The sequence below is a fragment of the Salmo salar genome, chromosome ssa10 (genome assembly GCF_905237065.1).
Source record: "Salmo salar chromosome ssa10, Ssal_v3.1, whole genome shotgun sequence".
Lineage (NCBI taxonomy): Eukaryota > Metazoa > Chordata > Actinopteri > Salmoniformes > Salmonidae > Salmo > Salmo salar.
The window spans coordinates 44,114,446-44,258,624 of NC_059451.1; the positions used below are offsets into that span (position 1 = coordinate 44,114,446).

At 44.5% G+C, this 144,179-nt stretch overlaps 4 protein-coding genes across 12 annotated transcripts in view; 1 reads left to right on the top strand and 3 right to left on the bottom strand.

Annotated features, from left to right (window-relative positions):
* The window catches only part of lepr (leptin receptor), a 115,905-nt gene extending 103,389 nt beyond the window's left edge, over positions 1 to 12,516 (bottom strand). Inside the window, exon 1 of the mRNA XM_014123299.2 lies at positions 12,239 to 12,516. The gene's annotated coding sequence lies outside the window, so the exon portion shown is untranslated. The remainder of the gene's footprint in view (positions 1 to 12,238) is intronic.
* A 15,972-nt stretch (positions 12,517 to 28,488) lies between these two features.
* Positions 28,489 to 103,532, bottom strand: dnajc6 (DnaJ (Hsp40) homolog, subfamily C, member 6). 7 transcript variants are annotated; one of them, XM_014123411.2, is made up of 19 exons: positions 103,239 to 103,532; positions 96,304 to 96,445; positions 83,205 to 83,340; positions 67,867 to 67,916; positions 66,153 to 66,301; positions 54,767 to 54,889; positions 52,352 to 52,485; positions 51,164 to 51,358; positions 44,096 to 44,213; positions 43,475 to 43,554; positions 42,979 to 43,172; positions 41,910 to 42,311; positions 41,531 to 41,686; positions 36,422 to 36,520; positions 35,944 to 36,081; positions 35,277 to 35,624; positions 34,907 to 35,055; positions 34,527 to 34,703; positions 28,489 to 31,476 (listed from the first exon to the last, which is right to left on the bottom strand). In XM_014123411.2, exons 2-19 carry the CDS (start codon positions 96,314 to 96,316, stop codon positions 31,375 to 31,377), a joined length of 2,763 nt encoding a protein of 920 aa, XP_013978886.2. In that variant the 5' UTR covers positions 96,317 to 96,445; positions 103,239 to 103,532; the 3' UTR covers positions 28,489 to 31,374. The 7 variants fall into 7 exon arrangements, with proteins under 7 accessions (XP_013978886.2, XP_013978890.1, XP_013978889.2 ...); XM_014123415.2 differs by having other exon boundaries at positions 83,205 to 83,355; XM_014123414.2 differs by lacking the exon at positions 96,304 to 96,445.
* Positions 103,533 to 110,074: 6,542 nt separating this feature from the next.
* Positions 110,075 to 115,976, bottom strand: ak4 (adenylate kinase 4). Of its 3 annotated transcripts, none has more exons than XM_014123418.2 (6): positions 115,610 to 115,976; positions 113,977 to 114,158; positions 111,921 to 112,040; positions 111,188 to 111,360; positions 110,771 to 110,889; positions 110,075 to 110,434 (listed from the first exon to the last, which is right to left on the bottom strand). In XM_014123418.2, exons 2-6 carry the CDS (start codon positions 114,119 to 114,121, stop codon positions 110,305 to 110,307), a joined length of 687 nt encoding a protein of 228 aa, XP_013978893.1. In that variant the 5' UTR covers positions 114,122 to 114,158; positions 115,610 to 115,976; the 3' UTR covers positions 110,075 to 110,304. The 3 variants fall into 3 exon arrangements, with proteins under 3 accessions (XP_013978893.1, XP_013978891.1, XP_013978892.1); XM_014123416.2 differs by lacking the exon at positions 115,610 to 115,976 and adding an exon at positions 114,602 to 114,749 and having other exon boundaries at positions 110,078 to 110,434; XM_014123417.2 differs by lacking the exon at positions 115,610 to 115,976 and adding an exon at positions 114,402 to 114,741 and having other exon boundaries at positions 110,078 to 110,434.
* Positions 115,977 to 120,972: 4,996 nt separating this feature from the next.
* Positions 120,973 to 144,179, top strand: part of jak1 (Janus kinase 1) — a 71,409-nt gene continuing 48,202 nt past the window's right edge. Inside the window, exons 1-2 of the mRNA XM_014123419.2 lie at positions 120,973 to 121,262; positions 134,344 to 134,549. Coding sequence (XP_013978894.1) covers positions 134,351 to 134,549 — 199 coding nt within the window. The 5' untranslated portion in view covers positions 120,973 to 121,262; positions 134,344 to 134,350. The remainder of the gene's footprint in view (positions 121,263 to 134,343; positions 134,550 to 144,179) is intronic.

Genomic DNA, 144,179 nt, shown 5'->3' on the forward strand with positions numbered 1-144,179 from the left:
TTTACAGATGGGCTATGTACAGGTACAGTGATCTGTGAGCTGTTCTGACAGCTCTTGCTTAAAGCTAGTGAGGGAGATATGAGTCTCCAGCTTCAAAGATTTTTGCAGTTCGTTCCAGTCATTGGCAGCAGAGAACTGGAACGAAAGACGGCCAAAGGAGGAATTGGCTTTGGGGGTGACCAGTGAGATATACCTGCTGGAGCGCGTGCTATGGGTGGGTGCTGCTATGGTGACCAGTGAGCTGAGATAAGAGGGGACTTTACCTAGCAGGGTCTTGTAGATGATCTGGAGCCAGTGGGTTTGGCGACGAGTATGAAGCGAGGGCCAGCCAACGAGAGCGTACAGGTTGCAGTGTTGGGTAGTATATGGGGCTTTGGTGACAAAACGGATGGCACTGTGATAGACTACATCCAGTTTATTGAGTAGATACATGCATAATATATATATATATATATATATATATATATATATAATATATATATATATTATATGCATAATCTATGAGCATAATTACTGTCTTAACTCAATTAGCCATGAAATCCCTAGTTTGAAGGCAACTCTTTTTCTGGAAGCTGTGCTAAACCATTTCCCCTACATTTTCCCCCACATGGACCATCAGGTCGCAGTGGTGGGTAGTGTATGGGGCTTTGGTGACAAAACGGATGACACTGTGATAGACTGCATCCAATTTGTTGAGTAGAGTGTTGGAGGCTATTTTATAGATGACATCACCGAAGTCGAGGATCGGTAGTATGGTCAGTTTTACGAGGGTATGTTTGGCAGCATGAGTGAAGGATGCTTTGTTGCAATATAGGAAGACGATTCTAGATTTCATTTTGGAATTGGGATGCTTAATGTGAGTCTGGAAGGAGAGTTTACAGCCAAACCAGACACCCAGGTATTTGTAGTTGTCCACGTATTCTAAGTCAGAGCCGTCCAGAGTAGTGATAGTGGACGGGCGAGCTGGTGCGGGCGGTGATCGGTTGAATAGCATGCATTTAGTTTTACTTGCGTTTAAGAGCAGTTGGAGGCCACGGAAGGAGAGTTGTATGGCATTGAAGCTCGTCTGGAGGTTAGTTAACACAGTGTCCAAAGAGGGGCCAGAAGTATACCGAATGGTGCTGTCTGCGTAGAGGTGGATCAGAGAATCACCAGCCGCAAGAGCAACATCATTGAGAATTGAACCCTGTGGCACACCCATAGAGACTGCCAGAGGTCTGGACAACCGGCCCTCCGATTTGACACACTGAACTCTATCAGAGAAGTAGTTGGTAAACCAGCCGAGGCAATCAATTGAGAAACCAAGGCTGTCAAGTCTGCCAATAAGAATGTGGTGATTGACAGAGTCGAAAGCCTTGGCCAGGACGATGAATATGGCTGCACAGTAATGTCTCTTATCGATGGCGGTTATGATGTCGTTTAGGACCTTGAGCGTGGCTGAGGTGCACCCATGACCAGCTCTGAAACCAGATTGCATAGCGGAGAAGGTACGGTGGGATTCGAAATGGTCGGTACTCTGTTAGTTAACTTGGCTTTCGAAGACCTTAGAAAGACAGGGTAGGATAGTTATAGGTCTGTAGCAGTTTGGGTCTAAAGTGTCACCCCCTTTGAAGAGAGGGATGACCGCGGCAGCTTTCCAATCTTTGGGAATCTCAGACGACACGAAAGAGAGGTTGAACAGGCTAGTAATAGCGGTTGCAACAATTTCGGCAGATAATTTTAGAAAGAGAGGGTCCAGATTGTCTAGCCCAGCTGATTTGTATGGGTCCAGATTTTGCAGCTCTTTCAGAACATCAGCTATCTGGATTTGGGTGAAGGGGAAATGGTGGGGGCTTGGACGGGTTACTGTGGAGGGTGCCGGGCAGTTGACCAAGGTAGGGGAAGCCAGGTGGAAAGCATGGCCAGCCGTAGTGAAATGCTATTTGAAATTCTCAATTATAGTGGATTTATTGGTGGTAACAGTGTTTCCTAGCCTCAGAGCAGTGGGCAGCTGGGAGGAGGTGCTCTTATTCTCCATGGACTTTACAGTGTCCCAGAACTTTTTTGAGTTATTACTACAGGATGCAAATTTCTGTTTGAAAAAGCTAGCCTTAGCTTTTCTAACTGCCTGTGTATATTTGTTCCTAACTTCCCTGAAAAGTTGCATATCACGGGGGCTATTCAATGCTAATGCAGAACGCCACAGGATGTTTTTGTGCTGGTCAAGGGCAGACAGGTCTGGAGTGAACCAAGGACTATATCTATTCCGAGTTCAACATTTTTTGAGTGGGGCATGCTTATTTAAGATGGTGAGGAAGGCACTTTTAAAGAAATGCCAGGCATCATCTACTGACGGGATGAGGTCAATGTCATTCCAGGATACCCCGGCCAGGTCGATTAGAAAGGCCTGCTCGCAGAAGTGTTTTAGGGAGCATTTGACAGTGATGAGGGGTGGTCGTTTGGTCGCAGACCCATTACGGATGCAGACAATGAGGCAGTGATCACTGAGGTCTTGATTGAAAACAGCAGAGGTGTATTTGGAGGGCGAGTTAGTTAGAATGACATCTATGAGGGTGCCCGTGTTTACGGATTTGGGGTTGTACCTGGTAGGTTCATTGATAATTTGTGTGAGATTGAGGGCATCAAGCTTAGATTGTAGGATGGCCGGGGTGTTAAGCATGTCCAAGTTTAGGTCACCTAGTAGCACGAGCTCAGAAGATAGATGTGGGGCAATCAATTCACATATGGTATCAAGGGCACAGCTGGGGGCAGAGGGAGGTCTATAGCAAGCGGCAACAGTGAGAGACTTTTTAAGAAGTATTTTAGAAGTAGAAGCTCGAATTGTTTGGGTACAGACTTGGATAGGAATTCAGAACTCTGCAGACTATCTTTGCAGTAGATTGCAACACCGCCCCCTTTGGCAGTTCTATCTTGGCGGAAAATGTTATAGTTAGGGATGGAGATTTCAGAGTTTTTGGTGGTTTTCCTAAGCCAGGATTCAGACACGGCTAAGACATCCGGGTTGGCAGAGTGTGCTAAAGCAGTGAGTAAAACAAACTTAGGGAGTAGGCTTCTAATTTTAACATGCATGAAACCAAGGCTTTTACAGTTACAGAAGTCAACAAATGAGAGCACCTGGGGAGTGGGAGTGGAGGTAGGTACTGCAGGACCTGGTTTACCCTCCACATTACCAGAGGAGAAGTAGGATAAGGGTACGGCTAAAGGTTATAGGAACTGGCCGTCTAGCACGTTCGGAACATAGAGTAAAAGGAGCAGGTTTCTGGGCACGATAGCATAGATTCAAGGCATAGTGTACACACAAAGGTAATGTAGGATGAGAGTACATTGGAGGTAAACCTAGGCATTGAGTTAAAGGTTAGCTGAGTTAAAGGTTAGCTGATGACCGCTAGCAATGGTTTGCTGACTGTAGCTGGTAGGTAGTTAGCTGGCTAGCTTCTGTTGAAGGATTCCAGATCCGAAGTAAATAGAAATACTTTAGAAAAAAAAACAGATCCATGCCACATTGGGTGAGGCGGGTTGCAGCAGAGTATTTGGAAGCTGAGGTTTAGGAAAATATTTTAAAAAGATATGCAAAGAAAAATATGTAAATATACAAGGGACACAACAGGACTAGATGTCCGACTGCTACGCCATCTAGGATTCTAATCAATGCCACTCTGACATTGCTCGTCCTAATATTTATATATTTCTTAATTCCATTATTTTACTTTTAGATTTGTATGTATTGTTGTGAATTGTTAGATACTACTGCACTGTTGGAGCTAGGAACACAAGCATTTAGCTACACCTGCAATAGCGTCGGCTAAATATGTGTATGCGACCAATACAATTTGATTTGAACAATGAACACAACACAGGGAAAGGGGGAACAACAGACAATGAGGGCAAAATCGGTTACCTACACAATAAAGATTGGAAACTGCTAGGCAAAAACACAAATACATTGCTGGCAATTGAGCACTTATGCCAAGTGTCATGCCAGTGAGAGAGAGAGCGAGATGGAGAGAGAAATACACTTTTGGTTGGGCTTCCTTGGTGTACAGGTTTTCTGGCTGAGGTGTTGGCTGCAGTCCCTAAAATCACTAAGGAACTATCGTGGTCCACACACATCAACACAGTCATGAAGCGGGCACGGCAACACCTCTTCCCCCTCAGGAGGCTGAAAAGATTCAACATGGGCCCTCAGATCCTCAAAAAATTATACAGGTGCACCATTGAGAGCATCTTGACTGGCTGCATCACCACCACTTGGTATGGCAACTGTTCCGACCACAAGGCACTACAGAGGGTAGTGCATATGGCCCAGTACATCACTGGGGTCTAGCTCTCTGGCATCCAGGACCTCTGTACCAGGCGGTGTCAGAGGAAGGCCTTAAAAATTGTCAGACTCCAGCCACCCAAGTTATAGACTGTTCTCTCTGCTACGGCACGACAAGCAATACCGATGCACTATGTCTGGAACCAACAGGACCCTGAACAGCTTCCACCCAAAGCTATAAGACTGCTAAATAGTTAGTTAAATAGTTAACCATTAGCTACCCGGAATATCTGCATTGACCCTTTTTGCGCAAATCTCTTTTGACTCATCACATACGCTGCTGTTACTGTTTATTTTTATTTGATTTATTTAACTTTACCGTTACATATATGTACATATCTACCTCAATTACCTCGTACCCCCCTGTACATGGACTCGGTACTGTCACGACTTCCGCCAAAGTCAGTTCCTCTCCTTGTTCGGGCGGCGTTCGGCGGTCGACGTCACCGGTCTTCTAACCATCGCCGATCCACCTTTCATTGTTCCATTTGTTTTGTCTTGTTTTCCCACACACCTGGTTTACATTCCCTCATTATTTGATGTGTATTTAACCCTCTGTTCCCCCCATATCTGTGTGTGGAATTGTTTGTTTAGTGTATGTGCACGTTAGACTGGTTGCGCTGGGGTACGTCAACCTGTATTGTGTTTAGTGTTCTTAGTGCCGTGTGTTTTGTTCGCTGAAAGAAAAGGCTCCGTTTGCTACCCAAATTCTGCTCTCCTACGCCTGACTCCCTTACAGCCAGTTACCCATACCTAACAGAATTCCACACCCGAGTATGGAGTCAGCAGGAGCAGGTACCTATGGTAGCGGAGTCGAGGAGCGTGTCCAGGAGCACACGGCATTGATTCACCAGCTCAGCGCCGCCATATACCGCATCATCCAGACGATGGACCACTGGGAGAGACAGAGGGTCACTCCAGCGCCCCCACCAGCACAACAGGGGTCTCCACTACTCACCCCCTCCACATCTGGTTCCAGTGGGATTCGTATCGCACTTCCCAGGGAGTACGATGGGACGGCCTCACGCTGCCAGGGTTTCCCACTGCAGCTGGATTTATATCTGGCGTCCGTCCACCCGGCTCCCTCAGGCCGTGAGAAGGTGTCCGCCCTCGTCTCGTGCCTCTCGGGGAAAGCCCTGGAGTGGGCCAATGCTGTGTGGGGAGAAGGAGATGCGGCGCTGGATCACTTCGAGGATTTCACCCGCCGCTTCCGGGCATTCTTTGACCACCCGCCCGAGGGTAGAGCAGCGGGTGAACGTCTATTCCACCTGAGGCAGGGGACGAGGAGCACGCAGGAGTTCGCGATGGACTTTCGGACCCTGGCCGCCGGCGCGGGATGGAACAACAGGTGCCTGATTGACCACTATCGCTGCAGTTTGCGCGAGAACATCCCTCGGGAGTTGGCCTGCAGGGACACCACCCTCACCTTCGACCAGCTGGTGGACCAGTCCATTCGGCTGGATAACCTGCTGGCCACTCGCGGACGTCCATTGCGGGGTCTGTCGGTTCCGTCCCCAAGCACCACCGCACTGATGCCCAAAGAGCTGGGAGGTGCTGCGCTCAGGAAAACTGGAGGAAGTTCTGTCTCATGCACCGTCTGTGGCCGCAGAGGTCACACTGCTGGTCGGTGCCGGGTTGGTTCCTCTGGGGGTCGAGGCAGCAGGCAGGGCACTCTGGCGGCACCCCAGGTGAGCCGGCACCATTCTCACCCAGAGCCCTCTGTTGCACAAATGTTTTTGTATGTTACTTTTTCTGAGTTTTCCCCGCATTCCCAGCATAAGGCGCTCGTCGATTCCGGCGCGGCTGGGAATTTTATAGACAGAGCATTCACTCATAGTTTAGGGATCCCCATTGTTCCAGTGGATGTTCCCTTCCCAGTTCTAGCCTTAGACAGTCGACCATTGGGGTCAGGGTTGATTTGGAGGCCACTGCTCCCCTTGGCATGGTGACGCAGGGGGGTCACAATGAGAGAATCAGTCTCTTTCTCATTGACTCTCCTGCGTTTTCCGTGGTGCTAGGCCTACCCTGGTTAGCCTGTCATGACCCCACTGTTTCATGGCAACGGAGGGATCTCACGGGGTGGTCGCAGGAGTACTCGGGGAGGTGTTTAGGGGTTTCCGTTGGTGCTACTACGGTGGAAAGTCCAGACCAGGTCTCCACCGTGCGCATTCCCACTGAACATGCTGATTTGGCTCTCGCCTTCTCCAAAAAGAAGGCGACTCAATTACCACCTTATCGATGGAGGGATTGTGCGATAAATCTCCTGGTAGACGCTGCACTTCCCAGGAGTCACATGTATCCCGTCACAGGCGGAGACGGCGGCTATGGAAACATATGTCTACGAATCCCTGCGTCAGGGGTACATTTGGTCCTCCACTTCACCCGCCTCCTCAAGTTTCTTTTTTGTGAAGAAGAAGGAGGGAGGTCTGCACCCGTGTATTGACTATCGAGGTCTAAACCAGATCACTGTGAGCGCTTACAACCTGGTGCGTATCCGGGAGGGAGAAGAGTGGAAGACGGCGTTCAGTACTACCTCAGGGCATTATGAGTACCTCGTCATGCCATACAGGTTGATGAATGCTCCATCAGTCTTCCAAGCCTTTGTAGACAAGATTTTCAGGGACCTGCACGGGCAGGGTGTAGTGGTGTATATTGATGACAGACAGACAGACAGACAGACAGACAGACAGACAGACAGACAGACAGACAGACAGACAGACAGACAGACAGACAGACAGACAGACAGACAGACAGACAGACAGACAGACAGACAGACAGACAGACAGACAGACAGACAGACAGACAGACAGACAGACAGACATGGATAGAGACAGACATGGATGGAGGGATAGGGGGATTGAGGGAGAGAGTGGTGGAGAGGGAAGGGGGGAAAGACAGACAGACAGACAGAGAGACAGATAGGGGGATTGGGGGAGAGAGTGGTGGAGAGGAAAGGGGGAAAGACAGACAGACAGAGAGACAGATAGGGGGATTGCGGGAGAGAGTGGTGGAGAGGGAAGGGAGAAAGACAGACAGAGGATATTGCATGATTCAGTATTCAACTAATTGACCATTAGAATAAATGACCATGAGTCTTCCTGTAATTTGTGATCAGCCAGTTCTGCGGAGCATCAACAAAAACAACAACAGTGGTGGCTGGCAGACCGCCACGGTAACAACAACACCATACGGACAGGCCGAGACCATGACTTCATTAACGGTCCTTAGTTGTCATTAGTTGCTAATGCCATGGTGATGAGTCTTGAGAACCTGGGCTGGGGGCTGGTGGTGATGAGTGTTGAGTCCCTGTGCTGGGTGCTAGTGGTGATGAGTGATGAGTCCCTGGGCTGGTGGTGATGAGTGATGAGTGCCTGTGCTGGGGGCTGGTGGTAATGAGTGATGAGTCCCTGGGCTGGTGGTAATGAGTCCCTGGGCTGGTGGTGATGAGTCCCTGGGCTGGTGTTGATGAGTGATGAGTCCCTGGGCTGGTGGTTATGAGTGATGAGTCCCTGGGCTGGTGGTGATGAGTGATGAGTCCCTGGGCTGGGGGCTGGTGGTGATGAGTATTGAGCTCCAGTGCTAATTGCTAGTGGTTATGGGTGTGTATATCTCCTTTCTCCTGAAGTTTGCTCTCGTTCACTACTTTCCACAAATCTGAAAGGCAAGTGTTAGTGGGGGTTTCCACCATATTTCTCATACCAGTCATTTCCTTTCAAACCAATGAACAAGTGAGAACAATAGGATGGAGAGATAATTGGGACATAGCTGCCCATTTGAGCTGCCCACTGAGACAGCTCTTGCCGGGGACTTGTTTGCAGTGTTGGCCCTAGACGGTACCCCCTAGTGTTGGAGAGGTCAGTTGAGTTTAGCCGGTCCATGACTGCAAACATAGGCAGCAACATCGATTTGTTGACATCCTATTGATTCATTGAAGTCAAAACAAAGGAGCAGATTCACTCTCTATTTCACTCTACCTGCCAGTTTTTCTCTCTACACTACTGATACCTCCTTCTCTTTCATCTGCTCATTCTCTCTCTCTTCTCTGTATTCTATCTCTTCCTCTGCACCACTTATTCTCTCTCTCCTCTGTATTCTCTCTCTTCCTCTCACCACTTATTCTCTCTCCTCTCTGAATTCTATCTCTTCCTCTGCACCACTTATTCTCTCTCTCCTCTGTATTCTCTCTCTTCCTCTCACCACTTATTCTCTCTCCTCTCTGAATTCTATCTCTTCCTCTGCACCACTTATTCTCTCTCTCCTCTGTATTCTCTCTCTTCCTCTCCACCACTTATTCTCTCTCCTCTCTGAATTCTATCTCTTCCTCTGCACCACTTATTCTCTCTCTCCTCTGTATTCTCTCTCTCTTCCTCTCACCACTTATTCTCTCTCCTCTCTGAATTCTATCTCTTCCTCTGCACCACTTATTCTCTCTCTCCTCTGTATTCTCTCTCTTCCTCTCCACCACTTATTCTCTCTCCTCTCTGAATTCTCTCTCTTCCTTTGCGCCACTTATTCTCTCTCTCCTCTCCGTATTCTCTCTTCCTCTCCACCACTTCTTCTCTCTCTCCTCTCTGTATTCGCTCTTCCTCTCCACCACTTCTTCTCTTTCCTCTCCGTATTCTCTCTTCCTCTCCACCACTTCTTCTCTCTCTCCTCTCCGTATTCTCTCTTCCTCTCCACCACTTCTTTTCTCTCCTCTCCATATTCTCTCTTCCTCTCCACCACTTCTTCTCTCGCTCCTCTCCATATTCTCTCTCTTCCTATCCACCACTTTCAAGGTATCAGGTTGATTTGGCCCGTCTCATGGTTCCGCCATACTAATGAATCTGTGTTTTATCCCTTGTTTACTGTCAACCTTTACCCCGGCTGTTCTGTTTCTGGATCAGTGGAGAGGTTTTCCCTCCCTGTTTCTACTGGTCTAATGAAAGAGTCACAAGTCCTAATTTCGTCAAGCAGTACAAGTTCGCGGATCGTCCTTATTTTTACAGAACAAAAATATAAACGCAACATGTAAAGTGTTGGTCCCATGTTTCATGAGCTGAAAGATCCGAAACATTTTCCATATGCACAAAAAGCTTATTTCTCTCGAATTTTGTGCACAAATTTGATTACATCCCTGTTAGTGAGCGTTTCTCCTTTGCCAAGATAATCCATCAAGAAGCTGATTAAACAGCATGATTATTACACAGGTGCACCTTGTGTTGGGGACAATAAAAGGCCACTCTAAAATGTGCAGTTTTGTCACAGAAAACAATGCCACATATGTCTCAAGTTTTAGTTTAAGTTTTAGTTCCGTTTTAGGACCACTATTGTTTTCACTATATATTTTACCTCTTGGGGATGTCATTCGAAAACATAATGTTAAATTTCACTGCTATGCAGACGACACACAGCTGTACATTTCAATGAAACATGGTGAAGCCCCAAAATTGCCCTCGCTAGAAGCCTGTGTTTCAGACATAAAGAAGTGGATGGCTGCAAACTTTCTACTTTTAAACTCGGACAAAACAGAGATGCTTGTTCTAGGTCCCAAGAAACAAAGAGATCTTCTGTTGAATCTGACAATTAATCTGGATGGTTGTACAGTCGTCTCAAATAAAACTGTGAAGGACCTCGGCGTTACTCTGGACCCTGATCTCTCTTTTGAAGAACATATCAAGACTGTTTCAAGGACAGCTTTTTTCCATCTACGTAACATTGCAAAAATCAGAAATTTTCTGTCCAAAAATGACGCAGAAAAATTAATCCATGCTTTTGTTACTTCTAGGCTGGACTACTGCAATGCTCTACTTTCCGGCTACCCGGATAAAGCACTAAATAAACTTCAGTTAGTGCTAAATACGGCTGCTAGAATCCTGACTAGAACCAAAAAATTTGATCATATTACTCCAGTGTTAGCCTCCCTACACTGGCTTCCTGTTAAGGCAAGGGCTGATTTCAAGGTTTTACTGCTAACCTACAAAGCATTACATGGGCTTGCTCCTACCTATCTTTCCGATTTGGTCCTGCCGTACATACCTACACGTACGCTACGGTCACAAGACGCAGGCCTCCTAATTGTCCCTAGAATTTCTAAGCAAACGGCTGGAGGTAGGGCTTTCTCCTATAGAGCTCCATTTTTATGGAATGGTCTGCCTACCAATGTGAGAGACGCAGACTCAGTCTCAACCTTTAAGTCTTTACTGAAGACTTATCTCTTCAGTAGGTCCTATGATTAAGTATAGTCTGGCCCAGGAGTGTGAAGGTGAACGGAAAGGCTGGAGCAACGAACCGCCCTTGCTGTCTCTGCCTTGCCGGTTCCCCTCTTTCCACTGGGATTCTCTGCCTCTAACCCTTTTACAGAGGCTGAGTCACTGGCCTACTGGTGTTCTTCCATGCCGTCCATGGGAGGGGTGCGTCACTTGAGTGGGTTGAGTCACTGACGTGGTTTTCCTGTCTGGGTTGGCGCCCCCCCCTTGGGTTGTGCCATGGCGGAGATCGTTGTGGGTTATACTCGGCCTTGTCTTGGACGGTAAGTTGGTGGTTGGAGACATCCCTCTAGTGGTGTGGGGGCTGTGCTTTGGCAAAGTGGGTGGGGTTATATCCTGCCTGTTTGGCCCTGTCCGGGGTATCATCGGATGGGGCCACAGTGTCTTCTGATCCCTCCTGTCTCAGCCTCCAGTATTTATGCTGCAGTAGTTTATGTGTCGGGGGCTAGGGTCAGTCTGTTACATCTGGAGTATTTCTCTTGTCTTATCCGGTGTCCTGTGTGTATTTAAATATGCTCTCTCTAATTCTCTCTTTCTCTCTTTCTGTCTTTCTCTCGGAGGACCTGAGCCCTAGGACCATGCCTCAGGACTACCTGGTATGATGACTCCTTGCTGTCCCCAGTCCACCTGGCCGTGCTGCTGCTCCAGTTTCAACTGTTCTGCCTGCGGCTATGGAACCCTGACCTGTTCACCGGACGTGCTTGTTGCACCCTCGACAACTACTATGATTATTATTATTTGACCATGCTGGTCATTTATGAACATTTTAACATTTTAACATTTTGACCATGTTCTGTTTTAATATCCACCCTGCACAGCCAGAAGAGGACTGGCCACCCCTCATAGCCTGGTTCCTCTCTAGGTTTCTTCCTAGGTTTTTGGCCTTTCTAGGGAGTTTTTCCTAGGGAGTTTTTCCTAGCCACCGTGCTTCTTTCACATGCTTTGCTTGCTGTTTGGGGTTTTAGGCTGGGTTTCTGTACAGCACTTTGAGAATATCAGCTGATGTACGAAGGGCTATATAAAAATAAATTTGATTTGATTTGATTTGATTTTGAGGGAACGTGCAATTGGCATGCTGACTGAAGGAATGTCCACCAGACCTGTTGCCAGAGAATGTATTGTTAATTTCTCTACCATAAGCCACCTCCAATGTCGTTTTAGCAAATATGGCAGTACGACCAACCAGCCTCACACCGCAGACCACGTGTAACCATGCCAGCCCAGGACCTCCACATCCGACTTCTTCACCTGAGGGATCATCTGAGACCAGCCACCCAGACAGCTGATGAAACTGAGGAGTATTTCTGTCTGTAATAAAGCCCTTTTTGTGGGGAAGTAATAAAGCCCTTTTCGTGGGGAAAAACTCATTCTGATTGGCTGTGCCCCTGGCTGTGCCCCTGCCCAGTTATGTGAAATCCATAGATTAGGATCTACTGAATTTCTTTCGATTGACTGATTTCCTTACATGAACTATAACTCAGTAAAATCGTTGAAATTGTTCCATATTGCGTTTATATTTTTGTCCAGTCTATATTGTCCCTGGATCAACCAACCAGCAGTCACTAGCTTAGTTACTAAACCAGGTGCTATTTCGTCTCAGATAAACAATGTCAAATAAAATAAAAACAATCGTATGACATAGCACATTCTGAGGCCTCGGTTTGCTACTCACCAACTGCTTAGTCAGGATCTTCACAGAGCCACTGTCTTCACAGAGCCAGGGTCTTCACAGAGCCAGGGTCTTCACACAGTCCGGCCAGTGGATAAATAGACTGGCTTGACGAGTCCGGAGAGTAAGGTAGATGTTGAGTAGTATTGATATTCAGGACAGCCAGCTGAGAGTGAAGGAAGATATGTCCCAGAGCAGGAGATGTTTGGGAAGTTTTGTCTACGGCCTAAAAGGTTTGTAGTACAACAGGTGTGTAGTACAACATGTGTGTAGTTCTGTTTTTGAACATATCACCGCTTCCTCGCAGGTCGCTGGGCAAACGTACAGTTATTCTGGGAGAGAGAGACAGGAATACACACCAATCATCTGCACTGACACTGGCATGCCAGGAGGGGCTGGGGGGGCTCGGAGGAGGCCAGGGGGGTTTAATGGTGACTGAAAGCCAGCTCTCACACACACACACAGAACACACACACACAACCCCCCTACAGTTGGTCAGAATGGCAAACGTGCCAGCTTAGCAACCTGGCACCTTGGCTGCTACTGGCCCCTACCAAACCCTACCCCACCCTACCCCACCCTACCCTACCCTACCCAACCCTACCCCACCCCACCCTACCCAACCCCACCCTACCCCACCCCACCCTATGCTACCCTACCCTACCCCACCCCACCCCACCCCACCCTACCCTATCCCACCCTACCCTACCCCACCGTACCCCACCCTACCCTACCCCACCCTACCCTACCCTACCCTACCCTACCCCACCCCACCCTACCCAACCCCACCCTACCCCACCCCACCCTACGCTACCCTACCCTACCCCACCCCACCCCACCCCACCCCACCCTACCCTACCCCACCCTTACCCTACCCTACCCCATCCAACCCTACCCCACCCACCCCACCCTACCCCACCCTACCCTACCCACCCTACCCCACCCCACCCTACCCTACCATACCCTACCCCACTCTACCCTACGCTACCCTACCCCACCCCACCCTACCCTACCCCACCCTACCCCACTCTACCCTACGCTACCCCACCCTACCCCACCCTACCCTACCCTACCCTACCCCACCCCACCCTACCCAACCCCACCCTAATCCACCCCACCCTACGCTACCCTACCCTACCCCACCCCACCCCACCCACCCACCCTACCCCACCCTACCCTACCCTACCCTACCCCACCCCACCCTACCCAACCCCACCCCACCCTACCCCACCCCACCCCACGCTACCCCTACCCTACCCCACCCCACCCCACCCCACCCCACCCCACCCCACCCCACCCCACCCCACCCCACCAAACCCTACCCCACCCCTACCCTACCCTACCCTACCCCATCCCACCCTACCCCACCCCACCACACCCTACCCCACCCTACCCTACCCACCCTACCCCACCCCACCCTACCCTACCCCACCCTACCCCACCCTACCCCACTCTACCCTACGCTACCCTACCCTACCCTACCCCACCCTACCCTACCCTACCCTACCCCACCCTACCCCACCCTACCCTACGCTACCCTACCCTACCCCACCCCACCCTACCCTACCCTACCTCCTACCCTGGCTCATATGAGAGTGTGATGGATAGATAGGGGGGGTTGTGTAAGGGAGTTCAGAGTGGGTGGTTGGTGGTGAGCCCTAACACTCCTCTGTCCTATTCGGAGAGTGATCACAGTAACAACACTGTCATCTGTAGAGACATCTGTTGCTGGCCCAGAGCCCTGTTAAACTCAGCTCACCTCTCCAGCACCAGGGGGTCCAGGCAATGGCTGCAAACAACACCCCCTGCCCTGAGTCCTGGGGATACTGTTTCATTTATATAATACATTGTTTTATTATTGTCTTGTTACTTATTTCCGATAAGTATAACAGCATAATTGCATTAACTTGGTTCCAGGATATGTACAGTACTGCAGCAGTGTTCAGGCTATCTCATAGTAGTTCCTACCTTTCTCAATAAAAATTATATTGTACATTAAAATAATAAAATGATGCTGAAAATGTTTCATAAGTTAATATACTTTAGTTTATTTATTTCATTCAGAGCAGATAAAAGTTCCTACAGTAGGACTGCATACAGTAATGGAACTTCAGTTCTTAAAATCTAAATCAGTCATAACCAAAAATCCTCAACAACAGAACAGGTCCCACTAACAGCTGTTCATTTTATTTGAGAATTGTGGCAAAAAAAATCATGAGCCAATTTCCGATAAACGTCTATGAAAGTGACTATTACTGTTAATGCCATTTATTATTGTTATTTTCCTTCTTGGCAGCTGTAACTCCACTAATCCTGTGACATGCCTGTGAACAGACTACCAGCCAATGTGTGCCCTTCTATTCTTAGGCTTCCAGGAAGGTATCTAGCTGCAGTACACTTGGTCTTGGACCTGCAGCAGCAGCATTTTCCAATTAGCACTTTCACATTTTATGTTCTGATTCATAAGTTTATCATTCATGAATTCCCTGAAAACCGCAGACCAATCTTACTGGAAGAGATCCTATGGCAGGTTACGGTTACCAACATAGTTATAAAAAGGTTCATGTTTCCAAACTGGAGAGTTTGCACACTAAGGACCATCATGCCGAGAGAGAGAGATGACAGGATGGTCAGAATGTTCACAACAACACACTAACAACATCCCCATAGATTTAGCAGAAATGAGTCAGGCTCATGGTCTCGGGGTGAGGTAGCCATGCCTGTCACTTCAAAATCAATGTCACCCTTGGCCCAAGAGGAAATTCCCTCTTGGTCAAGATGTTTTTTCCTGTGGAAGACCACGGTTCAGATTCTACCCGTGACATAGACATGCTCTTGTCTAGTCCCTACTTCCCAACAACCAGGCTCAACAATTTCTGACAGACACACTTCAGACAGGAGTGTTTTATTGACTGGGTTCTCAGAAGTACTGTGTCTCAATCTGCCCAAATGCCAATTCTTTGTTAGAAGCAGGGAGAGCTGTACCATGAGCAAATCAAATCGAAGGTACTCAGTGGCAGAGCAGGGTAGAAGAGACTAGTTCAAGCAGACAAAAACCTCCAGTCTCCACAATGTCAATAACAAATTTAATGAAATGATCTGTAGTCTCTCACGACACACACTTATCTATTAAATTCAATTAAATGACAATAGGCCTTTGCTCAGGTGAGCGTGATTTGATTCAAGATGCTGAGTTGTGTCATAGGCGTCATAAGGATTGGACCAAGGCGCAGCGGGTAAAGTGCTCATCTTCTTAATTTATTAAAGAAAACACTTAAACAAAATAAACAGACAACGAAAACCGTTCCATAAGGCACACAGGCTATACAGAAAATAACCACCCACAAAACACAAGAGTTGTGTGGCCTCCAAATATGGCCTCCAATTAGAGACAACGTCAACCAGCTGCCTCTAATTGGAGGTCATTGTCAAAAACCCAACATAGAAATAGAAAACTAGATAAACACATAGAAATAGATAACATAGAACATAAACCAAAAACACCGAAACACACAAAACAAACACCCCCTGCCACTCCCTGACCAAACTACAATGACAAATAACCCCTTTTACTGGTCAGGACGTGACAAGTTGAAAACCTCTTAGATGTAAAGTCCCGTTTAGGGGACCTGCGTGGTTCTGGTACCGGTTTCTGACCGACATTTTGGCATATAAATTGTTCTGTGGACACTGTAGATTGAAATGGCTTGCATTGAGTGATAGCCCTGGTTCCCACGGATACAAAGTATACTGAAAAACAGCTTTTATCTCAAGGCCATCAGACGGTTTCCACCCGGTTACGTAACCCTGCACCTTAGAGGCTGCTGCCCCATGTACATAGACTTGAAATCACTGGCAACTTGAATAATGGAACACTACTCACTTTAATAATGTTTACATATTTTTGCTTTACACATCTCACATGTATATACTGTATTCTATTCTACTGTATTTTAATCTATGCCACTCCGACATTGCTCATCCTCATATTTATATATTCCTTAATTCCATTATTTTACTTTTAGGTTGTGTGTATTGTTGTGAATTGTTAGATATGACTTCACTGTTGGAGCTAGAAACACAAGCATTTCGCTGCAGCCACAATAATATCTGCTAAACATGTGTATGTGACAAATAAAAATTGATTTGATTTGATTTATTTTCTGAGCCTGTGTGAAGTATGATGTGAAATCTGAAACCACTTGAAGCTGGGATGTCCCTCCTACAATTTCATTCACTCTTCTGACTGTCCATCAACTCCTGGCTGAACCCTATCTCACAGCCAAAGTACATATCTGCAATTGTTACATTGTAGCGCAGAAGGGGAGAGTGGTTTCATCACAGTAGCCCATTCAGAGATCGATTTATAGACATTCATCTAAAATAATTCATAGATTTTAAGCAAAAAATACTTTCTGTTTGTCATAAAGTAGACGGACAAGATTAATATGAGATGAAAGGCAAGTTTCTAACGAGTTCAGGAAGCCAAGCTAGAGCTCTGTGAGACGTTCACAGCATTTGGGGCAGACGTTTTGATCAAGCAAGACCTTTTTCTGTAATACTAAACATACAAATATGTATGTGTGATAATAGGTTGCTTCTTGTGTAAATATTTTCTGTCTGGATTTTAATGATTTGTATCATTAAAAAGGTGAAATCTATTTTTACCAGAAAGCTGAGATTTTAATCTTTCTTTGTGTATGCAGCATTATACGTTATTGTTTATGGCCCTCTCATGATAAATAATTACTTTTGGGGATTATGTAGTTTTAGTTTTAGTTACATTAAACTGGTTAATGATCATCAAAAATGAATGAAGTTGGCTCTAAAACCTTCTAGGATTCTAACTTAGTACTCTGAGCTACCAGAACATTTTTTATTTAACTATGCAAGTCAGTTAAGAACAAATTCTTATTTACAAAGAAGGCACACCCTGGGCCAATTGTGCACCTGCCCTATGGGACTCCCAATCACAGCCAGATGTGATTCAGCAAGGATTTGAACCAGGGACTCTTACACTGAGATGCAGTGCCTTAGACCGCTGCGCCACTCGGGAGCACAATTAGTGCTAGTAGAACACTTTACGTCAGAGCTTAGAAAGGAAGTGTTTGGTGCCCAAGACTAGTCGCTCTATAACTTTACAATATTCTTATTTTTTTGTTGCGTGTTTTCACCCCTTTTTTTCTCCCCAATTGGTAGTAGTTATAGTCTTGTCTCATTGCTGCATCTCCCGTACGGACTCAGGAGAGGCAAAGGTCAAGAGCCATGCGTCCTCCAAAACACAACCCAACCCAACTGCTTCTTGACACAATGCTCATCCAACCTGGAAGCCAGCCGCACCAATGTGTCAGAGGAAACACCGTACACCTAGCGACCATGTCAGCGTGCACTGCGCCCGGCCCTACACAGGAGTCACTAGCGTACGATGAGACAAGGATATCCCTGCCGGCCAAACCCTCCCCAAACCCAGACAACGCTGGGCCAATTGTGCACCGCCCCATGGGCCTCCTGGTCACAGCCAGCTGCGACAGAGCCTGGACTCAAACCCAGAATCTCTAGTGGCACAGCTAGCACTGCGATGCAGTGTCTTAGACCACTGCACCACTCGGGAGGCCAACTTTACAATATTCTAACTTAGTGCTCTGAGCTGAATTAATAAATAAGAAGTTGAAACCCATAACAGCAACAGTTGTTAATTGCATTGGAGGGTTTAGGGAAGGCACTTTAACTATGGGATGGTTGAGATAAACACTGCTGTCTGATTTAGAAGAACTAGCAGAGAACAAAATAAGCTCTCATACAAAAGCAATTACAATCCCTATTACAATCCATATTACAATCACGTAGGACTTGGATATTGGTTAAAAAAAAGACATTTCAAAAGTACACAACACCCTGTTTAGCCAAATCTTTCCTTCGAAGTACGAATACATAATGTACTCAAGTACCATGCAATACATGTATGCATACAGATGTAGGATCTTAATTTGATCACCCTGTTGCAGGATAACTTTGATTGTATTTTAGGTTTAAAAAGGCTTCTGAAGTTTGTAATTTCCACTTTGAAATTTCAGATTGATCAACCCCTACAAAAATGGCCATTGATTAGAATCCACATAATAATTCACATTTCCTGTCTCTGCAGGATTATTTTCATGCTGTAGCAAACTTGCTCAAATTAAGATCCTACATCAGTATATGTCCTAAAATACTAGACTAAATGATTTCTGGAGGTATGCAAATACGTCAATACGACCCTATCATTCTATCAAAATCTTGTTTTCGTCACCAATCAGAGTTCTCTGGTACTATGCCATTAAATGCTGTCATTAAAAGGCCATTTGCAAACAACCTTGAGAATGTAATTTCCATGACTGTGATTTCTGCACTCATAAAGTCCCTAATGGCCTGTAAACGTGTCCACATAGAGGCTTTATGATGCCGGTGGATTTGAATCATCATTTACTGAGCAGTCGGGGTCGTGATGGGAAAATAGCCACGGAGGGAGCGGGCCAGATGCGTAGAAGAATCCAACCATAGAGTACCTACACAGCCAAGAAACTCCACCACAGCTCACCAAAGTGCTCTTCTGCTTCCAAACCCATAATATATAAATATATACATATAATACATCCATTTAATAAGGCATTTCATTGACTGGATATGGTTTTAAATGTGTTTACTGTGTACACAGAATGAAGTGTACCACTGTGAATGAATTACTAAGCCTTGCATTAGTAGTTCATTGTAGCTCTGGTGATCATTAGCAGCAGTTACTTTTCATGTTCAAGGATGAGGAGCTATCGGAGGAGACCAAATGTCCAGGAAAGAGAACAATGGACATAGAAAATGACGTACAAAGTATCAGATGGTGAATGGAAATAGTTGCTTCACAGCAAACAGAGTGAAAGGACAGGGTGAAACTGAAATGATCCATTGAAAATGTTAAGGCCACTTGAGAGCATGTTGACAGTCGTTTCCCTTCCCACTTACTCTCTGTCTCTGACTCACCTGTATTTTCTGAAAAAAATAATAATCAAAGCAAATAATCAAAATATTAACAGGCTGGGTCTGAGACTTCATTTTACCCCAGTCACAGGCACAACACTGACTGACGCAGTGATTGGACGCAGTGATTGAACCACTGTCTCCGGTGGGGAGCAGCATACAGTACATTCGGAAAGTATTCAGACCCCTTGACTTTTTCCACATTCAATTGTTTTTTCCCCCTCATCAATCTACACACAATACCCAATAATGACAAAGCATTTAGAAATGTTTGCATATTTAAAAAACTGAAATTTTACATAAGTATTCAGACCCTTTACTCAGTAGTATGTTGAAGCACCTTTGGCAGCAATTGTAGGTTTGAGTGTTCTTGGGTAAGACGCTACAAGCTTGGCACACCTGTATTTGGGGAGTTTCTCCCATTCTTCCCTGCAGATCCTCTCAAGCTCTATCAGGCTGGATGGGGAGCGTCACTGCACAGCTATTTTCAGGTCTCTCCAGAGATGTTTGATCAGGTTCAAGTCTGGGCTCTGGCTGGGCCACTGAAGGACATTCTGAGACTTGTCCTGAAGCCACTCCTGCATTGTCTTGGCTGTGTGCTTAGGGTCGTTGTCCTGTTGGAAGGTGAACCTTCGCCTCAGTCTGAGGTGCTGTACGTTGCTCTGTTCATCTTTCCCTCGATCCTGACTAATCTCTCAGTCCCTGTTGCTGAAAAACATCCCCTCAGCATGATGCTGCCACCACGCTTCACAATAGGGATGGTGCCAGGTTTCCTCCAGAAGTGATGCTTGACATTCAGGCTAAAGAGTTCAACCATGGTTCATCAGTTCAGAGAATCTTGTTTCTCATGGTCTGAGAGTCTTTTAGGTGCCTTTTGGCAAACTCCAAGCGGGCTGTCATGTGCCTTTTACTGAGGAGTGGCTTGAGTCTAGCCATTCTACCATAAAAGCCTGATTGGTGGAGTGCTGCAGAGATGGTTGTTCTTCTGGAAGGTTCTCCCATCTCCACAGAGGAACTCTGTTGCTCTGTCAGAGTGACCATCGGGTACTTGGTCACCTCCCTGACCAAGGCCCTTCTCCCCCGATTGCTCAGTTTGGCCAGTCGGCCTGCTCTAGGAAGAGTCTTGGTGGTTCCAAACTTCTTCCATTTAAGAATTATGGAGACTACAGTGTTCTTGGGGACCTTCAATGCTGCAGAAATATTTCGGTACCCTTCCCCAGATCTGTGCCTTGACACAATCATGTCTCGGACAATTCCTACGGACAATTCCTTCGACCTCATGACTTGTTTTTTGCTCTGACATGCACTGTCAACTGTGGGACCTTATATAGCCTTTCCAAATCATTGTGTGCCTTTCCAAATCATGTCCAATCAATTGAATTGAACACTGGTGGACTCCAATCAAGTTGTAGAAACATCTCAAGGATGATCAATGAAAACAGGAGCACCTGAGCCTAATTTCGAGTCTCATAGCAAGGAGGATCAAATCAATCTAAATCAAATGTTCTTTGTCACATGCACGGAATACAACAGGAGTAGTTTCACCTTACAGTGAAATGATTACTTACAAGCCCTTAACCAACAATGCAGTTTTAAGAAAAATACCTAAAAAAAAGAAATAAAACTAACAAATAATTAAAGAGCAGCAGTAAAATAACAATAGCGAGGCTATATACAGGGGGTTCTGGTACAGAGTCAGTGTGCGGGGGCACCGGTTCGTCGAGGTAATTGAGGTAATATGTACATGTAGGTAGAGTTATTAAATGACTATGCATAGATAATAACAGAGTGTAGCAGCAGCGTAAAAGGGGTGGGGGGGGACAATGCAAATAGTCTGGGTAGCCATTTGATTAGATGTTCAGGAGTCTTATGGCTTGGGGATAGAAGCTGTTTAGAGGCCTGTGGGACCTAGACTTGGCGCTCCGGTACCGCTTGCCATGTGGTAGCAGAGAGAACAGTCTACGACTCGAGTGGCTGGAGTCTTTGACAATTTTTAAGGCCTTCTTCTGACACCGCCTGGTATAGAGGTCCTGGATGGCAGGAAGCTTGGCCCCAGTGAAGTACTGGGTCGTACGCACTACACTCTGTAGTGCCTTGCAGTCGGAGGCCAAACTGTTGCCATACCAGGAAGTGATGCAAGCCATCAGGATGCTCTCGATGGTGCAGCTGTAGAACCTTATGAGGATCTGAGGACCCATGCCAAATATTTTCAATCTCCTGAGGGGGAATAGGTTTTGTCGTGTCCTCTTCATGACTGTCTTGGTGTGCTTAGACCATGTTTGTTGGTGATGTGGACACCAAGGAACATGAAGTTCTCAACCTGCTCCACTACAGCCCCATTGATGAGAATGGGGGCATGCTCGGTCCTCCTTTTCCTGTAGTCCACAATCATCTCCTTTGTCTTGATCATGTTGAGGGAGAGGTTATTGTCCTGGCACGACACGGCCAGGTCTCTGACCTCCTCCCTATAAGCTGTCTCGTCGTTGTCGGTGATCAGGCCTACCACTGTTGTGTTATCAGCAAACTTAATGATGGTGTTGGAATCGTGCCTGGCCGTGCAGTCATGAGTGAACAGGGAGTACAGGAGGGGACTGAGCACGCACCCCTGAGGGGCCCCAGCGTTGAGGATCAGCGTGGCGGATGTGTTGTTACCTACCCTTACCACCTGGGTGTACAGGATCAAGTTGCAGAGGGAGGTGTTTAGTCCCAGGGTCCTTAGGTTAGTGATGAGCTTTGAGGGCACTATGGTGTTGAACGCTGAGCTGTAGTCAATGAATAGCATTCTCACATAGGTGTTCCTTTTGTCCAGGTGGGAAAGGGCAGTGTGGAGTGCAATAGAGATTGCATCATCTGTAGATCTGTTTGGGCGGTATGCAAATTGGAGTGGGTCTACGGTCTCTGGGATGATGGTGTTGATGTCAGCCATGACCAGCCATTCAAAGCACTTCATGGCTACAGACGTGAGTGCTACGTGTCGGTAGTCATTTAGGCAGGTTACCTTAGTGCTCTTGGGCACAGGGACTATGGTGGTGTGCTTGAAACATGTTGGTATTACAGACTCAGACAGGGAGAGGTTGAAAATGTCAGTGAAGACACTTACCAGTTGGTCAGTGCATGCTCAGAGTACACGTCCTGGTAATCCGTCTGGCCCTGTGGCCTTGTGAATGTTGGCCTGTTTAAAGGTCTTACTCACATCGGCTGCGGAGAGCGTGATCACACAGTTGTCCGGAGCCGGTGTAGTACAATTCGATCTTACTCCTGAATTCACGCTTTGCCTATTTGATGGTTCGTCGGAGCGCATAGCGGTATTTCTTACATGCTTCCGGTTTAGAGTCCCGCTCCTTGAAAGTGGCAGCTCTACCCTTTAGCTTAGTGCGGATGTTGCCTGTAATCCATGGCTTCTGGTTGGGTATGTACGTATAGTCACTGTGGGGACAACATCATTGATGCACTTATTTATGAAGCCAGTGACTGATGTGGTGTACTCCTCAATGCCATTGGAAGAATCCCAGAACATATTCCAGTCTGTGCTAGCAAAACATTCCTGTAGCATAGCAACTGCTTCGTCTGACCACTTTTTTTGTTGACCGAATCCCTGGTGCTTCCTGCTTTAATTTTTGCTTGTAAGCAAGAATCAGGACGATAGAATTATGGTCATATTTGCCAAATGGAGGGTGAGGGAGAGCTTTGTATGCATCTCTGTGTGTGGAGTAAAGGAGGTCTAGAGCTTTTTTCCCTCTGGTTGCACATTTAACATGCTGGTAGAATTTAGGTAAAACGGATTTAAGTTTCTCTGCGTTAAAGTCCCAGGCCATTAGGAGCGCCGCCTCTGGGTGAGCGTTTTCCTGTTTGCTTTTGGCCGTATACAGGTCATTGAGTGTGGTCTTAGTGCCAGCATCGGTTTGTGGTGGTAAATAGACAGCTAGGAAGAATATAGATGGAAACTCTCTAGGTAGATAGTGTGGAATACAGCTTATCATGAGATACGTTTCCTCAGGCGAGCAAAACCTTGAGACTTCCTTAGATATCGTGAACCAGCTGTTGTTTACAAATATACATAGACCGCCATCCCTTGTCTTACCAGAGGCTGCTGTTCTATCCTGCCGATACAGTGTATAACTTGCCAGATGTATGTTATTCATGTCGTCATTCAGCCATGACTCGGTTAAACATAAGATATTACAGTTTTTAATGTCCCGTTGGTACGATATACGTGCTTGTAGTTCGTTCACTTTATTATCCAGCGATTGTACGTTGGCCAATAGTACCGATGGCAAAGGCTGATTAGCCACTCGTCTCCGGATCCTCACAAGGCACCCCGATCTCGTTCCGCGATACCTCCGTCTCGTGTGAATGAAGGGGATGAGGGCCTGTTCGGGTGTCTGGAGTAAATCCCTCTCGTCTGACTTGTTAAAGAAAAAGTATTTGTCCAGTTCAAGGTGAGTAATAGCTGTTCTGATGTCCAGAAGCTCTTTTCGGTCATAAGAGACGGTAGCCGCAACATTATGTACAAAATAAGTTACAAACAATGCGAAAAAACAAACAAAATAGCGCGGTTGGTTAAGAGTCCATAAAACGGCAGCCATCCCCTTGGCGCCATCTTTTTGTTCTTATGTAAATAATGTGTTTATTTTTTATATTTTATAAATGTGCCCAAATTTCTAAAAACCTGTTTTTGCTTTGTCATTATCGGGTATTGTGTGTAGATCGATGAAGATTTTTATTTAAGAAATATTAAAGCTGTAACATAACAAAATGTGGAAAAAGTCAAGGGGTCTGAATACTTTCTGAAAGCACTGTATGTGACCGTACAGGGGTGATACTTTTTAGCTAAACGTTATTCAAGCTACTGACAGAGTAAAATCAATGGACAGATTGTACAAAACAATTTTTTAATGCAAAACCATGCAGTGAGGTAAGTCCAAACACATGTGCCTGTTTAGCCTTGTTAGCTTGAGATGCTCTCTCTCTCTTTCTCTCTCTCTCTCTCTCTCTCTCACAAACATATTGCTACCTGTGAAGATGGACTGAGTCACATAAAATGGGATCCAGCAGGAGTTCCTACGCTCTCTGCTCCTCTCATTGGAGATATGTCTTCAGACTAAGGAATCATCTTTGCACTGTGTAACAACACCAGGGATTCAACTAGGAACATTCGGACAGACAGTGAAGGAGGTGGATGGATTGGCCTTTATTTTAATTTTGGCAAGTCAGTTAAGAACAAATTCTTGTTTACAATGACGGCCTACCCCGGCCAAACCCAAACCCTAACCCTAACCCGGACAACACCGGGCCAATTGTGCACCACCCTACGGGAATCCCAATCATGGCCAGTTAGGATCCAGCCTGGAATCGAACCAGGATCTGTAGTGATGCCTCAATCTAGCACTGAGATGCAGTGCCTTAGACCACTGCGCCACTCAGCCTTACGCCCCCACCACAACAGAGTTTAGTTAGCTTCTTAGCTAGCTGTAAATATTTCTGCATCTAACTTTCTCACTCATCATTATTCACAATTCATTCAGGACTATCTGTAATCATGGTAGCATCCACATGAATGTAGAAATGTTTTGAAACATAGTCTATTCTTACAATAAAAGGGACTCCAAACTGACACAATACTTACATTCATTTTTATTGGGCACAAAATGATCTGAAACACAACCAAAACTCATCAGCAAATGCATCCAACAAGTTTGTAGAGACCCAAACTTGATATAATCATTGTGTGCTAGGAATATGGGACCAAATACACCACCTTTGACTACTTTAATACACATACAAATGAATTTGTCCCAATACTTTTGGTCCCCTAAAATGGAGGGACTATATAAAAAAGTGCTGTAATTTCTCAACGATTCACCCAATATGGATGAAGAAACTCTAAAATCAAAGCTTACAGTGTGCACTTTAACCTCATTGTTATTGTCAAATCCAAAGTGCTGCAGTACAGACCCAAAACAACAACGAAAATGGTCACTGTCCCAATACTGTTGGAGCGCACTCTAGGTAGGGGTAAAGTGACTTGGCAGCAGGATAGATAGACAGTAGCATGCCTTAATCGATCTGATATTTTGCTTACTAGGCCTACTTGGTACTACATGTGCAGTTGTGTCGGTATTTTAAGCTAAACTGATCTTTAGTATTTTGGTTTGCATGCATGAATAACTAGGCTACTACTTTCAGCATTTAGTTTGCATTATTTAGGTAAGACAGCTGTGTGTGCGGCTGCATTCACGTAGGGTAATTCACCAATTACAAACAGCCTATCTGTCTTGTAGCCTATATTAATGGCCAAAACCGCCTTGCTTTAGTGTGTAGTTCGCTGTCCATTATGATAATACAGCGCAGCGGAGATAGGCTACTTCAAAAACACTCAATCGATGGTCTCGGAGTCTCTGCATTTGAACTTTATGTTAATTGTGGTATAGTCTGAAGTAAGCAGAATTCAATATAATTCCAAGGCAGGAACCCACCAAATGTATCCCCCTCACCGATTTCAACTGCCCCCTTAGTCACTTTATCCTGGCACCAGGTCTGATGCAATACATAGGCTTACACAACCTTCACACAGGGCCTCTCTCCCGTGCCTGAAGATTTCTCTAAATGACTTATGCAGGCTCTGATCATGTTAATATCCATAACAATGTGCAGTGTTCTCCAGCATTGTCTAATGACGTGCTTGGTCACCATGGATCATCATTAGATCAAGATGCTATAGATCAGTGTCAGACTTAACCTCATAATTTTTTTCTCTCTGCGTGCGTAAGAATCTTTTATGACTACTGTAATATCCTTTAGTACCTCCCCTGCTACGCATCCACACTGGCACAGAGCCTAATCCGCTCCAATATGTGATTACCTGCTGCTGTGAGTGTATGTGTGTGTGTCTGTCTGTATGTGTGTCTGTGTGTGAACGTGTCTGTGTGTGTGTCTGTGTGTACGTGTGTGTGTACGTTCGTACGTGCAAGCATGCGCAAGCGTGTGTGTGCATAGGTGGCAGGACAGAAACACAGAATGCAACCGATTAGATTAGAATCTTGCTCGATGGTGTAGGTTGTCATGACAGTAGGTCGTCATGACAAATAAGATGTCACTCTGGGCAGAAGATATCATCAACCATCAGAGATCATCAGAGATTCCCCCTCCGGAAGCACATCAGGTGTGTGGAGGGGGTGAGAAATAAGACTAGGAGCTGTACCCACAGCGCAGGGTAAATGACATCTGGAAGTGGTTTCCTTCATTTACAACTCCCTTGTTTCTCATCTTCACTAATCACAAAATATGGGATATTTTTCATGGATATCAGGCTGTCCTTGGGACAGTGATATGGAGGAGTCTGGATTTGGTTGACAGCACAGCGCAGAAACCTCACCTATAGATTCATCTCAGATCAGTTACTTTAAGGAGAGACATGGTAGGAGGTTGGAACATCAAATTAATGAAGCCATGGATGTCCATACATTCATAGCATCAGTCATATAGACACATTCAGTTCCAGTCATATCAACACATTCACATCATATTATTCAAAGCAACTTACAATAGTGATCATACTTCTATAAATTTTTTCTTACTGGTCCCCTGTGGGAATTGAACCCACAACCGTGGTGTTGCCAGCACCATGCTCTACCAACACTCCAACACGAAACCCTAAGGTCTGCCACTGTCCTCTAGTGGTGAACATGAATAGCTTTACTCCTTCCCAGAGCCATTTACTGTATATACTACAGGTAACTGACGAAAGGAAACGCCAACATAAAGCGTCTTAGTAGGGCGTTGGGACACCACAAGCCAGAACAGCGTCAATGCACCTTGGCATAGATTCTACAAGTGTCTGGAACTCTATTGGAAGGATGCAACGCCATTCTTCCACGAGAAATTCCATCATTTGGTGTTTTGTTGATGTTGGTGGATAACGCTGTCTCAGGCGCCGCTCCAGAATCTCCCATAAGTGTTCAATAGCGGAGGTGAATATGGCGGCCCCCATGTACTTACCACAAATTCCTCATTCTGCTAAGTTCTCCGTATTGTACAGTGCTCTCTGTTAATCTTTTCTTGTAAGGTCATTAGCATTGTTTACATGATCCCAATTTTTGCTTCAAGACGCCGCCAATTTGGGAAACTGAAAAAGTATGTTGTGGATAGTGCTAAAACAATGACGTCATATCTGAATTCTGCCATCTTTATGAGTGTTCACCGTTGGGTTGAGATCTGGTGACTGAGACAGCAATGGCATATGGTTTCCATATTTTTCCTGCTATTCAAACTATTCAGTGACCATTTGTGCCCTGTGGAGGGGGGCATCATCATCCTATGGGGGCATAGCCATGGTAGCCAAAATAATGGCCTGCCCAGCATTTTTATACATGACCCTACTCATGATGGGATGTTAATTGCTTAATTAACTCAGTAACCACACCATGTGTGGAAGCACCAGCTTTCAATACACTATGTATCCCTCATTTAATCAAGTGTTTCCATTATTTTGGCAGTTAGCTGTACATCAATGGCTCCCAACTCCAGTCCTCAAGTACCTCTAACTGCACACACATTTTTGTTGTAGCCCCAGACAAACACTCTTGATTCAACTCATCAAAGGCTTGATGATTAGTTGACAAGTTGAATCAGGTATGCTTGCCCAGGGCTACAATGATAATGTGTACTGTTGGGGGGGGGGTAATGGAGGACTGGAGTTGGGAAACACTGCTGAACAGGATGGTAATATATGGTTCTGCTCCTTCTGACTTACACAGACTAATCATATTTCTTTAGTCTGTACAAATCTGATTTGTACATAACACACAGCGGGAACTGCGGTAGCACAGTTCCCGCTCAGCCCAGTCAAAACTGTTTGCTGCTCTGGCACCCCAATGGTGGAACAAGCTCCCTCACGACGCCAGGACAGCGGAGTCAATCACCACCTTCCGGAGACACCTGAAACCCCACCTCTTTAAGGAATACCTAGGATAGGATAAAGTAATCCTTCTAACCCCCCCCAAAAGAAAATATATAGCTGTACTATTGTAAAGTGGTTGTTCCACTGGATATCATAAGGTGAATGCACCAATTTGTAAGTCGCTCTGGATAAGAGCGTCTGCTAAATGACGTAAATGTAAAATGTAAATGTAATGTCCTCATCAGCTACATGTATGTACAGCTATGGCTCTTTAACGCAGTAGAACCCTTCCACTATGCCAGTGGCTAGATTGTCCCACTAAGAACCAACACAGACACAGATGACATTTGTTTGTTGTTTCTGACGTTCATCTTCTCTATTTATTTGTGCATTGCACTTATCACTTTATCAAGGGTAAACAGAACCCACAAAGAGAAACACAGAAACCACAGGAGGTTGGTGGCACCTTAATTGGGGAGGACAGGCTCATGGTAATGGTTGGAGTGGAATAAGTGGAATGATATCAAATACATCAAACACATGGTTTCCATGTGCTTGATACCATTCCATTTGCTCCGTTCCAGCCATTGTTATGAGCCTTCCTCCCCTCAGCAGCTTCCACTGACAGAAACAGTTTACACTTTTAGTAGTAATACTTTTACAGCCGACAAGCAAACACATACAGTAGTTGTATCCAAATCGTATCACATCCTCACGTACAACAGTTTCAACAACACTCATCCACTATATAGAGAGAGGTTAGCGTTTTAACATTGCCTTAAGTTAGCAGATAGACAAGAGATTTCAGTCAGCTAGGGAGCTTATAGGGGTTCTCCCTCTCTCTCTCACACACACACACACACACACACACACACACACACACACACACACACACACACACACACACACACACACACACACACACACACACACAACCTCAGTGTACATACATACAGTACATACATACTACACAGCCACAGCTTCTGCCATTGGTATAGTCACCAGAGAAAGCAGAGCCTACAGTGGACAGACAGTCTCTTTAGTTCTATACTGGTCAGTGGTCAGTCAGTGCTCATGTTAGTCCACAACTCAGGTGTGGCCTTTTCACAGAGGAAAGGGTTGACAACAGAGTAGGCTGGTCCTCCTATAGCTCCTCCCACCAGCCTCCTCTGGTTGACAACATCAGTATGCAGGGGATAAAAGAGGGAAATGGTTGTATCAGATGAAATAGATGTGCCAGTCTACCAAATGTATTGTTTTACACAGATAAGGGTTAGAAGGGGCCTACATTAGGATCTCACAAGCTTGATAGTGGTCCAATACACTCAAGTATAGTAATGTATTATGGAATGATGTGCCTCTTGTAGTCCTTCCACTAGTTCTCCCAGTCAGTGCATGCAAAAAAGATATGCTTCAAACTAATGTAAATATAAAAGCGCTCATCAATGACAGGTTGCCTTTGATTAAACAGAATTTCACTTCAAATGTTTGTCATGATTTAAAAGTAAATGCTTTAGAGGATACAGCAAAGGATGAATAGGACAATACACCACCTGCATGTTACTAAACATTACCCACAATAAAATGAAAGATTCTTCATTGGGAGGGACTGAAGCATCTGAAACGAGTCAATAAATGAACATAATACGAAGTAAAACTGCACGTAACGATGATGCTTCAGCAGTGTGATATGGGATACTTTCTCTGATATGGATAATATCCTTTTCACACTGGTTCTTTCAGACTGTAGACGCTACATTTACAGGAGAAATTAGGGTTAAGTGCCTTGCTCAAGGGCATATCAACAGATTTTATTACCTAGTCAGCTTAGGGATTCGAACCAGCAACCTTCCGGTTACTACCACAATATGCTTAGCCGCAAGGCTACCTGCCGCCCACTAGCCAGTGACTGTAAAGATGAGAGTGAGTACTGTATGTTTAAAGCTGGAATCCGTAGCGGTCAAACTGCCACGTCCGTTTGTGATATTACAAAGACGTTACTTCAAATAACCAACACTGTTTTTTTCCCCCTCGGACATGATTGCACACTCAATAGAACAGCAGAGTTTTTTTAAACCAAGATGCTCCTCTCCTCTTTTCATAAACTAAACAAAAACAAATGCGCCTGGGGCGACCGGTGGCGCTGTTTCACCTAATGTGGATTCCAGCTTTAAGACTGGTAATAGACTGCAGCTGAGTTTACTCTCTGTGTTATAGCTAAAGACATTTTGCACCTTTCTGAGACTGCGGGCAAGAAAACACAAGAACCACCCACCGTAGGTAGTAAAGGTGGTGGTGTAACAACGAATATCCTGCCTACCTTCACCTACTAACTGTATGTCAAGTTGAGTCTCTAGGTTGTTGTCAGAACGTAAACATGTTACCCTTGCCTTGCAGTTGTCTTGTTGTCTCCTAGAACTCTCCTGTGGAGTTCTGTGGAAGCACATTGATCTAAATTGGTCATTCAAATAACATAGATAACAGTAGCTTTTCCATGAAGATAGACAACTCAGGTGGAACCTCTGTGAGATCGCTCTATATTGAATTCTTTGACATGGTATTTCTGAGATCACTGTGGTGTATAGACTTTACAGTCAGTGGTACAGTGCCTAATTGAATAGGCCATCCACTCCCAACACTGGCTCCAGATCTTCACTTCAAAGTCACACAGGTGACTGTGACAGGAACACTGTGTTAATGCTACCGTGTGTAAAACATTGTCATCGTCTTGACAGGTGATTGACAGGAGCACTGTGTTAATGCTACTGTGTGTAAAACTTCGGCATCGTCTTGCTCTTTATATAGCACCTGGCCAACAACACTGTGACCACAGGTATGTCATTATCACCTATGTCTGGTGTATTAGGTGGACAGTATCACTCTGGTGATGTCTCCATAGACAGCTGGATGACTCTGCATGAATTGGTTCAGGACTCTTTGCTTGGTTCAGGACTCTTTGCTTGGTTCAGGACTCGGACATGTAGGACAGGGTTGAACAGTTCTTGTTGGACAGTTGGACAGTGCTGCCACCAGATACATAGGTAGGTGGGTAGGCAGGTATCTTTCTGTTAGTCTGGCTATTGAAGTCTCTATGGAGTAGAGTCCACAGGACAGTGACAAGAAGAGAAGGAGGGGGGGAGTCAGATCCGGTGGGGGCTTGATTATTGATCACAGGGGGTCGGCAGGAACTCTTTCTTTCTCTCTCTCTCTCCCTCTCTCTCTCTCTCTCAGCTCAGTAGAGTGCTTTTTGTCCTTGGCTGTCAAATTCTGACCAGGCATCATTCAGTTCCATAAAAATCATCTTGGCATATTGTTCATAGGGCTGTCCAGTGGCCTGGGAGAGGAGACAAGGAAGAAAACATCAGTCAGTCACGTTGTAATTTACTGCAGAGGTGAAAAGTGTATATTGTACAGAACCTCACTATATCATATCTGGTGTTTATTTGTGTGTGTGTGTGTGTAGAAGCATTATACCCGTAGGGGGTACAGGGGCACTTTCCCCACACAGATTTGTCCTGTAAATGTTTTTTTTTCTTTCTCTGCAATACTACTAGCCATATAGTAATTGTATGACGTTTTCTTTAGCTAGCCCAGATAGGTTCTCTATCTCCCAACCTCATAACTAGCTACAAAGAAGACATTTCAGGCTAACAATCAAGTTAGACAGTATATACTGTATATATACAGCTCTGGAAAAAAGGGACCACTGGAAAATAATCAGTTTCTCTGGTTTTACTACTTATAGGTATGTGTTTGGGTAAATTAACCATTTTGTTTTATTCTATAAACTACTGAAAACATTTCTCCCAAATTCCAAATAAAAATATTTTCATTTAGAGCATTTATTTGCAGAAAATTAATAACAAAATAACACCAGTCTCAACGTCAACAGTGAAGACTCGACTCGGGGATGCTGACCTTCTAGGCAGAGTTGCAAAGAAAAAGCCATATCTCAGACTGGCCAATAAAAAGAAAGATTAAGATGGGCAAAAGAACACAGACACTGGAAGAGGAACTCTGCCTAGAAGACCAGCATCCCGGAGTTGCCTCTTCACTGTTGGCGTTGAGATGTGTGTTTGCGGGTACTATTTAATGAAGCTGCCAGTTGAGGAGTTGTGAGGCATGTGTTTCTCAAACTAGACACTCTAATGTACTTGTCCTCTTGCTCAGTTGTGCACCGGGGCCTCCCATTCCTCTTTTTATTCTGGTTAGCGCCAGTTTGTGCTGTTCTGTCAAGGGAGTAGTACACAGCGTTGTACGAGATCTTCAGTTTCTTGGCAATTTCTCGTATGGAATAGCGTTCATTTCTCAGAATACAAATAGACTGACAAGTTTCAGAAGAAAAGTCTTTGTTTCTGGCCATTTTGAGCCCGTAATCAAACCCACAAATGCTGATGCTCCAGATACTCAACCAGTCTAAAGAAGGCCAGTTTTATTGCTTCTTTAATCAGGATAACAGTTTTCAGCTGTGCTAATATAATTGCAAAGGGTTTTCTAATGATCAATTAGCCTTTTAAAATGATAAACTTGGATTAGCTAACACAAAGTGCCATTGGAACACAGGAGTGATGGTTGCTGATAATGGGCCTCTGTACACCAATGTAGATATTCCATTCAAAATCAGCTGTTCCCAGCTACAATAGTAATTTACAACATTAACAATGTCTACACTGTATTCCTGTTCAATTTGATGTTATTTTAATGGACAAAAAAATACCTTTTCTTCAAAAATAAGGACATTTCTAAGTGACCCCAAACTTTTGAACGGTAGTAAATTACATTAATTGGAGCTAATTAATTATATTCACTGGAGAATCTGACAGTAGGCATTGAAAAAGCACCCACCAATACCAGTCACGGCAAGTGACGCTGGCTCCTGGCAAGCTTTCTTGACTTGAACATTAACTTTTGTCAACACATTGCTAACTTTTGTTCAACCAGTGAAACACCTGTTATTAGTGAACATGTTTGGAGTACAGCTATCGTATAATAATCGCTATAATCGTCTTAATACATACATTTTAAGAGAAGGGGGATTCAACTTAATATTAAAGTAGATTTAGTTTACCTGAAAGCAGTTTTCCATTTTTACATGAAGTGGGTAAAGTTGGTAATCATCTCACGAGGAGAACAGCACAGTTGGGAGGAGAAGCTTCATTTCCAGAAGTTCTAAGCAGTCCATTTGTTTTTGAGACAAGGGTGTCACTAAAGCTGTGTTGTATTTATTAGGTATATTATAGCTAATTTTGAAAGATGTTATGATGCATTACAAGCAAGAACAAAAAATTCAACAAAAATAACAATTATGAAAATTACTGTTTACCATTTGCATGACAATGAATCATTACCCCAAATCCCATAATTGTCAAAGCCCTAGTTTGAGTTACCTGTCTAGCTAATAGGCTATGTTAGAGTTTATACCTCTTCCAATTATGTGGGGGGGGTCAGAATAATGAAAAACTATCTATCAAATCTATTCATTTTAAAGTGTTGATTACTTGTCCTTGCCATTATCATCCACTGGATGATGTTTTGCTAACATGATCGGGGTTCCTGGGTCGCTGGTTTGCCTGGGCAAGATAAGGTTTTAGACCCCTGCTTTAGAAAAGCAATAAATAACTAAAGGTACTGAATAAGACACATTCCTTTCAATCTTTTACCTAGATTTTAGCAGAAATGCAGAGAAGCATATTTGGTTTCTTAAAAAAAAAAGAACTGCCAGTCAGGAGGTGTTGTGGAATATTGAGTGAAATATTTACACAGATACCGGAACTCATCTGGGGTGCCGACTGCCTCTGCATATTGAATTCACAAGTTCCAGTATCTGTGTAAATATTTGACTCAATATACCACAATAGAGGATACAGACAGCTCAAGAGGTATGCAGAAAAATACAAAATAGAATTAAGCATATTGATTATGGCTCTACACTCTTAGAAAAAAAGGTTCTATCTAGAACCTAAAATGGTTATTTGGCTGTCCCCATAGGAGAACCCTTTCAAGAACCATTTTATGTTCCAGGTAGAACCCTTTTGGGTTCCATGAATAACCCTTTCCACAGAGGGTTCTACATAGAACCCAAAAGGCTTCTAACTGAAACCAAAATAGGTTCTACCTGGAACCAAAAAGGGTACTCCTATGGGGACAGGCACATTTGAGGTGTTTAAAAAATGCTAAATTCTTCAACTTAAAGGATGGGGGGCCTAGCCTCCAGTCCACCTCCCAGCCATACTCACGCACCCTCAGATTTTTGTGTGTGTGTGTGTGCGCGAGTGTGTGTGTGTGTGTGTGCATGAGTATGTGTGTGTGCGTGCGTGTGTGTGTATGAGGTACGTGTGGATGTGTTACACTGTGTGTAGAGTTAACCTCTTCCTTCCCTCTCACCTTGTCTGGATGGACCACCAGCACAGCTTTACGGTAGACCTTCTTGACCTGCTCTGGGGTCACCAGGTCAGCCATGCCTACAGGCTTCCAGCGGGTCTCCCCCTCCCACAGCACCGTGTGCATGGTGGACAGCAGGGCCCGGATGTTACGCTCCTTCCCCTCGATCCAGTCCAGAATCTGGTGGTAGAGGGGGGAGAGTCTGGGCCAGATACAACACGGAGCTCACAGGGCTTCTTCAAAATCTTGAGATAGCTAGCTTGTTTTTCTTTGGCTGTCAAAAGACAGTCCAACATTGGACCCTCCTCCCCCCTGTAGTTATATCTTCACTACAATTCTCCAACTCTCGGTCCAAGGCTAGTGATTGGCCACTGTAAGACTACCTTGAGTTTCTCGGGGTCCATCTCTTTAGCCATCTCCTCCTTTCTCATCTCTGCTATTGTCCTGGGACCTTCCTTCTTTTTGGCTCCAGCAAAGCCTTGGCCAGACAGCAGGTCATCAAAGTTAGCCGTTGCAACTTTGGGCTTGGTACCTGGGAGAGAGAAAATAACATCTTCTCTCATCCACTTATAATACAGTATATGTGCAGTCTTATCATGAATGACTACCTGCACAGATCACACACATGCAGGTCAGTTTCAAGTGGCACATTTGTACATTAATACAGAGCAACAGGAGTCATTTTGGGGGGGGAACACAACCCAACAGTCTATCCATCCCAGTGTGATAACAACCAGTCTCCCACTGACTCACCCATGTTGGGCTGTTGTTTCCCGGCTGCATTGGGAGTAGCTCCTCCTCCCATGGCAGAGAAGCTGATGTTGTAGTTGGGTCTGTTGGAGGGGGAGGTGTGGGGCATGGAGTGGCTGGTGCTGGGCTTGGCCTGGGGGGATGGACCACCCTGACCCTGGGGTTGGGGCTGCCACCCTGGCTGCCCTCCAACACCACCACCACCGGGCTTCCAGGAGGGGAGGCCTGTGTTGGCCTGCCAGCCCCCACCGTGCTGGGGCGAGGGAGGAGGCCGTGTAGGGGAGCCCATGGGGGGGAAGGCAGGGGTGGTGCCTGTAGGGGTGGTGGGCTTACTGGAGAACCCAGATCCTCCTATAGAGAGAGATGTAAGTGGAGTGTTTACATAAACTGTAACACAACTATCATAACATAACGTAGCATGACATGACATAACCAGAGGAGGCTGGGGGGAGGATATATAGGAGGACAGGCTCATTGTAATGGCTGGAATGGAATCAATGAAACTATATCAAACACATCAAACACATGGACACCACGTTTGACTCCGTTCCATTGATTCCATTCCAGCTATTACAATGAGCTCGTCCTCCTATAGCTCCTCCCAACAGCATCCCCTGGACATAACATATTTAAAGCATCTGTTAGAACAGTACTTAAAGCCTTCACTGACCTCCCAGACTTCCCCCCAGGTTTCCGATGTCAGCAAAGGGGTCCAGAGTGTTGGGTTTGGCCTGGTGTGTGGGAGTGTTGTTGACCGACCCAGTAGGACTGGTACTGGCTGACTTGCTGCCCATACTGAAACCACCTCCTCACACAGAACACACAATAACACAGTTGAAATACTATACTATACAATACTTTATTTTATTTAGCCTCTATATTACCAGGAAGTTCAATTAAGAACACATTGTTATTTCCAAAGAAGTAGGCACTGTAGTTCTATAAACATGATTCTCATAAGCACCATCAGAGGTCCCTATTTAGTCCATTCTGATATTACACATGCTTGCTTGCTCATGGCAGCACAGTACGCTGGATGATGGCATGCCATAGCTCTCTGTTGCTCATGGCAGCTGGTTGTTCCTCTGTTCTCAGACCACTATCTCTGAAGATGTTGTCCATGAATGTTACACATGAGTAGAGCCTACCTGGAGCTGCAGGTTTGTTCCAGTCCCATCCTCCCATGGCGTTGGGAGGCTGCTGAATGGTGACTACAGGGGTGGTAGGCGGGACTGGGCAGCTGCGGCCTATCAGAACACAGAAACATCAGTGACAGACCTCACAGACAATGGGAGGAAGGAGATATGAAGTGATGCAAATTATGACCACATTATCACCAATGACCATAGTGTTGGATGCTATCTGACTTGAATTCCCTTTGAGCCCTTGAATTGAGCCCCTCTGTTTGTAATTGTATAATTAGCCTAGCAGTAGTAATTATCATTGGTCTATGTGCATTGTATTCAGGCAGAGTGAAAGTACAAAGGGGGCGTGTCTCTGAGTGTAAGAACGATTCTATAAGGGTTAAATAGGATCCATGTGTCTGGGGTTAGAGCTGACAGATCATAATTACTGTTCTATAACACTGTCTAATATCTTTACAGTTTTATATAGTTATATACTCTTATATACAGTTTTTATGTATTCTTAAAGATTGAAAGTAATGTTAGGTTTAAGCACTTTGTGTATGAGAAGTGTAATTACAGTATTTAGTGGACTGCAGTAGACTGTAGGAATGTGTACTCCCAAGAACTCAAGGCCTCACCTGACTGATAAGAAGTCCTGTGAAAGGAACGGAGGTGCATGAAGGTTCCAGACTCAGGCTGGGCCACTATAACACTTGACTGATAAGAAGTCCTGTGAAAGGAACGGAGGTGCACGAAGGTTCCAGACTCAGGCTGGGCCACTATAACACTTGACTGATAAGAAGTCCTGTGAAAGGAACGGAGGAGCACGAAGGTTCCAGACTCAGGCTGGGCCACTATAACACTTGACTGATAAGAAGTCCTGTGAAAGGAACGGAGGAGCACGAAGGTTCCAGACTCAGGCTGGGCCACTATAACACTTGACTGATAAGAAGTCCTGTGAAAGGAACGGAGGAGCACGAAGGTTCCAGACTCAGGCTGGGCCACTATAACACCTGACTGATAAGAAGTCCTGTGAAAGGAACGGAGGTGCATGAAGGTTCCAGACTCAGGCTGGGCCACTATAACACTTGACTGATAAGAAGTCCTGTGAAAGGAACGGAGGAGCACGAAGGTTCCAGACTCAGGCTGGGCCACTATAACACTTGACTGATAAGAAGTCCTGTGAAAGGAACGGAGGAGCACGAAGGTTCCAGACTCAGGCTGGGCCACTATAACACCTGACTGATAAGAAGTCCTGTGAAAGGAACGGAGGAGCACGAAGGTTCCAGACTCAGGCTGGGCCACTATAACACCAATAGGAGGAACTGACTTGGTTGTTGCCCAGTAACAGAGACTGATTGTTTATCCTAGAAATACAAGGAGGGGACTCTGCCTAATCGGAAGGTATAAATATATGCTTGTGTGAATTGTATCAGTGTTATGCAGCTACAATGCCCAGTGTGGTGAATAAATCTAATTTAAGCTTATTTTGGTGTCTGGATTGTACCAGAATGTACAAGCTAACAACAGCATACCATGACTGTTAAGCTAACCAACTAAGGTCAGAACCATACCAATAGCAATAACTGTAACCATAAAAAAGCCATTCCATTCATATCTCCCTCAAAACTTGCAGCTTGAATTCCCATTGATCATCACTCATTATGTGCATGCATATACAGATGCCATATCTTAATTTGACATCCTGTTGTAGTAGAAATGTTCCTGCATTGCAGGAAATGCAAACTTGTATTGTATTCAAGGTTTAAAAAGGTTTCTACAGTTTTTCATTTCCACTTAAAAATGGCAGACTTGATTTGCCCTAACAAAATTTTTTATCAACCTCTACAAAAAATGTCCATTAATTATAATTCACACAACAATTCACATTTCCTGTTGCTGCAGGATTATTTTCCTGCTTTAGCAAACTGGTTCAAATTAAGATCCTACATCTGTACATTACCAAACACAACAGCATGGCTGAAGCAGCAGACTAGTATCAGTGTAAAGATAGCATTCGTATAGTGGATAGTGGATACAGTGAAACGTTAGTGGATCATCGTAAAGATAGCAGTCGTGTAGTGGATAGTGGATACAGTGAAACGTTAGTGGATAGATATCAGTGTAAAGATTGCAGTCACATAGTGGATAGTGGATACAGTGAAACGTTAGTGGATAGATATCAGTGTAAATATAGCAGTCGTATAGTGGATAGTGGATACAGTAAAACATTAGTGGATAGATATCAGTGTAAAGATAGCAGTCGTATAGTGGATAGTGGATACAGTAAAACATTAGTGGATAGATATCAGTGTAAAGATAGCAGTCGTATAGTGGATAGTGGATACAGTAAAACATTAGTTGATAGATATCAGTGTAAAGATAGCAGTCGTATAGTGGATAGTGGATACAGTAAAACGTTAGTGGATAGATACAGTTGAAGACGGAAGTTTACATACTGTCACGTTCTGACCAGTAAAGGGGTTATTTGTTATTGTAGTTTGGTCAGGATGTGGCAGGGGGTGTTTGTTTTATGTGGTTCGGGGTTTGTTGGGTTATGTTATTATGTAAGAGGGGTGTTTGTTTAGAGTGTTCCGGGGTTTTTAGGCTATGTTCTATGTTAGTATATTTCTATGTGTTTCTAGTATGTCTAGTTCTATGTTTAGTTTATGGGGTTGACCTTCAATTGGAAGCAGCTGCTCCTAGTTGCTTCTAATTGAAGGTCCTATTTAAGAGGGGTGTTTTTCTGTGGGATGTTGTGGGTAGTTGTCTCCTATTTTGTGTCTGTGCACCTGACAGGACTGTTAGTGTCGTTCGTTGTTTTTGTAAACGTGATTTGTTAGTTTTTTCCTTCTTTTTAATAAATAAAGAAGATGAGTATACACATTCCCGCTGCACCTTGGCCCAATCCTTACGACAGCCGTTACACATACACTTAGGTTGGAGTCATTAAAACTTGTTTTTCAACCACTCCACAAATGTCTTGTTAACAAACTATAGTTTTGGCAAGTCAGTTAGGACATCTACTTTGTGCATGACACAAGCAAGTTAACCAACAATTGTTTACAGACAGATTATTTCACTTATAATTCACTGTATCACAATTCCAGTGGGTCAGAAGCTTACACTAAGTTGACTGTGCCTTTAAACAGATTGGAAAATTCCAGAAAATGATGTCATGGCTTTAGAAGCTTCTGAAAGGCTAATTGACATCATTTGAGTCAATTGGAGGTGTACCTGTGGAATTATTTCAAGGCCTACCTTCAAACTCAGTGCCTCTTTGCTTGACATCATGGGAAAATCAAAAGAAATCAGCCAAGACCTCAGAAAAGAAATTGCAGACCTCCACAAGTCTGGTTCATCCTTGGGAGCAATTTCCAAATGCCTGAAGGTACCACGTTCATCTGTACAATCAATAGTACGCAAGTATAACCACCATGGGACCACGCAGCCGTCATACCGCTCAGGAAGGAGACGCGTTCTGTCTCCTAGAGATGAACGTACTTTGGTGCGAAAAGTGCAAATCAATCCCAGAACAACAGCAAAGGACCTTGTGAAGATGCTGGAGGAAACGGGAACTAAAGTATCTATATCCACAGTAAAACGATTCCTATATCAACTCAGCAGGGAAGATGCCACTGCTTCAAAACCGCCAGAAAAAAGCCAGACTACGGTTTGCAACTGCACATGGGGACAAAGATCATACTTTTTGGAGAAATGTCCTCTGGTCTGATGAAACAAAAATAGAACTGTTTGGCCATAATGACCATCGTTATGTTTGAAGGAAAAAGGGGGAGGCTTGCAAGCAAAAGAACACCATCCCAACCATGAAGCACGATGGTGGCAGCATCATGTTGTGGGGGTGCTTTGCTGCAGGAGGGACTGGTGCGCTTCACAAAATAGATGGCATCATGAGGGAGGAAAATTATGTGGATATATTGAAGCAACATCTCAAGACATCAGTCAGGAAGTTAAAGCTTGGTCGCAAATGTAGCGTAACCTCTCTATGGAGGGGGTGTGTGGAATCAGGAGCAGGAGAGCAGAAAGGTTCCAGGAATTTCCACTGTTTATTTTGGCAGATCCGAATAAACACAATGACACATACAGGTGAGAAACCTCAACTCCGTAATGCCTACAAGCAAAATGTCCACGGTAACACATACCGTACAAACAACTAACAATGCCCGTGGTGCAGGCACGCACCCCTTACATGTTGCCTACAGCAAAATAATCCCGCACACAGCCTAACCTGCTGCGGGGAAATATAAAGTCACCAAAATCAACAAAACAAGACACAGTTGTGTAAAACCAGACAGAACTAAATGAAAAAGAAAATGGGATCGGTGGCAGCTAGTAGGCCGGCGAGGACGACCGCTTAGCACCGCCCGAGCAGGGAGAGGAGCCACCTTCGGTGGAAGTCGTGACAGCAAATGGGTCTTCCAAATAGACAGTGACCCCAAGCATACTTCCAAAGTTGTGGCAAAATGGCTTAAGGACAACAAAGTCAAGGTATTCGAGTGGCCATCACAAGCCCTGACCTCAATCCTATAGAAAAGTTGTGGGCAGAACTGAAAAAAACATGTGCGAGCAAGGAGGCCTACAAACCTGACTCAGTTACACCAGCTCTGTCAGGAGGAAAGGGCCAAAATTCACCCAATTTATTGTGGGAAGCTTGTTGAAGGCTACCCGAAAAGTTTGACCCAAGTTAAACAATTTAAAGGCAATGTTACCAAATACTAATTGAGTGTATGTAAACTTCTGACCCACTGGGAATGTGATAAAAGAAATAAAATCTGAAAGAAATCATTCTCTCTACTATTATTCTGACATTTCACATTCTTAAAATAAAGTGATGATCCTAACTGACCTAAGACAGGGAATTTTTACTAGGATTAAATGTCAGGAATTGTGAAAAACTGTGTTTAAATGTATTTGGCTAAGGTGTATGTAAACTTCCGACTACAACTGTATCAGTGTAAAGACAGCAGTCGTTTCGTGGATAGTGGATACCGTAAAACGTTAGTGGAAAGATATCAGTGTAAAGACAGCAGTCACATAGTGGATAGTGGAAAGAGTGAAACGTTCATTGGTAGACAGTGCCTCTACAGATGCATTCTGGTCATGCCTTACCCATGCCAGTGTTCTGCATGGTGGGGGATAGAGAGTGAGCTGCATGCAGGAGGGGGGCAGGCTGCCCCAGGTTACCAAGATTACCTGCTGGACCTAGGAAGGACCCCATCAGCTCCTGGGGCTTGGGCATCGGACCCGCCCCAAATGGGTCCAACGCTGGGTGGACAGAGAGAAAAGCATAAACCATTACTTTCCTATTCAATTCAATACATTTTATTAATCTCCGACAGGCAATTATTTCTGGCAGTCATAGGATAGATTAACATACTATGTACACATCTGTGTTAAAATGACTTTGTAAAAAACAGACAAATAAACCTGATTTGAGTTGATCAGTAACTATGGCTATATGGTGTTATAGTAATCCTTGACTACATACCTGGATAGGGGCAGGGGAGGGTGGAGGGAGGGGCTATTTTCTGTGGGGTGGACTGGGCCGAAGTGGGCCCACTCCCTGTCTGGGGGGAGGCCCCAAACAGATCCCCCAGGAGGTCCGTGGTGATGTTGGTGGTCGGGGGCTGGGGCGAGGGGCAGGGGGGGTTCACTGCCACCCCATCCAGACCCAGGAGGTCCACCTCTTCTGGGGGAGGAGGAGGAGCAGCGGGGGGGGTGTGGGGCTGCTCGGGTCTCTTGGGGCCCCTGGTGCCAGCCTGAGCCCCTCCAGGTCTCTCTCCGCTAGCGTGACTCTGCTGGTTGGAAAGGGACAGCATCTCGTCATCAGACGGCTCGCTGTCCTCCCCGTGAGGACGACCGTCCAGACCGCCTTGGGACCGGCTTGGCTCTACATGGTGGGGGGGGGGGGGGTAGGTCACATAAGGAAAACTTGGTCTTGATTTAGTAAATATGTTTGCTTCCCACAAAGTATTCTACAGGAGAACAGGAGATACTTTGCTAAGTTATAGGTATCCGTATTGCTAGCCACCACAGCAGCGTGGCAAAGCTAAACTAACACATACGTACTGTACATCACCCAGGGGAAACTGCCTCTAACAATGTGCTGACTTCCTCTAACTACAGCAGCTAGTATGTTTACTGGTCTGTGGTCTCCTCTACTCTAGACCTACCCTCCAAGTCCAGTCCCTCCATCTCATCTTGGGAGGAGAGAATGAGACCAACGTTAGAGTAAGAAAGACTGTTCAACAGCAGCTCTCATTAGTGGTGACCATATCTGTCTGTGTGCATAGTTTCTGTGTGTGTGCCTTGGTCCATCTGGGCATTGGAGTGTGTGGACCTCTGTGTGGACCTCTGTGTTAGTGCATGTATCTGTGCCTGTGTACCAACATGTGCGTGCCCATCTGTGTCCGTTTGTATGCGTGCTTGTGTGTATGAGTGTGTGCATCTGTGTGTACATCTTTGCCTGTGTGTGTCTGTGTGTGTCTGTGTGTGTGTCCATCTGTCCTGTATGCCTCTGCCTGTGTGCTTGTATGTTGACCTCCCTTCTGCCCTACCTGCTATGGCCAGTGCGTCCTGGTGTTCCTGGTGACAGGAGAACAGTACATTGGGGATGAGGTCTTTATTAGGGAACTGTTCCCAGGGAGGGGTCAGGTCCTTCTGCTTGTCAGTGCTTTCCACCTCGATGTCCACCAGCACATGGAACAACTGAGGGTACTTCTCTGGAGAGTCACACGCATCCAGCTCCGGCCTAGACAGGTGTGTGTGTGTGTATGTGTGTGTGTGTGTGTGTGTGTGTGTGTGTGTGTGTGTGTGTGTGTGTGTGTGTGTGTGTGTGTGTGTGTGTGTGTGTGTGTGTGTGTGTGTGTGTGTGTGTGTGTGTGTGTGTGTGTCAGACAAATGGTTAGTTAGTTCTCCATTCACTATTTCAAAAAAGAGCCATGTTCCATATCATGACTTACACCAACATGTAAACATGATATAGTGTTTCACATTTACGTGTTAATACTTCACATATGTACTGTACAGATATTATATGAGAGAGGGGCTCACTTTGTAAACTTTAACACAGTGGTTCCTGGAGCAATGAAGCCTGTGTGGAACTGGATCTGGAATATCTGGGTGTTGGACACCTGCAAACACCAACAAGCAATCACATAGATAGATTCAGAATTCACATAGATAGATTCAGCAAGCACATAGATAGATTCAGGAAGCACATAGATGGATTCAGGAATCACATAGATAGATTCAAGAAGCACATAGATAGATTCAGGAAGCACATAGATAGATTCAGCAATCACATAGATAGATTCAAACAATTACACTGTGGAGATTTATGATCGTAAGGGAAGGAGATTCCGTCTTGATTCCATCTAGATTTGAATTTAGTCTCAATGCATTAGTGCTGTGTTTATGTTCATTCAGGGCACACAATGTACATCATTGTGTTAGTGTGACAGTATCGCCCAGAGTGCGATCTCTGTCTGTAAATAACAAGGTATCAGGACATGGTCCCATACAATCAGAGCTAACAGAATCTCTCATGGCATAGCATATCATAATCTGTGTGTGCGTCAGTGTTATGTTCGCATGCTAGACTAGCCACATGCTGTACCTTGGCCTGCGTGTGTCAGTGTTGTCTTAGCATGTTAGGCTAGCCCCATGCTGTACCTTGGCCTGCAGTCGTCCTCCGATGGTGTTCCTCATATGATAGACAGAAATTACCACATCACCCTGGACATTCACACCTAGAGGGAAGACAACCTTCCCCTCCTGGACCCTGTGCTCTCTGAGAAGGGGGGGGAGACAGACAAGCAGAAAGGAGGAGAAAGAGAAAAAGAGAAAGGTATTCAGAGATGGTGTCATACAGTACACTCGGAAAGTATTCAGAACCCTTGTTGGTCATTAGTTTACTCCAATTAGGGGAGGGGTGGAAGGGTTAGTGGTAAATAAGAAATGAAAAAATATATATATATACAGTTGAAGTCGGAAGTTTACATACACCTTAGCCAAATACAATTCCTGACATTTAATCCTTGAAAATATTCCATGTCTTAGGTCAGTTAGGGTCACCACTTTATTTTAAGAATGTGAAATGTCAGAATAATAGTAGAGAGAATTATTTCTTTCAGCTTTTATTTATTTTATCACATTCCCAGTGGGTCAGAAGTTTACATATACTCAATTAGTATTTGGTAGCATTGCCTTTAAATTGTTTAACTTGGGTCAAACGTTTCGGGTAGCCTTCCACAAGCGTCCCACAATAAGTTGGGTGGGTGGGGCACACGGGGAGTGTGGCAGAGTCAGGTTGGAGACCTGAGCCAGCTCCCCGTGCTTACAGGAGGCAATGTAGTACTGGTCAGGCACCGTGTTATGCAGTAAAGCGCACGGTGTCCCCAGTCGCGTGGAGAGCCCAGTGCGTTACATCCCAGCTCCTAACATCTGCCGGGGGAGATTGGGCATCGAGCCAGGACGGGTTGTGCAGGCCGTGCGCTCTAGACCTCCAGTGCGTCTTCAGGACCCGGTCTATCCTGTGCCTGCGCACAGAACCAGGCCTCCTGCATGTCTCCCCAGCCTGGTGAATCATGTGCCGCCTCCACGGACCAGGCCTCCAGTGGGTCTCCCCATCCTGGTCAGTCCTGTGCCGCTTCCATGGACCAGGCCTCCAGTGGGTCTCCCTATCCTGGTTAAGCCTGTGTCTCCTCCACGGACCAGGCCTCCAGTGGATCTCCCCATCCTGGTTAAGGCTGTGCCTCCTCCTAGGACTAGGCCTCCAGTGGGTCTCGCCAGTCCAGAGCCGCCAGAGCTGCCCGCCAGTCCGGATCCGCCAGAGCCGCCCGCCTGTCCGGAGCCGCCAGAGCTGCCGGCCTGTCCGGAGCCGCCAGAGCCGCCCGCCTGTCCGGAGCCGCCAGAGCCGCCCGCCTGTCCGGAGCCGCCAGAGCCGCCCGCCTGTCCGGAGCCGCCAGAGCCGCCCGCCTGTCCGGAGCAGTCAGAGCTGCCCGCCAGCCCGGTGAGTCCTGTGCCTGCGCCTAGGGCCAGGCCTCTTACATGTCTCCTCAGCCTGGTGAATCCTGGGTCAGTGCCACCGGAGCCACCAGGGACGCCCGCCAGCCGGGCGCAGCCAGGGACGCCCGCCAGCCGGGCGCAGCCATCGCCGCCCACCAGCCGGGCGCAGTCATCGCCGCCGCCAGCCGGGCGCAGCTATCGCTGCCCGCCAGCCGGGCGCAGTCAGGGTCGCCCACCAGACCTTCGGCGCAGCCAGGTGCGCCACCTAAGAGGGCGACGCCAAGGGTGGAGCAGAGGCCACGTCCCGCACCTGAGCCGCCGCCGTAAGAAGGCCCACCCGGACCCTCCCCTTCAGAGTCAGGTTTTGCGGTCGGAGTCCGCACCTTGGGGGGGGGGGGTACTGTAACGCCCTGGCCATAGAGAGGGGTTTTTGTTCTTTATTTTGGTTAGGCCAGGGTGTTACATTGGGTGGGAGTTCTATGTGCATTTTTCTATGTTGGTGTTCGTCCTCCTCCAAACACGGCGAGTTGAGTTGATGTCAAAGAGCTCCATTTTGGTCTCATCTGACCACAACACTTTCACCAGTTGTCCTCTGAGTCATTCAGATGTTCATTGGCAAACTTCAGACGGGCATGTATATGCATTCTTGAGCAGGGGGACCTTGCAGGCGCTGCAGGATTTCAGTCCTTCATGGCGTAGTGTGTTACCAATTGTTTTCTTGGTGACTATGGTCCCAGCTGCCTTGAGATCATTGACAAGATCCTCCCGTGTAGATCTGGGCTGATTCCTCACCGTTCTCATGATCATTGCAACTCCACGAGGTGAGATCTTGCATGGAGCCCCAGGCCGATGGAGATTGACAGTTCTTTTGTGTTTCTTCCATTTGCAAATAATCACACCAAATGTTGTCACATTCTCACCAAGCTGCTTGGCGATGGTCTTGTAGCCCATTCCAGCCTTGTGTAGGTCTACAATCTTGTCCCTGACATCCTTGGAGAGATCTTTGGTCTTGGCCATAGTGGAGAGTTTGGAATCTGATTGATTGATTGATTGCTTCTGTGGACAGGTGACTTTTTTACAGGTAAGAAGCTGTGGTTAGGAGCACTCCCTTTAAGAGACTGATCCTTTCTTTGTCAGTGGGCAAACGTACAAAATCAGCAGGGGATCAAATACTTTTTTCCCCCACTGTATCCACATCATTTAACTCCCTCATGATGCCATCTATTTTGTGAAGTGCACCAGTCCCTCCTGCAGCAAAGCACCCCCACAACATGATGCTGCCACCCCTGTGCTTCACGGTTAGGATGGTGTTCTTCGGCTTGCAAGCCTCCCCCTTTTTTTTCAAAACATAATGATGGTCATTATTGCTAAACAATTCTATTTATGTTTCATCAGATCAGAGGACATTTCTCCAAAAAGTACGATCTTTGTCCCCATGTGCAGTTGCAAACCGTAGTCTGGCTTTTTTATGGCAGTTTTGGAGCAGTGGCTTCTTCCCTGCTGAGTGGCCTTTCAGGTTATGTCCATATAGGACTCGTTTTACTGTGGATATAGATACTTTTGTACCTGTTTCCTCCAGCATCTTCACAAGGTCCTTTGCTGTTGTTCTGGGATTGATTTGCACTTTTTGCACCAAAGTACGTTCATCTCTAGGAGACAGAACACGTCTCCTTCCTGAGCGGTATGACGGCTGCGTGGTCCCATGGTGTTTATACTTGCGTACTACTGTTTGTACAGATGAACGTGGTACCTTCAGGCATTTGGAAATTGCTTCCAAGGATGAACCAGACTTGTGGATGTCTACATTTTTCTTTCTGAGGTCTTGGCTGATTTTCTTTGATTTTCCCATGATGTCAAGCAAAGAGGCACTGAGTTTGAAGGTAGGCCTTGAAATACATCCACAGGTACACCTCCAATTGATTCAAATGATGTCAATTAGCCTTTCAGAAGCTTCTAAAGCCATGACATCATTTTATGGAATTTTCCAAGCTGTTTAAAGGCACAGTCAACTGAGTGTATGTAAGCTTCTGACCAACTGGAATTGTGATACAGTGAATTATAAGTGAAATAATCTGTCTGTAAACAATTGTTGGAAAAATTACTTGTGTCATGCACAAAGTAGATGTCCTAATCGACTTGCCAAAACTATAGTTAGTTTAACAAGAAATTTGTGGAGTGGTTGAAAAACAAGTTTTAATGACTCCAACCTAAGTGTATGTAAACTTCCGGCTTCAACTGTATATACACTACCGTTCAAAAGTTTGGGGTCACTTAGAAATGTTCTTGTTTTTGAAAGAAAAGCACATTTTTATCCATGAAAATAACATCAAATTGATCAGGAATACAGTGCAGACATTGTTAATGTTGTAAATTACTATTGTAGCTGGAAATGGCAGATTTTTAATGGAATATCTACATTGGTGTACAGAGGCCCATTATCAGCAACCATCACTCCTGTGTTCCAATGGCACTTTGTGTTAGCTAATCCAAGTTTATCATTTTAAAAGGCTAATTGATCATTAGAAAATCCTTTTGCAATTATGTTAGCACAGCTGAAAACTGTTGTTCTGATTAAAGAAGCAATACAACTGGCCTTCTTTAGACTAGTTGAGTATCTGGAGCATCAGCATTTGTAGGTTTGATTATAGGCTCAAAATGGCCAGAAACAAAGACCTTTCTTCTGAAACTCATCAGTCTATTCTTGTTCTGAGAAATGAAGGCTATTCCATGCGAGAAATTGCCAAGAAACTGAAGATCTCGTACAACGCTGTGTACTACTCCCTTGACAGAACAGCACAAACTGGCTCTAACCAGAATTTAAAGAGGAGTGGGAGGCGGGGTGCACAACTGAGCAAGAGGACAATTGCATTAGGGTTTCTAGCTTGAGAAACAGACGCCTCACAAGTCCTCAACTGGCAGCTTCATTAAATAATAAATAGAAGGACAGCATCCCGGAGTCGCCTCTTCACTGTTGACGTTGAGACTTGTGTTTTGTGGGTACTATTTAATGAAGCTGCCATTTGAGGACTTGTGAGGCGTCGGTTTCTCAGTTGTGCACCGGGGCCACCCACTCCTCTTTCTATTCTGGTTAGAGCCAGTTTGTGCTGTTCTGTGAAGGGGGTAGTACACAGCATTGTACGAGATATCCAGTGGCCTCCAAATCATGTCCAATAAGGCTGTAACGTTATAAAATGTGGAAAAAGCTCAAGGGGTCTGAATAATTCCGGAAGGCACTGTATGTATATATATATATTTGGAGGTCGAAGTAATTGTCCGTAGAGCTCTGAGACAGGATTGTGTCGAGGCACAGATCTGGGGAAGGCTACCAAAAAACTTCTGCAGCATTGAAGGTCCCAAAGAACACAGTGGCCTCCATCATTCTTCAATGGAAGAATTTTGTAACCACCAAGACTCTTCCTAGAGCTGGCTGCCCGGCCAAACTGAGCAATCGGGGGACAAGGGCCTTGGTAAGGGAGGTGACCAAGAACCCAATGGTCAATCTGACAGAGCTCCATAGTTCCTCTGTGGAGATGGGAGAACCTTCCAGAAGGACAACTATCTCTGCAGCACTCCACCAATCAGACCTAAATGGTACAGTTGCCAGACGTAAGCCACTCCTCAGTAAAAGGCACAGATTTGAAATACAATTCTCTCAACAGGCTTCACCTGGAATGCTTTTCCAACAGTCTGTTTCTTGAACTCTGTGAAGCATTTATTTGGGCTGCAATTTCTGAGGCTGGTAACTCTAATGAACTTATCCTCTGCAGCAGAGGTAACTGGGTCTTCCTTTCCTGTGGCGGTCCTCATGAGTGCCAGTTTCATCATAACGCTTGATGTTTTTTTGCGAATGCACTTTAAGAAACGTTCAAAGTTCTTTACATGTTCACGGATTGACTGACTTTCATGTCTTAAAGTAATAATGGACTGTTGTTTCTATTTGCTTATTTGAGCTGTCCTTGCCATAATATGGACTTGGTCTTTTACCAAATAGGGCTATCATCTGTATACCACCCCTACCTTGTGTCAGAGTCTAGGTGATGTGGGTAAGGCGGAGTCAGGCGCAGGACACAGAGATGAGTAATAATAGTAACTTTACTCAAAAATAATCCTCCAACAAGGAGAACGAAAATCCAGAATCACATAAACGAGACAACTGACAACAATAAACACGCACAAAACCATGATGGCTCCAGAGGGTTAAATAGGGAAATAATTCAAACAAAATGGGACCCAGGTGTGTACAATACAGACAAAACAAATGAAAAAGAAATGTAGATCGGTGGAGGCTAGAAAGCTGGTGACGTCGACCGCCGAACGCCGCCCGAACAAGGAGAGGCACCAACTTCGGAGGAAGTCATGACACCTTGTCACAACACAACTGATTGACTCAAACGCATTAAGAAGAAAATACATTCCACAAATTAACTTTTAACAAGGCACACCTGTTAATTGAAATGCATTCCAGGTGACTACCTCATGAAGCTGGTTGAGAGAATGCCAAGTATGCAAATTTGTCATCAAAGCAAAGAGTGCCTACTTTGAAGAATCTCAAATATAAAATATATTTAGATTTCTTTAACACTTTTTTGGTTACTACATGATTCCATATGTGTTATGTCATAGTTTTGATGTCTTCACTATTATGTCTTCACAGGAACAGGAGTGGAGAAATAGGCTATGATGATTTCTTTCTTTTAACATCTTGAGAGAATGTGAATGTGCAGTTAGATACCGTCAGTAGAGGTGCTATCTTTATCAGTATCATAAAAGCTGATTGCCACGTCCTGACCCTAGTAAGATGTCATTTTCTATAGTAGAGTAGGTCAGGGCGTGACAGGGGGTGTTTTGTGTTTTTCTATGTTTTCTATTTCTATGTTTGTGTTCTAGGTTATCTATTTCTATGTTGTTGTTTTTTGGGTTGATCTCCAATTGGAGGCAGCTGGTCCTCGTTGCCTCTGATTGGAGATCATATTTAAGTAGGGGTTTTTCTTCCTGGGTTTTTGTGGGTAGTTGTTTTCCGTTTTGTCTATGTACCTGACGGAACTGTTGGCTGTCGTTTTTGTTATTTTGTTTAAGTGTTATCATTAAAAGGAAATATGAGCACTTTACACGCTGCGCCTTGGTCCCCTTTATACAACCCTTGTTACACTGATAGTATTTCAAACACATAAAATATGCATCCAAGCCGAACTGAAATCTTATCAGAGACATGATGGGTTGTTTTCACAGCTTTCTATTTCCTTACAACTGGTCCAACTGGAGCATTTTCTCCCCGGTCCCTAAATGTCTTTGCTCCATGAAAGAAGCAGAGATGACAGAGAGAACTTTACCGATGTCAACTTGAAGCATTCATTCTGTCGATTTATGACATTATTCTGGTGAGCAGGGGTTTATTTAGTCTTCTAGGGCAAGATATAATGACAGAAGAGAAGCTGTATGTATCTAATTATAGACCAGTTGACTAACATATATTCTACCAAAATGTTGGAAATTATAAACAGAAACATATCTAAATCAGGCAAAACAAATTCTGCACCGCCTGTAAAAAATAATCTGTTGTCTATCTGTAGCCTACAGCGCATTTTCTATAATAGAAGGTTAGGGTCGGTTGCGGGCCTCAGATTGTCACTTTATCACATATAGTCAGGTGATTGTGGATGGGTTATTAGCAATTGCGGGCGGGTGCGTGTGAACAAACAGCTGCGGGTGTGTGTGTATCTGCACCTACTGTACCTCATCCTCTCATAGTCCTGTGCAGTAGAGAAGATCTTGGTCTCCCCTATGAGGATCTCACAGAAGGGTCTGCAGCCGATGCGTTGTTTGTTGAAGCAAGGTACTGGACTCATGGTGACTGCCTTGACCACCAGGGGCTTGGAGTGTGGCAGGGAGGGCTTCTCTGATACCATACTGCACACATAGCCTATGTACCTGGAGAAGAGAGGCAGAGTATGTAAGGTTACAGACACTAAACTACCATAAGCACTGAGTACTATCTAAAAATAAACATACATTGTCTATGTACATGAATACAGAGGAGGGGATTTTTTGGTGCTAGAAAATATCACAAAACTATCCATCTTAAAGTTACAGTATATACTTGAAATCATATTTCCTATGTGTACAGATTCTTGCACAAAATCGTTTGCTTTTTCAGTTTAGAGAAACACAACAGAACAAAAACAAAGATGAGGCTTGATTGCCACTGTCTTCATCCATCAGCCTCTCTCTGTCTGGGCTGAAGGATGAAGCAGTCTTTGTTATTATGAGAAGGAGCTGTGTGGCCAAGCGGCTGGCTGTGTTTGCGTGTGTATGTGTGTGTGCACGTGTGTGCGTGCGTGTGCTTGCGCGCGTGTGCATGCGTGTGCGCGTGCGTGTGTGGGCGTGCGTTGTTGTGTGAGCGTGCTCGTGTGCATGTGTGTGTGTGTGTGTGTGTGTGTGTGTGTGTGTGTGTGTGTGTGTGTGTGTGTGTGTGTGTGTGTGTGTGTGTGTGTGTGTTCGTGCTTGCATGTTGATTAATTGGCTGCTGTATATTTCTGGCACCTCGTTAGCATCGTGGCTAATGCGCCATGTACCGCAACTCAGCCATGGGAAAATAAATAGGTTGATAAAGGATTTAGGAGAATAATGCAGGGGGAGAAGGGAGGAGGGAGCTAGGTTTTTATGTTCATCCATCATCTAAAACTAACAAAGTCAAAGTCATGGAGGTGAAGACTGTTTATGTGATAATCTTTTTCTCCTGTTTTCCACTGCAATGAACAGCAATCAATATAAACGTGCACACACACACACACACACACACACACACACACACACACACACACACACACACACACACACACACACACACACACACACACACACACACACACACACACACACACACACACAAACCCCACAAACACGCCCTCTGTGTTGTCCTACCTCCGGTGCGAGGGCCAGAGGCCAGAGCCGGGTCTCTTGGCGCTGAGCAGCTGCATGGCGGGCACTGGGTTGGAGAAGAGGTGGCAGAAGCAGAACATGGCACAGACCAGCACACCCGACGGAGCACGGCCGTCCTTAAGGAGAGCACAGACAGTCAGTAAACAGTAGATACACATAGACAACACTAGCAAGCGAACAGCAACATGCCAACATAAACCGTTATGTAGGATAACTGACAGAAGAGAAGGAAGCTGCAGCTAGCTTCCAGTACTTCAATTTACACAACTCAATGCATTGCAAAAAAAGGCAGTATAGTCTTCATGATTCATATAAGCAAGGACAGGGCCTGTTTGGCCCTGTCCGGGGGTATCATCGGATGGGGCCACAGTGTCTTCTGATCCCTCCTGTCTCAGCCTCCAGTATTTATGCTGCAGTAGTTTATGTGTCGGGGGGCTAGGGTCAGTCTGTTACATCTGGAGTATTTCTCTTGTCTTATCCGGTGTCCTGTATGAATTTAAATATGCTCTCTCTAATTCTCTCTTTCTGTCTTTCTCTCGGAGGACCTGAGCCCTAGGACCATGCCTCAGGACTACCTGGTATGATGACTCCTTGCTGTCCCCAGTCCACCTGGCCGTGCTGCTCCTCCAGTTTCAACTGTTCTGCCTGCGGCTATGGAACCCTGACCTGTTCACCGGACGTGCTTGTTGCACCCTCGACAACTACTATGATTATTATTATTTGACCATGCTGGTCATTTATGAACATTTTAACATCTTGACCATGTTCTGTTATAATATCCACCCTGCACAGCCAGAAGAGGACTGGCCACCCCTCATAGCCTGGTTCCTCTCTAGGTTTCTTCCTAGGTTTTTGGCCTTTCTAGGGAGTTTTTCCTAGGGAGTTTTTCCTAGCCACCGTGCTTCTTTCACATGCTTTGCTTGCTGTTTGGGGTTTTAGGCTGGGTTTCTGTACAGCACTTTGAGATATTAGCTGATGTACGAAGGGCTATATAAATAAATTTGATTTGATTTGATTTGATTTAGTCTTTATGATTCCTATAAACTAGGATAGTCTTTACAATTCCTATAAGCTAGGATAGTCTTTATGATTCTTAGAAGCTAGGATAGTCTTTATGATTCCTATAAACTAGGATAGTCTTTATGATTCCTTTTAGCTAGGACAGTCTTTATGATTCCTATAAGCGAGGATAGTCTTTATGATTCTTAGAAGCTAGGATAGTCTTTATGATTCTTAGAAGCTAGGATAGTCTTTATGATTCTTAGAAGCTAGGATAGTCTTTATGATTCTTAGAAGCTAGGGCCCTTCCATGTTCTCTGTGCATGGCCAATATTTTTGGCTTCAGTCCCACGTCGCTCCAATATCACTAAACAGGGACATCACACAGAGTTTGTCTGTCACTATCTGCTGCCACAGTATCTAAATATAGCTCGTGTCTCTTTTGCTTAAGAAAGTTATACAGTTTAAATACATCTGGTTGAGGTAATGTTAAGATCATAAAACTGGACCAAGTATTTCTAAGAGAGCAACATTCTTCCTTCAGCACAAAACGTTGAGGAAGACATTTGAGGAACTCTCATATAAACTAAAAGTGATTGCTCAACACAGATGAACTTGCCAACCACAATGAAATCACATACAGAAAGATGGAAAGCACTACATTCCAGTCATAGTGTACTGTAGTACATAACTAAAAACATGTACAGTATACTTTAAAGCATGTACAGTATAATTTGAAACATGTACAGAATACTTTGAAACATGTACAGTATAATTTGAAACATGTACAGTATACTTTGAAACATGTAGAGTATACTTTGAAACATGTACAGTATACTTTGAAATATGTACAGTATACTTTTCTCTACCCATAATTATTTTGCTACAGCAAATGGACAGGACCAGGATTTTTATTCTATACTATTCTACTGTAGTTTATACTTCTCTCTTGAATACAGAGAACATCTGTCTTTGCTTAAGGTCTGTAATACCAGTGAAAGAGCTCAGTGGAAACTAAAGCTGAAACAGAAACAATTGGAGCAGTATTCCAAGCTGTGTTTCTCTTGGACCCCAGGCAGTCCCACAAACCCAGAACAAACCCAGGACAACCCCAGGATGGTAGGGAGGCAACAATGAGAGGGGGAGGAGGAGAGGGAGGAGATGGATGGAGAATGAAGTGAGAGGAATGTTGTGTAAACAAGAAAGAAGTGAGGATGAGTGTGAATGATGGTTCTCAGGCCCGAGGCAACAATAAGAGGGGGGAAAGAGGAGGTAGGAGATGGAGGGAGAAAGGAGAAGAGAAAGGAATGGTGTGTAAACAAGAGAGGAGGAACAGAGGAAAAAGGACAGAGTGAAGAATGTGAATGAGAATAAACACTCCTGTGGGCCTCATCTTACCGAGCAGGTGATGACACACACATTCTTGGGGTTCTGTTTGAGCCAGTTGTGCATGTTCTTACACACCGCAAACAGGTTGTGCAGGCTGGGAGCCTGGCGGGATGGCCAGTTACACTCTGAGACCTGGAAATGGGGGGGGGTAAGAGAGATGGGGAGGGGAGAGAGAGAGAAGAGGGGTGAAGAGAGAGAGAAAGAGAGAGAGGGGGGTGAGAGAGAGGGAGGGGAGAAGGGGGTGAGGGAGTGGGAGAGAGAGAGAGGGGGGTAAGAGAGGGGGAAGGGAGAGAGAGAGAGAGAGAGAGAAAGAGAGAGAGAAGAGAACGATTATGAGTAACGTCCTTGCAGTGAAAGCAACATGTGCACAAATCACGAGTTACCATGATGAGTCACATAATTACAATGACTTTACCAGAGAAAAAAATATGGATGAATCCATCGATGACATCCCCCCATTGTTTCCTATGAGAATGCTCAGTGGCGCATTTGATGATCAGGAAGTGTCATTTCAGCGTGTTGCCATCTTTCTACATGGAGGAGTTTTTGGAAACATTGCATGCGCAGTTTGTGCTACTCTAGGAAGTGAGGTTGCAGGCTAGCTCAGTGCTGCCACCTCTCATGGAATATTTCAAGTTGAAGGCCAACCACGGTACTGCAGGCTGCCATTACATGATCCTTATAACTTCGTCTGTGTGGGATTTCAAAGTAATCGGTTCAAAGACATACATCTGGTGAAATACAACAAATTATTGGTTACATGATCGTGTTCTAATTTTGTTTTTATATCCACAAATATTGACCACAAAGAGCGCCATTTCCCATTCACTACCCCTGTCTGCACATTATGCCCTGAATCTATTCTACCACGCCCAGAAATCTGCTCCTTTTATTCTCTGTCCCCAACGCACTAGACGACCAGTTTTGATAGCCTTTAGCCGTACCCTCATCCTACTCCTCCTCTGTTCCTCTGGTGATGTGGAGGTTAACCCAGGCCCTGCGTGTCCCCAGGCACTCTCATTTGTTGACTTCTGTAATCGAAAAAGCCTTGGTTTCATGCATGTTAACATCAGAAGCCTCCTCCCTAAGTTTGTTTTACTCAGTGCTTTAGCACACTCCGCCAACCCTGATGTCCTTGCCGTGTCTGAATCCTGGCTTAGGAAGGCCACCAAAAATTTTGAGATTTCCATACCCAACTACAACATTTTTCGTCAAGATAGAACTGCTAAAGGGGGAGGAGTTGCAATATACTTGAGAGATAGCTTGCAAAGTTCTGTCATATATGCCCAAAGAGTTCGAGCTTCTAATTTTAAAAATTAATCTCTCCAGAAATAAGTCTCTCACCGTTGCCGCCTGTTATAGACCCCCCTCAGCTCCCAGCTGTGCCCTGGACACCATATGTGAACTGATTGCCCCTCATCTATCTTCAGAGTTCGTTCTGTTAGCTGACCTAAACTGGGATATGCTTAACACCCCAGCAGTCCTACAAGCTAAGCTACATGCCCTCAATCTCACGCAAATAATCAAGGAACCCACCAGGTACAACCCTAAATCCGTAAACATGGGCACCCTCATAGATATTATCCTGACCAATTTGCCCTCCAAATACACCTCTGCTGTTTTCAATCAGGATCTCAGCGATCATTGCCCCATTGCCTGCATCTGCTATGGGTCCGCGGTCAAACGACCACCCCTCATCACTGTCAAACGCTCCCTAAAACACTTCTGCGAGCAGGCCTTTCTAATCAACCTGGTCCGGGTATCCTGGAAGGATATTGACCTCATCCCGTCAGTCGAGGATGCCTGGTCGTTCTTTAAAAGCAATTTCCTCACCATCTTAAATAAGCATGACCCTTTCAAAAAATTTAGAACTAAGGACAGATATAGCCCTTGTTTCACTCCAGACCTGACTGCCCTTGACCAGCACAAAAACATCCTGTGGCGGACTGCAATAGCATCGAATAGTCCCCATGATATGCAACTGTTCAGGGAAGTCAGGAACCAATACTCGCAGTCAGTCAGGAAAGCAAAGGCTAGCTTTTTCAAACAGAAATCTGCATCCTGTAGCTCTAACTCCAAAAAGTTTTGGGACACTGTAAAGTCCATGGAGAACAAGAGCACCTCCTCCCAGCTGCCCACCGTTCTGAGGCTAGGTAACACGGTCACCACCGATAAAACCATGATAATCGAAAATTTCAATAAGCATTTATCTACGGCTGGCCATGCTTTCCTCCTGGCTAACCCAGTCCTGGCCAACAGCTTCTTACCCCCCCACAGCTACTTGCCCGAGCCTCCCCAGCTTCTTCTTCACCCAAATCCAGATTGCAGATGTTCTGAAAGAGCTGCAAAACCTGGAACCGTACAAATCAGCTGGTACTAGACAATCTGGACCCTCTATTTCTAAAACTGTCGCCATTGTTGCAACCCCTATTACCAGTCTGTTCAACCTCTCTTTCATATCGTCCGAGATCCCTAAAGATTGGAAAGCTGCCGCGGTCATCACCCTCTTCAAAGGGGGTGACACTCTAGACCCAAACTGTTATAGACCTATATCCATCCTGCCCTGCCTCTCTAAAGTCTTCGAAAGCCAAGTTAATAAACAGATCACTGACCATTTTGAATCCCACCATACCTTCTCCACTGTGCAATCCGGTTTCCGAGCTGGTCACGGGTGCACCTCAGCCACACTCAAGGTACTAAACGATATCATAACCGCCATCGATAAAAGACAGTACTGTGCAGCCGTCTTAATTGACCGGGCCAAGGCTTTCGACTCTGTCCATCACCGCATTCTTATTGGCAGACTCAATAGCCTTGGTTTCTCAAATGACTGCCTTGCCTGGTTCACCAACTACTTCGCAGACAAAGTTCAGTGTGTCAAATCGGAGGGCCTGTTGTCCGGACCTCTGGCAGTCTCTATGGGGGTACCACAGGGTTCAATTCTCGGGCTGACTCTTTTCTCTGTATATATCAATGATGTCGCTTTTGCTGCGGGTGATTCCCTGATCCACCTCTATGCAGACGACACCATTCTGTATACATCTGGCCCTTCTTTGGACACTGTGTTAACTAACCTCCAAACGAGCTTCAATGCCATACAACACTCCTTCCGTGGCCTCCAACTGCTCTTAAACGCTAGTAAAACCAAATGCATGCTTTTCAACCGTTTGCTGCCCGCACGCCCGACTAGCATCACTACTCTGGATGGTTCTGACCTAGAATAAGTGGACAACTACAAATACCTAGGTGTCTGGCTGGATTGTAAACTCACCTTCCAGACTCATATTAAACATCTCCAATCCAAAATCAAATCGAGAATCGGCTTCCTAATTCGCAACAAAGCCTCCTTCACTCACGCCGCCAAACTTACCCTAGTAAAACTGACTATCCTACCAATCCTCGACTTCGGCGATGTCATCTACAAAATAGCTTCCAATACTCTACTCAGCAAACTGGATGCAGTCTATCACAGTGCCATCCGTTTTGTTACCAATGCCCCTTATACCACCCACCACTGCGACCTGTATGCTCTAGTCGGCTGGCCCTCGCTACATATTTGTCGCCAGACCCACTGGCTCCAGGTCATCTATAAGTCTTTGCTAGGTAAAGCTCCGCCTTATCTCAGCTCACTGGTCACAATAACAACACCCACCTGTAGCACGCGCTCTAGCAGGTATATCTCACTGGTCATCCCCAAAGCCAACACCTCTTTGGCCGCCTTTCCTTCCAGTTCTCTGCTGCCAGTGACTGGAAAGAATTGCAAAAATCACTGAAGCTGGAGACTTATATTTCCATCACTAACTTTAAACATCAGCTATCTGAGCAGCTAACCGATCGCTGCAGCTGTACATAGCCCATCTGTAAATAGCCCACCCAATCTACCTACCTCATCCCCATGTTGTTTTTATTTACTTTTCTGCTCTTTTGCACACCAGTATCTCTACTTGCACATTTACTCATTTATCACTCCAGTTGTTAATCTGCTAAATTGTAATTGTTTCGCTACTATGGCCTATTTATTGCCTACCTCCTCACACCATTTGCACACACTGTATATAGACTATTTTTTTCCATTGTGTTATTGTAACGGCTGTCTTCTGTGGAAATGGACCAAGGCGCAGCAGGTATGTGAATACTCATCTTTAATAAAAATAAAGGAGTAGAGCATCCACTTAACAATACAAACAAAATATAAGACAGGAACAGTTTTGCAGGCACACAACACGCAGTGCAAAAACAACTACCCACAAAACCAAGTGACAAACATACTCCTACATATATGACTCACAATCAGGAACAACGATCCCCAGCTGTTCCTGATCAGGAGTCACAAGACCAACACAGAACAATCACACACACAAGACTGCCACGTCCTGACCCCAAAACTACAACAACAGCTCCATCTGCTGGTCAGGACGTGACAGTACCCCCCCCTCAAGGTGCAGACCCCGGAATGCACCTAACAACGAAAAAACACCAACAAACAAAATCCCCAACAAAACCCATAAACAATAACCCCTAAACAATAAGGGAGGGAAGGGAGGGTGGCTGCCGTCAACGACGGCAATGTGCTACACCCTCCCTCCCCAACCCACCTATCCTGGAGGTGGCTCCGGTGCAGGACGTGGACCCTGCTCCACCCTCGGCGTCGCCCACTTCGGTGGAGCCGATAGCTGCGCCAGGCAGACGGACCACTCGAGCCGGGCCGGAGGACAGGAGGGCCCCTCGGGCCGGGCCGGGGGACAGGAGGGCCCCTCGGGCTGGGCCGGGGGACAGGAGGGCCCCTCGGGCTGGGCCGGGGGACAGGAGGGCCCCTCGGCTGGGCCGGGGGACAGGAGGGCCCCTCGGCTGGGCCGGGGGACAGGAGGGCCCCTCGGGCTGGGCCGGGGGGCAGGAGGGCCCCTCGGGCTGGGCCGGGGGGCAGGAGGGCCCCTCGGGCTGGGCCGGGGGGCAGGAGGGCCCCTCGGGCTGGGCCGGGGGGCAGGAGGGCCCCTCGGGCTGGGCCGGGGAGCAGGAGGGCCCCTCGGGCTGGGCCGGGGAGCAGGAGGGCCCCTCGGGCTGGGCCGGGGAGCAGGAGGGCCCCTCGGGCTGGGCCGGGGAGCAGGAGGGCCACTCGGGCTGGGCCGGAAGGCATGCGGGCCACTCGGGCTGGGCCGGAAGGCATGCGGGCCACTCGGGCTGGGCCGGAAGGCATGCGGGCCACTCGGGCTGGGCCGGAAGGCATGCGGGCCACTCGGGCTGGGCCGGAAGGCATGCGGGCCACTCGGGCTGGGCCGGAAGGCATGCGGGCCACTCGGGCTGGGCCGGAGGGCAGGAGGACCACTCGGGCTGGACCGGAGGGCAGGAGGACCACTCGGGCTGATCCTGACAGGCCGGGCACCCTGGCAGATCAGGGCAGGCGGGCACCTCTGGCAGAACCGGGCAGTCTGGCCACTCTGGCAGAACAGGGCAGTCCGGCCAATCTGGCAGAACAGGGCAGTCCGGCCACTCCGGCAGAACAGGGCAGTCCGGCCACTCCGGCAGAACAGGGCAGTCCGGCCACTCCGGCAGAACAGGGCAGTCCGGCCACTCCGGCAGAACAGGGCAGTCCGGCCACTCCGGCAGTTCAGGGCAGTCCGGCCACTCCGGCAGTTCAGCGCAGTCCGGCCACTCCGGCAGTTCAGCGCAGTCCGGCCACTCCGGCAGTTCAGCGCAGTCCGGCCACTCCGGCAGTTCAGCGCAGTCCGGCCACTCCGGCAGTTCAGCGCAGTCCGACCACTCCGGCAGTTCAGCGCAGTCCGGCTACTCCGGCGACTGTTGACTGGCGGGCAGCTCCGACGACTGTTGACTGGCGGGCAGCTCCGACGACTGTTGACTGGCGGGCAGCTCCGACGACTGTTGACTGGCGGGCAGCTCCGACGACTGTTGACTGGCGGGCAGCTCCGACGACTGTTGACTGGCGGGCAGCTCCGACGACTGTTGACTGGCGGGCAACTCTGGTGACTGTTGACTGGCGGGCAGCTCTGGTGACTGTTGACTGGCGGGCAGCTCTGATGACGACTGTTGACTCCTGATGCGTGGGGCAGGTATTGGACGTACCAGCCTGGAGACACGCACCTCCATGCTAGTGTGTCTAGCGGGAAACACCGGACCGAAAGGGCGCACTGGCGGTCTTGAGTGCAGGGTTGGCATCACCCCTTCCGGCTCGATGCTCCCCTTGCCCTGGCACCTGCGGGGCGCTGGTACTGGGCGAAGTGGGCTGTGCGTCCGTATAGGCGAGATGGTGCGCACCTCAGCGTAACATGACGCCCTCCACCTCGTACGCACCTCCCTGTAGTCACGGGTAGCTGGCTTACGGCTCTTCCCTGGCCTGGCCAAACTACCCGTGTGCCCCCCCCAAAAAAAATCTTGGGGCTGCCTCTCGGGTTCCCTTAGCTCCCTTAACTTGTCCGCCCAGAATTTTCTTTCGTCCTGCCAGGTCCATTCTTCCATTTTCTTCTCCTGTGGCTTCCTCCTCTTCTGCTGCTTGGTCCTTTGGTGGGTAGTTCTGTAACGGCTGTCTTCTGTGGAAATGGACCAAGGCGCAGCAGGTATGTGAATACTCATCTTTAATAAAAATAAAGGAGTAGAGCATCCACTTAACAATACAAACAAAATATAAGACAGGAACAGTTTTGCAGGCACACAACACGCAGTGCAAAAACAACTACCCACAAAACCAAGTGACAAACATACTCCTACATATATGACTCACAATCAGGAACAACGATCCCCAGCTGTTCCTGATCAGGAGTCACAAGACCAACACAGAACAATCACACACACAAGACTGCCACGTCCTGACCCCAAAACTACAACAACAGCTCCATCTGCTGGTCAGGACGTGACAGTTATTTACTGTATGCTTGTTTATTCCATGTGTAACTCTGTGTTGTTGTTTGTGTTGCACTGCTTTGCTTTATCTTGGCCAAGTCACAGTTCTAAATAAGAACTTGTTTTCAACTAGCTTACCTGATTAAATAAAGGTGAAATAAAATTAAATTAAATAAACTATAATGTGGATCCTGTTTTCTGGAAACAGTACAACGGTTGGCGGTCCACTTGAAATCCTAAATGCGAGGGGTTCTCCCCTGGTGTGTGTGTGTAATGAAAAAGGGGTGATAATGGTAGACCCCTCAAGAAACCAAACCTCGACCCCTCTGATGTAAAAAAAAACTCTTGAAATCCTAAATGCGAGGGGTTCTCCCCTGGTGCGTGTGTGTAATGAAAAAGGGGTGATAATGGTAGACCCCTCAAGAAACCAACACTCAACCCCTCTGATGTAAAAAAATAAATAAAATACAACTACAGACCGGTATCCTTTCTTTCCTTTCCAAAACACTTGAGCGTGCTGTCTCTGACCAACTCTCTCATTATCTCTCTAAGAACGATCTTCTATACCCTAACCAGTCAGGCTTCAAGAAGGGTCACTCAACTGAGACTGCTCTCCTCTGTCACGGAGGCTCTCCGCTCTGCCAAAGCTGACTCTCTCTCCTCTACTATCATCTTCCTAGATCTATCCGCTGGCTTCCACACGGTGAACCATCAGATCCTCTTTTCCACCCTCTCAGGGCTGGGTGGCTCAGGCTCTGCACACTCCTGGATTGCATCCTACCTGGTCGCTCCTACCAGGTTACGTGGAGAGGATCTGTGTCTGCACCACGTGCTCTCACTACTGGTGTTCCCTAGGGGTTGGTTCTAGGCCCTCTCCTCTTTATTCTTTACACCAGCTCCATCATATCCTCTCATGGTCTCTCCTATAATTGCTAGGTAGATGACACTCAACTACTTCTCATTCCCCCCTTCTGTCACGGCTGTCTGAAGGATCGGACCAAAACGCAGCGTGTTTGTAGTTCCACATTATTATTTATTCGTGAAACGCAATGCAATACACTAAATAACTGAATATACAAAAACAACAAACCGTGACGCAGAGAGAAACAAACACTACTCAAAAGATAATAACCCACAAAACAGGAAGAGAAAAACCCATACTTAAATATGATCTCGAATCAGAGGCAACGAGGATGAGCTGCCTCCAATTGGAGATTAACCCAAACAACCCCAACACAGAAATAGAAAAACTAGAACTTAAACATAGAAATAGAAAACATAGAAAAACCCAAAACACCCCCTGTCACGCCCTGACCTACTCTACTATAGAAAATGACAACTTACTAGGGTCAGGACGTGACACCTTCTGACACCCACATGGCAACATACAGTTGCCCATCCCCTCTCTCCACTGGGATTCTCTGCCTCTAACCCTATTACAGGGGCTGAGTCACTGGCTTACTGGTGTTCTTCCATGCCGTCCATGGGAGGGGTGCGTCACTTGAGTGGGTTGAGTCACTGACGTGGTCTTCCTGTCTGGGTTGGCGGTCCCCCCCCCCCCCCTCCCTTGGGTTGTGCCGTGGTGGAGATCTTTGTGGGCTATACTCGGCCTTGTCTTAGGACGGTAAGTTGGTGGTTGGAGACATCCCTCTAGTGGTGTGGGGGCTGTGCTTTGGCAAAGTGGGTGGGGTTATATCCTGCCTGTTTGGCCCTGTCCGGGGGTATCATCGGATGGGGCCACAGTGTCTTCTGATCCCTCCTGTCTCAGCCTCCAGTATCTATGCTGCAGTAGTTTATGTGTCGGGGGGCTAGGGTCAGTCTGTTACATCTGGAGTATTTCTCTTGTCTTATCCGGTGTCCTGTGTGAATTTAAATATGCTCTCTCTAATTCTCTCTTTCTTTCTCTCTTTCTTTCTTTCTCTCGGAGGACCTGAGCCCTAGGACCATGCCTCAGGACTACCTGGCATGATGACTCCTTGCTGTCCCCAGTCCACCTGGCCGTGCTGCTGCTCCAGTTTCAACTGTTCTGCCTGCGGCTATGGAACCCTGACCTGTTCACCGGACGTGCTTGTTGCACCCTCGACAACTACTATGATTATTATTATTTGACCATGCTGGTCATTTATGAACATTTTAACATCTTGACCATGTTCTGTTATAATATCCACCCGGCACAGCCAGAAGAGGACTGGCCACCCCTCATAGCCTGGTTCCTCTCTAGGTTTCTTCCTAGGTTTTTGGCCTTTCTAGGGAGTTTTTCCTAGGGAGTTTTTCCTAGCCACCGTGCTTCTTTCACATGCATTGCTTGCTGTTTGGGGTTTTAGGCTGGGTTTCTGTACAGCACTTTGAGATACCAGCTGATGTACGAAGGGCTATATAAATAAATTTGATTTGATTTGATTTTATACAGTACATCTCTGCGTGCCTGGCAGATATCTCAGCTTGGATGTCGGCTCACCATCTCAAGCTCAACAAGATGAAGCTTCTCTTCCTCCCGGGAAAGGCCTGCCCTCTCCAAAACCTCTCCATCATGGTTGACAACTCCATGGTGTCCCCCTCCAAGAGTGTAAAGAACCAAAGCTTGAACCTGGACAACACCCTGTCGTTCTCTGCAAACATCAAAGCAGTGACTCGCTCCTGCATGTTCATGCTTTACAACATCTGTTGAGTACAACCTTTCCTCACACAGGAAGCGGCGCAGGTCCTAATCCAGGCACTCGTCATATCCCGTCGGGACTACTGCAACTCCTGAGTGGCGCAGCGGTCTAAGGCATTGTTTCTCAGTGCAAGAGGCGTCACTACAGTCCCTGGTTCGAATCCAGGCTGTATCACATCCGGCCGTGATTGGGAGTTCCATAGGGCGACGCACAATTAGCCCAGCGTTGTCAAGATTTGGCCGGGGTAGGCCGTCACTGTAAATAAGAATTTGTTCTTAACTGACTTGCCTAGTTAAAAAAAGGTTAAAAAATATAAATGTAACTAGTAGAAAGAGGAGGAAGGGAAGCGCTACTAAGGTACACAATAGTACATTTTGGTAGACAGAAGGTGCTCTTTGGTAAAAGGGGTGAAATGGTCATCAAAAAGAAAGGAGGACCAAGGCACTCTTCATATAATTTATTAAAATGCCTTAATTTGTATGGATGTTCAATATAATTTTTTTTTTTACGCTTCAGATTTTTAAAACGTTGTTTCTATTGAACATGCCATACAAATAAAGACATTTTAATTAATTTTATGAAGAGTGCCTTGGTCCTCCGTAAAAATGTAACTGTTGGCTGGGCTTTCCGCTTGTGCCATCAAACCCCTGCAACGTATCCAGAACGCTGCAGCCAGTCTGCTGTTCAACCTTCCCAAGTTCTCCCATGTTACCCTGCTCCTCCATACACTCCATTGGCTTCCAGTCAAAGCTCGCATCCACTACAAGACCATGGTACTTGCCTACAGAGCAGCAAGAGGAACTGCCCTCCCTACCTTCAAGCTCTGCTCCAAGCCTACATCCCAAACCAAGCACTCTGTTCTGACACCTCTGCTCTCTTGGTCGTCCCACCCCAAATGGAGGGCAGCTCCCGCTCAGTCCAGTCCAAGCTCTTCTCTGTCCTGGCACCCCAATGGTGCTAGGACAGGAGTCTCTTCCCATCTTCAGAACTCATCAAAGAGTATCTTAAATAAAAATGATCAGTCTTCTAATCCCCCCCCCCAAAAAAAAAAGTGCACATATTTTCCTACTAGCACTGACTTTGCTGATAACTTCTTTATTGAGGAAGAATGTACTCACTACGACTGTGATATGTGGTGGTTTCAACTAGCTATATTAAGATGAATGCACTAACTTATCTGGATAAGAGTGTCTGCTAAATGACTAACATGTCAATGTAAAATGTAACTGCTGGTGTCTTGGTGACCCATAAACTGAATGGAACGATTTAGCCAGATTAATTCCAAGGATAACATCTAGTCATTGAACAGTAAATCAGTTGAAGTGGGAAGCTGACATAGTAGTGATTGGAGTCCTGTGTAGACTCTATACCTTCTGCCTCACTGTGAGAGAAACTGAGCCAAGTCTTACTCTCCAAGTTCAGTCTTTGATTCTGATTTGGGTCTATGCATAGGACAATGCACTTTCACAGTGTTCAGTGGGTATGCTATGTTTGCCATGAAACACAATACCTGGTGCCTATGGCACATGTCAAACTCATTCCACGGAGGGCCGAGTGACTGCGGGTTTTCGCTCCACCCTCGTACTTGATTTATGGATTAAGGTCACTAATTAGTGAGGAACTCCCTTCACCTGGTTGTCTAGTTCTTAATTGAAAGGAAAAACCACAAACCTGCAGACACTCGGCCCTCCATGGAATGAGTCTGACACCCCTGTGCTATGGGTAATGTGTTGTTATATATTATAAATCATTGCATACATGTTGGCATAGTGTGTTTTAGCATTACCGTATAACAGAGAGTGTCTGAACTGAGGCTAAGTATAGTATCTCTGTGTGTTGATCTTGGTAGGCCTTGGTAGACCTCCATCTCGTTCTCTCTGTCTCACCCGGTTGGAGAACTTTGCGCCGCGGTAGTTGCGCTGTGACAGGTTGAAGACAGTGTAGTGGTCAGCGTGCCGTGAGTCCAGAAAGGAGCGCATATCCTCCACATGGTTCTGGTTGCCGATCTGCAACGCCTCTGTAGGATATGACATCACTGGCAGGGGACAGAGAGGGAGACATTGGCAGGGGACAGAGAGGGAGACATTGGCAGAGGACAGAGAGAGGCATTGGCAGGGGATATAGAGGGAGACATTGGAAAAGAACAGAGAGGGAGACATGGGAAGGGGACAGAGAGGGAGACATGGGAAGGGGACAAAAAGGGAGACATATGGGCAATCTCAGTCACCATAGAGGTGATGATGAAGTATGCCAGGATATACAGTACTATGCTATTATCAAACACTGTCATGGCGTTCCATGACAGTGTTTGATTTGATCCATACTATTAACTCCTAATTTACCAGGTAAGTTGACTGAGAACACATTCTCATTTACAGCAATGTCCTAGTGAATAGTAACAGGAGAGAGGAGGAGGGATGAACGAGCCAATTGGAAGCTAGGGATGATGAGGGCCAGATTGGGGATTTCATGTGCAGTAGGAAGGCTGTACACATATAAAACAGACAGGGAATCATACTAAATATCGAAAAGATGAGAGAACAGTTTGTGATTTATGTATAGTTATATTCTCCTGTTTAAAATTGTGTTTAAAATAATGTAACTGCAGGTGTTTTATAACAGGTTTGACTGGCATGTGCAGCTACATGTGGGGTGTTATAGAGAATAATAATGAGTTTTCAGTGAGAGGAGGGGTCAGAGGTGACACGCTTTGCATGATGGGATAGGGGCACCCAAGTAACGCCTGCATGACTGTGTCCTCTGCATCTGTAGGACAGACTGCTGTTACATGCAACCTCACAACACTGAAAGTGTGTGTGTGTGTGTGTGTGTGTGTGTGTGTGTGTGTGTGTGTGTGTGTGTGTGTGTGTGTGTGTGTGTCAGGAGAAGGAAGACAGAGTAGTACTGTGAATTCCACAGCACAGCTCTACCCTGTTTACAGCACTCAGGTGTGGGAGGTGGGGGCGTGTGTGTGTGTGTGTGTGTGTGTGTGTGTGTGTGTGTGTGTGTGTGTGTGTGTGTGTGTGTGTGTGTGTGTGTGTGTGTGTGTGTGTGTGTGTGTATCAGGAGAAGGAAGACAGAGTAGTACTGTGGTTTCCACAGCACAGCTCTACTCTGTTTACAGCACTCAGGTGTGGGAGGTGGAGGCGTATGTGTGTGTGTGTGTGTGTGTGTGTGTGTGTGTGTGTGTGTGTGTGTGTGTGTGTGTGTGTGTGTGTGTGTGTGTGTGTGTGTGTGTGTGTGTATGCGTGCGTGCGGGTGTGTGTGTGTGTGTGTGTGCGTGCGTACGTGCGTGTGTGTGTGTTGCCTGCTATGAGGGGCCCATCACAAGGGTGGAGCATCATTTCTGTTTTTATTAGGGGTGTAACGGTACACCCACTCTCCCAGACATCTCACCCTCTGTCACCTGCAGATTTAATGTAGATGTTGTGCAGGGGAAAACGTGAGGCAATATTTATAGGAGGCTGGAGACTGAGATTCAGATGTCTAACGCTGGCTAGGTTGAGAAGAAACCTCTGAAGCTCGAAGACAGGCTTACTGTTCCCCATAATGAGAAAATTAAACTACAGTTTCAGAATGACGTTTCTATACAGTACTCACCTATGATTCGTGACGTGATGTAGGCAATGTCCAGCTCTCCTTTTGTGTATCTGTAAACAGAGATGTTTTGTTAAATAACATATAATGCAATTCAGACTATGTAATTACAGTGTTTAGAACACTGTGTCGACTGTTTTGTGTTGTCACATTTGTATCTAATGTAATGGTTAAAAATTACATTGTAGCAAGCTGTTGAGGAGTAGACATACACAGACAGGGGTCAGTAGCCTACTGGCCAAAGCTACACAATACAAGTGACAATAGAAGTAGCCTAAAGTGTATGAGGCTGGGGCCCTGTTGCTTGTGGTGTAAATGTAAATCCACTATCTAGGCCACTTGTCTGTTAGTGAAGTGCTGGGGTGGATGAGCGCCATATAGCCCTAAGGGCTTCCCATCCTGGCCTTGCATGATTACCCAATAGCCCAGCCACCTGGGTAAACTGAGGCAGGGAGAGAGGGGAGTAGGGGGAGGCAGGGAGGGAGGAGGGATAAGGGCATTTAGGGGGACTGGAGGGAGGAGGGGAGGCAGGGCAGCTAACAGTGTTAGCTTATCTGGATAATATGGCTAGCGCCAGCTCTGCTAACTGTACTAGCTGCAGCAAGCGCTAGCTCTGCTAACTGTACTAGCTGCTGCTAGCGTAATCAAATCATCAAATCATATTTTATTGGTCACATACACATGGTTAGCAGATGTTAATGCGAGTGTAGCGAAATGCTTGTGCTTCTAGTTCCAACCGTGCATTAATATCTAACAAGTAATCTAACAATTTCACAACAACTACCTTATACACACAAGTGTAAAGGAATGAATAAGAATATGTACATATAAATATATGGATGAGCGATGGCCGAACGGCATAGGCAAGATGCAGTAGATGGTACAGAGTACAGTATATACATATGAGATGAGTAATGTAGGGTATGTAAACATTATATAAAGTGGCATTGTTTAAAGTGACTCCTGATACATTTATTACATCCAATTTTTTATTATTAAAGTGGCTAGAGATTTGAGTCAGTATGTTGGCAGCAGCCACTCAATGTTAGTGATGGCTGTTTAACAGTCTGATGGCCTTGAGATAGAAGCTGTTTTTCAGTCTCTCAGTCCCAGCTTTGATGCACCTGTACTGACCTCGCCTTCTGGATGATAACGGGGTGAACAGGCAGTGGCTCGGGTGGTTGTTGTTCTTGATTATCTTTTTGGCCTTCCTGTGACATCGGGTGGTGTAGGTGTGCTGGAGGGCAGTTAGTTTTCCCCCGGTGATGCATTTTGCAGAACTCAATACCCTCTGGAGAGCCTTACGGTTGTGGGCGGAGCAGTTGCCATACCAGGTGGTGATACAGCCCAACAGGATGCTCTCGATTGTGCATCTGTAAAAGTTTCTGAGTGTTTTTGGTGACAAGCCAAATTTCTTCAGCCTCCTGAGGTTGAAGAGGCGCTGTTGCGCCTTCTTCACCATGCTGACTGTATGGTTGGATAGTCGTTTAGCTCAGTTACCTTAGCTTTCTTGGGAACAGGAACAATGGTGACCCTCTTGAAGCATGTGGGAACAGCAGACTGGGATAAGGATTGATTGAATATGTCGGTAAACACACCAGCCAGCTGGTCTGCGCATGCTCTGAGGACGCGGCTAACGATGCCGTCTGGGCCGGCAGCCTTGCGAGGGTTAACACGTTTAAATGTTTTACTCACGTTGGCTGCGGTGAAGGAGAGCCCACAGGTTTTGGTAGCGGGCCGTGTCAGTGGCATTGTATTGTCCTCAAAGCGAGCAAAGAAGTTGTTTAGTTTGTCTGGGAGCAAGACGTCGTTGTCCACGATGGGGCTGGTTTTCTTTTTGAAATCCATGATTGACTGTAGATCCTGCCACATAAGTCTCGTGTCTGAGCCGTTGAATTGTGACTCTACTTTGTCTCTATACTGACGCTTAGCTTGTTTGATTGCCTGGTGGATGGAATAGCTACACTGTTTGTATTCGGTCATGTTTCCGGTCGCCTTGCCATGATTAAAAGCAGTGGTTCGCGCTTTCAGTTTTGCGCAAATGCTGCCATCTATCCACGGTTTCTGGTTCAGGAGAGTTTTAATAGTCACCGTGGGTACAACATCACCAATGCACTTGCTAATAAACTCTCTCACAGAATCAGCGTATACATCAATGTTGTTGTCTGAGGCAATCTGGAACATATCCCAGTCCACGTGTTCGAAGCATTCTTGAAGCATGGAATCAGATTTGTCGGACCAGTGTTGAACAGACCTAAGCACAGGCGTTTCCTGTTTTAGTTTCTGTCTATAGGCTGGGAGCAACAAAACTGAGTCGTGGACAGATTTGCCGAAAGGAGGGCGAGGGAGGGCTTTGTATGCATCGCGGAAGTTAGAGAAGCAATGATCCAGAATTTTGCCAGCCCGGGTCGCGCATTCGATATGCTGATAACATTTAGGCAGCCTTGTTTTCAGATTAGCCTTGTTAAAATCCCCAGCTACAATAAATGCAGCATCAGGATATGTGGTTTCCAGTTTACATGGAGTCCAATGAAGTTCTTTCAGGGCAGTCGAGGTGTCTGTTTGGGGGGGATAAACACGGCTGTGATTATAATCTAAGATCATTCTCTTGGTAGATAACGCAGTCTGCATTTGATTGTAAGGAATTCTAGGTCAGGTGAACAAAAGGACTTGAGTTCCTGTATGTTGTTATAATCACACCACGACTCGTTAATCATAAGGCATACACCCCCGCCATTCTTCTTACCAGAGAGATGTTTGTTTCTGTCACAGCTGTCTTCAAAAATGGACCAAGGCGCAGCGGGTATGTGGATACTCTTTTTTTTTCATTCAAAAGAGTAAAGCATCCACCGGACAAAAACAATATACAAGACAGGAACAGTCTTGCAGGCACACAAAACGCAATGCAAAAACAACTACCCACAACCCCAAAGAAAAACACACACTCCTATATAGGACTCCCAATCAAAGGCAACTCAACACACCTGCCTTCAATTGGGAGTTCTAATCACCAACACAACACTTAACACACAAAAAACCTGCCACGTCCTGACCAAAACTAATACAAGTCAATAACACAATAGAAAAATGTATGTACAGTGTGTGCAAATGTAGTAAGATTAGTGAGGTAAGGCAATAAATTGGCCATAGAGGCGAAATAATTACAATTTAGCATTAACACTGGAGTGATAGATGTGCAGATGATAATGTGCAAGTAGAGATACTGGGGTGCAAAAGAGCAACAACAAGAAATATAACAATATGGGGATGAGGTAGTTGGGTGTGCTATTTACAGATGGGCTGTGTACAGGTACAGTGATCGGTAAGCTGCTCTGACAGCTGACGCTTAAAGTTAGTGAGGGAGATATAATTTTCCAGCTTCAGTGATTTTTGCAATTCGTTCCAGTCATTGGCAGCAGAGAACTGGAAGGAAAGGCAGCCAAAGGGGGTGTTGGCTTTGGGGATGACCAGTGAAATATACCTGCTGGAGCGCGTGCTACGGTTGGGTGCTGCTATGGTGACCAGTGAGCTGAGATAAGGCAGGGCTTTACCTAGCAAAGTCTTATAGATGACCTGGAGCCAGTGGGTTTGGCGACGAATATGTAACGAGGGCCAGCCAACGAGAGAATACAGGTCGCAGTGGTGGGTGGTATATGGGGATTTGGTGACAAAACGCATGGCAATGTGATAGACTGCATCCAATTTGCTGAGTGGAGTGTTGGAGGCTATTTTGTAAATGACATCGCCGAAGTCAAGGATCGGTAGGATGGTCAGTTTTACGAGGGTATGTTTGGCAGCATGAGTGAAGGATGCTTTGTTTTGCGAATTAGGAAGCCGATTCTCGATTTAATTTTGGAATGGAGATGCTTAATGTGAGTCTGGAAGGAGAGTTTACAGTCTAACCAGACACCTAGGTATTTGTAGTTCTCCACATATTCTAAGTCAGAACTGTCCAGAGTAGTGATGCTAGGCGGGCGGGCGGGCGGGAGCAGGCAGCAATCGGTTGAAGAGCATGCATTTAGTTTTACTAGCATTTAAGAGCAGTTGGAGGCCACGGAAGGAGTGTTGTATGGCATTGAAGCTCGTTTGGAGGTTTGTTAACACAGTGTCCAAGGAAGGGCCAGATGTATACAGAATGGTGTCGTCAATGGTGTCATCAATGAGCAAAGTAATCAGGCGGTTTGTATGTGGCTGCTATGAAAGTGAACTATGTTTGCTTGTGACCAGTGGTGTATTCATTCCACCGATTCTCTTGAAAAACATTTCTTAAAACAGAAACAAACGGAACGAAACAGAATCTCTCGTTCGCAACTGTTGGAATAATGATTACATCCTAGATCAGCTAGATGCAGGCAAGTGTGTGCAAGGCGGTATTGAATGTGTCACTGTTTGTGACCTTGATTACTCAAATTTATGCACCTATGTTGTAAACGTTGATTCCTAGGCTAGGATGTAGCAACCTCATGATGGGTATAGGGAACATTTGAGTATCATGTAGTAGCTTAACTTATTGATGTTACATTGAGCTGGGTGAATGGAATATGAATGACAGTGATCCAATATGCTTGCTGTAATATAAATAAGGCCATGCTCATAAAAAAAACAATTGTCCTCCCTCATCTTAAAACGGCAACGACCGCCACTGATGGCTTCAGGACTGCAGATCCAGCCCAGGCTATTTTAGCAGGAGAAGCAGGTGTTGTGTTGCATCGTCGCATGAGGCCAGCGGTGCTGTAGCGATGCAGATAAGCAGCCTCTGACTGGATGCTGGAGCGTGTGCACCCTGACTCCCCTTGTGAAGCAGATCGTTACAGTAGACACTAAACAGACTTGCTAGTATCTTGGTGAGGGTAGGAGAGGTGCGGTAGATGTACACATACACAGGTGCATAGGCTACTGTATTCTGTGCCCTGCCAGATACACACAAAAACACAAGCATGCATTAGGCCAGGAGAGCTACAGCTGCCCTTGGCTGTATTACATTAGAGACATTAGAGCTGTGCTCTAACAGTAAGTGAGTCTCCTGTGCAATACCTCACACACTCAGCAGTGTGGTCACAACACAGCAAAGCAAACCACTGTAAGTGGGTTAAACCCCCTGTGGCCATTGCATTACAGCTCTCCTCTGTGCCGGTCTCCCACTTATCATCCCGTTTATATCGGTCACCTAGATAACCCTAGCTCAACCCAGGCCACGATGGGGTCATGTGACTCCTTAGGTTTCAATATGTACTCATCATGACCAGGGATGGGCAAAAATCTGAAAATGCTAATACAAAATATCACAAAGATCAAAATAAACAAAAAAGTATATGTTTTATGTATTTAATTAAAATATATGTATTTTGTATTTTGACATACAAAAATACATTTGCAAGTAGCCGGCCAAACAGCAACAACGTCTGCTAAATGATCAAAATGTAAATGTGAAAATGCAGATACCAAAATGAAATGCAAAGCACTCTGGGGATTATTATTGACCTTGTTCTGGGGAGGAGCTCATTAGAATAATAAAAAGAATGCTTTGCAACTGTTCATTTTTACATATACAGTGACTTCAGAAAGTATTCATACCCCTTGACTTATTCCACATTTTGTTCTGTTACTGCCTGAATTCAAAATGGATTAAATATATTTTTATTCTCACCCATTTACACACAATATCTCATAATGAAAAAGTTAAAACAGGTTTTTATAAATCTTTGCAAATGTATTGAAAATGAAATACAGGAATCTAATTTATTGTACATAGAGTAAGTATTCACACTTCCGAGTCAATATATCTTAGAATCACACCTTTGGCAGCGATTACAGCTGTGAGTCTTTCTGGGGAAGTCTATAAGAGCTTTGCACGCCTGGATTGTATAATATTTGCACACTATTATTTTTTTAATTCTTCAAGCTCTGTCAAGTTGGTTGTTGATCATTGCTAGACAGCCATTTTCAAGTCTTGCCATAGATTTTCAAGCCGATTTAAGTCAAACTGTAACTAGGCCACTCAGGAACATTCAATGACATCTTGGGAAGCAACTCCAGTGTATATTAGGTTATTGTCCTGCTGAAAGGTGAATTTGTCTCCCAGTGTCTGTTGGAAACCAGACTTAACCAGGTTTTCCTCTAGGATTTTGCCTATGCTTAGCTCTATTCTGTTTCTTTTTATCCTACAAAACGCCCTAGTCCTTGCCGATGACAATTATACCCATAACATGATGCATCCACCACTGTGCTTGAACATATGAAGAGTGCTACTCAGTTATGTGTTGTTGGATTTGCCCCAAACATAACACTTTGTATTCAGGACATAAAGTTACTTTTTTTGCAGTTTTACTTTAGTGCCATATTGCAAACAGGATGCATAGTTGGGAATAATTTTATTCTGTACAGGTTTCCTTCTTTTCACTCTGTCATGTAGGTTAGTATTGTGGAGTAACTATAATGTTGTTGATCTATTCTCAGTTTTAAAATCACCATTGGCCTCATGGCGAAATCCCTTAGAGGTTTCCTTCCTCACCAGAAACTCAGTAAGTAAGGACACCTGTATCTTTGTAGTGACTGGGTGTATTTATACACCATCCAAAGTGTAATTAATAACTTAACCATGCTCAAAGGGATACCCATCTACTTATAGGTGCCCGTCTTTGCGAAACAAATGTGGAAAAGGTCAAGGGGTGTGAATATTTTCTGAAGGCACTGTACATTCATATTTAGTTCATTTAGCAGACACTCTTATCACACCATAGTACCATGCAAAGTCAGTCTGCCTGTCACAACTGCATTTGGTCTAGGGAACATGGTGTTGGGTGAAAGAAAACTTGTGTGGTTGATTAAAGGGTTTTTCTCTTCTTGAATTTTACCTCAATAATTACACAGAATCTTAATTGGAATATCAGACATAAACTGTATCAGACTTCAGAGGCAAAGTTTAGAAATTCACAGGGTATGCAAATAGTCTGGGTAGCCATTTGACTAGATGTTCAGGAGTCTTATGGCTTGGGAGTAGAAGCTGTTTATAAGCCTCTTGGACCTAGACTTGACGCTACGGTACCGCTTGCAGTGTGGTAGCAGAGAGAACAGTCTATGACTAGGGTGGCTGTAGTCTTTGACAATTTTTAGGGCCTTCCTCTAACACCGCCTGGTATAGAGGTCCTGGATGGCAGGAAGCTTGGCCCCAGTGATGTACTGGGCCGTTCGCACTACCCTCTGTAGTGCGTTGCGGTCGGAGGCTGAGCAGTTGCCATACCAGGCAGTGAAGCAACCCGTCAGGATGCTCTCAATGGTGCAGCTGTATAACCTTTTGAGGATCTGAGGACCCATGCCAAATCTTTTCAGTCTTCTATTCTCTGACCTCCTCCCTATAGGCTGTCTCGTTGTTGTCGGGGATCAGGCCTACCACTGTTGTGTCATCAACAAATTTAATGATGGTGTTGGAGTCGTGCCTGGCCGTGCAGTCATGAGTGAACAGGGAGTACAGGAGGGGGCTGAGCACGCACCCCTGAGGGGCCCGTGTTGAGGATCAGCGTGGCGGATGTGTTGTTACCTACCCTTACCACCTGGGGGTGGCCCGTCAGGAAGTCCAGAATCCAGTTGCAGAGGGAGGTGTTTAGTCCCAGAGTCCTTAGCTTATTGATGAGCTTTGAGGGCACTATGGTGTTGAACGCTGTGCTGTAGTCAATGAATAGCATTCTCACATAGGTGTTCCTTTTGTCCAGGTGGGAAAGGGCAGTGTGGAGTGCAATAGAGATAGCATCATCTGTGGATCTGTTAGGACAGTATTCAAATTGGAGTGGGTCTAAGTTTTCTAGGATAATGGTGTTGATGTGAGCCATAACCAGCCTTTCAAAGTACTTCATGGCTACAGATGTGAGTGCTACAGGTCGGTAGTCATTTAGGCAGGTTACCTTAGTGTTCTGCTTAAAACATTTTGGTATTACAGACTCAGACAGGGAGAGGTTTAAAATGTCAGTGAAGACACTTGCTAGTTGGTCAGCGCATGCTCGCAGTACACGTCCTGTAATCCGTCTGGCCCTGCGACCTTGTAAATGTTGACCCGTCTAAAGGTCTTACTCACATCGGCTGCAGAGAGTGTGATCACACAATCTTCCGGTACAGCTGGCGCTCTCATGCATGTTTCAGTGTTATTTGCCTTGAAGCGAGCATAGAAGTAGTTTAGCTCATCCGGTAGGCTCGTGTCACTGCGCAGCTCTCGGTTGTGCTTCCCTTTGTAGTCTGTAATGGTATGTAGGCCCTGCCACATTCGACGAGCGTCAGAGTAGGTGTAGTACGACTCGATCTTAATCCTGTATTGACGCTTTGCCTGTTTGATGGTTCGTCGGAGGGCATAGCGGGATTTCTTATAAGCTTCCGGGTTAGAGTCCCGCTCCGTTTAAGCGGCAGCTCTAGCCTTTAGCTCAGTGCGGATGCTGCCGGTAATCCATGGCTTCTGGTTGGGGTATGTACATACGGTCACTGTGGGGACGACGTCATCGATGCACTTATTGATGAAGCCAATGACAGATGTGGTGTTCTCCTCAATGCCATTGGAGGAATCCTGGAACATATTCCAGTCTGTGCTAGCAAAACAGTCCTGTAGCTTAGCATCTGCTTCATCTGACCTCTTTTGTATTGATCTAGTCACTGGTGCTTATACTGCTTGTAAGCAGGAATCAGGACGATGGTATTATGGTCAGATTTGCCAAATGGAGGGTGAGGGAGAGCTTTGTATGCATCTCTATGTGTGGAGTATAGGTGGCCCTGAGTTATTTTTCCTCTGGTTGCACATTTAACATGCTGATAGAAATTTGGTAAAACTGATTTAAGTTTCCCTGCATTAAAGTCCCCGGCTACTAGGAGCGCCGCCTCTGGGTGAGACTTCTTGTTTGCTTATGGCGGAATACAGCTCATTCAATGCTATCTTAGTGCCAGCCTCTGACTGTGGTGGTACAGTGAGGGAAAAAAGTATTTGATCCCCTGCTGAGTTTGTACGTTTGCCCACTGACAAAGAAATGATCAGTCTATAATTTTAATGGTAGGTTTATTTGAACAGAATAACAACAACAAAAAAATCCAGAAAAATGCATGTCAAAAATGTCAAAAATGTTATAAATTGATTTGCATTTTAATGAGGGAAATAAGTATTTGACCCCTCTGCAAAACATGACATAGTACTTGGTGGCAAAACCCTTGTTGGCAATCACAGAGGTCAGACGTTTCTTGTATTTGGCCACCAGATTTGCACACATCTCAGGAGGCTTTTTACTTTTTTCCCTCACTGTATGTAAACAGCTACAAAGAATATAGATGAAAACTCTCTCGATAGGTAATGTGGTCTGCAGCTTATTATGAGAAACTCTACCTCAGGCGAGCAATAGCTCGAGACTTCCTTAGATATCGTGCACCAGCTGTTGTTTACAAAAATACATAGACCGCTGCCCCTTGTCTTACCAGACGCCGCTGTTCAATCCTGCCGGTGCATCGTATGTTGATATTGTCCTCGTTCAGCCACGACTCCGTGAAGTATAAGATGTTACAGTTTTTAATGTCCTGTTGGTAGTTTAATCTTCCCAATAACTCGTCAATTTTATTGTCCAAAGATTGCATGTTTGCTAGCAGAATTGAGGGGAGTGGGGGTTTATTCGATCGCCTCCGACTTCTCAGAAGGCAGCCAGCCCTCCGGTCTCACCTCCTCTTCACGCAGATCACTGGGGTTGGGGCCTGTTCCCGAGGGAGCCGTATATCCTCCGCCTCGGGCTCGTCAAGAGTCGTGAAAGAAGAAAAAGGATTCTGCTAGTCCGTGGTGAGTAATCTCAGTCCTGATGTCTAGAAGTTATTTTTGGTCATGGCCTGTTTTTCCTGGGTGAAATTAATCCCTGTGTATCAGCAGTGCTCTGAGTATCTGGCACAATGAACTGCTATACATTATTCACACAGGAGAGGAGAGACAAACAGAAAACAGAGGAGAAGAGGAAGAGAGCAGAACAGCAGAGCACACAGGGGAAAATGTGAGAAGACAATAGACAACAGAAGATTTGTGACGTTCAAGTGAAGAGTGGTAAGGAAAGAAAAAGGATCAGTGGTGTAAAGTACTTAACCTGTTGGGGATAGGGGGCAGTATTTGCACGGCTGGATAAAAAATGTACCCGATTTAATCTGGTTACTACTCCTGCCCAGTAACTAGAATATGCATATAATTATTGGCTTTGGATAGAAAACACCATAAAGTTTCTAAAACTGTTTGAATGGTGTCTGTGAGTATAACAGAACTCATATGGCAGGCCAAAACCTGAGTAATAACCAGATTAAATCGGGTACGTTTTTTATCCAGACGTGAAAATACTGCCCCCTATCCCAAACAGGTTAACAATGTCTACACTGTATTTCTGATCAATTTGATGTTATTTTAATGGGAAAAAAAGTAGCTCTTCTTTCAAAAACAAGGACATTTCTAAGTGACCACAAACTTTTGAACGGTAGTGTACATGTAAGTAGGGGTAAAGTGACTATTCATAGATAATAAACAGAGAGTAGCAGCAGTTTAAAAAAAGGGGTGGGGGGGTCATTGCAAATAATCCGGGTAGCCATTTGTTTAGCTGTTTCGCAGTCTTATGGCTCAGGGGGGAAGAAGCTGTTAAGAAGCCTTTTGGACCTAGACTGGGCGCTCCCGTACCGCTTGCCGTACAGTAGCAGAGAGAACAGTCCATGACTAGGGTGGCTGGAGTCTTTGGCAATTCTTAGGGCCTTCCTCTGGCACCACATGGTAGAGGTCCTGGGTTTTATTTTATTGAAAAAAAAATATTTCACCTTTATTTAACCAGGTAGGCCAGTTGAGAACAAGTTCTCATTTACAACTGCGACCTGGCCAAGATAAAGCAAAGCAGTGCGACAAAAACAACAACACAGAGTTACACATAAACAAACGTACAGTTAATAACACAATAGAAAAATCAATGTACAGTGTGTGCAAATGTAGAAGATTAGGGAGGTAAGGCAATAAATAGGTCATAGAGGCGAAATAATTACAATTAGCATTAACACTGGAGTGATAGATGTGCAGATGATGATGTGCAAGTAGAGATACTGGGGTGCAAAAGAGCAATGAGGATCTGAGGACACATTCCAAATATTTCAGTCTCCTGAGGGGGAACAGGAGTTGTCGTGCCCTCTTCATGACTGTCTTGATGTGTTTGGACCATGATAGTTTGTTGGTGATGTGGACACCAAGGAACTTGAAGCTCTCAACCTGTTCCAATACAGCGAGAGAATAGGGGCGTACTCGGCCCTCCTTTTCCTGTAGTCCACGATCATCTCCGGTCTTGATCACGTTGAGGGAGAAGTTGTTGTCCTGGTACCACACGGCCAGGTCTCTGACCTCCTCCCTATAATGTCGGTAATCGGGCCTACCACTGTGAACAGGGAGTACAGGAGGGGACTAAGCACACACCCCTTAGGGGCCCCCGTGTTGAGGATCAGCGTGGCAGATCTGTTGTTGCCTACCCTTACCACCTGGGGTGGCCCGTCAGGAAGTGTCTTGAGTGTTGGAGTGTGCTACTGGCTAAAAAACAAGTGTGTGTGTGTGTGTGTGTGTGTGTGTGTGTGTGTGTGTATGGCAGTGTTAAAGAGAGAGTGTGTGGACAAGGCGTGAGGCTCGAGAGGCCTGCTCACTGTCAGACAGTACAGAGGCCCCTTTGTGTGTCTGGTGAAGACGCCTGTGCAGAAATACTCTCTCTCAGGACCCAGCGGTGCCAAACTCGACAGCCTCTCTCTCCTTCATTCCTCTCCCCCGCCTGTCCTTCATCCCTGTACACCCCTTCTACTGTTCCTCCCCTTCTCTGTTTTCACTCTAGTCTTTTCTATCAGCTATCTGATTAGCTAATATTTTATCTCAGATATAGATACAGTTCAAAGAATACCTCTCATTATAAACTGGGTGGTTCGAGCCCTGAATGCTGATTGGCTGACAGCCGTGGTATATCACACCGTATACCGTGGGTATGACAAAGCATTTATTTTTATTGCTCTAATTAGGTTGGTAACCAGTTTATAATAGCAATGAGGCACCTCGGGCTTTGTGGTATATGGCCAATATACCACGGCTAAGGGCTGTTCTTGGCACGACACAAGGCGGAGCCACATACCACAGCCCCTCGTGCCTTATTGCTTAAGTGTATCACAGTGGCAATATAGTCTAAAGTGTTATCTCATTGTTGCTGTAATGTAACTGTAGAACCATAGCGGTGTATCTCTGTGTGTGTAATCAGCCCGGGCATTGTTACTCCATTCCATGTTTCACAGCTCAAGGAACCCCGGCAACCAGGGGATGACATGTAAAGATCTCAGCTGGGTGTTAACACAGTCTCCTCCTCTCATACTAGAGCCTAGCAGGCACACAAAGCGCTACTAGGCTCAGTCTCAGAGCGCTATACGGTAAGAAAGTGGCACTTCCTGGATCCTCATTTTGTAGGCTAAGAACAAACCTCACATTTGCATCTTCAAAGTCATAAAAACATGGTAATTTAAGAAACACTGTATATTAAAATGCATACGTGTTTCAGAGTGAATTTACCTACCATATGCCGGTATTCAACTAATTTGACGGCCAAGAAGAAGCACGACGCTGAAAAGTTCCAACTGTTTCATTAGAACTACACACATGAACTACAACTCCCACCACCTGTATATCTCTCATAAGTAGACAGCTTGCCTTTTCAACAAAAAAAAAACATTTTTTTTGCATTTTTAAAAAGTACTGGCTGGCAATGGTCAGTAAAAAACCCCGTTGTAATCTAATTTACCACCCTATGAGTCAGTCTAGCATGGGAGCCAGACCTGGGTCAGACTTAGGTGGGAGGGGAGGCAGTGATATTTCTAGCCTTAGACAATAGACACCATTGCATAGACCCACATAAAAAATACTTCAGTTTACTATAGAATACTAATGTACTTAATATAGAATTCTGTAGTAAACTGTAGTATACTGTAGAATACTATACTACACACTGTAGAATCTCTCGGTCATGTGTACAGTCATGGCCAAAAGTTTTGAGAATTACACAAATATAAATTTTCACTAAGTCTGCTGCCTCAGTTTGTATGATGGCAATGTGCATATACTCCAGAATGTTATGAAGAGTGATCAGATGAATTGTAATTAATTGCAAAGTCCCTCTTTGCCATGCAAATGAACTGAATCCCCCAAAAACATTTCCACTGCATTACAGCCCTGCCACAAAAGGACCAGCTGACATCATGTCAGTGATTCTCTCGTTAACACAGGTGTGAGTGTTGACGAGGACAAGGCTGGAGATTACTCTGTCATGCTGATTGAGTTCGAATAACTGACTGGAAGTTTCAAAAGGAGGGTGGTGCTTGGAATCATTGTTCTTCCTCTGTCAACCATGGTTTCCTGCAAGGAAACACGTGCCGTCATCATTGCTTTGCACAAAATGGGCTTCACAGGCAAGGATATTGCTGCCAGAAAGATTGCACCTAAATCAACCATTTATTGGATCATCAAGAACTTCAAGGAGAGCGGTTCAATTGTTGTGAAGAAGGCTTCAGGGCACCCAAGAAAGTCCAGCAAGCGCCAGGACTGTCTCCTAACGTTGATTCAGCTGCGGGATCGGGGCACCACCAGTGCAGAGCTTGCTCAGGAATGGCAGCAGGCAGGTGTGAAGGTGTCAAGAAGGGCAGCAAAGAAGCCACTTCTCTCCAGGAAAAACATCAGGGACAGACTGATATTCTGCAAAAGGTACAGGGATTGGACTGCTGAGGACTGGGGTAAAGTCATTTTCTCTGATGAATCCCCTTTCCGATTGTTTGGGGCATCCGGAAAAAAGCTTGTCCGGAGAAGACAAGGTGAGCGCTACCATCAGTCCTTTGTCATGCCAACAGTAAAGCATCTTGAGACCATTCATGTGTGGGGTTGCTTCTCAGCCAAGGGAGTGGGCTCACTCACAATTTTGCCTAAGAACACAGCCATGAATAAAGAATGGTACCAACACATCCTCCGAGAGCAACTTCTCCCAACCATCCAGGAACAGTTTGATGACGAACAATGTTTTTTCCAGCATGATGGAGCATCTTGCCATAAGGCAAAAGTGATAACTAAGTGGCTCGGGGAACAAAACATCGATATTTTGGGTCCATGGCCAGGAAACTCCCCAGACCTTAATCCCATTGAGAACTTGTAGTCAATCCTCAAGAGGTGGGTGGACAAACAAAACCCCACAAATTCTGACAAAGTCCAAGCATTGATTATGCAAGAATGGGCTGCCATCAGTCAGGATGTGGCCCAGAAGTTAATTGACAGCATGCCAGGGCACTGCAAATATTGAGTCTTTGCATCAACTTCATGTAATTGTCAATAAAAGCCCTTTGACACTTATGAAATGCTTGCAATTATACTTCAATTATCTGACAAAAATATCTAAAGACACTGAAGCAGCAAACTTTGTGGAAATTAATATTTGTGTCATTCCCAAAACTTTCGGCCACGACTGTAGTACTTAGTATTTAATTTTGTTGTATACTGCAGAATAGTATAGTAAATACTTCAGCATTCTCTACAAAGAAAATCTGTAGTAAATACTACAGAAATATCTACAAAAACACAACAACAAAAATAACTATACTAAATACTACAGTTTAAATTTGTCCTTTCCCCTCCCCCATTTCCCAATTTGTGCCCCCCGTAAGTGAGAAACCTACATGCCAAGTATAGGCCCTATATTGTGTTCCCTATGGTTATAGAAAAAGAGCAGAAGCTATGAACTCCTCATTCAGAACCCAGTCCTACCTACCTACAGGTTATGAAACATTTGCTCTTTAGTATTTCTCCAGTAGGCTTCCACTTCAAGTGCCAAACATAATAAAACAAAAACACTTTAGTAAATACTACAGTCATGTCCACAAAAATACTACAATAAATACTACAGTCATGTCCACAAAAACACTACAGTAAATACTAGTCATGTCCACAAAAACACTACATTAAATACTACAGTCTGCAAAAACACTACATTAATTACTATAGTACATACTACTCTTTTTGTATACTACATTATTTATACTATAGTATAAACGGACATACACTTAAGTCAGGTCTCCCTTGTAAAAGAGGTCTTCAGTCAGCAAAAACACTACAGTGAAAACTATAGTATTCCTAACATAGTATACATTATAGTATGTTTTCATATGTGGAGATTAGCTATAACAGAGCTATTGGCAGGGGCAGGGGCATGTCAACTTACCCCAGCCTATCCCCTTGCCAGAGCCAGGGGATAGGTAGTGTTCTGGGATCAGGAAAGGTACAGGGAAAGGGGATGGGGGTGGTTGTTGGGACTTACGTGGCCACCTGGTGCATTACTTTGGTGGAGGTGTCCTTTAGAGTGTCCTTCAGGTTATCCTTGAAGTTGCTGAAGAACTTGCCGGCTCCGCCCTTCACCATGTCCAGCAGGCCTCCGCCATAGTTTGCGTCCATATCTGGAGATGGAGGACCTTTACAATTAAGAATGAAAGGAGAAACACACAGAAACACACTGAGAATGTAGACAGAGACAGAGCGAGACAGAGCGAGACAGAGCGAGACAGACGGAGTCAGACGGAAAGGAGACAGATGGAGACAGACATGTAGATGCATGTAGAGACACACTATATGCAGTACAGCACAGACAAACAAATATAACAACATGGGCGCAGAGACAACATACAACATATACAGTAACAAGCACACTAACTGGACTGATAAACTGCTGAAGAAAGAGAGCGAGAGAACTGCAGTCAACTGTGGTACTGTGCTACTTCAAGAGAAAGCACTCCTCTTGGACCTCACCCAAGTCCTATAATCTGACTCAGCAACCTGGTCTAAGCACACTCCTCCCTTCTCCATCCCATCCATCTGTACAAAGCACGTGGCACCGAGCTCCCACTGCCGCTACCACCACCACCACAACTATTACCACTACCACCACCACCACTACTACTATCACTACCACCACTACCACTACCACCACCACCACTACTACTATCACTACCACCACTACCACTTCTACCACCACCACTACCATTATCACTACTTGCCAGCTCAGCCCTCCACCATGTCCAGCAGCAACCCTCCTCCATTGTTGGCGTCCATATCTGGAGATGGAGGACATGGTCAGGTCCCCCTTATAAAAGAGGTCTCCTGATCTCACTTGGATTTCCTTGATAAATAAAGGTTATTAAATAAAAATAAAAACTACAACCATCACTACTATCATTAACACAAACCTCAGAGCCTCAACACACAGTGTTCCGCTATAGAAGGTCTTTGACAGTAGTTATCAAGTGCTGTAGCTCTATGGTCTTTACAGAGCAATTTAAATCTAAGAGCTTATCAATCAAGCAAAGGACAGCTTCAAGTGGGTGATTAAGCCTGAGCAGGGGCTCCATTCTGGCATCTAGGAGGCACCTGAGTGTGCACTGACTGAATTCCTTTGACTTGATTGCAACACATTTAATGGAGTCTCAGAAGACAGTAAATCCATCATGTTGGTAAAAGGGACATTTTATGGGAATTCCTACTGAAATGGAGTGCTGCCTTTATGTCCTGATAAAAGTGTGTGTGTGTGTGTGTGTGTGTGTGTGTGTGTGTGTGTGTGTGTGTGTGTGTGTGTGATAGTTGTGTGGGGAAAACAGCTTTACCATACCACACAAAGGCATCCACGCACGCAGACACACACAGTTAGAGTGAGAGTGATAGCCAGCAAGCCTCTTTTCGAGACACAGGCACTTGAGACTGTCGACAGGATTCATTCAGCAATCTCATTGTGAAACGCCACTGCTAAATGAGAGAGATTGCTAACCTTCTCCAACACACTGATGATGCAGAAATATGTCTCTCCCTCTTCTCCTTCAACTCTAAATTCAGACTGCCAACACTCCTAAGAGGTGTCTGGTATCTGACAGGCAGAATTATTTCCAATTCCACCTGAATATGCTTGTGTTTAAAGCCAAGTTGAGTAAACACAGCATTCTATATCCTAAATGAAGTGCGTGATCGAGTTCTCATTCCTAATTCTAAGGGTGTGATCGAGTTCTAATTCCTAATTCTAAGGGTGTGATAGAATTCTAATTCTTAGTTCTAAGTGTGTGATAGAATTCTAATTCTTAGTTCTAAGGGTGTGATAAAATTCTAATTCTTAGTTCTAACGGTGTGATAGAATTCTAATTCTTAGTTCTAAGGGTGTGATAGAATTATAACTCTTAGTTCTAACAGTGTGATAGAGTTCTAATTCCTCATTCTAAGGGTGTGATAGAATTCTAATTCTTAGTTCTAACGGTGTGTTCTAGTTCTAGTTAAGCAAGTCGTGTGTCCGCGACATGGCTGGTTTTCCCTTTGTAATCCATGATTGTCTCTAGACCCTGCCACATAGAGCTGAAGTAGGAAGTTTACATACACCTTAGCCAAATACATTTCAACTCAGTTTTTCACAATTCCTGACTTTTAATCCTAGTAAATATTCCCTGTTTTAGGTCAGTTAGGATCACCAATTATTTTAACAATGTGAAATGTCAGAATAATAGTAGAGAGAATTATTTATTTCAGCTTTTATTTATTTCATCACATTCCCAGTGGGTCAGAAGTTTACATACACTCAATTAGTATTTGGTAACATTGCCTTTAAATTGTTTAACTTGGGTCAAACGTTTCGGGTAGCCTTCCACAAGCTTCCCACAATAAGTTGGGTGAATTTCGGCCCATTCCTGCTGATAGAGCTGGTGTAACTGAGTCAGGTTTGTAGGGTTTCTTGCTCGCACACGATTTTTCAGTTCTGCCCATACATTTTCTATAGGATTGAGGTCATTGCTTTGTGATGGCCTCTCCAATACCTTGACTTCGTTGTCCTTCAGCCATTTTGCCATAACTTTGGAAGTATGCTTGGGGTCATTGTTCATTTGGAAGACCCATTTGCAACGAAGCTTAACTTCCTGACTGATGTCTTGCGATGTTGCTTCAATATATCCACATAATTTTCCTCCCTCATGATGCTATTTATTTTGTGAAGTGCACCAGTCCCTCCTGCAGCAAAGCACCCCCACAATATGATGCTGCCACCCCCGTGCTTCACGGTTGGGATGGTGTTCTTTGACTTGCAAGCTTCCCTGTCACGACATCCGCCGAAGTCGGTTCCTCTCCTTGTTCGGGCGGTGCTCGGCGGTCGACGTCGCCGGTCTTCTAGCCATCGCCGATCTACTTTTCATTTTCCATTGGTTTTGTCTTTGTTTCCCACACACCTGGTTTTCATTTCCCAATTACTGGTCATGTATTTAACCCTCTGTTTCCCCCATGTCTTTGTGTGTGATTGTTTATTGTTCAGGTCGGTACATTTCCGGCTGTTTTTTCCGGGTGCTGTTTTCACCCGTGCTTTATGGCAACCGTTATTGTTCGCACATTGGTATGTGTACTGTGTGCTTTTTCTTAAGTTGTTCACTCGTCTCTGCTCTGACTTACGGACCCTGGCCGCTGGCGTGGGATGGAACGACAGGGCCCTGATCGACCACTATCGTTGCAGTTTGCGCGAGGACGTCCGTCGGGAGTTGGCCTGCAGGGACACCACCCTCACTTTCGACCAGCTAGTGGACCTGTCCATTCGGTTGGATAACCTGCTTGCTGCTCGCGGACGTCCAGATCGGGGTCTGTCGGTTCCATCCCCCAGCACCACCGCTCCGACGCCCATGGAGCTGGGAGGTGCTGCACTTAGGGAGACTGGAGGAGGTTCCGTTTCATGCACCATCAGTGGCCGCAGTGGGCACACTGCCGGTCGGTGCTGGGGAGGTTCCTCTGGGAGTCGAGGCAGCTCTCGCGTCACCCCAGGTGAGCCGGCAACATGCTCACCCAGAGCTCTCTGTTGCCCTACATGTTTTTGAACATTACTTTTCCTGAGTTTTCCCCACATTCCCAGCATAAGGCGCACGTCGATTCAGGCGCAGCTGGGAATTTCATTGACAGATCATTTGCCCATAAATTAGGGATCCCCATTGTTCCTGTGGATATGCCCTTCCCAGTTCACGCCCAAGACAGTAGACCATTAGGGTCCGGGTTGATTAGAGAGGTCACCACGCCCCTGGGCATGGTGACGCAGGAGGGTCATAAGGAGAGAATCAGTCTCTTCCTTATTGATTCTCCTGCATTTCCCGTGGTGCTAGGCCTACCCTGGTTAGTCTGTCATGATCCCACTGTTTCGTGGCAACGGAGGGCTCTCACGGGGTGGTCACGAGAGTGCTCGGGGAGGTGTTTAGGGTTTCAGTTGGTGCTACTACGGTGGAAAGTACAGACCAGGTCTCCACCGTGCGCATTCCCCCTGAATATGCCGATTTGGCTCTCGCCTTCTGTAAGAAGAAGGCGACTCAATTACCACCCCATCGACAGGGGGATTGTGTGATAAATCTACTGGTAGACGCCGCACTTCCCAGGAGTCATGTGTATCCCCTGTCACAAGCGGAGACGGCGGCTATGGAGACATATGTCTCTGAATCCCCGCGTCACTGGTACATTCGGTCTTCCACTTCACCCGCCTCCTCGAGTTTCTTTTTTGTGAAGAAGAAGGAGGGAGGTCTGATGAGTGGAAGACGGCGTTCAGTACCACCTCAGGGCATTATGAGTACCTCATCATGCTGTACAGGTTGATGAATGCTCCATCAGTTTTCCAAGCCTTTGTAGACGAGATTTTCAGGGACCTGCATGGGCAGGGTGTAGTGGTGTATATTGATGACATTCTGATATACTCCGTTACATGCGCCAAGCATGTGTCCCTGGTGCGCAGGGTGCTTGGACGATTGTTGGAGCATGACCTGTACATCAAGGCTGAGAAATGCCTGTTCTTCCAGCAGGCCGTCTCCTTCCTAGGGTACCGCATTTCCACCTCAGGGGTGGAGATGGAGAGTGACCGCATTTCAGCCATGCGTAATTGGCCGACTCCCACCACGGTAAAGGAGGTGCAGCGGTTTTTAGGGTTTGCTAATTACTACCAGAGGTTTATCCGGGGTTTTGGCCAGGTGACGACTCCCATTACCTCACTGCTGAAGGGGGGTCATGTACGTTTGCAGTGGTCGGCTGAGGCGGACAGGGCTTTTGGTCACCTAAGCGCTCTGTTTATCTCCGCTCCCGTGCTGGCCCATCCGGATCCTTCTTTGGCGTTCATTGCGGAGGTGGACGCGTCCAAGGCTGGGATAGGAGCGCTCGGGCATGCCACCGAAACTACGCCCCTGTGCTTTCTTCTCGAAGAAATGCAGCCCGGCGGAGCAGAACTATGATGTGGGGGACCGGGAGTTGTTGGCTGTGGTGAAAGCCTTGAAGGCGTGGAGACATAGGCTTGTGGGGGCTAAACACCCTTTTCTCATCTGGACTGACCACCGCAAACTGGAGTATATCCGGGCAGCGAGGAGACTGAATCCTCTTCAGGCAAGGTGGGCCATGTTTTTTACCCGTTTTGTGTTTACCCTGTCCTACAGACCAGGTTCCCAAAATGTGAAGGCAGACGCACTATCCTGGCTGTATGACACAGAGGAGCGGCTCATGGATCATACTCCCGGCCTGCTGCCTGGTAGCGCCGGTCGTGTGGGAGCTGGATGCGGACATTGAGCAGGCGTTACGTACAGAGCCCGCTCCCCTCCAGTGTCCAGCTGGGCGTCTGCACGTTCAGTCTGCTGTCCGCGACCGGCTGATCTATTGGGCCCACACGTCACCCTCCTCTGGTCATCCTGGTATCGGTCGGACGGTGCGCGGTCTTAGTGAGAAGTACTGGTGGCCCACTTTGGCTAAGGACATGAGGGTTTATGTTTCCTCCTGCTCGGTGTGCACCCAGTGCAAGGCTCCTAGGCACCTGCCCAGAGGTAAGTTACAACCCTTACCCGTTCCACAACGGTCGTGGTCGCACCTGTCGGTGGATTTCCTGACCGATCTTCCTCCCTCTCAGGGTAATACCACGATTCTGGTCGTTGTGGATCGTTTTTCTAAGTCCTGTTGTCTCCTCCCTTTGCCCAGTCTCCCTACGGCCCTACAGACTGCGGAGGCCTTGTTTACACACGTCTTCCGGCACTACGGGGTGCCTGAGGATATAGTGTCTGATCGGCGTCCCCAGTTCACGTCCAGGGTCTGGAGGGCGTTCATGGAACGTCTGGGGTTTTCACCCCGAGAGTAACGGGCAGGTGGAGAGAGTGAACCAGGATGTGGGTAGGTTTCTGAGGTCTTATTGCCAGGACCGGCCGGGGGAGTGGGCGGCGTTCGTGCCCTGGGCAGAGATGGCCCAGAACTCGCTCCGCCACTCTTCCACTAACCTCTCCCCCTTACAGTGCATACTGGAGTACCAGCTGGTTCTGGCGCCTTGGCATCAGAGCCAGATCGAGGCTCCTGCGGTGGACGACTGGTTCAGGCGCACGGAGGAGACATGGGACGCCGCTCATGTTCACCTTCAGCGGGCCATGCTGCGCCAGAAATCCAGCGCAGACCGTCACCGCAGTGAGGCCCCGGTGTTCGCACCAGGGGACCGGGTCTGGCTCTCGACCCAAAACCTGCCCCTCCGCCTGCCCTGCCGGAAGCTGGGTCCGCGGTTTGTGGGGCCATTTAAAGTCCTGAGGAGACTGAACGAGGTATGTTACAGGTTACAGCTTCCCCCCGATTACCGTATTAACCCCTCGTTCCATGTGTCTCTCCTCAGGCCGGTGGTGGCTGGTCCGCTCCAGGAGTCTGAGGTGCGGGAGGTTCCTCCGCCCCCTCTGCACATCGAGGGGGCACCGGCGTATTCAGTTCGATCTATACTGGACTCGAGGCATCGGGCAAGGGGCCTTCAGTACCTCGTGGAGTGGGAGGGGTATTGTTCGCACATTGGTATGTGTACTGTGTGCTATTTCTTAAGTAAAGTGCATTGTTCACTCATCTCTGCACTCCTGCACCTGACTTCATGTAGCAGCTACACCCACCGCCTGACGCTCCCCCTTTTTCTTCCAAACATAACAATGGTCATTATGGCCAAACAATTCTATTTTTGTTTCATCAGACCAGAGGACATATCTCCAAAAAGTACAATCTTTGTCCCCATGTGCAGTTGCAAACCGTAGTCTGGCTTTTTTATGGCGGTTTTTGAGCAGTGGCTTCTTCCTTGCTGAGCGGCCTTTCAGGTTATGTCGATTATAGGACTAATTTTACTGTGGATATATATGCTTTTGTACCTGTTTCCTCCAGCATCTTCATAAGGTCCATTGCTGTTGTTCTGGGATTGATTTGCACTTTTCGCACCAAAGTACATTCATCTCAAGGAGACAGAACGCGTCTCCTTCCTGAGCGGTATGATGGCTGCGTGGTCCCATGGTGTTTATACTTGCATACTATTGTTTGTACAGATGAACGTGGTACCTTCAGGCATTTGGAAATTGCTCCCAAGGATTAACCAGACTTGTGGAGGTCTTCAATTATTTGGCTGATTTCTTTTGATTTTCCCATGATGTCAAGCAAAGAGGCACTGAGTTTGAAAGTAGGCCTTGAAATACATCCACAAGTACACCTCCAATTGACTCAAATTATGTCAATTAGCCTATCAGAAGCTTCTAAAGCCATGATATCATTTTATGGAATTTTCCAAACTGTTTAAAGGCACAGTCAACTTAGTGTATGTAGACTTCTGACCCACTGAAATTGTGATACAGTGAATTTATAAGTGAAATAATCTGTCTGTAAACAATTGTTGGAAAAATTACTTGTGTCATGCACAAAGTAGATGTCCTAACTGACTTGCCAAAACTATAGTTTGTTAACAAGAAATTTGTGGAGTGGTTGAAAAACGAGTTTTAGTGACTCCAACCTAAGTGTATGTAAACTTCCAACTTCAACTGTACGTCTACTTCAACTGTACCGTCTATCTGGTTTGGGTAGGTTTTAATAGTCACAGTGGGAACAACATCCCCTATACACTTCCTGATGAACTCATTCACTGTGTCCGTGAGTAATATCCTCGGAAGCGGTGGATGGTGTGCACGTCTCCTGAGTCAGACTAGAAGTCCATTCTGAATACCTCTTCTCCGCCAGCAGCATCTTGGAGCAGCCTCTGGGATAAGTTCAGTTGCCCTGGGGGGTACGAACAAAGGATGCAATTCGGGAAAGTCGTATTCCTGGTCATAATGCTGGTGAGTTACCGCCACTCTGATATCCAAGATTTCTTTCCGTCTGTATGTAAATACACAAAAAAAACATTGTGGGCTAATAATGTAAGATATAACATACAAAAAAACAAAATACTGCAAAGTTGCTTAGGAGCTAGAAGGGCTTCCATGTCTGTCGGCACCATCTTATTATTGGGCAGGTAGCATTCTCCTGTTATCCACCAAACCCAGATTCGTTGGCCAGATGGTGAAGCATGATTCATCACTCCAGGGAACGCATTTCCACTGCTCGAGAGTCCAATGGCGGCAAACCATTACACCACTCCAGCCGATGCTTGGCATTGCGCATGGTGAGCTTAGGCTAGTGTGAGGCAGCTCGGCCATGGAAACCCATTCAAGACGATTCTGTGCTTCCAACTTTAGTGGCAACAGTTTGGGGAAGGTCCTTTCCTGTTTCAGCATGACAATGCCCCCGTGCACAAAGCTAGACCCACACAAAAATGGTTTGTCGAGATCAGTGTGGAAGAACTTGACTGGCCAGCACAGAGCACAGAGCTCTGACCTCAACCCCATCTAACACCTTTTGGATGAATTGCAACACCGACTGCGAGCCAGGTCTAATCGCCCAACATCAGTGCCCGACCTCAGTAATGCTTTTGTGGCTGAATGGAAGCAAGTACCCGCAGCAATGTTCCAACATCTAGTGGAAAGCCTTCCTAGAAGAGTTGGAGGCTGTTATAGCAGCAAAGGGGGGTCTAACTCCATATTAATGCCCATGATTTTGGAATGATATGTTTGACAAGCAGGTGTCCACATACTTTTGGTAATGTAGTGTAATTATAAAATGAGTGAAAGACTTTTCCTTCGAAAATGTTTATTAAATATGTTAAAAGCAGCTTTTCTGTGTTGGAATGGTGTGGGCATACCCAACAACAGAATGGTGTGGGTGTAATCTGGTCATTAAAAATATTCATGTGAGTAGACTGCTGATTGGTCAGCTCAGACAATGAGGCGGGATATATGCAGGAAATAGAAAACATTTTTTAAACAGTCTATTTGAGATACAAGTTTGTAGGGTTTTTTAAGTGTTTTTTCTCCAACTTATGCACTGGCCACAAATACGAGTCAACAACATTATTTGGGTATGAGTTAACAGAATATGAACTTTTAAAAGTGAAGTTTTCACTGGACAGTTGCTTTAAGACTCATTGTACTTCTTGGGCATTACTTAGCATCCTCCTTCAGACTATTTAACCAGTCAGCTTGTCCCTCTTTTAATGCTAGAGGAACACTTCAAAGCCTCCTCCACAGCCATCCCTTAGAGTTGGTTACTGCTCTCTGAACTCCGACCAAAACGCCCCCCTCTCACTCTCCTCCTGTTCATCCTTCCATCCTCCCTGCTCCAGTCAGGCACCTCTGATGTGAGAGAAAGGCCCAGTCAGAGAGCCGCTGGCCCAGAAAGAGATTTGGCCCCGGTCAGAGAGATCAATACAGACACAGTCTCAATGTGCCTCTCTCTCTCCTTCAACAGCCCCAACCTTCATCCTTTATACCTTCTATCCGGTGCAGGGTGAATAGGACAGACAGAGCGAGACAGAGAGAGACAGCGAGAGACAGCGAGAGACACAGACAGACACAGAGAGACACAGACAGACAGACAGACAGACAGACAGACAGACAGACAGACAGACAGACAGACAGACAGACAGACAGACAGACAGACAGACAGACAGACAGACAGACAGACAGACAGACAGACAGACAGACAGACAGACAGACAGACAGACAGACAGACAGACAGACAGACAGACAGACAGACAGACAGACAGACAGACAGACAGACCTGTGTACTGCAGTAGTGACATGTGGGCCTCTGTTGTGGATCAAACAGGAACAGGAACTTTCCCAACAAACAGGCTCTAAGCTCTTTATTATAGATGCTGCTGATAAGACAAGAGTCTATGATTAATCTGTCTGGAAGGGACAGGCAGCTTGACATCAATAGTGACTATGTGGGAGATAGACACCCACAAAACATAATTGATATAGCAGCAGATATGCACAATACTAAACTCCACCCAAAAACTATATTTTGCCATTTGTTTCATTAGTCCATTGTTGACATGTTCCCAAAATGTTTTGCTTGTCAGTAATCAAGAAATGTAACTTCCAAATACAGAAATGATCCCTGTATGATGCACAATTTTCCTTTAAGACTTAAATATTTACAGCGGACTGAAGTGACGTCATCCAGCCATCTATTTATCACTTAATGTCAGTAAAACAGCTCTAATGTAAGAGCGCTGCCCTGAAGTTGGGGAGATGGGGAAGTTTGCATTTCCAATGGGAAATTTCTCACATAATATACATTTTCTGATGCTAAGCTGATGGTGCCTGGTGGTCTCACCAATCCCTTTCAAACACACTGGAGATTTACAGTACATAAACCAGGGGTAGGCAACCCCAGTCCTGGAGTGCCGCATCACCTGGAAGACCAGATGTGTTGAATTTAGTCAATCACTGAACTGATCAATTAGCTCAGTTGGTCAGCTGTGGTGCCTAGTTGGAACAAAATCCTGCAGTTCCTGCAGCTCTCCACGAAGAGTGTTACCTACCCATAACATAGACTCTGCTATGTGGGAAGACAATGGGAAAACCTCCAATGCAGTCTCAGACCCTAACCACTAACCAAACACCTACTACTTAGGTGCAACATGTCTATCCACCTGTCTCTGTGTCTGCCTCTGTGTCAGTTGGTCAGTCAGTCGTTCAGTCTGCTTGTGTGCTGGCTTGCCTGCCAAACACGACTGACCAGATGGAGATGGGAGTCTGCAGAGCTCTGATGTTTACTGAGCTACACTGCACAGACACACAGAGAAGCAGAGGGAGCAGGAGATACAGACCACATACAGCCAGCCAGCCAGCCAGCGCAGGCAGACTCACCTGACACTCAGCCATCTCAGAGGTCTATGTCCCCCTCTCCCTCCTCCCCTCTCCTCCCTTCTCTCTCCTTTCCCCTCCCCTCCACATCGTACACTTCCCCTCAGCTCAGATAGATTCAGTACCTAAGGCCAGGTCTTTCAGTGCACTGCAGTGAGCTGTGGATATATCCAACCTGGTCTCAGAGCATTTCGTACTATTCTGTACATAAATCTGAGACACTCCATTTAGTATATGTTACATTTGATATGGTTTCAAAAGACAGATGGTTACTTAAGGCAAAAACAAAAGGAGGGTGGGCGTATAATGCAAACGTCTAGCAACCCAAAGGTTGAGAGTTCGTATTTCATCATGGACAACTTAGCATTTTAGCTATTTAGCACATTTTCAACTACTTACTATTTGTTTGCTACTTTGCAACTACTTAGCATGTTAGCTAACTCTTCACCTAACCGTAACCCTTTTAGCTAACCCTTCCCCTAATCCTAACTTTAACCAAACTCCTAAACCTAACCCTAACCCCAAGCCTAGCTAATATTAGCGAGCTAGCTAATGTTACACACCTAGCCATCTAGCTAAAATTCGTAACATTTGATACGTTTTCCAAATTCGTAACAAATCATACGAAATGGGTGATGGACTTCCACAAATGAATACATACCAGACGACACGTGATATATCATACTCAATGAAGTGTCTCAGATTTACAGTGGCAAGAAAAAGTATGTGAACCCTTTGGAATGACCTGTATTTCTACATAAATTTGATCTGATCTGATCTTCATATAAGTCACAACAATAGAAAAACATAGTGTGCTTAAACTAATAACACACAAATTATTGTATTTTTATTGTCTATATTGAATACATCATTTAAACATTCCCAGTGTAGGTTGAGAAAAGTATGTGAACCCCTAAGCTAATGACTTCTCCAAAAGATAATTGGAGTCAGGAGTCAGCTAACCCGGAGTCCAATCAATGAGACGAGATTGGAGATGTTGGTTAGAGCTGCCTTGCCCTATAAAAAACACTCACAAAATGTGAGTTTGCTATTTACAAGAAGCATTGCCTGATGTGAACCATGCCTCAAACAAAAGAGATCTCAGAAGACCTAAGATTGAGAATTGTTGACTTGCATAAAGCTGGAAAGGGTTACAAAAGTATCTCTAAAAGCCTTGATGTTCATCAGTCCATGGTAAGACCAATTGTCCATAAATGGAGAAAGTTCAGCACTGTTGCTACTCTCCCTAGGAGTGGCCGTCCTGCAAAGATGACTGCAAGAGCATAGCGCAGAATGCTCAATGAGGTTAAGAATCCTAGAGTGTCAGCTAAAGACTTACAGAAAAGGCCCACAAATTAGAATGTTGAGAACATGTTTAATTGACTCACAAACTTCCTCTGAAAGTTTCAGTACTGATTATTTTAAACCCAAGAACATGTTTTAGAACAGTAATCTCAGTAAGAAATATGCTAACATGATTGCCATTGCTAGCTAGATAGCTAGCTAAAACGGTTGCCTAGCAACAAACATCTTAAGAAGATTTGAAAGATATTTGGGAAGTTCTTAAGAAAATCATTCAATCTTAAGATAGAGGAGTGCAATTGAGGAATTGCACTTCAACTACTTTATGAACTTATTTATTTTCTTAAGAAGATTCTTACATTTTGCTAAGATGTGTTTTGTGAATATGGGCCCTGGTTGATATATCCCTGTTCACAACACTACCACTCACTCACTGACAATGAACTGTGGCTTTTTAACTCTCCAATGGCCACATGACATACAGGCAACTCAACTGTATGCAGGAAAATCCCTACATACAATTCTTCAAAAGGAACAAGGAAGGATAGAGTATTATTGGGTTAGTGTTTTTTTGTTGTTGCCATGTTAGCTATTGTCAAGCTGTCTATTACTGTCACTGTTAATCAAGTCTTAGGGCTACACCACATCAGGATGATTGATAGGGACTATGTAGATGGTCTAATCATAATGTGTGCATGTTCAATTACATTAATTGAAGTTTTATTAAAATATTGGTAGCTTAATAAAAGACTGTAACATGAGATCACTGCTATGATGAGATCAGCTCTACTCACACAAAATAAAAATGAAAGCAGAAAAATATAGGCTACAATATAAGGAGACACTACGATTACATGATGCAATGCGCGGAAACATTAAGACAGAAATGTCTAGATAATCTATTTGAACCTATTTACACTGATCTTATTCAAATTGAATATATTTCAGGGAGTATCACACAGCGACAGGCGTGCTCTGCCTCGCATGCAACAGATCTGCATTATCCCCAGCTTGGCCTTGCTTGCTGCGCGTGAGCCACACCGCCTCCCATGGAGAGCCACCGCTTACCTGAGCTGTCCATGGTGCTGCAGTCGTTCTCCCGCAGTGGGCCTGCCTTCGGTCCTCCTAGGGTTGCTGCTGATACCAAGCCTCCACCGATTCCGCTGCGTCTCCCTCCTCCGTTATTGAAGCCTCCGCTGCTATCGACCAGCTGTAAAGATTCATAGCCATCATAACTGCATGGCTTTTTCTTATAGCCACCCAGTAGGCTCATCTCATGAGCACTGCGCCGTGGATTTCAGAATTACATTAAAAAAAGACAAAAACAGCTACTGAATGGCGTGAATGCACATATTCTGGACGATAAATCTCAGATATATTCTTAGAAATAATCCACCAGATATGTGTTAGTAGTTCCAGCACCGTCTCTCTCTGATTTATTTTCTCCGGGATATCAAGAGCAGGACGCTGTCATCAGGTCCGCATTTACTACACCGAACATCCACGGTTGTTCTGACTGCCAGTCCCGGTTGAGTTAATGGGTCCTTTCCGGCTTTATGCTGGCTCCAAGCCAATCCTGACAATACCATTCCGGCAGTAGGTGACTAAATGATCGCCTGATTCCCTGATTCATAGTTATTTATTTACAAAGCAGTAATATTTGTCAGAAAATATACATTCATGTTGAATAGGCTGATGTGATGATAGCCCACTGGATATCCTACACAGGATTCTATTCTATACGAAAATATTCACATATCTATTTCTAATAACGTATTTTAACAGCCTACAGTTATCTTCAAGATATCTTCATAACTAATTATAAAGGTTAAATTAACAATACAAACCACTTAAAAATTGCACTGTTGGTTAGAGCCTGTAAGTAAGCATTTCACTGTAAGGTCTAAACCTGTTGTATTCAGCGCACATGACAAATAAACTTTGATTTGATTTCAGTTTCTTATAATCTACATAGGCGACAGTCTCCATTGCTAAGGGGCTTTAATTCGACCCATGTATTGGCCAGCTGTAGGCTATACTGTATAGCACCTCCACAGGAGGATAATAAAGGGATTAAAGTGCTGAAGTCTTTTAGTCAGCACTGTAGGACAGCATAGTGCTTTGTCAGGGAGGGGGGAGCACTTCAGTCAGTTGATAACTAAAGAGCTCGACTCTCCCCCCAGCCCCCACAAAAGGCGATCCCCCAGCCCTCACAAAAATTTATCCCACAAATGGCACCATATTGCCCATAGACCTCTGGTCAAAATGGCCAATGGTCAAAAGCAGTGGAGTAAAGTACTTAAGCAAAAATACTTGAAAGTATCACTAGTCCTTTTTTTTGGTATCATTACTTTACTATTTATATTTGTTGACAACTTTTACTTTTACTTCACTACATTCCTAAAGAAAATATGTACCTTTTACTCCATACATTTTACCTGACACCCAAATGTACTTGTTACATTTCGAATGCTCAGCCAGGACAGCAATGTCGTCCACTTCACACACCTATCAATCATTCCTACTGCCTCTGATCTGGCGGACTCACTAAACACAAATACTGTGTTTGTAAATTATGTCTGTGTGTTGGAATGTGTGCCTTGCTGTCCGTAAATAAAAAAAACAAGAACATTGGTTTGTCTGCTTTGCTTAATATAATAAGTTTTGATGTATAGCATTTACTTTAACTTTTTACTTGTACTCAAGTATGACAAGTTAGTACTTTTCCCACCACTGTACTTAAAGGAGAAGTTTACCCAAAATCCAGAAACTCCCAAGTGATTCCATACATTCAAACTAGTTCAGTGGAGTTTGCCATCTTTCCCCCTTCTCTCTCACTGTAGTGCTGTACTGAAACAGCTGCAAAAATGGGTCACATGACTCGTGACATTGCTGAATGCAGGCCTCACTCTGCTCCGTTACCAGTGAATTCATGATTCAGAAATCTGCGAAGTGGGGACAAATTCATTGTTTTATTGAAAGCGTAGAAACTGCACGTTAGGCCCTTATTCACAGATGCAAGTTTTTTCGGAGGTGAAGACATTGTTACACATTAGTCATATAAATAAACAACAACCTACAAATATGTCTGATGACTAAATACTCGCGAGTGATGAAGAAAACTACTTGAGGGGCGCTGATGGTCTTGTCGAACCGTATTGTTTGGAGTGTGAGTATGCAGACAAAGAATTTAGGCAAAGTGAGCTTCAGATGGCCGCAGCCCCTCTAGACACCGAAGCTGCAGCAGTAGCTGGACCACAGCCCCAACCCATCCCCGGGATCAACACAGACCGGTGCTGCGGCAGTAGCTGGACCACAGCCCCAACCCATCCCCGGGATCAACACAGACCGGTGCTGCGGCAGTAGCTGGACCACAGCCCCAACCCATCCCCGGGATCAACACAGACCGGTGCAGCGGCAGTAGCTGGACCACAGCCCCAACCCATACCCGGGATCAACACAGACCGGTGCTGCGGCAGTAGCTGGACCACAGCCCCAACCCATCCCCGGGATCAACAAAGACCGGTGCTGCGGCAGTAGCTGGACCACAACCCCAACCCATCCCCGGGATCAACACAGACCGGTGCTGCGGCAGTAGCTGGACCACAACCCCAACCCATCCCCGGGATCAACACAGACCGGTGCTGCGGCAGTAGCTGGACCACAACCCCAACCCATCCCCGGGATCAACACAGACCGGTGCTGCGGCAGTAGCTGGACCACAGCCCCAACCCATCCCCGGGATCAACAAAGACCGGTGCTGCGGCAGTAGCTGGACCACAGCCCCAACCCATCCCCGGGATCAACACAGACCGGTGCTGCGGCAGTAGCTGGACCACAGCCCCAACCCATCCCCGGGATCAACACAGACCGGTGCTGCGGCAGTAGCTGGACCACAACCCCAACCCATCCCCGGGATCAACACAGACTGGTGGTGCAGTTGTGGCAATTGCGCTCCAATGCTGCAAATGAGGAATGTTTGTGCTGCAGTTAATTCAAATATGTGACTAGAATTCCTACAAAAATGGAGGAACATAATGATGAGGAGGAGCAGTTAGTTTGCTTTTGCAACCAGGGGATTTTGTGGCCCTTTTTTTCCCATGTTATAAAAAAAACAAATTGGAGACGCATCCCTATTTCACCTGGGTCAAATGGACAGTTATCTAACGAGTAAGTAGCAACTTTACTTTATTGAATGATTGATTGCTTATGATCTACCTCTATGAGCCGGACTGTTAGTGGGTTTATGTTTTCATATTAGCCCGAAACACTATATAGCCTATGTTTATTTATCACAATGTTTGGGGAGTATTCTATTCTGCAAAGAAAGGTGACACAATGTCTATTGTCTCTCAACCCCAGCTGTCATAAATATATAGGGAACATATGCTAACCTGTAGAGCACCTATGCCTATAAGTCTACATTATATGATGCAATGGTAATAACACAATAAGAACACCGCAAACTTCAAGAGTCAGACTGGGCTACATACCTCCGCGCACTTGCTTTGTCGCTTTCTCTTCTCAAATGCGCATTTGTATTTTGGCACTGCTCCAGATCCAGTCCATGGACTTACAGTAGCAACAGCTGTATTTTAGCAGTCGGCTACATAAAATAATTATAAAAAATAAACCTAAAATGTTTTAGGTGGAAAAGTACACATTTTGTGACTCAAAACAGATAGTAATTTTGACCAAAATAGCTAATTTGGCCATACACTTTCAATAAAACAACGAATTTGTCCACACTTTGCTGATTTCTGAATCATGAATTCACTGGCAAAGGAGCAAAGCGAGGCCTGCATCCAGCAATGTCACGAGTCACGTGAGCTGTTTTTGCAGCGGTTTCAGTACAGTGTTTTTGCAGCGGTTTCAGTACAGCGTTTTTGCAGCGGTTTCAGTACAGCGTTTTTGCAGCGGTTTCAGTACAGCGTTTTTGCAGTGGTTTCAGTACAGCGCTACAGGGAGAGAGAGGGGGAGAGGGCAAGCTCCACTGAACTAATTTCAATGTATGGAATCACTTGGGAGTTTCTGGATTTTGGGTATACTTCTCCTTTAATACATTTAAAAACCAGATACTTTTAGAATTTTACTCAAGTAGTATTTTACTGGGTGACTTTCACTTTTACTTGAGTTATTTTCTATTAAATGGTATCTTTCCTTTTGCTCAAGTATAACAAATGGGTACTTTTTCTACCACTGGTCAAAAGTATTACACCATATAGGGAATGGGGTGCGATTTGGGACGCACACAAGACAGCTACTTGGCGTTTTGCAGCATGTTTCCTTCCTTGGCCCAGTTCCCTGGCAACTAAAGGGCTGCATGGTTTCTCAAAGCAGAACCCGGGCCTGGGAAACCCTTTACAACAGGAGCCCTGGACTGAAAGCACAGCAGGCAAGGGAATGTCCAAAAGGAGAAATTATTCCAGACATAACCGGATGCAAAGTGCCGCTCTATTGTAGGATTTAGTTTCCTCTGAAAGCTAACCTCCCAACATCAGACATTTACACCAGATGCACTACTTCATGAAGTCAACTCCTGCAGTCAGTCTCCAATACAAATGGTCACAATCCTCACTCATTGAGAGGACTGCACTTGGGCATCAAAAGCAATGTAATGTCCTGGCATTGACCTGTTGACCACTGGTGGTACAATTTTATGTCTATGGTCACAGAACTGTGTGATGCAAGAAGGGATCACTTGGATGATGAGAGTGCCCACTGTACTTTATTTGGGATCCAAGTTCGAAAAGCAGAATAAATCACACTACAATGACAACTACACTTCCACATAATCCAGAATAATGGTCCCGTGTGGCTCAGTTGGTAGCGAATGGTGTTTGCAATGCCAGGGTTGTTGGTTCGATTCCCACGGGGGACCAGTACGAGAATTTTTTTTTAAATGAAATGTATGCATTCACTACTGTAAGTCGCTCTGGATAAGAGCGTCTGCTAAATGACTAAAAATGTAAAATAATGGACAGATAAGCAAATATGAACAAACAGGGAGAGATTATCGTAAACCTGCTACATAAAAAAACAAATGAGAGCCATTAAAAAAAATCTAACTCTATAACCCAGCCTACTACTACCTTTATTAACTTACTATATAGGTTTAAATGCCACATTGCATTCCTTCATTCCTTTACAGGAGAGGTTTAAGCACAGTGGGTTAAGGAAGTTGTAGTTTAACAAAGACCTTGTGATGTTTTATAAGACCTTCGCCTCATAAACAGGAGGTTATTTCAGTCTTCCAGCTACGCCTCTTCAAAAACTGCTATACTTCATGATTTTTAAGACTTATGGATATTGAGGACAACAATAGGCTACTTGAATCCAGTCCAGCCATACAGCCATTATCTTCACTAAACTGACAGACCTAAAATAATATTTTCTGCTTGATTCGGTGGATTTGCCATCATATTTAAGGGTGGACAGTGGATTAATGATTATCCCTACAGGTTAAAGCTTTATTGACCTGTAAAATCTGCTGGCTAGGGTTAGGGTTCACTGGCAGACAGTAGCCTAAATGACTTGATCTGTGTGTAGCCTATTGTCCATGCAGCTGTCGTTACATTTTGAACTAAATAGATTCTTGCTTAGCCTAATGAAGAATCTCTAAACATCTTTCCAATCATCATCAAAGGAATCATGATGAAATGAAAATAAAACATAGTATTGCTATATATCACAACCCACTGGGCACAGAAGTCAATTCGATGTCTATTCCACGTTGGTTCAACGCCATTTCGTTGAAATGTATGCATAAGAGAAATATGCTCTTAAAAGGGTCATAAATCAAGTTAAGTCTGCATGTGGTTATTTGCTCATAATTAGCCTATAGGCAAGTAATATCAATACATCATATTAATAAGCTATTACACTAACACCTGCACTGAAAAATGTTGTCCTGAATGTATCTAGTTTCGATAATATAATGTAGTCGTCAGTATTAACAGTTTTACTAGTCTGGTGTGAAACGGAAACCACGCATCTCATCATCTGACACCACCGTGCGGCACAGGACAGGAGGCGGCACGACACTGCCACCATATGAAACCAGAACCGGGCATCGCTTCAGCACCTGTATCATGCAAGGGATTTCCCTACAATTTTTCCCTCAGCAAAACCCATTTCCTTTGAAATCTGAGCTAAATAATTCATTTAAGAATGATAGCAAATAATTAGTAGCCTATTTAGTTGGTTTCTCTATATTGTCGTCGTCTTCTTCAAACTGCCCCTCCACTGCCAGTAAACGCGTATTCAGCAACATGAATCATAGACAGCTATTTTTTTTACTTAGCATGTAGTTTTCCATTTTAATGAGTCAGTGACTTTAAAAACGATGAGAATTATCAGCTAAACACATATTACATATTTTAGGGTTTCCCCACATTTAAAATAGTGAGTCATTAATAATGTCAGATCATGCCTAAAAATCCCCCGGTCATATTTGTCATTCAGTGCGCTTGGAATGTTGCTTGTTCAGGCTACGGCGGTTTCACCATTCATATGAGTGCACGTTTTTGGCTCATAATTATTAGCAAATGCATTAAAAAAAAAGCTTAAAGCAGCAACAGGACAGGGTATGTAACGTCATAGAGAGGCTGAGCGCACCGGGCTGTTTCCCATCGTTACGCATTTCCTCGCCTAAAGATAGGCCTGTAACCTGACAAAACACCTGCACCGAATAGAACCAAACATCATCGATGCTATGGGATATTCAAATGTCTAATATTATGGTAAAAACACAGATAGACTTCTACTGATTGCCAAACCATGATATGCAGAATATCTTTATGCAGATCTAGCCAACAGAATTCCTGGGGCAGAGAAGATAATCATTATGTAATATTCCAATCTAATCGGGGAGAAACACATGACGACGATGCTACTCCGAAACAATCATTTCAGTGTCATTTGATACAAAACGTATCTGGTTTAAAACGAATTATGCAACAACAACAAAAAATATAATAATAAATACAGCCCGTTTCGCATACCTTTCAGAGCGCTCGCTGTCATTATCTCTGGAACGCCGACGTCCTCAGCTCCTGAGATCCGCGCGTGGACCCCAGCTGCGCTCTGAGAAATGCAAACCTTTGATTTGTCATTCGCCGCCAGAGCAGTCAAAGGTCAAACGACCGATACTTCCTTCTGTACCTCAACCTGTAAGTGGTGGCGGTGCACGGGCGACGTGTATAATGTCAGCTCCTGCGGTTGGCTAAAATTACAATTACTAATGACTACGACATCATCATATCATCACCTTATATTTAATGTGAGCTTCACTGAAACGAATACAGCGACCTCAATTCGCTGATCTAACAACAATATGAAGCCTATCCATGTGAGCTGAAGTGTTCCGTATGTCACATAAGTCCATATACTGGAAAAATGCGCAGTTTAGCGCCTCAGAATGCTGACTACACAGCGCATCACATCTTGCTGTAGTCTACTAATAAAACATAGGCAAGCAAAATCTGAGTAGGAATTTGGGGACTGGATAGATGGAAATTAAATTAACTCACATGTGCTGACATTTACATGAGACTGCCATGCTGACCACACCACTTCTTATGTGCCCAAGCGTTGAAAAATAAATGTACACATACATGTTATTCAATCATTGCATCCACACTGCTTACTCGTCAACGAGAGTCTGCATAGCCAGGCACTAAAATATACTTGATTCTATTGGTGACGCTTGGCCCGCTGCAAGCCCTGCCTCTCCCATCTCCTCGTTGTTTTTTAGCAGCATATACCCACGTGAGTGACTGAAAGGTGAACTGAGGTCCACACTCCAGTCAAATTGTTGGTGGTAATGCAACCTAAAGTTGTTTGCCAACCTCCATATAAAGTCAGAAGAAGAAGAAGCCTAATGGAGGAAAGATTACTAGAAACAAATTTGGTTTACACTCTTATCTATGGATTAATTGTCGGAGTAGAGGACCTTGTGCATTTCAGGTAAAATAAGGGAGCGGGTGCTGTAACTCTGATGAGTTCTCTCACATTATACTTCATTAGAATGCATGGTGGACTGGATACATACAGATGCTGCATCACCACAGTATGCCTATAGAGTTCTATGATAGCATATCTAATATGTTAGCAATGGCGTTCCCACTCACCACTCACAGTAGAAACCCATCAGTCTTCTATACAGTGCCTTCAGAAAGTGGCGCAGCGGTCTAAGGCACTGCATCACAGCGCTTGAGGTGTCACTACAGACCAGGGTTCGATCCCAGGTGGTGTTGCAACCTGGAGAACCTATGAGGTGGCACACAATTGCTAATCCCCCTCATGCTTGAGGTGTCACTTGACCTTGAGAAGTCAAAGACCTGAAAGGAATTTCTGAGAAAATATGTTTATTTTCCTTGGAAAATGCCAGAGTTTTGACAGCAACATGACTTCTGGACAGAAAACAGTGTGTGGTGGTGGGGTAATACACAGTGTATGAAAAGCTTTGCTAATCACTCATTCACCATAATGGGCTTGTCATACTCATACTGGACCAATTACAGTTTACACCAGCGACTGTTTGCATATTGTGTTATAGAAATCTAACAGGGAGACACATCCTCCCACAAACACTGTCCAACCACACTGACCACACTCATCCATTTTCTGATACAGCCATTCAGACGTATTACACTTTCAATTGATTAAAACACTCTTTGGTCCCTTTTAATGCAGTTATAGACCAATTCATTAGAATCGTTTTACATTGTTTAGTCTTATAAGGTTATATTTGGTATAACGAAAATCAACAAAACAGTTTTAAATTGAACACAAAAACATATTTATGTAATCCAACTACCTTTGATAAAGATTAACATCTTAATCTGACTGAACTGTAAAAGTAATCCACATTATAGGGTGTGCTGTTTAGAAGACAACAATAGTCATTTCAGTTTAAATGAAAGAAAAATGAGAATTCAACAGTTAGTTAATTACCCTTACATGCAAATTAATATGCATGTGTGAATTGGAAATGTATTTTTTGAGATACCCTTGGAGAGTGGGGTCGTGGCCAGGGTCTGCCATTTTCAACGGCAACCCTGGAGCAATTAGGGTTAAGTGCCTTGCTCAAGGGCACATCAACAGATATTTCACTGTGTTGGCTCAGAGACTCGAACAAAGCAACCTTTCGGTTACTGGCCCAACGCGCTAACCTCTAGGCTATCTATGTAAGAGTAATAAGAATGTAAGAGGCGAAGGTGCATGAAGATGGAGGAATTCAGGTACGACGTCATTGTTTTAGCACTACACAGAGTTTTTAAACTATGGCGCCGTATTATACAGTGCACTCCAGAGCACTGTATAATACGGGGAAAAAAGCTAATTAGGCGTTTGCGGTAAGTACATTGGGGCCATCATCTTTATGCATGTCCGGCTATTAAAGGCATACTTAGGGTTGCACAACTGCAGTCCTGCTGATTTCCATTTCTCCCTGGGGCTTCAAACTTATTATCTGGAGAGGGGAAATCAGTCTCTGGTTAACAGGTAAGGACGAAAACCGTACACTGTAGCCCTTGAGGACCGAAGGTGTGGCCCCCTGATCTATAGTTGAAGTCGGAAGTATACATACACCTTAGCCAAATACATTTAAACTCAGTTTTTCACAATTCCTGACATTTAATCCTAGTAAAAATTTGGTCAGTTAGGATCACCACTTTATTTGATGAATGTGAAATGTCAGAATAATGGTTGAGAGAATGATTTATTTCAGCTTTTATTTCTTTCATCACATTCCCAGTGGGTCAGAAGTTTACATACACTCAATTACTATTTGGTAGCATTGCCTTTAAATTGTTTAACTTGGGTCAAACGTTTCGGGTAGCCTTCCACAAGCTTCCCACAATAAGTTGGGTGATTTCTGGCCCATTCCTCCAGACAGAGCTGGTGTAACTGAGTCAGGTTTGAAAGCCTCCTTGCTCGAACATGCTTTTTCAGCTCTGCCCACACATTTTCTAAAGGATTGAGGTCAGGGACTTGTGATGGCCTCTCCAATACCTTGACTTTGTTGTCTTTAAGCCATTTTGCCACAACTTTGGAAGTATGCTTGAGGTCATTGTCCATTTGGAAGACCCATTTGCGACCAAGCTTTAACTTCCTGTCACGTTCGTCGTAGGAAGGAGACCAAAGCGCAGCGTGGGTATCGTTCCACATCTTTTATTATAATGTGAAACTTTGCAAAATAAACAATACACTACAAACAAAACACAAACCGTGACGAAAGAGGTGCAACATGCATTAACTCAAAATGATCTCCCACAAACACAGGTGGGAAAAACAACTACTTAAATATGATCCCCAATTAGAGACAACGATGACCAGCTGCCTCTAATTGGGGATCATACAAAAATCCCAACATAGAAAAAAGAAACTAGAACCAAAATAACATAAAACTAAATAAACTAGATAAACCCCCCCAGTCATGCCCTGACCTTCTCTACCATATAAAATAAGAGCTCTCTATGGTCAGGACGTGTGTCACGCCCTGACCAGGTGAACTCGGGTATATTGGGTCAGGGTGTGTCATGTTAGGTATTTTTCATTGGTTTGTGTTTGGTTTACGTTTTAGCCTTGTGTAGGCTCTAGGTGGGTTATTTCTATGTTGGGTTCTGTCGATTACCAATCAGAGACAGCTGTCGCTAATTGTCTCTGATTGGGATCACATTTAAGTTGCTGTATTCCCCACGCTGTTTGTGGGGTGTTGTCTCTTTGTTTGAGCACGTAACGTATCTGCATTTTTTCTTGATTTTTGTGTACATGTTTAATTCCAGTGTGTTGAATAAACATGTGTTCGCTCCCAGCTGCGTTTTGGTCCGCTTCCTCGTCACCAGGCGACGAACGTTACAGAACACCCCACCTAACCAGGACCAAGCAGCGGGAGGAAAAGGAGCGCGAGAGATGGGCTCGCGAGGGGAAGGAGTTCTGGACCTGGGAGGAGATCATGTCGGGGAAAGGACCCTGGCGGAAGGATTCCCAGGTCGAGGAGGTAAAGCCAGCCGGTAGACGGAGTCGCAGGCGGCGGTCGAGGAGGCCCGGAAAACACCCCCAAGAATTTTTTTTGGGGGGGGCTAATGGGGTGGTCCGGAAGGGCAGAGGAAGAGCCCAGACCACTGCTCTCGTGGGGGATGACGGCGGAGGAAGAGACGAAGATGATGAGGCAGTTGATTGAGGACCTGCAGAGGGAAGATCTGGAGGAGGAACCATGGTATGCGGAGTTGCGCGCTGTGTCGCCAGTGCGCCCGCACAGCCCGGTGCGTCCGGTGGACATGCCCAGCACATGCCGTGCTAGGATGGGCATCCAGCCAGGACGAGTGGCTAAACCGGCTCCACGCTTCAGGTCACCAGTACGTGTTCACAGTCCTGTCTGGCCCGTCCCTGCTCCCCGCACCAAGTCAGTGGTGCGTGTCCCCAGTCCTGTCCCGCCCGTCCCTGCTCCCCGCACCAGGTTAGTGGTGCGTGTCCCCAGTCCTGTCCGGCCCGTTCCTGCTCCCCGCACCAGGTTAGTGGTGCGTGTCCCCAGTCCTGTCCGGCCCGTCCCTGCTCCCCGCACCAGGTTAGTGGTGCGTGTCCCTAGTCCTGTCCGGCCCGTCCCTGTTCCCCGCACCAGGTTAGTGGTGCGTGTCCCCAGTCCTGTCCGGCCCGTTCCTGCTCCCCGCACCAGGTTAGTGGTGCGTGTCCCCAGTCCTGTCCGGCCCGTCCCTGCTCCCCGCACCAGGTTAGTGGTGCGTGTCCCCAGTCCTGTCCGGCCCGTCCCTGTTTCCCGCACCAGGTTGGTGGTGCGTGTCCCCAGTCCGGCCCGGCCCGTTCCTGCTCCCCGCACCAAGTCAGTGGTGCGTGTCCCCAGTCCTGTCCGGCCCGTCCCTGCTCCCCGCACCAAGTCAGTGGTGCGTGTCCCCAGTCCTGTCCGGCCCGTCCCTGCTCCCCGCACCAGGTTAGAGGTGCGTGTCCCCAGTCCTGTCCGGCCCGTTCCTGCTCCCCGCACCAGGTTAGTGGTGCGTGTCCCCAGTCCTGTCCGGCCCGTCCCTGCTCCCCGCACCAGGTTAGTGGTGCGTGTCCCCAGTCCTGTCCGGCCCGTCCCTGTTCCCCGCACCAGGTTGGTGGTGCGTGTCCCCAGTCCGGCCCGGCACGTTCCTGCTCCCCGCACCAAGTCAGTGGTGCGTTTCCCCAGTCCTGTCCGGCCCGTCCCTGCTCCCCGCACCAAGTCAGTGGTGCGTGTCCCCAGTCCTGTCCGGCCCGTCCCTGCTCCCCGCACCAGGTTAGTGGTGCGTGTCCCCAATCCTGTTCCGGTCGACGGCTCCGCTCCGGAGCCTGAGCATGCCGCTCCACAGTGGTCCAGTCCGGGCCAGAGGGGTAGGGTTAAGGTGAAGGCGGGGGAGAGAACCGAGGGTGAGGCGCCCACCCGGGTCCCCCCCCCTAATAGACTTAAGTTTGGTGCGCCGGGAGTACGCACCGTTGGGGGGGGGGGTTCTGTCACGCCCTGACCAGGTGAACTCGGGTATATTGGGTCAGGGTGTGTCATGTTAGGTATTTTTCATTGGTTTGTGTTTGGTTTACGTTTTAGCCTTGTGTAGGCTCTAGGTGGGTTATTTCTATGTTGGGTTCTGTCGATTCCCAATCAGAGACAGCTGTCGCTAATTGTCTCTGATTGGGATCACATTTAAGTTGCTGTTTTCCCCACGCTGTTTGTGGGGTGTTGTCTCTTTGTTTGAGCACGTAACGTATCTGCATTTTTTCTTGATTTTTGTGTACATGTTTAATTCCAGTGTGTTGAATAAACATGTGTTCGCTCCCAGCTGCGTTTTGGTCCGCTTCCTCGTCACCAGGCGACGAACGTTACAACGTGAGACTTCCTGACTGATGTCTTGAGATGTTGCTTCAATATATCCACATAATTTTCCTCCTCATTATGCCATTCATTTTGTGAAGTGCACCAGTCCCTCCTGCAGCAAAGCACCCCCACAACATGATGCTGCCACCCCCGTGCTTCACGGTTGGGATGGTGTTCTTTGGCTTGCAAGCATCCCCCTTTTTCCTCCAAACATAACCATGGTCATTATGGCCAAACAGTTCTATTTTTGTTTCATCAGACCAGAGGGCATATCTCCAAAAAGTACGATCTTTGTCCCCATGTGCAGTTGCAAACCGTAGTCTGGCTTTTTTATGGTGGTTTTGAAGCAGTGGCTTCTTCTTTGCTGAGCGGCCTTTCAGGTTATGTCGATTATAGGACTTGTTTTACTGTGGATATAGATACTTTTGTACCTGTTTCCTCCAGCATCTTCACAAGGTCCATTGCTGTTGTTCTGGGATTGATTTGCACTTTTCGCACCAAAGTACGTTCATCTCTAGGAGACAGAACGCGTCTCCTTCCTGAGCGGTATGACGGCTGCGTGGTCCCATGGTGGTTATACTTGCGTACTATTGTTTGTACAGATGAACGTCGTACCTTCAGGCGTTTGGAAATTGCTCCCAAGGATGAACCAGACTTGTGGAGGTCTTCATTTTTTTTCTGAGGTCTTGGCTGATTTCTTTTGATTTTCCCATGATGTCAAGCAAAGAGGCACTGAGTTTGAAGGTAGGCCTTGAAATACATCCACAGGTACACCTCCAATTCACTCAAATTATGTCAATTAGCCTATCAGAAGCTTTTAAAGCCATGACATCATTTTATGGAATTTTCCAAGCTGTTTAAAGGCACAGTCAACTTAGTGTATGTAAACTTCTGACGCACCGGAATTGTGATACAGTGAATTATAAGTGAAATAATCTGTCTGTAAACAATTGTTGGAAAATATTACTTGTGTCATGCACAAAGTAGATGTCCTAACCGACTTGCCAAAATTATAGTTTGTTAATTTACAAGAAATTTGTGGAGTGGTTTAAAAACGAGTTTTAATGACTCCAACCTAAGTGTATGTAAACTACCGACTTCAACTGTATGTAGTGCATAAGATTGTATTTGCAGACATGTTTTGGTAGCAACTGCCAAGCTAAAGGGGCTCCTAAAAGCTCCTGTGCACGGCCTGCACTTCTACTGTGTCACCGCTGCTCTGCTCAGGGCAGTGGGATGTGCTGTGTGTCTGTCTCAGGTCTGCTAGGGATCTTAGTGCTGAGAAGAGAGTTGATGTAAGGCCAGATCTTGTCGGTCTCTGTGCCAGAGAAGGTGTGCAGTATGCCCTTTGACCTGGGGAGGAAAATAAGGTCACACTTTAGATGCATAGATGCATTGATACCATGTATCTTATACACATTATATTGTAATAACATAATAGTAATATTGAAACTAAATTGTAATTACTATGTAACTGATCAGTTATGTACTTTATCTGAAATGTCCATCTAAGAACGTAAAGTATGGCCAAAAACCTTAAATGAGCAATGGTGAGAGAGTACGAAGGTGGCTGCAGTATCATGGACATTAATGATAAACTGACTACACAAGATTAGACTAGACTTTACAGGGCAAGCTATTTACACAGTCCTTTTAAAAATGTGTCAGTGATTTGAAGAGTGGACGTACTTGTACAGGTCTATGACTGGCTTGGCCACGTCCTTGTAGTGCCTCAGTCTGGCCACTAGAGCCTCTGGTTGGTCATTATCATGCTGGATCAGAGGCTCTCCGCTGAGGTCATCCCTGCCCTGGAGGGACGACACAACACAGAGAGATTCTTACAGCAATGGTGTAAACTCATGAAAACTGTACACAGAGAGTTATCTCGAACCCCTCACATTCAAATTATTCAAAGATTGTACTGATCATAAACAAATACAAGAGAATCTGGTACCATATTTTCACAGCCTTCTGTAGAAACCATTGCTTAGTGCTGGGCTCTGGGAGGAACAGACAGACTAACCAGAAGTCTAAACACGTATAAAGGTGAGAAAAGGGTGACAAACTGGTGATTAAAAGGAGAGAATCACTACAGTACTTCCGGACCTGTACGCGTGGAGGGTTGAAGCCCATGTTGTAGACCCTGCCGCTGGCTGGGTGGATCCAGCGGTCACTCAGCCGGTCCTTCAGGGTCTCATAAGGGATGTTGAGGCTGATGACCAGGTCCAGGTCACAGGTACTGTTCAGAGCCTTGGCCTGGGTTAGGGTACAGGGAAACCCTGAGGGAGAGAAGAGAGGGATGAGGGCGACTGTGGGGAGGGTGCGGGTGTGTGTGTCTGACATGCGTCCCCATCAAGTATGTGTGTCTGTGTCTGTGTCTGTGTGTGTGTGTGTGTGTGTGTGTGTGTGTGTGTGTGTGTGTGTGTGTGTGTGTGTGTGTGTGTGTGTGTGTGTGTGTGTGAGAGAATCTCACACTGCTCCTGCACAACAACGTTGAGGAAAATATGAATTTATTTTGTGGGACATCATAAAACATCCAAACACAATGTTTTATGATTGTGATATGAAATTGGTAGACATATTGCAAACACTGTATTTATCCAACACAAACCTCCTCCCTGGAAACTGGTTCTGCTGGGCCTGACCTGACTGTGAGACTAGATTAGGGTGTAAAATTGCACTAATGTTTACAGACCTTGGCCTGCTTTCAGCCAGTTTCTGGGTCAGACACAAACCTATTCAGTCAATGTTTGACATGATATCTTACACTATCTGGACGATGGTCATATTTAACAGTAAACTCAATCAGGTGTGTGTATGTGTGTGTGTGTGGTCTTACCATCCATCAGCCAGCTGTGGCGGGTCATCTCCTCCAGCCTGGGCAGTAAGAGCCGTGTCATCACATGGTCCGGCACCATCAGACCCCTCTCTATGTAGGTCTTAGCTAGAACACCAGCCTCTGTGGAGAGAGGGAGGGAGGGGAGAGAGGATGAAGAAGAAAATAAGATGATGATGATGATGATGATGATGATGATGATGGCATCCATACCTGATAAGTAAAATGCATTAATACGTTTTGAAAGATTTCTAATAAGAGAGCTGGACTTTAGGCTAGAGGCAGGTGGCCAGAGCAAACCCATCTAGGAATACCATTTATGGCTTTAAAATAATTGTCCAGTGTTTCCAGATTTCTATGAAATATGACCTATAATTACTTACAAAATGAGTGAAATATTTTTCCTCCAAAGAATTGTAATTAATTACATTAAAAAGCAACTTTTCTGTTTTGGAAAGATGTGGGCATACCCCAACAACAGAATGGTGTGGGCGTATACTGGTCATTAAAAATATTAATGCGAGTAGACCGCTGATTGGCCAGGGGACTCCCTAAAACCACACCATTTCAATACATCTATAACTGGAAGTGACTTTTCGTAGCAGGTTAGGAGAGCATTTTCGCTAACCTAACCTTAACCCTTTTCCTAACCTTGAACTAATTCTCCTAACCTGTTACATTAAGCTCATCCTCTTCAGGAGTATGACATCATACTTTGAGGAAATAGCAAGCATTTTTTTAAACAGTCTGTTTGAGATACAAGGTTGTGTTTTTTAAGTGTTTTCCCCTCCAATTTATGCTTTGGCCACAAATATGAGTAGAGGGGGACTCAACAACATTATTTGTGTATGAGTTAACAGAATATTAACTTTTAAAAATGACATTTTCACTGGACAGTTGCACAACACCTAAGCGATTACCCATTCACCCTGCTTTCTTTTCCCGCTTTTTTCCCTGCTTTAGTCACAGCAGTCAGTCACGTAACTTGCATCTAAGACAGAACTCCAGACAAAACTACAGTCTCTAAACTACAGTCATCAATAATTGATTCATGTCATTGAATGACCTACTTACCAATCTGGATCACGACAATGTTGTTACAGTGGCAACAATAGAAGTACATAAAGCCAAAGCATACTATTGTTGTGTCCACAGAATTAAACGGAAGATCTCTATGGTTTTTCTATGGTTCAATACAGAGTATGATGTGTTTATACAAGTGCTACTGTAGGCCTATGTACTGTAAATAACTCCAGTATAGTAAGTCTGGAAACTGGGTTTAGTTTAGTAAGGCATGGCCTTAAAGCAGTACTGACAACTGTAATTACAAGTATACACATGTGTTTTGGGTTTGCCCTGAATGCATCACATTTCATTTGTGGGCTAAAGAGCTGGGCACACGTTCAGATTAAAATAGGCTCCATTTAATGGACTCAGAATTCAAATCAGAGAAGTTACAATCATCACTCAATATAATTTAGGAGGTATTCTGATGCAGCATTGTTATAATAGCAAGGTAATTAGGAGATAAATGTTATAACAGCTTTTCAACATCTTAAACACACTGTAACAAGTTTTTACCTGCCACAGCCTTAAACAAAGTCAACTCTTTATAGCTGGGATTTTTTTTAAACCATTTAATATGTGTATTTTAATGTGGACAATTTAGTAGGTTTGCCATCGCTTCTAATTTGAACTATTGTTTTTGTGGCTTGGATGATAGGAGTTTCCTGATTTGAGAAATGCTCCACTGTTATTGGCTACAGTCCGGCATGGTGCCAACATGGATGCCACTCTCTTCACTTTGCCTGAACTTGGGCCTCTGCTGGTGTTACAATATTATTGGAATTTACAGAAGTGAAAGCTCCAACAACAGGCTTAGGCTGCTGGGGGTGAAGGTTTAGGGTGTGGCAAATTAAATGTGTGTGTGTATATATATATATATATATATGGTATATATATAAATAAGAAAACATAGAAAAAAAGGATAAAGTAAACATAGATTGATAAATTGTAAATGATAAATAGATGGTGAGTAACTTATCAAGAATAGGCCAACCTGTATTTGCAGCTATATTCTCCCGAAGAAAGTCGCCACTGGACAGATGTTTGAGGCCAAAGCTCTGCGCAATTCTTTCAGATATGGTCCCCTTCCCAGAACCTGGTGGACCCATGATCACAGCTCGGAACAGTTTGGCCATCATCCACTATAGCCTGAGACACCACGGACAGTATCTGTATCTGGAGGAGACAAAAGAAAAGCATAACATACTTTTTGCATTTTTGAAACATTGATAAGCATATTTCAATGTTGCCCATGGTGTGCGCTGTGCAACTTATCATCAAAGTCTGTGCACAGAGACTTTCTGTTCCTTTGCGTTAACAGGAACATAGTTATTAAAGTGCATTATAATTTATTATAGTTATTGTAGTGTATAATAGTATTGCAGGATCAAACAATTTCTTTACATATTGGTTACTTACGATTAATAAAGGCTAAAGAAAAACGAAACTTGCAGTTTGCAAGGTTGATAAAGAGCCTCATTCATCCAATCAGCGAGAGAAATCGAACTTCCTAGATTTATTTTCGTACAGATGTCGGATTTAAACTATGGAGAAAAACAACAGGGCAACAGTCACGCATAATGAGAGATACCTCGCGGACGCCCACAATCACTCCTCACCTCCGATTTCTGCGTGTGTCCTGCAAAAGTATGCGTTATAAAGCACGTAGTTCACTCAGACCAAGTGAGATTTTTTCCTGTTTTCAAAGGACAGTATGTTGCCTGCGTCTTTAAGAAAGGGATTCTTTCTGCGAATGGATGGAGGAGCTGAAACAACGCCCTATTTCTCAGCACCGCCCCGACACAATATCCATAAAAAATGTGCGCAGGAACTCTTGGTAATGCTTAGGAATCTGGTACCTGTAGTTTTCTATTGTGAGGGAGACATGAGGAATTCATTGTAGCAACCATATGTAAATCTATGGCTGAGACATGAGGACTAGAAGAGGATAGAATATAATGGATTAGAATAATAGAACCTGGGTCGTCTGCACGACTGCAGATCACTTTAGCTCACTGAGCTAAAGCATACAAGCATCAGTTTATGCAGCTATCACAAGTCTATAGAGCTAAGGTAAGGTCATCAATCATGTATAGGCCTAGTTTGTGTGACCCACCTCTACTAGGTCAATACACTATTACACACTATTAGGTTAAAGGATCACTGCGTTGCCAGAGAGTTTACTTCACTGTATGAAAGTCCAACTTCGTGCATTGATGTTCTATTAGAATGCAATTAAAGCTATTCAGAACTATTTGGGAGTAATATTTATTGGCACGTCTCCAGAGGGGAGAGTAGAGAGGGGGTGGGATCTTGATAATGACTGCGTAATGAATGGTATAAATCCGAATTAATGTTTCCACTCATGCGTAAGACACCTATTGACAAAACACTGTGAATCCCAAAATAGACACAATTGTTGACAGCAACAGTCAATACAGCTCGCGCGCAACGGTAATTCTAGCATTTCGGGTGTTCCTCTGAAACATTGGCCATCACACATTACTAGCCTAATCCTAGATCTGTTTGTGCTTTCGCCTACTCCATTGTCATTGTCAAGCCAAACATGACAATTTCATAAGGAGATGGCAAGAAAACAGAAACAGACTGGCACCCAGGCTACATACCATTACGCGCAGAGACACTGTCATTCCGCGCAACATTTGCAGACCAAGGAATGTAGCCTACTTGTTGCGAACCAGACGGCGGCGTCAGTGTCCTAAAGCTGTCAAATGCTGCGCATGCACAGCCTATTGTTGTCTTCAGTCAATGGAACCTGCCTAATCCATCAGACGAAAATACATTGGAAGATTATACATTTACTCACTAGCTGTTTTTTTTTGTCACATGGTTGAGAGATTTCAATAACAACAAAAAATGGCGACAATCACGTTGTTCTATGTTGGTCTTGCTGCGTCATAAAAAAATTGAAACACGGGAATGAAACGCGCAAAATGCAAGTAAGTAAGTCTAATATGTCAGATATTGTACTGCAAGTAAATATAAAAAGGTAATTGCTAATGTTAATTTGGACTACATAGTACTTGTTTTTAACTAGAAAGGGGTGTGTGTAGGCTGGGCGTTAGCGTTTGCTGCACATTAATACGGCTCAATAGAAAAGATAGCATTGCTGTTTGACATGGTCTTATTGAATATCAAAGTTATTATGGCAATTTATGTATTTTCAAATTTGTCAAATGATTGACAGTCTCTATTTAAAAAGGTTTTTAAATAACCTTACTCTTGTTTTATTTAGGCTATAGAAACAGCAACAAGCAATTGAAATGTGTTGATTACATTCGATTTTCTTATAATAGTGGTCAAGTGTTTTGAAAGAAAGTACGTTTATTTAATATGATGGGCTCTTCACGATCATTGAAGGGTCTGATATGACTATTATAAGAAGTACAGTCTATCTATGGTAAGTTTTGTAGCTAGGCTATTTACATTTTTACAATTGAATTACGCAACCAATGTTATGTGTTTTGCTCGATTCAACTGTTCTCTCAACATTGCGCAGCTGTTTATTTTTTAAATAATTGTTGGCAAGTGCTCGTGCAATCCTGTGATATCAAACAGAACCAGCTAATCGAGTTGTTTACATGAAGCGGAGGGCGGACAGAGCTAGGGAGGAGTCTCTGCGATCAGACTACGCGACTGGACTGCTCGAGAGGCTTCGCGCGCTGAGGGCGGAGCCCCAAGAATCATAACAAGTCTTACGTCAGCTCTGTGGTATAAATTATGCAGTTCAAACACTGTACTGGGTAAACAGTGCTGGCGTCGACCAATTAACAAGGTGTTATTCCTGTAAAAATACATTTTCAAAAAAGTTTAGGAAAAAGATGATACAGTACAGCTGTTACACATGTATGATATTGGGATTACATTCATATGAGGTGAGAAAGACATCGTACTAATGGTAGTAAAAGACCTTCTAGAATTCTGTAATGCCTGTATGGAATTCATAGCACATGCATAATTATCTCTTGTGAATAATTACAAAGATTTGCAGGTTTTGTTAAATGCAGTTCCCTGTGTAACCTATAGTATAGAGAAGCCTGTTTACATTACTTCTGCATGCAAATGTGTTCTCATTCATGTAATTCGAGACTGTGGAAAACATGAGTACAAACATGATTTATGGTTTTAGCATATTTTCAGAATCTCCAAAGGCACCCCCACCTGCCGACCCTGTAGTATACAGTGTCTTCTCATTCTCCTTTCCCCCCTATTTATAGCATGATTTAGCATGGTTCCATCTGCAATAAAACAGTGTGACTGACTGTGGGGTATTATTGTTGCTCTGGACTCCCAGTCCTGTGTGTGTCTTTGACCCTGGCCTGGTATTATGAAGACGGATGGCATCCTGATACCTTGGCAGGGCGTTGGGTTGCACTGCCTCCACCACTGCTGATGCTGTACCGTCACTGTGCTGGAACTCAGACTGACTGGGCCCCTGGCTCTTGGCGCATGTCTCCTGTCTGCTAAATCTGACATCCAGGCTGCCCTGGTTCAGTTATCACTGTGCTGATGCTGTCCATTTTAAAGGTACAGTACTGTGATAACTGAAGGATGGCTGCCATCTTGACACACCTGACCCACTGACTATGTGATGATGGATGGAAGGATGGAGGGAGGGAACTGGTGCTGCAGTCAAGGAAAAAGGGAGGAACTTTTGTGTCTGAAATAATTACATATGGGATATTACAATGTTGTGTCTCCGACTTACATTTTTCAAAACCACATACAAATATTTGGATAATTAGAAAATGTATGATTATAGCCTAATATATTTACATTTTATTTGACTAAAATTGATGTATGATGTATTGTCATTAGTTGAAAGTGAACAAATTCTTATTTTAGAGCATTTGAGTCATTAATGTTTTTAATTAAATGCAAATAAATCAGAAAGAAACTGAAAATAATATGTAGTCATGTTATTTCTAATACTCAAGTATGGGGCCACTACAGTAATTTTGTTACATTTCCAGAAATAAAATGCAATTATTAAAGACATTATAGCCTGTGATGTTTTGTGGGAAATGATTGATAATTAAAGATATAAAATATCTAAAATAAAAACATCACATTTTCAAATTGATTAATAACTTTGATTAGATTTGTATATAATAAATAATACAAACATATTTGTAAAAGTTAATACATTTTTTGGTATGATTGCATAATAGAAATAACAACATATGAGTAAAGATATTTACATAAGACTCCTGTTTGACACATGTCCTTAGAATGTTAGCAATACAGGAAGTCAATGCGGAAATCCCCTCACAGACAAACAAAAGGTCACATCACATCTTTCACTCTCCCTCCCTCTGCCTCCACCCTCTCTCTGGCCCCTCCCTCCTTATCCCCTCTCTCTACCCCCTACCTTTCTCTGTCTCTGCCCCCACCTCCTCTCTATCCCGCTCGCTCTCCTTTCTCTGCCCATACATGTTTTTCCACTCACTCACCACAACAGATATCAATCCACACGGTTCAGTTTAACTGGACAGATCAAAGTTTTAAATGGTTTTGAGGATAAAAAAAGGTTCCTGACTCACCCTAATCACACAATTTGACTTTAGAGATATGGCAATCAGTGGAACACCAATTCTGGTAAATAATAAAACCACTGACAGAGAAATTTGGTAAACAAAGAACTGTAGTTAAAAGTCGACTTCTGTTTCACATCCCTATTTTTGAAAATAAAGGTTTAATTTCTCCTATGGCTGTGAGAAAGTAGTGGTTTGCTAACAGTGACCTGTGGTTTTTGCTTTTCGTTCACTACACTGTAATGGCATTCCCTTGCCTTTCAGTTTACTGGAGACCCCGAGGATATCTGTGAACCTGGAAGTTCCAGCTAAAGCTACAACAAATCATCATTCACACTTACAGCACAACAGTCTCATAATGACTACTTTAGAAGCACTTCTGTGATTGACACTTTTGGGTCTATTAATCATAAAGAATGTAAAAAAAAACTAAAATAATTGTAAGCAGGCATCACATACTTACTAGCCTACATACCTGTATACAGTATTTTTAAAAGTTAAGTTTTTATATGGTAGGTTTGTAATACATTTGGCCTACACCTTGCACTTTCTTATTGTGTCAGTGACTACAACATTCTTGGGAATTTTCTGCCCACGGTTTCTGGAAAACGAACACATTTGTAACACATCAGATATGGAACGGGAAGTCCCTCTCCTACAGACAGACTGGACCATCTTAACAGACCTGGCTCTCTATTTCCTCCCACCTCACTACGAGGATGTCAGTTTCCATTTGACAGTTGGCCTCCTTTTTGGACTACGTGACAATACTGTAAATAAGAAATGTTGATGATAATATTTTGAAATATGATCAGATGGGAAAGAAATGGAGGAGCATAATTCCCTATTACATCTCAATTGCAACAGAAAAAGCCCATTCCCATCTTTTGAACAGAGAAAGGGTTATTAATGAAAGATGTAAATCATTTATGAAGATGGTCAGAAACAAACACAATTGTGACTGGGGTTTTCCTCACCAAGGACAATCAATGTTTCCTGTAACCCACAACTGATGGATTTTTGACATACAAATCTAAGTGATATTACTGTAACAGTTAGAAGGAATTGATTTTGTTAACCATTCCATATGTTGCAAATTATATAATGAAATGCTTTTAGAGTCTCGGTGCATTTGTATTGAGCTATACCAGACACTGAGTGCCTGTTAAAGAGGCAAGATATATCTACTGTATATATATTTTTGGGGTATTGAATACACATTAGACTAATGTATGCATCAAATCAAATCAAAGTTTATTGGTCACGTACACAGTTTTGCAGGTCCAACAATGCAGCATTAGCTAGGAATACAAAAACAATACACACATAATCCAACGGTTAAATTAAGACACATTAGAAGGAGCAATGTCAGAGTCCGGAATATAAATACATTTATAAACTGGATGGTTCGAGCCCTGAATGCTGATTGGCTGACAACCGTGCTATATCAGGGTGGCAGGTAGCCTAGTGGTTAGAGCGTTGGGCCAGTAACCGAAAGGTTGCTAGCTCGAATCCCCAAGCTGACAAAGGTAAAAATCGGTCTTTCTGCCCCTGAACCCACTGTTCCTAGGCTGTCATTGTAAATAAGAATTTGTTCTTAACTGACTTGCCTAGTTAAATAAATATCAGACTTTATACCACGGGTATGACAAAACATGTATTTTTACTGCTCTAATTACGTTGGTAACCAGTTTATAATAGCAGCAAGGCACCTCAGGGATTGTTGTATATGGCCAATATACCACGGCTAAGGGATGTATCAATGAACTCTGCATTGCGTAGTGCCAAAAAACAGCCCTTAGCCATGGTATATTGGCCCTATACCACAGCCTTATTGCTTAAATGTATGTATGTAAATGGTGTGTATAGACAGTATGGACAGTATATGAATAGAAAAGTTATGTACAGCAGTAGCTATATAAGATGAGCCATGACTAGAATATAGTATATCAATTTCAAGTGGATAAAACAGTAAACATTATTAAAGTGACCAGTGTTCAATGACTATGTACATAGGACAGCAGTCTCTGAGGTGCAGGGCAGAGTACCGGGTGGTAGCCGGCTAGTGACAGTGTCTAAGGTTCAGGGCAGGGTACTGTGCATGGTGTATTACATGAGTAATATACATAGAACATTACTATGCAAAGAACTCCCAAAAGCCTACATGGCAACAGAATTTGTGACATTTATAATAACCTCACACCCTTTTGTGTGGATTTTAAGACCCATGAAAGATTAGGAATGGTTTTATTATCTCTACACACACACACACACACACACACACACACACACACACACACACACACACACACACACACACACACACACACAACAATGGATGTGATTTCCTTCAGTTTACTGCTCCCTCCAATCTAGGGTTAACAACATATATGACAGTTTCTGTGGGCTAAATGATCACTTGACTGAAGGAGCAATGCACCAATCAGAATGTGTGAAGCTGAGCTTGACGCACTATTTTCGGGAATAGGGACGTTACTTGACAGGAAGGGTTAGCTAGAAAGATTATGTATGTACTTTCGACCAGAAGGGAAAGAAACTCGTCGGGCAAAAACAAATTCGTTTGGAATATTGACATGACTAAGGATATTTTCCTGTCAAGATCAACTCAGTCTTTATAGTTTCACAACGGATAATTATATTCTGGATCTACGAACAGAACGATACGGAAGTAAACTTGCCATCTGGCTAGCTTGCTAACGGCTAGGTGAGTAAAAACTACATACAATCTGTTTTAAATTGATATTGAGTAAAATACCAGCCATCAAGCCGCTGATATTCTTTTAACTAGAATCGTTATTAGATTCACACCTGCTTATTGCGGGCTGTTACAAATGCACGGGATCTCGGAACCCTCAACTCCGTTCTCTTGAATCGAGGCGGAGTTGAGTTTTGATGACTGGTCGCGGGATTTACAAGCAACAATATTGAGTCACCATCAGTCGATTCTTGTAAAAATGTCAATTCTGAAAACGCTTAACTGTACCTATGTTTGTCCTGTACAACTGCGGTCCTTCCGCGGGGTACTGAAATATATACTTCCAATAAAAACTTTTTGCGAATACAACCACGGACTTTTATCTCGTTCCTCGTACAACGTAAACTGAGATTCAATTGAGTCTGTGCTATCCGGCATCCTTGGGAGGTCCCTATCCTAAACCCGTACCTAACCCTAATATTAAATGTGCAGTATGCAGACATTGCTCCACCATTTCCACCAATTTTAATAGCTCGCCTAATTAAAGTTTGTGACAAAACATACAGTGTAGAGAATAGAACCATCTAAGCCGCTGTAAAATAAATATTTTTCATAACCCAAAATAATATATTTTCAGCTGTTTGAAGCTGGTGTACAAACCCGAAAGTAAAAGACGCAAAAACTGATGAACGGTAAGCATAGAAATGGCGCACATAGAACAGATCTACCGCTTTTTGGACTTGCTTAAAATGAGAATGACAGATCTATAACGGTTCGCTCAAAAGTGACAGGTTGCAGCATTAATCTCTCCCATAACCATTTAAAATGTCAACTTCAATGTATAACTGCACGTGTATAACTACAACCAGTTAGAAAGTCGGACTTTTCTGAGTTTCCTTGTTCTGACTAACGCTTGAACACAGCAAGGGACATCCCAAGGAACCCGAATAGCACGGACCCTATTGGAGCTCAGTTTACCTAGTATGAGCAGCGAGGAAACAGTTGGTGATTGTGTTCACTAAAAGTTTTTATTAAAATGATGAATTAACACCCCGCGGAAGGACCGTATTTGTACAGTACAAACATAGGAACATGTAGCAAAGAGTTTTCAGAAATAGCATTTTTACAAGAATCAACTCATTTTGACTCAATGTTGTTGCCGCGACTAGTCATTAAAACCCAACTCCGCCTCAATATAAGAGAACGGGGGCGAAGGTTTATGGAGCCAGATAGCTGCCAAAACATGTAACTTGCACATCGTTAGGCGCTTAAGAAAATCCATGCATAATTTGATAGGATCATAAGAAAAGCCATGCGTGAAACATGAAATTACATCTGTGAACATACAAATCTCATTGTAGGTAATGTTTTATGAGCTAAACTATGTAGAATACTTGGAAACGACAACTCCCTATTACATCAGACATTTCACGTGGTATTTGATTTATCCATAGAGAACTGTGCAATGTGTGCATTGAGCTCACAGAAAAAACCTGAACAAAATGGAATTCAAATAATTCAACCGATGTCGGTCAACTGACATTTCGGTTAGTCGCCCAGCACTATAAATTGGTTGTTGATCATTGTTAGACAGTCATTTTCAAGTCTTGCCATAGATTTTCAAGCAGATTTAAGTCAAAACTGTAACTCGGCCACTCAGGACCATTCACTGTATTCTTGGGAAGCAAATACAGTGTAGATTTGGCCTTATGTTTTAGGCTATTGTCCTGCTGAAAGGTGAATTCATCTCCCAGTGTCTGGTGGAAAGCAGACTGAACCAGGTTTTCCTCTAGGATTTTGCCTGTGCTTAACTCCAATCTGTTTACATTTTTATCCTGAAAAACTCACCAGTCCTTAACGATTACAAGCATACCCATAACATGATGCAGCCACCACTATGCTTGAAAAATGGAGAGTGGTACTCCGTGTTGGATTTGACCCAAGCATAACTCTTTGTATTCACAACAAAAAGTTAATTGCTTTGCCACATTTCTTTTGGGCTGCATGTTTTTGAGTAATTTTATTCTATAGAGACATCCTTCTTTTCACTCACACTGTCGATTAGGCCAGTATTGTGGAGTAATTCATCCTCAGTTTTCTCCTATCACAGCCATTAAACTAGAGGTCGGCCGATTATGATTTTTCAATGCCGATACCGATTATTGGAGGACCAAAAAAAGCCGCTACCGATTAATCGGCCAATTTTTTTTTTTTGTTCAATTGATTTTTTTTTTTCTTTAAATGTATTTATTTGTAATAATGACAATTACAACAATACTGAATGAACACTTATTTTAACTTAATATAATACATCAATAAAATCAATTTAGCCTCAAATAAATAATGAAACATGTTCAATTTGGTTTAAATAATGCAAAAACAAAGTGTTGGAGAAGTAAAAGTGCAATATAACGTTTAAGTTCCTTGCTCAGAACATGAGAACATATGAAAGCTGGTGGTTCCTTTTAACATGAGTCTTCAATATTCCCAGGTAAGAAGTTTAAGGTTGTAGTTATTATAGGAATTCTAGGACTATTTCTCTCTATACGATTTGTATTTCATATACCTTTGACTATTGGATGTTCTTATAGGCACTTTAGTATTGCCAGTGTAACAGTATAGCTTCCGTCCCTCTCCTCGCTCCTACCTGGGCTGGAACCAGGAACACATCGACAACAGCCACCCTCGAAGCAGCGTTACCCATGCAGAGCAATGGGAAAAACTACTCCAAGTCTCAGAGCGAGTGACGTTTGAAACGCTATTAGCGCGCACCTGGCTAACTAGCAAGCCATTTCACATCGGTTACACCAGCCTAATCTTGGGAGTTGACAGGCTTGAAGTCATAAACAGCGCAATGCATTGCGAAGGGCTGCTGGCAAACGCACGAAAGTGCTGTTTGAATGAACGCTTACGAGCCTGTTGCTGCCTACCATCGCTCAGTCAGACTGCTCTATCAAATCATAGACTTAATTATAATATGATAAACACACAGAAATACGAGCCTTAGATCATTAATATGGTCGAATCCGGAAACTATCATCTCAAAAACAAAAAGTTTTTCCTGTCAGTGAAATAAGGAACCGTTCTGTGTTTTATCTAACGGGTGGCATCCATAAGTCTAAATATTGTTGTTACATTGCACAACCTTCAATGTTATGTCAGAATTGCGTAAAAGTCTGGCAAATTAGTTCGCAACGAGCCAGGCGGCCCAAACTGTTGCATATGAACGTGCGTGCAATGAACGCAAAATGACACAATTTCACCTGGTTAATATTGCCTGCTAACCTGGATTTCTTTTAGCTAAATATGCAGGTTTAAAAATATATACTTCTGTGTATTGATTTTAAGAAAGGCATTGATGTTTATGTTTAGGTACAGTCGTGCAACGATTGTGCTTTTTTCGCAAATGCGCTTTTGTTAAATCATCCCCCGTTTGGCGAAGTTGGCTGTCTTTGTTAGGAAGAAATAGTCTTCACAGTTCGCAACAAGCCAGGCGCCCCAAACTGCTGCATATACCCTGACACTGTTTGCAAGAGAAGTGACACATTTTCCCTAGTTAAAAGAAATTCATGTTAGCAGGCAATATTAACTAAATATGCAGGTTTAAAAATATATACTTGTGTATTGATTTTAAGAAAGGCATTGATGTTTATGGTTGGAGCAACGTGTACCTAAGCGATTATATGCAACGCAGGACAGGCTAGATAAACTAGTAATATCATCAACCATGTGTAGTTAACTAGTGATTATGATTGATTGTTTTTTATAAGATAAGTTTAATGCTAGCTAGCAACTTACCTTGGCTTCTTACTGCATTCGCGTAACAGGCAGGCTCCTCGTGGAGTGCAATGTAAAGCAGGTGGTTAGAGCGTTGGACTAGTTAACCGTAAGGTTGCAAGATTGAATCCCCGAGCAGACAAGGTAAAAATCTGTCGTTCTGCCCCTGAACAAGGCAGTTAAACCCAGTTCCTAGGTCGTCATTGTAAATAAGAATGTGTTTTTAGTCTGACTTGCCTAGTTAACCTGTCTGGGCTAGGGGGCAGTATTTTCACGGCCGGATGAAAAACGTACCCAATTTAAACAGGTTACTACTCTGGCCCAGAAACTAGGATATGCATATTATTAGTAGATTTGGATAGAAAACACTCTGAAGTTTCTAAAACTGTTTGAATGGTGTCTGTGAGTATAACAGAACTCATATGGCAGGAAAAAACCTGAGAAAAATCCAAGCAGGAAGTGGAAAGTCTGAGAATTGTAGTTCTTCTTTAGATTCTCTATCGAAGCTCCAATGTCTGTGGGGTGACGTTGCACTTCCTAAGGCTTCCATTGGCTGTCTAAAGCTTTCAGAAAGTGGTTTGAGCATTTTCCTGTCACTGGGTAGATAATAGGAGCTCAGTTACTGAGTGGTCTGCCTGGCAACAAAGGGATTGGATATTCTCGGTCCCGCGAGCGCGCCCCTCCTTCTTTTTCTTCTTGAATGAATATGCTATTATCCGGTTAGCATATTATCGCAATTTTACGTAAAAAATACCATAAAGATTGATTTTAAACAGCGTTTGACCTGCTTCTAAGTACGGTAATGGAACATTTTGACTTTTCGTCTCTCGTTCCGCACTCGCGCGCTATGCCTTTGCATAAGTGATCTGAACGCACGAACAAAACGGAGGTATTTGGACATAAATATCGATTATTTGGAACAAAAACAACATTTCTTGTGGAAGTAGCAGTCCTGGGAGTGCATTCTGACGAAGATCAGCAAAGGTAATACAATATTTCTAATACTAATTCTGAGTTTAGGTTGCCCCGAATTTCGCGGGTGTCTGAATAGCTCGCCGTGATTGCTGAGTTATGAACTCAGAATATAGAAAACTGTGCTTTCTCCGTAAAGCTATTTTAAAATATGACACAGCGGTTGCATAAAGGAGTAGTCTATCTATAATTATTAAAATAATTGTTATGTATTTTGTCAACGTTTATGATGAGTATTTTTGGAAATTGATGTGCACATTCACCGGACGTTTTGGTGGGAATACATTTTCTGAATATCACGCGCCAATGTAAAATGCTGTTTTTGAATATAAATATTAACTTTATCGAACAAAACATACATGTATTGTGTAACATAATGTCCTAGGAGTGTCATCTGATGAAGATCGTGAAGGTTAGTGCTTCATTTAGCTGTGTTTTGGGTTTTATTGACATGTCCTTGCTTGGAAAATGGCTGTGTGATTATTTTTGTCTATGTACTCTCCTAGCATAATCTAATGTTTTGCTTTCGCTGTAAAGCCTTTTTGAAATCGGACAATGTGGTTAGATTAACGAGAAGTTTATCTTTAAAATGGTGTAAAATAGTCGTATGTTTGAGAAAGTTGAATTATGACATTTTGTTGTTTTTGAATTTTCCGCCCTGATATTTCACTGGCTGTGTCCCGCAGGTGGGACGCTGGCATCCCACCTAGCCCATAGAAGATAAAGGTAAAAAAAAGAAAGAAGATTGGCAAAAAAAAGCCGTCCAAAAATACCGATTTACGATTGTTATGAAAACTTGAAATCGGCCCTAATTAATCGGCCATTCCGATTAATCGGTCGACCTCTACATTAAACTCTGCAACTGTTTTAAAGTCACCATTGGCTTCATGTTAAACTCCCTGAGCGGTGTCCTTCCTTTCTGGCAACTGAGTTAGGATGGACGCCTGTATCTTTGTAGTAGCTGGGTGTATTGATACACCATCCAAAGTGTAATTAATAATTTCTCCATGCTCAAACGGATATTCAATGTCTGTTTGTTTTATCCATCTACTAATAGGTGCACGTCTTTGCGAGGCATTGGAAAACCTCCCTGGTCTTTGTGGTTGAACCTGGGTTTGAAATTCACTGCTCGACTGAGGGACCTAACAGATACTTTTCTGTGTGGGGTACAGTGATGAGGTAGTCATTATAAAATCATGTTGAATGCTATAATCACACACAGAGTAAGTCCATGCAACTTATGTGACTTGTTAAGCACAGTTTTAGTCCTGAACTTATTTAGGCTTGCCATAACAAAGGGGTTGAATAGTTATTGACTCAAGACATTTCAGCTTTTACATTTTTTATACATTTGTAAAGAAGTTCAAAAAAGATAATTCCACTTTGACATTAGGGGGTATTTTGTGTGTGTGTAGGCCAGTGACAATCTTCATTTAATCAATTTTAAATTCAGGCTGTAACACAATAAAATGTGGAAAATGTCAAGGGGTCTGAATAATTTCCGAAGGCACTGTATGTATTTTTTCATGCATATACAAACACCCCATTCTAAATGTTACCTTAAATCACACTCTATACACACATCAATGATTAGTCTACATCTCTCACCTTGGTTGAGTGCCAACGGATGAGGAGCAGCCTAGGCAAATTATTAGGGAAAAACCTTTCCGTGTGCAAATCCCTACTGTAGCCTACTGATCTCCTACGTCATGCCAAAAGTTGTGCGTGTGGTGCTTGCATGTGCCTTTTCCCAGTTTAGGCTAACTGTACCATGATTCCAGACATAAATAATAAATTACAGAGACTACATTATTACTCTGTTAGCTATGTATATTCAAATCAAATGTATTTATGTAGCCCTTCTTACATCAGCTGATATCTCAGTGCTGTACAGAAACCCAGCCTAAAACCCCAAACAGCAAGCAATGCAGGTGTAGAAGCACGGTGGCTAGGAAAAACTCCCTAGAAAGGCCAAAACCTAGGAAGAAACCTTGAGAGGAACCAGGCTATGAGGGGTGGCCAGTCCTCTTCTGGCTGTGCCGGGTGGAGATTATAACAGAACATGGCCAAGATGTTCAAATGTTCATAAATGACCAGCATGGGCAAATAATAATAATCACAGTAGTTGTCGAGGGTGCAACAAGTGAGCACCTCAAGAGTAAATGTCAGTTGGCTTTTCATAGCCGATCATTGAGAGTATCTCTACCACTCCTGCTGTCTCTAGAGAGTTGAAAACAGCAGGTCTGGGACAGGTAGCATGTCCGGTGAACAGGTCAGGGTTTTATAGCTGCAGGCAGAACAGTTGAAACTGGAGCAGCAGCACGGCCAGGTGGACTGGGGACAGCAAGGAGTCATCATGCCAGGTAGTCCTGAGGCATGGTCCTAGGGCTCAGGTCCTCCGAGAGAGAAAGAGTGAATTAGAGAGAGCATACTTAAATTGACACAGGACACCGGATAGGACAGGAGAAATACTCCAGATATAACAGACTGACCCTAGCCCCCCGACACATAAACTACTGCAGCATAAATACTGGAGGCTGAGACAGGAGGGGTCAGGAGACACTGTGGCCCCATCCGATGATACCCCCGGACAGGGCCAAACAGGCAGGATATAACCCCACCCACTTTTCCAAAGCACAGCCCCCACACCACTAGAGGGATATCTCAACCACCAACTTACCATCCTGAGACAAGGCCGAGTATAGCCCACAAAGATCTCCGCCACGGCACAACCCAAGGGGGGCCCAACCCAGACAGGAAGACCACGTCAGTGACTCAACCCACTCAAGTGACGCACCCCTCCTAGGGACGGCATGGGAGAACACTAGTAAGCCAGTGACTCAGCCCCTGTAATAGGGTTAGAGGCAGAGAATCCCAGTGGAGAGAGGGGAACCGGCCAGGCAGAGACAGCAAGGGCGGTTCGTTGCTCCAGAGCCTTTCCGTTCACATTCACACTTCTGGGCCAGACTACACTCAATCATAGGACCTACTGAAGAGATGAGTGTTCAATAAAGACTTAAAGGTTGAGACCGAGTCTGCATCTCTCACATGGGTAGGCAGACCATTCCATAAAAATTGAGCTCTATAGGAGAAAGCCCTGCCTCCAGCTGTTTGCTTAGAAATTCCAGGGACAATTAAGAGGCCTGCATCTTGTGACCGTAGTGTACGTGTAGGTATGTACGGCAGGACCAAATGGGAAAGATAGGTAGGAGCAAGCCCATGTAATGCTTTGTAGGTTAGCAGTAAAACCTTGAAATCAGCCCTTGCCTTATTAACAGGAAGCCAGTGTAGGGAGGCTAACACTGGAGTAATATGATCATTTTTTTTGGTTCTAGTCAGGATTCTAGCAGCCGTATTTAGCACTAACTGAAGTTTATTTAGTGCTTTATCCGGGTAGCTGGAAAGTAGAGCATTGCAGTAGTCCAACCTTGAAGTAACAAAAGAAGCATGGATTAATGTTTCTGCATCATTTTTGGACAGCAAGTTTCTGATTTTTGCAATGTTACGTAGATGGAAAAAAAGCTGCCCTTGAAACAGTCTTGATATGTTCTTCAAAAGAGAGATCAGGGTCCAGAGTAACACCGAGGTCCTTCACAGTTTTATTTGAGTATAACCATCAAGATTAATTGTCAGATTCAACGGAAGATCTCTTTGTTTCTTGGGACCCTGAACAATCATCTCTGTTTTGTCCGAGTTTAAAAGTAGAACGTTTGCAGCCATCTACTTCCTTATGTCTGAAACACAGGCTTCTAGCGAGGGCAATTTTGGAGCATCACCATGTTTCATTGAAATGTACAGCTGTGTGTCATCCGCATAGCAGTGAAATTTAACATTATGTTTTCGAATGACATCCCCAAGAGGTAAAATATATTGTGAAAACAATAGTGGTCCTAAAACGAAACCTTGAGGAACACCGACATTTACAGTTGATTTGTCAGAGGACAAACCATTCACAGAGACAAACTGATATCTTTCCGACAGATAAGATCTAAACGAGGCCAGATCTTGTCCGTGTAGACCAATTTGGGTTTCCAATCTCTCCAAAAGAATGTGGTGATCGATGGTATCAAAAGCAGCCCTAAGATCTAGGAGCACGAGGACCGATGCAGAGCCTCGGTCTGATGCCATTAAAAGGTTATTTACCACCTTCACAGGTGCAGTCTCAGTGCTATGATGGGGTCTAAAACCAGACTGAAGCGTGAGTTGCTGCGCAACAGCTTTTTCTAAAATTTCTGAGAGGAATGGAAGATTCGATATAGGCCGTTTTTAAATTTTTTTAATTTTTAATTAAAAAAAATATATATTTTCTGGGTCAAGATTGGGCTTTTTCAAGAGAGTCTTTATTACTGCCACTTTTAGTGAGTTTGGTACACATCCGGTGGATAGAGAGCCGTTTATTATGTTCAACATAGGAGGGCCAAGCACAGGAAGCAGCTCTTTCAGTAGTTTAGTTGGAATAGGGTCCAGTATGCAGCTTGAAGGTTTAGAGGCCATGATTATTTTCATCATTGTGTCAAGAGATATAGTACTAAAACACTTTAGTGTCTCCCTTGATCCTAGGTCCTGGCGGAGTTGTGCAGACTCAGGACAACGGAGCTTTGGAGGAATACACAGATTTAAAGAGGAGCCTGTAATTTGCTTTCTAATGATCATGATCTTTTCCCCAAAGAAGTTCATGAATTTATTACTGCTGAAGTGAAAGCCATCCTCTTTTGGGGAATGCTGCTTTTTAGTTAGCTTTGCGACAGTATCAAAAATAAATTTTGGATTGTGCTTATTTTCCTCAATTAAGTTGAAAAATAGGATGATCGAGCAGCGGTGAGGTTTCTTCTTTCCAAGCTAGTCGGAAGACTTCCAGTTTGGTGTGGCGCCATTTCCGTTCCAATTTTCTGGAAGCTTGCTTCAGAGCTCGTGTATTTTCTGTATACCAGGGAGCTAGTTTCTTATGACAAATGTTTTTAGGGGTGCAACAGCATCTAGGGTATTGCGCAAGGTTAAATTGAGTTCCTCAGTTAGGTGGTTAACTGATTTTTGTCCTTTGACATCCTTGGGTAGGCAGAGGGAGTCTTGAAGGGCATCAAGGAATCTTTGGGTTGTCTGAGAATTTATAGCACGACTTTTGATGCTCCTTGGTTGTGGTCTGAGCAGATTATTTGTTGCGATTAAAATTCAACAAATTGTTGCATGCTGCCTGGTCACTTTTTATGTTATTTTATAGTTTCTACAAACTATATATAAAAAAATATATATATAAATAAATAAAAAAAAGGTTTATTAACCCCTCTTCGCCGCACACAAATGTTTGTTTTTACAGCTTTGTTGCTATGTATACATATACTTGACATATAACACTTTACATATTTTATTTATACATTTTATTTATACATTTTGCATACATGGTACTTTTATATACAGTACCAGTCAATCGTTGACACACCTACTCATTCAAGCGTTTTTCTTAATTTTTTTTACCATTTTCTACATTGTAGAATAATAGTGAAGACATCAAAACTATGCAATAACACATATGGAATCATGTAGTAACCAAAAAAGTGTTAAAGAAATTAAAATATATTTTAGATTTGAGATTCTTCAAAGTAGCCACCCTTTGCCTTGATGACAGCTCTGCACACTCTTGGCATTCTCTCAACCAGCTTCGCCTGGAATTATTTTCCAACAGTCTTGAAGAAGTTACCACATATGCTGAGCACCTGTTGGCTGCTTTTCCTTCACTCTGCGGTCCAACTCATCCCAAACCATCTCAATTGGGTTGAGGTCGGGTGATTGTGGAGGCCAGGTCATCTGATGCAGCACTCCATCACTCTCCTTCTTGGTCAAATAGCCCTTACACAGCCTGGCGGTGTGTTGGGTCATTGTCCTGTTGAAAAACAAACAATAGTCCCACTATGCGCAAACCAGATGGGATGGCGTATCGCTGCAGAATGCTGTGGTAGCCATGCTGGTTAACTTCTTGTGGATCATTGGGACGCTAGTGTCCCATCTGGCCAACATCCGGTTAAATTGCAGAACGCAAAATTCAAATTAAATTACTATAAATATTTAACTTTCATGAAATCACAAGTATAATACATCAAAATAAAGCTAAACTTAATCCAGCCGCCGTGTCAGATTTGAAAGAGGCTTTACGGCGAAAGCAAACCAATGCGATTAGGACAGCGCCCAGCACACAAATGCATAACTCATTTTCAAGAAGGGAGTTGCGACACGAAAGTCAGAAATAGCGATATAATATATGCCTTACTTTTGAAGATCTTCTTCTGTTGGCACTCCAAAAGGTCCCAGTTACATTACAAATGGTCCTTTTGTTCGATAAAGTCCTTCTTTATATCCATAAAAACTCAGTTTAGCTGGCGCGCTTCAGTCAATAATCCACTCGGTTTCCCTCCTTAAAAATGCATACAAAATGAATCCCAAACGTTACCAATAAACTTATCTAAACAAGTCAATCAACGTTTATAATCAAACAATAGGTACCCTAATACGCAAATAAATGATCAAATTTAAGACGGAGAATCGTTATTGTCTTTACCGGAGAAAAATACCAAAGAACGCGCTCTGTCACGCGCTTGGAAACACTACAGCCAAGATTGGAGCCACCTAGAAAAACTATAATTTCTGTCTCATTCTTCCAAAAACCAGCCTGAAACTCTTTCTAAAGACTGACATCTAGTGGAAGCCCTAGGAATTGCAATCAGGCATGATTTCGCCCTATTATAAAAGTGCCAGCCATTGAAATCAGTGGTAGGATGATTTTCTTTTTTTTGGGATGGTTTGTCCTCGGGGTTCCGCCTGCCATTTCAGTTCTTTTATACTCAGACATTATTTTAACAGTTTTAGAAACTTTTTAGAGTGTTTTCTATCCAAATCTACCAATTATATGCATATCCTAGCTTCTGGGCCTAAGTAGCAGGCAGTTTACTTTGGGCACGCTTTTCATCCGGATGTCAAAATACTGCCCCCATCCCAAAGAAGTTAAGTATGCCTTGAATTCTAAATAAATCACAGACAGTGTCACCAGCAATGCACCATTACACCTCCTCCTCCATGCTTCACGGTGGGAACCACACATGCAGAGATCATCCGTTCACCTACTCTGCGTCTCACAAAGACACGGCGGCTGGAAGCAAAAATGTCAAATTTGGACTCATCAGACCAAAGGACAGATTTCCACCGGTCTAATGTCCATTGCTGGTGTTTCTTGGCCCAAGCAAGTTTCTTTTTCTTATTGGTGTCCTTTAGTAGTGGTTTCTTTGCAGCAATTCGACCATGAAGGCCTGATTCACACAGTCTCCTCTGAAAAGTTGATGTTGAGATGCGTTATATTCTGCATTGACATATTTAATGTAGTCCTTACTATGTCCTGTTATATTCCTATCAGTGGAGAGATGTATGATTTAATGTAGGCCTATTTTGTGTGTGTGGCAGCCCAATTTTGATATTTTTTTCCAATAATTGGTATTTTGATCATGATCAATCAGATCTTTTCACATCAGATCTTTTTCAGAGCTGATCTGATTGGTCAAAAGACCAATTAGTGAAAAAAAGTTCCAAGTTGGGCCACCTGTGTAAACGCTATGTGTGTGTGTGTGTACTGTGACCCTGCTGATCCCGTCATCAGTCAGTAGATCAGAGCTCCGCCGCCACGGGCGATAGGCTGATAAGGGCTGTTATGAAACAAGCTGTGTCCTAGCCACTGGGGGTGCTGCCCGCTCTAGAGGAAGGGGAAACGCTGCTGGGAGAACTAATGGGATGATCTGCATGCAGAGGAGAACTATCTCTCCTCCATCTCTTCCTCATCCCCTCCTCCTCTCTTCCCTTCATCTTCTCTTCCTCTAGTAGGAGAGTTGGGTAAAGGGGACAGTGTATCCTCGGTCAACTCTCTTGTCCTTGGATTGCCACGTCACGGGACCACAGAGTGTGTTGTGCTCTTAGAAATAACATGGCTAGAGTAATTATAATTCTGTGGTTGTTCTTGATGACATCAATTCAGTGGGCGTGTGTGTTATTAATAGGGTTACCTTGGTAGAGGAGTGTGTGTGTGTGTGTGTTTTTGATTTAATCTATGAAGGTATGTGAATGACATTTCAAGAGGTGTGTGTTTGCTTTGGTGAGATCATCTAATCAGTTGTGTGTGTTGTGAATGACGTCGCCTCAGTAGGTGTGTGTGTGTGTTGGGGGCAGCCCATGTTGGAACATGAGTCATCAGGCTATGCAGGACTCTGCATCGCTGCTACAGTGAGCTCACCTCTGGATCAATACATTACCCACTCCTGACACACTTACCCACACCAACTCACCATCCCTCTCCCTCTCCTTCCAGAGTCTGGATGCCAAGTCTGGGGGTGATGGAGCTGGGCAGGCAACTGTGTGGGAAGATGAGGAGGCCGAGGAGGGCCGAGGGCCCCGTCACTGTGCCCATGAGAGGTCTGGAGATTCATTTCTACCTACCAGATATTCACCCGCTGCTGTTCCTCAAAGACAGCTTCACCGCTGAGGAGCTGTGTGTGGAGGCCGCCAAAAGATGCTGTAAGTACTGTTTCAACTCCTGCTGTGTGTGTCCGTGCCTAACTGCGATCATCCGTATATATGTGTGTGTGTGTGTGTGCCTGCCTGCCTGCGGGAATCCGAGTGTGTGTGCATGCCTGTATGCCAGAGCATTAAATAGCCTAGTCTGTGTTTTTACGATTTGATTGGGGGAAGTTTTCAGGAACATTCTGAAGTTATATACTCCCATCTTAAAGGTCCTGAAAATTCATTCTGAAAAGTAATTTTTCTCTCATGGCTAACTACCAGGAAGTTTGAAACAACAGGCTGAGTGGGCGGGGAGCTTGTGTTCATGAGCTCACCTTGACTGACAGCTCTTTGAAACACCTATGTCAAGCAACTTGGATGCAGTGAGCAATGTTGCAGTAAAATCCTCTAAAGCTAATTTGGTGATACTAAAAGCAACTCAAACAACATTGAAATTGCACCAACAGTGCCCTCCGTAATTAATTATTGGGACAGTGAAGCATTTTTTTTTTTTTGGGCTCTATATACCAAAAGTTTGGATTTGAAAAAAAGGCTATGACCATGAAGTTAAAGTGAAGACGGTCAGCTTTAATTTGAGGGTATTGTCATCCATATCAGGTGAACTGTTTAGAAATTACAGCAGTTTTTGTACATAGTCCCCCCATTTTAGGGGACCGAAAGTATTGGGACAAATTCACTTGTATGTGTATTAAAGTAGTCAAAAGTGAAGTTTTTGGTCCCATATTCATAGCAGACAATGACTACATCAAGCTTGTGACTCAAAACATTTGTTGAATGCATTTTCTGTTTGTTTTTGGTTGTGTTTCAGATCATTTAGTGCTCAATGGAAATGAATGGTAAAATCATGTATTGTGTCATTTTTATTGTAGGTAAGAATAGAATGTTTGTAAACACTTCTACATTAATGTGGATGCTACTTTGATTACGGATAATCCTGAATGAATCGTGAATAATGATGAGTGAGAAAGTTAGACACAGAAATATCATACCCCCCCAAAAATGCTTCACTGTCCCCCCCCCCCCACTGTTATTGTAATGGTGAGAGGTTTGCGTGTCTTAGGGGTATGATATTTGTGTGTATGTAACTTTCTCACTCATCATTATTCACGATTCATTCAGAATTATCCGGAATCATGGTAGAATCCACATTACTGTAGAAGTTTTGAATGGCCCGTCCCACCCCCCCATTTTGTTCCATGCTGGCTGAAGACCTAGAGTTGAAGTTGGAAGTTTACATAGACTTAGGTTGGAGTCATTAATCTCGTTTTTCAACCACTCCACAAATTTCTTGTTGACGAACTATAGTTTGTCAGTTAGGACATATACTTTGTGCATGACGCAAGTAATTTTTCCAACAATTGTTTACAGACAGATTATTTCACTTATAATTCACTGTATCACAATTCCAGTGTGTCAGAAGTTTATATACACTAAGTTTACTGTACCTTTAAACAGTTTGGAAAATTCCAGAAAATGATGTCATGGCTTTAGAAGCTTCTGATGCTAATTGACACCATTTGAGTCAATTGGAGGTGTACCTGTGGATGTATTTCAAGGCCTACCTTCAAACTCAGTGCCTCTTTGCTTGACATCATGGGAAAATCAAAAAAATTGTAGACCTCCACAAGTCTGGTTCATCCTTGGGAGCAGTTTCCAAATGCCTGAAGGAACTACATTCATCTGTACAAACAATAGTACGCAAGTATAAACACCATGGGACCACGCAGCCGTTATACCGTTCAGGAAGGAGACGTGTTCTGTCTCCTAGAGATGAACGTACTTCGGTGTGAAAAGTGCAAATCAATCCCAGAACAACAGCAACAGACCTTGTGAAGATGCTGGAGGAAACAGGTGCAAAAATATCTATATCCACAGTAAAATGAGTCCTATATCGACATAACCTGAAAGGCCGCTCGGCAAAGAAGAAGCCACTGCTCCAAAACAGCCATAAAAAAGCCAGACTACGGTTTGCAACTGTACATGGTGTCGTGTCTTTGGCTATGCCGGATTAAGTGATATGACATGCTAACTTATAAAATGATTTCTCTGTAATTAATATTACCTGATTAAGCTAATCATGTAAATGTAATTAACTACAAAGTCGGGGCACCACGGAAGAACGTTTATAGAGCCGTTATCTTCCGAATAAACTCTTAAAATACTTTGTAATATTTTACATCGATAGCAGTCAATATTAACCCTTGTTTTATTTTCAGTCTCATAATGAAAGTTGTAAATTCTTGGTTATCTTCACGAACCCTGGCTAACAAGTTGAATCAGCAATACAAAATTGGGTTTAATTATTTATTTACTAAATACCTAACTAATCACACAGAATTACAAATACACAGAATACAATGTTGTCATACAGAAAACGTCCGGGTGGACGGAACCTGTATGAAAGCTGGTTACACAAAGGAAAGGGGGTTGGGCTTGAATGAAAGAGCGGGAAGATTTAGGAACAGAGAAACAGCAGCTATGCTATCGTAAATACATTATCTTATGCATTCTAAATTACCGCCCATTTGGAAAAGGAAAATGCAATAAATATTTACTCTGAGCTGCGCTTCGGTAGATTGGTCGTAGATGCTGGCCGGGTTGGCCAACAGATCTTCCTGTTACTCGGAAGAATGTCTCTGGTGGTCAATTGGATACGTGGTGGTATCTTCGTCCATCTGTTAGACTGGATCCGTCGTCCGTCCTTTCCTAGCCCACGTTACAGCGGCCGCTGCTAACTCAACGGCTAGGAAGTAGCACTTCTGTAGTGAATAAGCTCAAAGTTCATACCATTCGCCACCAAAGCTCACGCCGAGGTTGGCTTAGTTCTGTCCTTGACATGTGTGTCCTTCTAACGTAGAGGCTGCAGAACTCCCGTACTGGAACCACATGGTTATCTTTTCGTCAAAGGATTATATAGTGGAGAGGGGGAGGGAGGTGTTTCATCGTTTATAACCCCTGTCTCTTCACAGGGTTGGGCCACTGATCGAGCAGGGCACTTTCCTTATGAAAACCCAAATCTCTCATTCGGAAGCTAAAATTAAATTTCATCTCCTAACAAACATTTTCAATATCAAACATTTCAATTGCATAACAATTCCATGTGACTCTGATAACTAGAGGGCGTATACTTTCTCAGATACAGTTTATGTCGTCCTGTCATCAGTCATAATGTCTCAGATGACAACCGAACTGACATACATACTCATTACGTTCCCAAGCATATTTCCAACTGGTTTTATTAACAAAATATGTGGTACCTTTCCCCATTTGTTTGATGTTCCCAGACTCTCTATATTTAACACAGGCTATTCAAGTCCTTCAGTAGATTCAGAGAGGGGAAGGGAGTAAGGTATTTATGGGGGGGGGGTCATAAACCTTACCCACAGGCCAACGTCATGACAATGGGGACAAAGATTGTACTTTTTGGAGAAATGTCCTCTGGTCTGATGAAACAAAAATAGAACTGTTGGGCCATAATGACCATCGTTTTGTTTGGAGGAAAAAGGGGGAGGCTTGCAAGCCGAGGAGCACCATCCCAACCGTGAAGCACGGGGGTGGCAGCGTCATGTTGTGGGGGTGCTTTTCTGCAGGAGGGACTGGTGCACTTCACAAAATAGATGGCCTCATGAGGAGGGAAATTATGTGGATATATTGAAGCAACATCTCAAGACATCAGTCAAGAAGTTAAAGCTTGGTCCCAAATGGGTCTTCCAAATGGACAATGACCCCAAGAAAACTCCCAAAGTTGTGGCAAAATGGTTTAAGGACAACAAAGTAAAGGTATTGGAGTGACCATCACAAGCCCTGACCTCAATCCTATAGAAAAGTTGTGGGCAGAACTGAAAAAGTATGTGCGAGCAAGGAGGCCTACAAACCTGACTCAGTTACACCAGCTCTGTCAGGAGGAATGGGCCAAAATTCACCCAATGTATTGTGGGAAGCTTGTGAAAGGCTACCCGAAACGTTTTACTCAAGTTAAATAATTTAAAGGCAATGCTACCAAATAGTAATTGAGTGTATGTAAACTTCTGACCCACTGGGAATGTGATGAAAGAAATAAAAGCTGAAATAAATAATTCTCTCTACTATTATTCTGACAAATCGCATTCTTAAAATAAAGTGATGATCCTAACTGACCTAAGACAGGGTATTTTTACTAGGATTAAATGTCAGAAATAGTGAAAAACGGTGTTTAAATGTATTTGGCTAAGGTGTATGCAAACTTCCGACTTCAACTGTAGCTTGACAGTAACTTGTTAAAACCAGACACAGAAGAAAGGGGAAACGAGTATCTTTGCCATATATGAATAGGGGAAACGTAATTATATTTGCTGACACCATACAGTGATTTTTTTTTGCACCAGTAGATGAGCTATCTAGCTACTGTATACCACGCCCCTCTGCAAACAGGCCTTCTCCGGTGTTGGTTATGAGGTGGTACTTATTTAAATTAGGTAAGAGAATATCATGTTACCATTAGTGTATTAAAATGAACGTTCAGGTGATGTCATCTTGTTCCCTTTAATAATGAATCCAAGTGTTTGAGGGGAACAGTAACTTTATGATCAAACTATATCAATGTACAATCAAGTAATTTTTCATACTGTGATCTGGTTTCCTTAGAATATCATACAATTTCATGAAAAACATGATTTTGACTGTTCATGACCTTTTAAATTTGTTCATTTTGAACTAATTGGGGATAAATTAGACTTATCCTGATAGAGCCTGTCTGCCAACAGAAGTCCACTGTAAATAGGCCCTGTCACATGAGAACTGTTACGTAGCAGACAAGAAGGAGTAATACAACTAAGAAATGGCTTCATAGGAGATGTTTTGTCTCTTTTTGTGTGCTGCTCATTTGTGTCATACAGTAGATTCTAGCCTATATGACATGGGACCTGAAAATGTTCCAAAGATGTAGGCCTATCTGTGTTATTTGTGGATCTTTGTTTTATTGCCAACAATCTAATGTTGTCAGTGGATGCTCTTTATTACAGCTGAATCTCGATGTTTAAGATAAGAAACGCTGAATCCTAATATAAGAAATGCTTCTGATGCTAGTAGTAACCATATTAACAGGCTATTACAGTAACTGCCAGATATAAGGCACACAATACGGACTGATTGATAAAGCCCAGCTACTAAGCCTCATGAGAAAGGCCACTAACATCCAGCATCTGTTTTCTTACCGTTCTAAAAATGCTTGTTTGGTAGCCTTTTTCTTTGACAGACACATTTTGGACGATATTTAAAACGTTGTTCTGATACTTGCTCTAAAAGTCCAGAACATCTGCCAGTGTGACCAGGGATGGATACAAAGGGAGAGAGAAAGAGAGGGGAAGAGAAAGGATTGGGTCTGTCCGTCCAGCTCTTGCTTTCAGCCAGACACTCCAAGACAAGATGGCGGCTGGTTGGGGTCGGGCCAGAATGTGACTGGTTCTGGAATTTCCTCTTTGCGTGAAGCCAAAACATATATTCCCAGTACTGCAGAGCGAGAGGGGAGACCAAGGAGGAGTTCAGACCAAGGAGGAGTTCAGACCAAGGAGGAGTTCAGACCAAGGAGGAGTTCAGACGCAAACATTCACTAGTTAACCTTAGAGGCTTAACAAGCAAAGCAGCTGCCAACATAAATGCATGATCTGTTTATAGCAAGTGTGTCTGTGAAGGGCCTTTCTGTCTGTGTGGTCAGTGGTAGGTAGTTCGATACACACACTCAGTCACAACAAAACAGGAGAGCTCAGATAAGAGGAAGTATACTGGCCCCGGCATGTTCCTGTCTCTCACTATGTTCCCTTTATTATTTGCAACAATTAGAAAGGCTCATCTGTAAAGGCTAAAGTGTTAGCCTATAGGTTTTGTAGTAACGGCAGCAGTAGTAGTCCTATAACATACAGTAGGAACTATCACTTGCCATTTCATGACAGTCTGGAGACTCTACAGTAGACTCATGACAGTCATTTTTAGTGCAATACTTAAGATGGAGTAACATCCAGATATTTTGATCTGAGTTATTGAGGCTTGATTTACAGTACCTTCGGAAAGTATTCAGACCCCTTGACATTTTCCACATTTTGTTACGTTATAGCCTTATTCTAAAATGGATTAAATATGAATTGTTTTCAGCAATCTACACACAATACCCTATAATGCCAAAGTGAAAACAGGTTTTTAGACATTTTTGCAAATTTATTACAAATAAAAAACTAAAATACATTATTTACATACAGTGGGGGGAAAAAAGTATTTGATCCCCTGCTGATTTTGTATGTTTGCCCACTGATAAAGAAAAGATCAGTCTATAATTTTAATGGTAGGTTTATTTGAACAGTGAGAGACAGAATAACAACAAAAATATTGAGAAAAACACATGTCAAAAATGTTATAAATTGATTAGCATTTTAATGAGGGAAATAAGTATTTGACCCCCTCTCAATCAGAAAGATTTCTGGCTCCCAGGTGTCTTTTATACAGGTTAGGAGCTGAGATTAGGAGCACACTCTTAAAGGGAGTGCTCCTAACCGCAGCTTGTTACCTGTAAAAAAGACACATGTCCACAGAAGCAATCAATCAATCAGATTCCAAACTCTCCACCATGGCCAAGACCAAAGAGCTCTCCAAGGATGTCAGGGACAAGATTGTAGACCTACACAAGGCTAGAATAGGCTACAAGACCATCGCCAAGCAGCTTGGTGAGAAGGTGACAACAGTTGGTGCGATTATTCGCAAATGGAACAAACACAAAAGAACTGTCAATATCCCTTGGCCTGGGGCTCCATGCAAGATCTCACCTCGTGGGGTTGCAATGATCATGAGAACGGTGAGGAATCAGCCCAGAACTACACGGGAGGATCTTGTCAATGATCTCAAGGCAGCTGGGACCATAGTCACCAAGAAAACAATTGGTAACACACTACGCCGTGAAGGACTGAAATCCTGCAGCGCCCGCAAGGTCCCCCTGCTCAAGAATACATATACATGCCCGTCTGAAGTTTGCCAATGAACATCTGAATGATTCAGAGGACAACTGGTAAAAGTGTTGTGGTCAGATGAGACCAAAATGGAGCTCTTTGGCATCAACTCAACTCGCCGTGTTTGGAGGAGGAGGAATGCTGCCTATGACCCCAAGAACACCATCTCCACCGTCAAACACGGAGGTGGAAACATTATGCTTTGGGGGTGTTTTTCTGCTAAGGGGACAGGACAACTTCACCGCATCATTTGACGGGGCCATGTACTGTCAAATCTTGGGTGAGAACCTCCTTCCCTCAGCCAGGGCATTGAAAATGGGTCGTGGATGGGTATTCCAGCATGACAATGACCCAAAACACACGGCCAAGGCAACAAAGGAGTAGCTCAAGAATAAGCACATTAAGGTCCTGGAGTGGCCTAGCCAGTCTCCAGACCTTAATCCCATAGAAAATCTGTGGAGGGAGCTGAAGGTTCGAGTTGCCAAACGTCAGCCTCGAAACCTTAATGACTTGGAGAAGATCTGCAAAGAGGAGTGGGACAAAATCCCTCCTGAGATGTGTGCAAATCTGGTGGCCAAATACAAGAAACGTCTGACCTCTGTGATTGCCAACAAGGGTTTTGCCACCAAGTACTATGTCATGTTTTGCAGAGGGGTCAAATACTTATTTCCCTCATTAAAATGCAAATAATTTTATTACATTTTTGACGTGTTTTTCTGGATTTTTTTGTTGTTATTCTGTCTCTCACTGTTCATATAAACCTACCATTAAAATTATAGACTGATGATTTCTTTGTAAGTGGGCAAACGTACAAAATCAGCAGGGGATCAAATACTTTTTTCACCCACTGTAAGTATTCAGCGCCTTTGCTATGAGACTCAAAATTGAGCTCAGGTGCATCCTGTTTCTTTTGATCATCCTTGAGATGTTTCTACAACTTGATTGGAGTCCACCTGTTGTAAATTCAATTGATTGGACATGATTTGGAAAGGCACACACCTGTCTATATAAGGTCCCCCAAAAACCAAGCCATGAGTTCGAAGGACTTGTCTGTAGAGCGCTGAGATAGGATTGTGTCGAGACACAGATCTGGGGAAGGGTACCAAAACATTTCTGCAGCATTGAAGGTCCCCAAGAACACAGTGGCCTCCATTTGTTAAATGGAAAATGTTTGGAAACTGGGAATTGACCAAGAACCTGATGGTCACTCTGACAGAGCTCTAGAATTCCTCTGGAGATGGGAGAACCTTCCTGAAGGACAGCCATCTCTGCAGAACTCCACCAATCAGACCTTTTATGGTAGAGTGGCCAGTTGGAAGCCACTCCTCAGTAAAAGGTAGCCTGCTTGGAGTTTGTCAAAAGGCACCTAAAGGACTCTCAGACCATGAGAAACAAGATTCTTTGGTCTGATGAAACCAAGATTGAACTCTTTGCCCTGAATGCCAAGTGTCATGTCTGGAGGAAACCTGGCACCATCCCTACGGTGAAGCACTGGGGTGGCAGCATCATGCTGTGGGGATGTTCTTCAGTGGCAGGGAGTTCGAAACTAGTCAGGATTGAGGGAAAGATGAATGAAGCAAAGTACAGAGACATCCTTGATGAAAATCTGCTCCAGAGCGCTCAGGACCTCAGACTCGGGCGAAGGTTCACCTTCCAAGACGGACTTGAACCTGATCAAACATCGCTGGAGAGACCTGAAAATAGCTGTGCAGCAACGCTCCCCATCCAACCTGACAGAGCTTGAGAGGATCTGCAGATAAGAATGGGAGACACTCCCCAAATACAGGTGTGCCAAGCTTGTAGCGTCATACCCAAGAAAACTTGATGTTTTAATCGCTGCCAAAGGTGCTTCAACAAAGTACCGAGTAAAGGGTCTGAATACTTATGTAAATGTGATATCAGTTTTTTATTAGTAATACATTTGCAAAAAATTCTAAAAACCTGTTTTTGCTTTGTCATTTTAAGGTATTGTGTGTAGATTGATGAGGGGAAAAAACTATTTAATACATTTTGGAATAAAGCTGTAATGTAACAAAATGTGGAAAAAGTCAAGGGGTCTGAATACTTTCCGAAGGCACTGTATGTTGGGGGATTCCCTCTCTCTGTCCAACACGGTGTGTTTTGCGGAACTCATTACACACAGTTCAGTTCAGTGCACCACTCCCTTCCTTCCTGTCTCCTTGGCTGCCCAGTGAATTTCTGACCAAATGGAACCTGCCCTCTAACCACACAAAGACCCACTGTGACTGTGAAGGTCTACGCCTATTGGAGACTTGAACATCCAGTAGCTAGTATCCATAGCCAAGTCACACAATCGTCCAATACGTTGTTATTCCTAATGGGACTTTACCTCTGTTTTGTTTTTCACACACAAACTGTAGGCATACATGCGTGTGCTGATATCTGCTCTGCAGGGGTACTCAAACTATTTGACAAGGTCCAGTCGTACAAATTTCCTAGGTGGCAAAGGTCCGGATGGATATTATAATTTATCGGCGTAGTAACAAACCTGCACCTCGCCACCTATGCGACCCGAAACTGTTCACACCCCTATTGTTGGCATAGAGAGAAAATGTTGCAGTTTTACAGCAAATTGTCTGCCATTCTACACATTTTGCAATGTCTTGTGTGTTCATATGATACCAGAGTGACT

What these genes read in the sequence shown, in the direction of transcription:
- dnajc6 (XM_014123415.2), bottom strand. An exon ending in CATCACGTCACGAATCATAG is followed by an intron (nt 66,302 to 67,866) that starts GTGAGTACTGTA and finishes GTCCCCTGCCAG; the next exon opens with TGATGTCATATCCTACAGAG. An exon ending in GGACGCACTGGCCATAGCAG is followed by an intron (nt 42,312 to 42,978) that starts GTAGGGCAGAAG and finishes CCCACCATGTAG; the next exon opens with AGCCAAGCCGGTCCCAAGGC.
- ak4 (XM_014123418.2), bottom strand. Translation starts at nt 114,121, where the DNA reads ATGATGGCCAAACTGTTCCGAGCTGTGATCATGGGTCCACCAGGTTCT. An exon ending in CCACAGCTGGCTGATGGATG is followed by an intron (nt 111,361 to 111,920) that starts GTAAGACCACAC and finishes TCTCTCCCTCAG; the next exon opens with GGTTTCCCTGTACCCTAACC. An exon ending in TCAACCCTCCACGCGTACAG is followed by an intron (nt 110,890 to 111,187) that starts GTCCGGAAGTAC and finishes TCGTCCCTCCAG; the next exon opens with GGCAGGGATGACCTCAGCGG.